The 140,146-nt window shown below is 52.5% G+C and overlaps 5 protein-coding genes across 5 annotated transcripts; all 5 read right to left on the bottom strand.

The window, feature by feature from the left end:
- Nucleotides 1-722: 722 nt before the first annotated feature.
- BCAM (basal cell adhesion molecule (Lutheran blood group)) lies at nt 723-10,763 on the bottom strand. The gene is made up of 15 exons (XM_079723209.1): nt 10,667-10,763; nt 8,836-8,957; nt 8,033-8,261; nt 7,867-7,937; nt 7,549-7,645; nt 7,274-7,456; nt 6,643-6,779; nt 6,220-6,376; nt 4,133-4,248; nt 3,889-4,030; nt 3,582-3,718; nt 3,256-3,400; nt 3,023-3,167; nt 1,979-2,096; nt 723-1,885 (listed from the first exon to the last, which is right to left on the bottom strand). The coding sequence occupies exons 1-15, from the start codon at nt 10,746-10,748 to the stop codon at nt 1,880-1,882; spliced, it is 1,887 nt and encodes a 628-aa protein (XP_079579335.1). The 5' UTR covers nt 10,749-10,763; the 3' UTR covers nt 723-1,879.
- A 5,653-nt stretch (nt 10,764-16,416) lies between these two features.
- Nucleotides 16,417-30,326, bottom strand: CBLC (Cbl proto-oncogene C). The gene is made up of 12 exons (XM_079723012.1): nt 29,962-30,326; nt 26,999-27,145; nt 26,582-26,738; nt 26,183-26,304; nt 24,928-25,065; nt 22,159-22,246; nt 21,341-21,472; nt 19,795-19,932; nt 19,422-19,502; nt 16,786-16,901; nt 16,599-16,664; nt 16,417-16,493 (listed from the first exon to the last, which is right to left on the bottom strand). Exons 1-11 carry the CDS (start codon nt 30,309-30,311, stop codon nt 16,655-16,657), a joined length of 1,479 nt encoding a protein of 492 aa, XP_079579138.1. The 5' UTR covers nt 30,312-30,326; the 3' UTR covers nt 16,417-16,493; nt 16,599-16,654.
- A 9,307-nt stretch (nt 30,327-39,633) lies between these two features.
- BCL3 (BCL3 transcription coactivator) lies at nt 39,634-49,577 on the bottom strand. Its single transcript, XM_079723924.1, has 9 exons — nt 49,275-49,577; nt 47,439-47,592; nt 42,592-42,700; nt 42,149-42,353; nt 41,953-42,041; nt 41,664-41,741; nt 40,882-41,049; nt 40,397-40,514; nt 39,634-40,259 (listed from the first exon to the last, which is right to left on the bottom strand). Exons 1-9 carry the CDS (start codon nt 49,528-49,530, stop codon nt 40,072-40,074), a joined length of 1,365 nt encoding a protein of 454 aa, XP_079580050.1. The 5' UTR covers nt 49,531-49,577; the 3' UTR covers nt 39,634-40,071.
- A 723-nt stretch (nt 49,578-50,300) lies between these two features.
- CEACAM16 (CEA cell adhesion molecule 16, tectorial membrane component) lies at nt 50,301-82,865 on the bottom strand (the record flags this gene model as incomplete). Its single annotated transcript, XM_079724110.1, has 10 exons — nt 50,301-50,543; nt 50,603-50,751; nt 50,925-50,952; nt 59,214-59,333; nt 60,129-60,184; nt 77,015-77,341; nt 79,413-79,691; nt 80,638-80,913; nt 81,238-81,582; nt 82,829-82,865. 10 exons carry the CDS (start codon nt 82,863-82,865, stop codon nt 50,301-50,303), a joined length of 1,860 nt encoding a protein of 619 aa, XP_079580236.1.
- A 25,509-nt stretch (nt 82,866-108,374) lies between these two features.
- On the bottom strand, nt 108,375-122,500 carry PVR (PVR cell adhesion molecule; the record flags this gene model as incomplete). Its single annotated transcript, XM_079723846.1, has 8 exons — nt 108,375-109,000; nt 109,568-109,599; nt 111,350-111,478; nt 112,354-112,502; nt 115,746-115,863; nt 117,276-117,581; nt 119,272-119,631; nt 122,422-122,500. The coding sequence occupies 8 exons, from the start codon at nt 122,498-122,500 to the stop codon at nt 108,929-108,931; spliced, it is 1,245 nt and encodes a 414-aa protein (XP_079579972.1). The 3' UTR covers nt 108,375-108,928.
- Nucleotides 122,501-140,146: the final 17,646 nt, after the last annotated feature.

Genomic DNA, 140,146 nt, shown 5'->3' with positions numbered 1-140,146 from the left:
TATGGCACTTTGCTTTATTGCGCTTCCCAGATCCTGCATTTTTTACAAACTGCAGGTTCGTGGCGACCCTGTGTCGAGGGAGTCTATTGGCACCATTTTTCCAACAGCCTTTGTTCGCTTCGTGTCTCTGTTGATAATTCTTGCAATATTTCAGACTTTCTCATTGTTATTCTAATTGCTATGGTGATCTGTGATCAGTGATCTTTGATGTGACCGCTATGACTCACTGAAGGCTCAGATGAGGATTAGCGTTTTTAACAAGAATGTGTTTTTTAGTTAAGGTATGTACATTGTTTTTTTGGTCTTTTTAATAAATTAATTATTTTGGCTGCGTTGGGTCTTCGTTGCTGCACGCGGGCTTTCTCTAGTTGCGGCGAGCGGGGCTACTCTTCCTTGTGGTGCGTGGGCTTCTCATTGCGGTCGCTTCTCTAATCGCGGAGCACGGGCTCTAGGTGCATGGGCTTCAGTAGTTGTGGCTCACGGGCTCTAGAGCTCACGCTCAGTAGCTGTGGCTCATGGGTTTAGTTGCTCTGCGGCATGTGGAATCGTCCCTGACCAGGGCTCGAACCCGTGTCCCCTGCATTGGCAGGTGGATTCTTAACAACTGCGCCACCAGGGAAGTCCCACATTGTTTTTTTTGGCATAACGCTATTGCACACTTACTACAGTATAATGCAAACATAACTTACATGCACTGGAAAACCAAAAAATTCATGTGACTCGCTTTATTGTGATATTCGCTTTATTGCCGTGGTCTGGAGCTGCACTGGAAATAGGTCCAAGGTATGCCTGTATTTGTCTGTCTTTGCCTCTCTCCCCAACGCTCTGACTCAGTGGCTCTCTGTCTTCTCTGAGCTGCGCCAGTCCATCCCCCTACCTCCCCTTTAGCCTCTCCATCCTCCTTTCAAATCCCTCTTCCTCTGCCTCAGTAAGTCTCTCTAGCTGGCCTTGCCGTTTCTACCCTCTCTTCTCTCTGCCCCAGGCCCCTTCACTGGGGTTCCTCCAAGTCACCCCTCCTCCCCCAGGGAGTCCTCAGCTGCAGGCACCTGGCCACCCTCAGAGTAGACAGCTAAATCCCTAATTCCATCCACTCTATGGCTCAGAGAGAGCTTTTCCTCTGGAAGCTTCAATTCCCCTGGGTCTCTGGCAAGAGAGACTGGGAACTTTTACTTAAGGAGGCAGCACCCCACTCCACAAATAGGCACTGGCCCTCAGGGGCCAGGCTCAGCTCTCTCTGGACCCCCAGCACCTCTCTCCTCCACCCTCATCCAGCTGAATCACCTCTTTCTCTCTCTCTCTCTCTCATTTCTTTCTCCATGACATCAGATTCTCCCGAGGTCCAGCAAGGGGGCAGGAGGGCCAGCGGGGAGGGGAGCATCCCCTGTGCCTCTTTCCCCTTTCATCCCCCAGAGGAGGCTCTGGCCACAGGGTGGTGTCCACGTGACAGACAGCATTTATTCCAGACTCCAGTGTCCACAGATGAGGGGGCGAGGGCAGGGGCGGGGTGGGGAGGTGGGGATCCAGTGTCAGACTCTGCAGCAGGACGTCAGGTGGGGGGACCAGCAGTGGAGGCAGGAGGTAAAAATAGCCCCGGCCAGCCGACCCTCGAGTCTCGTCCCAGGCCAGGCCTTGGGCTTCGGTCCAGGAGCTATTCTGGGGCCTGGGAGAGTCATACTCCCTGGAGGAAGGTCTCCTCCCTCCCAGCAGCGGTAGGGCTGCTGTGGTCCCTGCCCAGCCTACAGAGGAAGGAAGGGAGGGCCCGAGAGGGATGAGGGAGGGTCGGGAAGGCGGGGGCAGGCGGAGGCGTGAGCAGGGCTGGTTTTCTGGTGCCCGCAACTCCAGGTCGGGTTCAGTGACTGACTCTGGGAGGTCCTCGGGCTCAGCACTGGGGAGAAGATGGAGGGGTCAGCCTGGGCTCTTAGAGGCTGTTCCACCCCCGGCAGTCCCCTCTCACCAGGGTGCCCAGGCCCTCACCCACCTCATCTCCAAAGCCCCTGCTCCCATGCCTGGCTCCTCCAGAGGCACCTCCCACGAGAAGGCCCGTCTGCTCCGGCCGCTCTGACCCTGAGTGGCTCAGCTCAGGTTCCCCAGGTGGCCTAGTGGGAGGAAGCAGCAGGTTGGAGGTGGTCACAGCCAGGGAATGAGCTGGGCACGGCATGTGTTGGATGGGGATGGACTTGGGGATGGGTGGGAACGGGTTGGGACGGGGTAGGAGGTGGTAGTGGCACTGGGGTTGCGGATAGGCTGAGGCCACGGTCGAAGATGTTGTTGGAGTTGGAGCTGGTGATGTTGCTGGGGTCGGTTTGGAGGATGGGTGTGGGGATGGCTGTGGACTGGAGCCGAGGGTGGCCGTGTGGCTGCGCTTAGAGATGAGGTCAGATAGGGATGGGTTTGGAGTTAGGAATGGGAACGGGATGGGGTTTGCAGGGGGGCCTTGGGGATGGGGATGTGGCTGAAGCTGCGTTTGGTGCTGGGTACGGGCTGGAGTTGAGGATGCGGCTGGGGGAGGGGCTGGGGATGGAGAGGAAGCTGGAGTGTGGGGTGAGGTTAGGGGCATGGTTGGGATTGGGGTTGGAGATGGGGATGTTTATGTGTCAGGGCTGAGGATGGGGACATGGAGGTTAGACGGGGACGGGTTTGGTGATGGTTATGGGCTGGGCTTGGGGTTGGAGTCGGGGCAGAGGAGGCTGGGGTACAGATGGGGTTAAACTGGGGTTGGGGTGGGTTTGGGCATAGTTATGGGTTGGGGTTGGGATCAGAGGTGGGGATGAGACGGGGGATGGGACTGGGGTTAAGGTGGGCTTGGTGGGGGCTCGGGAGGTGCTTATGGGTTGGGTGGGGCTGTAGCTGGGAATGAGGATGGGGGAGGTGATGGCCATGGATCAGGTCTGAGGTCGGAGATGGGACGGCACCTTACTGGCGATGGAGCTGGAGTTGGGGATGTGGTTGGTTTGGGGTAGAGGTTGGGGGTGAGGTCAGAGCCGGGTTCGAGAGGTCAATTTCAAGGTGGCACGCCACTCACGGAGATCCCTTCTCCCCGCGCCGGCAGCAGCCGGGTTGCCCCTTGCGTCTCAGGCAGTAGAAGGCGGCCACGATGAAGAGCAGGAGGCCCACGCTGACAGCCACGGCCATGACCGCAACTCCAGCCTGGGAGGTCTGGGGGGCCACTGCAGGGCAGGACGGAGGGGGAGGTGGTCAGCCAGCAGCGCTCTGTCTGCCCCGCACCCGGCTCCTGTCCCCACTGTGGTCACTCACCAGTGCCGAAGTGGAAGACGTGCCGGTCGTTCCCGTAGGGGTTGGAGGCCTCACAGGAGACGCCATCTCGGCTCAAGGCACTGGTCACCTTCAGGGTCAGGGAGCTGCTCACCCAGCCCTGGCCTCCGGGGGCTGGCTCTGCTAGCTGTGGAGGCTCGCGTCAGGCCTGGGCTCACGGGGTCAAGGGCTCGGGTGAGGGTAGAGGTGAAGAGGAAGTGGTCGGCGGAGGGGCGTGGGGTGGGTGACACATAGTGCCTGGACCGTTGAGGGGGCAGGGACTTGGGGAGGGTCCCAGAGGGTTCAGGATGCAGAGGAGGGTCCCTTACGCTGCCGCCCAACTGGCTCCAGCTGAGTTTGGGCTCTGGGTAGCCGCGTGCGTAGCAGATCAGCCTGACTTCATCTCCTTCCCTCCAGCTGCCCTCGGCCTTGGGCTGAGTCTCCTCTGCCCTTAACTCTGGCGGGCCTGCGGGTGGTGGGGCGGGAAGGAGGTGAGCGGGAGGCCCCCCGGGGAAGGGGACAGAGGGAGAGAGTACGAGGAGGGAGAGAAGGACCAGCCGCGGACCCCTGTCTTGCTTGGTCCTGGCCCCCACTCTCCCACACTACCCCTGTTCAGGCCTGCTCCCGCCCCCAAACCTTGGACCAGCAACTTGAAGCTCCGGGTGCGACTAAGGACGGGGACCGTGGGCATGGAGGCCTCACACGTGTAGGTGCCGGCGGAATCGAAGGTGATGGAGCGGAGGGAGAGTGTGGGGTTGTCCCCCAGGGGTACCGAGTCCTGGGTGGGGAGAGAAAGAGCAGGTCAGGCCGGCCGTGAGAGAAGGGAGGGGTCGATGGAAGCGGGGGGTCTTGTGCTGGGGGGGACGTCTTTCCCTCTCACCTTGGTCCAGCGTAGGGCTGGGGTGGGCAGGCCTCGCACGGAGCAGTTCACGGCTGTGCTGTTGCCCAGGGGTAAGGAAAGCTCCTCCCCAGTGCTGAGCTCCAGGGGGTCCAGGTCTGGAGGGGGGTACAGACTGTCACCTTCCCCGGACCCTCACCCACTCGGTTAGGGACTCTCCAGGGCTGTTGGGGGTGCAGACGTGAATGGACAATCGTCAGCAGAGAATGCCAAGTTCTCCCCAGCGCCATGAACTCGCCCCTCTCCCAGCCGGGCCCTCGAGCCCAGATCTAGGAGTCTAACTCCAAAAATACATGCCCACCTCGACCACGTGCCTCCAGAGCTGATGTCTGGGCCCAAGGTTAATGGATAACCTTGGAGGTGTGAGGTGCTCCTTCTCTGACTTCCCACCCAAACCCTGGCCTTCTCCTCTGCACTACGCATCCTTCTATCAAATATTTCTCTGCTCTGCCCCCCTAGATGGATCTTCTCCCTTCTTTCCGTCTCTGACCCCAGGGTCCAACTGCCTTGATGGCTGCAGTCACCTCCTCACTGGTCTCCCTACTGGGCAAGACTCTTATGCTCTCTGGTCCATCCTCTGCTGAGCAACCAGGGAGATCTTTTCAAAACACACACTGGTCAGCCCTTGCCTCTGCTTAAAATCCTGCGGTGGTTCCCCAGTACCATGGGCATCAAGGCCACATTCCTTGGTGAAGCCAAAAGACTCTGCCTGGTCGACCCTGCCCACTGCTTCAACCTCATCTCCCACCCTCCCCCCTTATCCCAGGAGCTCCAGCTACCCTATTCTCTCCCTGTTGTTCTACACTATGCCAAGTTGGGTCCTGCCTCAGGGCCTTTGCATGTGCTGTTTCCTTGGCTTGGAATGCTCTTTTTCTGGCTCTTTGTATTTCTGATTCCATTCTTTGGTTTCCTACTCAAATTCCCCCTTCTCAGAGAGGCCTCTCTGACCCTCTACTGTGGACACTCAGGCTTCCCCTTCGGCACTGAAGGATTTGTTCCCCCAGCTGTTGAGAAGGACATCAGCTGTCAGCCAGCCCTCAGCTGTCAGCCGTCTCTGGAAACTGCCTGAGCCTCAGAGAGCCCCTCGTTCAAGGTCATGTCCCCTCCTCCCCCAGGCAGCCCACATCCAATAATGAGTTGACGTGGGGCGGTATAAAGGCCCGGCCCCCACGCCCCAACTGGGGATATCCCAGCCTCCAAGTGCGCTGTGGGGCCAACCGAGGTCTTCCTTAGGCTGAAGCCCAACTTCCCCCCCTGCCCAATCCTGCTTCCTTCCCCTCCCCACCCCCCAATAGGTGTGGATCCCAAGACACTCTGCATAAGTTTCCTGCCTGCACTCAGAATCTGCTTCCTAGGCATGCAGCCTCCAACACCCCCAATCTAAAATAATCCCCGCTCGCCGGGCAATTCCTTATCCCATCCCGCTGTGTTAGTCCCCGTAGACACAGGGTTGCTACTCAAAGTGTCTTGTTCAGTGTTTACCGTCTGTCTCCCCTACCGGACCTGGATTTCTGTGGTGGCAGGGACGGGGCTGTCCTGTTCACAGAGGTGTCCCCAACATCTGGCACAGGGTCTAGCCCCAGGAAGGGAGGTGGAAGGAGCGTCGACGAGGGACAGAGCCTTCACACAGGGCTTGGGTGCAGGTGGACAGAGAAGGCTTCTTAGAAGACTGGGACCCATGAGATTGATCAGGAATGGATGGTAGAGAGGATGGGGAGTTATCACAGAAAAGAGGAGAGGGGCTTGTGGTGTGATGGGGAGAATGCCTTGGCCGGGAGAAGGGTCCGCCGAAGGTGAGGCCAGCCAGGTGGGCCTCGAAGGCCATGGTGAGGCACGTAGATTTTCTCCCGAGAGCACTGGGGAGCCATGGCAGGTTCCAAGCAGGGGAAGGTCAGGTTTTTGTGCTTTGGAAAGGGCTCTCTGGCTGCCTTGCGTGGGAGACTGGAGGGGCCTGGGGCATCTGGACCAGGGCAGGGACCACAGAAAGGGTTGGAGGCAGGCTGCGGCGGGGTGAGGGTGAGGAGGCAGCTGGTGCCAGGCACCCCCTCCCGCTCCCCCGGGGCTCTCACAGGCCACGTGCAGCTCCAGGGTTTTGGAGAGCTCCGCGTCCTCGGCAGCGTCGTAGTCCTCCACCCTGCAGCCGTAGGTCCCGCTCTGGCTCCGCTGCACCCCTTCCAGGGTCAAGTTCCCCTCGAGATTTGTTTTTAGCACATCCTCCTGCTTGTCCTGGGGGACCAGGAATGAGGACCCTGGTTCAGGAGACGCCTTAGGCTGGCAGGGTCATGCTAGGTCAGGGGTCATCCAAGTCAGGCATCGCGGTGAGTCAGGACTCTCTCAGATCAGAGGTCAGAGGTCCTGATAGCTCCTGGGTCACCGGTCAGGTGCCCTGCTAAGCCAGGCACCACCCAGGTGAAAGGTCGGAAGTTGGTGCAGGTGAGAATGTTGCAGAGGTCAGAGGTTGGCGGTTCCAAGGGGATGATGGGGTGAGTTACCTGAAGGCGGAAAAACGTGTACTCCGGGTTGGGGCTGCCATCCCCCCGGCAGAAGAGCTGGACGGATTCACCCTCGCGAACCCAGCCTGCGGTAGTGGACGGGCTGCCCAACCAGAACTGCACGTGCTCCGTGGGATCTAAGGGAAAGGGCAGACTCATGATCAGGGTCAACTGTAAAAGGCAGGGCTGGATTAAGGGAGAGAGGTCAGTGAAAGGTTAGAGGTTCTATCTTTCAAGGCTCAGGTTCGCACTTATTCTGAGATCAGGGACCCGAGGTCAGAGGTTGAGATAGGCTGAGAGAACAGGTCAAGGGTCAGAGGTCGGTGTGAGTGACAGGTCAATGTGAGATTCAGGGGACCCAGTGTGGTGTGAAAGGATGGGGCACAACGTTTAGTCATGAAACTCCGTGGGGTTCAGGATGCTATGGGGCGGGGTCAGAAGTCACGGTGAGGCTCGTGCTACCATTCGAGCTCAGAGGTCAAAGGCCAGAAGCCAGTAGAAACTGCAGCATGAGCTAAGGGCGTGGAAGGTCAGAGGGGAGTGGCAGTTCACGGGTCTGCCTGGAGGGTCAGGGCCACAGTGATGTGTAGAGTCCAAGGTCAGGGCAGTCAGAGGCCAGCAGTGGACTCACAGTGCAGGGTGAGGCGGAAGGAAGGGCTGTCCAGGCGGCCGTGCCGGCCCGTGGGCAGGCGGTAGTGCACGGAGCAGTGGAAGCTGGCGTCCCGGTCGGCCTTGTAGAGCCGCAGGTAGAGGGTGCTGGTGAGAGACAGCAGGCCCGAGGCCTCCCGGACCGTGCGGCTGGTCATATAGCCCTCTGGGAGAGAGGGAAGGACGGGGGGGTCAGCCAGCCTGGCCCCAGCCCCACCGCAGCCCCCAGGGAGTCTAGCTGGGCTCCCGTGCGCTCACCGGAGTTCACCTCCATGGGCACCTCCAGGCGCTGCCCGTTCCGGTACCACGTGATCTGGGGGGCCGGGTTCCCATTGCGACTGTTGCAGGTGGCTATCTGGGGCAGACACAGGCCCGCACTGGGCTTGGAGCCAGGACCCTGAAGTCTGGGTCCCCCTCCCTTAGGGTTTCTCCCCAGCCAGACGCAGGAGTCCAGCTCCCAGCACCCTACTCCTCAGACTAGGAAGCCCAAGCCTCCAGCCCCTCCTGACCTTAGGATGCAGGAGACCAGGTCCCCAGCCCCCTCCGCCCCTAGAATCGAGGTGTGGCCCGAGGTACCTCCTGGGCGAAATCCTCCATCACAGACAGTGTCCCTCTGTTGGGGGACACCTCGGTGGGCTCTGGTTTCGCTGCGGGAGAGATGTTATGTCAGGAGCCCCTTCCCGGGGTTCTCACCGGCCTGCCCCTTCCCAGGGCGGCTAGTGGGGGGGCCCCAGACACTCACCAAACACATTGAGCCTCGCGGTGGCCTCGGCAGTGCCCGCTGCCCCCGCCCTCACCAAGCACACGTAGTCCCGCTCGTCGCCCACCTGGGCCTCGGCCAGCACCAGACGCCCCCGGGAGTCCAGCTGGTATGGGGGGCTGCGGCCCCGGGAGTCGTGCACCTTGTCCCGGAGCTCAGTGCCGTGCAGCTCGGCCGAGGCCAGGCGGTGGCGGACCCCAGAGCGGTCGGCCTGTGGGCGGGGGAGCGCCTCAGCTGGGGGCTGCCTGGCCAGCCCAGCCCTCCCTCCTCGATGTCCCTTGCTTTCTGCTGCTCCGTGGGTCTCTTTGCCTCACGTTCTCTCTCTCTCTCTGGCCCCTCTGTCCCTCCCTCCACCCCTCCCACCCCTGCTCCCTGTCTGTGGTCACATCTTCCTCTCTCTGGTTCCCTCTTTCTCCATCTCACTCTGTTCCCACCTGTCTCCCTCTCCCTCCCTGTCTCTCCCCTCTCTTTTCTTTTTCTCTTTAGTCCCGCCCCCCAGGCTCTTGCTTTCTGGGTGTCTGCCTCTAAATGTCCTCTCTCAAGAGCCAGCGCTCTGAAGGGGGACTTCATTCTAGCCTCGGCTGTGCCCGGACACCAGGGGACCCTGGAGAGGGCCTCCCCCTTGCTGGGCCTCCATTTCCCCACCTGTAAAATGGAAAGGCAGCTTGGTGGAGCTTCTAGGGGCCTTTGGGCTCTGATGAGGGAATGAACGTCTGCAGCCCCACTGCACCCTGACTCTCAGGCCCCCCTCTGGCATCCTCTGGCCCCCAGCCAGCAGCACTCACCAGGAACCATTCCAGCACGAAATGGTCATGGGCCCCCAAAGGGGTGCAGTCCAGAGTGACAGGTTCCCCCCTCATCACCTCCACCAGAGGGGGCACAGACAGGCGCACCTCAGCCTTGGCACCTGCAGGAGGGTGACTGAGCTCTCTCCCACCACCACCAGTAGGTAGTCTTCCAGACACAGCCCCTCCCCCCTGAGACCCAGGAATCCAGGCCCCCGGCCCCTCCTCCCCCAGGACCCAGCTCTTCTCTCCCTTCATCTCTCATCTCTGGCCTCTGAGCTTCAGATCCCATCAGCATTTCTCTCCATCTCGCCCTTCACCTGTAGAACTAAGCGCTCCTCCCCTGGGCCACCCAGGGTCCCGGTGGCCTCCATTCAATCCTCTTGGGCTCAAATCATGTCTGTCCTTGTTTTTCTCACTAGACCAAACGCCCCTCAAGGGCAGGGCTGGGTGGGCTCATTCCTTTGCCTCCAGCACTTTGCATAGGGCCTGGCACAGTGCTGTGGGATAACCGTGTCTCTCTCTCATCTTAGTCCGCTGCCTCCGCATGTGTGTCCCTCCCCCTGGGTCTCCATCTCTTAGTTTCCCGGCCTCTGCGTCTCTCTCAGTCTCCATGTCGCCTGGCCCTGCCTCTGGCCCTCTCCCTCAGGAGTGGGAGGCTGGGGCTGGGCCGGAGCTGAGGCAGGGTGGGAGTGTGGGCGCGGTGAGGGGGACAGGGCCGGGCAGGTTTCAGGAATGTGGGAGGGACAGGCTGGCTCAGACCTGCCCGAGCCCCCTGCCCGCTCCTTGGCCCCTCTGACTCTGATAGAGCAGTGTGTCACCTCAGAACAGTATAGGGTTGAGGCCCCGGATCCTGGGTCCCGAGGGAGAAGGGAGCTGGGGGCCGGCACTCCTGTCCCAGGATCCTGGCAGATAGAGCTGCTCGCATCGGGAAAGCGAGCTCTTTCACTCTCTGGGCTGGCATCCTGGCCTGAGCTCTCAATTCTTAGAACCTCCGTTCCCTTCCCCGCCCAGCCTGGCCCAACTCTGCCCCAGGGGACCCACTATTTGCCATGCTTGTGCCAGGGGCCTGGATTCCCAGGCACCCACCTGTGGGAGGGAGGTGGGACCAAGCTGGTGCCCTGGGCTGGGTCTCAGCGGCAGACAGCAAGGGCAGACGAAGAGACCTCTCTCTCCCCCAGTTCTCTCATCTCTCTGTCCCTCTGCTTCCAGTCCCTCAGGGCCTCCTCCCCTCCTCCCACCACCATGCAGGTGTGTGGATTTATTATCTGGGGCCTCCGGGGAGGGGGCACTGTCACTTGGAAACACTTGGTTCCGCTGTCAGGGCTGGTGCCCCAGCCCTTTCCCATGGAGGTGGAGGCAGGGTAGGCGGGTCCTTTTGAGTCTGGGCTCTGAATCTACATGGGGGAGAACCCTCAAATGCATGTAGCTTGTTGGTTTCTAGCCACAGCGTCCCTGACCCTCTCAAAACTTGACAACTTTTGAGTGGGGAGATCTGTTTTGGTCTCTTCTGTGCCGGGGAAAGCTCCAGCCACTGAAAGCCTGGACCTCTGGGGGCAGATCCCAGGGTCTGAGTAGGGGAGGGAGAGGAGAGCCCGCGCTCCTGGGTCCCGCGACTTCTCAGGTCGCCTCTAATCCACTGCAGTGGATCCCCAGCCCCTCTGCCTGGCTGTCCCCAGGTCTCTCACTGGGAGGGGCACCCCATGCTCCCATATCCCTCCTCCCTGGGGTCCCCAGGTTAGGCTTACTGGGTCGGTGAAAGCCCCTCCCCTCTTCCCTTCCCAGGGGTCCCCAGGGGCCGCCCCCGAGTCGCGCCCAGCCCGAGCCATACCTGGGTGCGCCCCCAGCAGGAGCGCGAGCACCAGCAGCCGCGGGGCCCTGCGCGCTCCGGCCCGGGCGTCCGGGGGCTCCATGTTCAAGGTGGCGGGCGGCGGCGGCGGGCGCGGCAGCAGCTGAGGAAACAACTGAGCCCGGGCTGGGGCTCCGTGGCCGCAGGGCTGGAGCGAGGAGGCCCCGCCCCAGGTAGCCCCGCCCCGCCCCGCCCGGCCCCCCTCGTCCCCCCCAAACCCGGGCGCCGGGCCAGGACCTCCCACTGCCCGGAGCCGACCTCCCAGCGCTCAGCCAGGAGCGGGGCTCCCTCCGCCCCTAGCCCGCGGGGTGTCAGGCTCAGGCTGACCAGCGCCCGCGGCGGGTGGCCTGACCGACCAGTCCAGCCAGTGTCCCGAGCGGGGACCTCACTGGACAACGGCGGACCCTTTCTCTCCCCCTCAATCTGACCGGGGGACTCGTTCCCATCATGGCCGGTGGCCTGGGCTCGCCTCATCGTTTTAAAACAGCTGGCCCCGGTCCAACGAGTGGCCGGCACTGGCCTCCCCAGTCCAACCAGCAATCCCCCAGCCTGACCAGAGGCCTAGAACAGCTTCTCCCAGTAGGCCCTGTGAAGCCTCCCCAGTGGCCAGTGCGCCAGGCTGCTTTCCTGTCTGACCACTGGCCTGGAACCCAGCAGTTCAATCTCTTGTATCTAATGGTCTTCAAATCCCAGGTCTGCCCAGGCCTCTGTGATAGATACTGCGGCCGTGGGGTGTTCTCTCCTCCGTAGGGCCCTCCCTCTCTTCCCCCCATCCAGGGAATCCCAGGAATGCCACCCCCCCTTCCTCTCTTTCTCTTCCCTTCCCTCCCTCCCAACTTTGGGGGGAGGGGAAGAGAATCAGGCTGGCAAAGCAGGTGAGTGGGGGAGGGGAGGAGGCCAGGGCACCTGAGGGAAGGGAGGAGGAGCCCCTGCCCTGGGTCAGAAGGAAGGGTCACAGGTCAGACTTGGGATCACAGATCAGACTGTGCACAGCTCCTCACAAGCCAGGCCTGACTGGGACAAAATCCCTAGACGCTGGCTGGGGGATGGGGGTGAGATTTCACTGGTTACCTGGGAGAAGCTAGCCCTCAACACTGGTCAGAATAGGGGGCAGCTGGTCATGCTGGGAGAGGTTCCCCCGGGCCTCTGATCAGCTGGGGCTGGGGTGGTCACTGGTCAGACACCGGGGAAGTCTTAGATTACAGGTCAGCCTCGGAGTTATTGGTTAGACTGGTCAAGGCTACCTTGTCCCTACAGGAGAGCAATTGTTATATTGGGAGAGGTGACCTTTTAGTATTAGCCACACCATCCCCTCCTCCAGGAAGCCCTCTCTGCTCCCCTAGGCTGAGTCAGGCGCCTCCTCTGGGCTCCCCCACCCCAGCCCTGCACATTCTGGGTCATCTCTGTCTGGGGACAAGTCTGTCTCCCCCACTGGACCGGGAGCCAGTTAGGGGAGGGCCAGGGCTGTTTCGGTCACTGTTGTGTCCCCAGCACTGCCCTGCAAAGGCCAGACTCGGAGCAGGCACTTGGGGAAGGTTTGCAAGGCTCAAACGCAGAAGCACACAGGCTCACGTGCAAACCCCACCCGCACTAGATCATCGCAGGATGCACATGTAAACTCGCGCGTGGACAAAAGTGCTCCCTGGGACAAGCTTACACACAGTGACCCCAGGCACCCACTCCCCTGTTGCTCTGGCCCTGGCTCATGTATCTACTGCTTGGGATGCTAGGCACCCTCTCATCAGCACCCTGCCTTCCACCTTCAAGAGTCCAACCAGCTGAGATTCTAGGTGAGGATTCTATGGAGTGTGGATGAAGGAGGGAAGTCATAAATACCAGCACGGTTCCTCAAAGACTTGCAGAAACTAGTACTGAAATATCATCTGCCTTTGTCCCCTACAATTTATTTCCACAAAACAGCCGGAGGGATCCCATTAAAATGCGTGTGAGCTGCTGTCACTCTTCTGCTCAGCACCCTTGCACGGCTCCTGTCACTCCGAGTAAAAGCTGACGTCCTCTCCATGGCGCACAAGGTCCTAGATCTGGTCCTATACTTCCGTGACCCCATCTGCCCCTCTTTTCTCCCACGCTAGCTCTGTTCCTGCCACAGTGGTCTCTTTGCTTCCATGCGGTCCCTCCAATGCCAGGCGTGTTCCAGCCTCAGGGCCTTTGCACTTGCTATTCCCTCTCCTGGGACATTCTTTCCTGCCATAGCTCCCTCCCTGACTTGCTTCAAATCTCTACTCTATCACCTTATCACAAAGCTTCCCTTGACCATCCTATCTCATTTAGCAACTCCTGCTATCCCAGCCCTTTATCTCACTACATTTTTCCTTTGTAGCACTTTTCACCACCACATATTTATTTTTTGTTGTCTTGCACAGAAGCTCCAAGAGAACAGGAACTTTTTTTGGTTCACCATATATCTCCAGTGCCTAGAACAGTGCTTGGCGTGAGGAGAAGCTGAGAGAGTACTTGTGGAATCAATGAATTTGCCAATTCCATCCATGCTGTCCCATGTGTAGATACTTATACATTTTAATTAACAAGTCCTATCTTTTCTCTCTGTTTATCCCATTATCTTACACTGAAGCGTGGGATGGTTAACTCTAAAACTGGTTCACAGCTTGTGGAATATGGGGATCATGACACATTTGGAGGGGCAATGTCTATTCCCCAGTGATTCCAGACTTGCATTGGAAAATGTAACTACTGAAAGTTTGTGTTGATAAAAATATACATATCTTGTTCCCAGGAAGGTTCTGGGTCCCAGAAAGTTTCTGGGTTTGTTAGAGCATCAAAAATATGAAATGAGGGAATTCTCTGGTGGTCCAGTGGTTAGGACTCCCAGGTTTCACTGCTGAGGGCCCAGGTTCAATCCTTGGTTGGGGAACTAAGATCCCACAAGCCACGCAGCATTGTCCAAAAAAAAAAAAAAAAGAAAGAAAGAAATGATAGTGATGATTAAATATATATAGGTAAATATCTGTACATTGGAAATAACAAAATATTGATGAGAAAAACTAAGAATAAATTCCCCTCATCAGGTTGAAAAGGAAAAGAAAAAAAAGAAAGTTTTTGTTGTCTAGGGCGGCAGTGTGATGCATTTTTGGTTGTACAAGAGTTAGTTCTGCAGGGAGAGCTTAGATAAGAACGTTGGGCAGGGGCTTCCCTCGTGGCTCAGTGGTTGAGAATCCTCCTGCCAATGCAGGGGACGCGGGTTCGAGCCCTGGTCCTGGAAGATCCCACATGCCGCAGAACAACTAAGCCCGTGAGCCACAAATACTGAGCCTGCGCTCTAGAGCCCAGGAGCCACAACCACTGAAGCCCGCGAGTCTAGAGCCCGTGCTCCACAACAAGAGAAGCCACCACAGTGAGAAGCCCGCACACCGCAACGAAGAGTAGCCCCCGCTCGCCACAACTAGAGAAAGCCTGCGTGCAGCAACGAAGAGCCAACGCAGCCAAAAATTAAAAAAAAAATTTTTTAAAAGAACTTTTGGGGGAAGAGAATGTAAGTGTAGAGCAAAAGATACGTACTGATGTTGAGTGTTCAAAGGGGTGGATGGTCATGGGCTTTTTGGAGGGAGGGCTGACTAGCATGTGCATCCCCTTCCCACATTAAAAAGAATCCCTGCCTTCCGAAAGCTGTTACCCTCTGTTGAAACCAGTTAAGACAAATGTTTCTTTCCTGCCTCTGTTGTAGCTCAGGTGACCTAAGCTTGGCGAATCCCGCTATACTTTGGAATCATGTGCTAGCAATGCCAAATAAACAGAGCCTGGCTAATCTATTACTGCTGTGGCAGCTGGGACAGATTCTACTTTCCAAAGATGGCTGTGACAATAGCTCTCATCCCACACACTTTTTTTTTTAATTAATTAATGAATTAATTTTAGTTTTGGCTACATTGGGTCTTTGTTGCTGCGTGCGGGCTTTTCTCTAGCTGCGGGGAGCGGGCTTCTCACTGCTGTGGCTTCTCTGTCACGGAGCACGGGCTCTAGGCGCACGGGCTTCAGTAGTTGTGGCACGCAGGCTCAGTAGCTGTGGCTCGCGGGCTCTAGAGCTCAGGCTCAGTAGTTGTGGTGCACGGGCTTAGTTGCTCCGCGGCATGTGGGATCTTCCCAGACCAGGGCTTGAACCCGTGTCCCCTGCACTGGCAGGCAGATTCCCAACCGCTGCGCCACCAGGGACGCCCCCCCCACACTTGTGTACAACCTGATCTTGACACTCTTTCCACTGAGAGATGGGGGTCTATGTCCCTTCCTCTTAAATCTGTGCAGTTTTGTGACTCGCATGTAACCATTAGAATGCAGCACGAAGTGACGCTCCATGACTCCCAAGGTTAGGTAGAAAAAGCCATGTAGCTTCTGCCTGCGTCACTGGAATACTTTCTGTGAAGGCTTCAGCCACCATATAAGCAGTCTGACTACCCTGAGGCAGCCATGCTGTGGGGAAGCACAAACTAGCAAGCGTGGAGACCACGTGGAGAGAGGTCTGAGACTGCAGAGGGATGCCTGTCCAGCCCCCAGCTGCCCTGCTGCAAGCGCCACTTGATCGCACCCTGAGCCAGAACCGCCCCCAAATCCTGAGCCCTTCCCCCAATCCTGGCCCATTGCAACCATGATTACTGTTGTTCACCAATAAGTTTCAGCGTGATTTGTTCCACGTAACAGCTAGCAGACACAGCCTGTTTCTGGGGCAGCAGAGGCAGAGAGATGACCAAGGTCCAGTGGTCACTGGGGCACCAGTGTATCCTCATCAGACGGGTTCTGTGGTGTGATCGTGGCTGGGCTCTGGTTGGAGGCCAGCTGTTCGTCGTGTTCTTGATCACTTTCCAATCCTGGCTCTCTAATCACTCCTGGGAATCTGACCGATCCCGAGTCCTCTCAATCAATTCCCTTCCTGTCTCAGAGGAGGTTTCTGTTGCTTGGAACTAAATCCATGACTCATGCGTCCATGCTCTGTTTACACTGAAATACCTTTTTCTCATCTTTTCAGACTCAGCTTAAGACATTCCCTCCTCCTGGAAGCCCTCCCTGACCTCCCAGGCTGGGTCGGCTGTCTGCTCCAGGCTCCTGCAGCCCCCTGGGCTGCCCTCGTCCCAGCTTTGCCCACTCTGTATCACCACGGTCTGGGGACAGTTCTGTCTCCCCCACCGGACTGGGAGCCCCAGGAGGGCAGTGATTACTGCCACATGCCCAGCATTGCCTGGCCTGGGATTGGGCACAGGGCAGGGGCTCAGGGGATGCCAGTTGGTTTAAACTTAGGCAGAGGGAGGCTTGGGTCCCTTCGGGAGACACTTCCACTGCTCCTCTGGAAGAAGTTTCCCAAGAGGCATGGAGGAAAGAGAGAGGGATGAGAATGGATTGTGGGAAGACTGGGTGTATAGGTAACTCTCAAGGAAATGTGGGGTCTTTTTGCCTTGGATATCTGGGTTTGGGTCCAGGAATTTTTTTTTCCGTGCTGGGGAATGGGAGTTGAATGCCTGATTCTCTGAGAACTTGGGACTCTGGACTCCTAAGTCCTGAGGGCGGGACTCCCGGGTCTGAGAGGGGAGGGGTCTGGGAGTCTAGACTCCTGGATCCAGAGGAGCCGGGTCTCCCACTCTCAGCTCTGGGAACCCCAGACACTAGGGTTAGGCAGGTGGGGCTCAGGCCCCGGGGACTGCCGTTCCCGACACCAAGCTGCCCCCTGGTGGCCACTACGCTCCTTCTCCACAAACCAGAGGACAGACCCGGCTTGGCAGTTTATTTCCGCTTCCCAAACCCCTTCCAGCCCCTGGGGCTCCCTTTCGCAGCGCATCTTGGTGCCCTGTGAGGTGGAAAGAGCGGTGGGTTAGATAGTGTCACACCCAGGTGGGGTGGGGCAGGCAGGGCCAGGCTGAGGGAGGGAACCTGGACGGTGCGGGGCCCTCACCTGGCATCCAGGCCTTCGTGGGTCCCTCAGGGGCAGATGGAGGGGAGACTTTCTCTTTAGGAGTTTCTGCAATAGGGAGACTTTAAGGGGGGATGTCCATTTCCTAGGACCAGTGTTTCCCTTCCTCCCCCACCTCCTCCTCCCTCAGACCCAGGAGTCCTGGACCCCAGCTGCCCTCTCCACTTACCCTCTGGCGCCCTCCCTGGCCTGGGGACTGGAGGTGATTTCCAATGAGGCTGAGGCCTCAGTCCAAAATCTTGGCAAAGTTAGAGGGCCTCGAAGTCTGGGGAGCGCCAGAGGCGCCTGGAGGGGAGGAGATTAAGAAATTTTGCAGATGAGCTGCAGCTGCCAGGCCGACAGGGCTAACCCAGTGATGGCGGGGAGGCGGGGTGGGAGGGGGGGGCGGGCAGTATGGCAGGGTCTTGCCCCCTGGTCCATGCTGTGTTTTCCCCCTAACGCCTCTGAAAAAACGTGTTTGTCCATCCATCCATCCATCTACCCATCCATCCACCCATTCATTCCCCCTTCTATCCCCCCATCCATCCATCTGTCCGTCTGTCCATCCATCCATCCATCCATCCATCCACCCATTCATTCATTCATTCCTCCCACAAATTTCCTGAGCAGCTACAGTGTGTCCGGCACCGTTCTGGGCTCTGAAGAGTCAGCCAGGAACCAAATAGACAAAAATCTCTGTCCTCATGGAGCCAACAGTCTACTAAGCAGGAGGCTTAACATGAGTCATCAGTGCCTGAACGAGGAAATATCCCAGTGTTAGGTGTCCTTCAGAGAACTGAAATAGTGGAGGGGGAGAGTGGGGGTGATCAGACATGAGGGTGGCTGGGGAAGGCCTCTTGGGGGAGGGGAAGGTTGAACAGAAGCCTCCGTGCAAGAAGGATGTGGGCTTTGCTGGCTTGTTAGAAGAACAGCAGGGGGGCCGTTGTTGCTGGAAAGGAGTTGAAGGGGTGGTAGGAGGTCAGAGGCGGGGAGGGGGTCAGATCCCCAGGCCTTATGGGCTGACGGAGAGGATGTTGGCTTGAATTCTCGGAGGCCTGGGGTCTTGGGGGCTTCTAAGAGGTGAGGGAGGGGATCTGATTCAGGTTACAAATGCCCAACCTTGCTGACTTCACCACAACTCCTGGGACCCATGCCACGCTTGTCCCTATTCTCCACATGGAGACACTGAGGATGGGAGAGGTCCCCCGTGGCCACAGCGAGGTGCCTGGGTCCCTCTGAATGATGGTGTCAACCCCTAGAGGGGGATTTCTCTGCTGGAGAAAAGCATCATGAGGGAGCATGTCTAGCCGGGGGATTCATCCAGTGATGAATGGATGAATCCCCTCATGGCAGGGACTGGCATCATGCCCATTTCACAGACAAGGAAATCAAGGATGAACTCTGGAGTCTGGATCCAGGGGCCTGGGTTCCAGTCCTGACTCTCTCGCCTTTGAGCTGGGTGACCTTCGGATCTTGGAGCCTCAGTGTACCCCTCTGTATAATAGGGATCATAATAGCATCTACCTTATCAGGTTGTCATGGCAACTAAATAACGGCGTTAAAAAGCAGCACCGAGTTACACACGCATGTTAGCTCTTCTCATTATGACAGTCACCTTGCTGGGAAGTAGCACACCCAAGGCTCTCTTCTGCAGCATGTTTTGAACAAGGAAGGAATAGGAGTTGACTGGAATTTGAATCAGGCAGGGTTTGGGAAAAAGAGGAAAAGGCCTGCCAGGCGGGGGGCACAGCCTCGGCATAGGTGTGACCATCTGGCCAGAGATGCCTGTCATCCTCTGTCCCCTTTCATTGTCCTCAGAGCTGAGTGCCTCTGAATGTTTCCATTTGTTTTTGGCTGCAGGTCGGGATCTGTTTTTAGCTTCCCTGGCTGGTGTCACCGCCCCGGCCCCCCCTCCCAGCTGGCTCTCTTGTTTGCTGTGGTCGAATAATGTTCCCAGACTTCCTGAGCTGTTTGTTTGAAGACTGCCCAGTATTGATTGGATCTGGTGCGTACTCAGCCTGAGATGTTAACAGAGACCTCCCCCGACCTCCCCACCCCCTGCACCCCAGGAAGCCAGGGGCTCGGAAGCCAGGGGCGTGGGGGGAAGAAAAAAAGCAAGGCCAGGGCTCACTTAGAAAATAAGCAGATGATTTTGGGGGGTTTTTAAGGTTTCTCCTCTTTCAGGCTGTGTGTTTGGGCAGGTGCAGTCACCTCTCTGAGCTTTTTTCTTCTGGAAAATGAGGAGAGGAACATTTTTGACTTCATAGGGTTGTTGGGAAGACTCATTTCATGGATTCATTCAACACCTATTTATTGAGCACCTACTATGTGTCAGGCACGATTCATATAACAGAGAATAAGGCAGAGTCCCAACCTTCAGGAAGGTGACAACCTGCTAACGGTGACAGAAAACAATAGACTATACACTCTGCCAGCCAGTGCAAAGGACTGAGAGATGCAGCTGGGCAGGGGCTTGGAGGGACAGGGGCGCTGTTTTCAATAGGGTGGTCAGTGAAGGCCTCCCTGAGAGGATGAGATGAGAAAGTGAGCCTGCGGAAAAGAGATATAGGCAGAGAGAACAGCTCGTGCAAAGACCCTGGGGTAGGGCACACCTGGGATGCTGGAAGGAGAGCCAGAAAGCCAACGAGGGGGGATGAGTAAGGGAGAGAAGAGAAGAAGCCGTAGAGGTGTGGATGCCAGATGGCACCTCGTAAATGGGTGCAAAGAACAAGTGCCTGGCCTGTACCCCTGAGCACCTGGTCAGACTGGGGACCCCAGGGATGAATGGGACCCAAGTTGCCCACCTCAGACCAGTGCCTGACTCACCACCTTCAGCTGGCATTTGCTTCTCAGACTCTCGGGGGGCAGATCCAGCCGAGGGGGCAGGGGAGGAGTTGAGGGGGTCACCTAAGGGAGACAGAGGGTGGGGAGGGGGTTACGAGCTACCATTTTCTTCTCACCTACATGTCCCCCTGCCTGGAGGCCCAGCATTCAGGCACTTTCTAGGCTTTGGAGGTAGAATGGAGAATGAGACAAAGTTCTACCCTCAAGAGGGTTGGTTATACTAGAGAAAGCCAAAGCCCCAGCCCCTAAGGGATGCAAAAGTCTGTGCCCCTGGGACCCCCGAATCCTGTCACCAGCCCCCTCCTCCCTCAGACCCTAGGGATTCCAGCTCCAGCTCCTGCCTGACCCTACTTACCTGCTGCAGCTCCTCTTCCTTGTCACCGCTGTCCTCTGAGTCCTCAGCAGCGGCGCTGACTTGGAACGCATGGATACTCACAGCCTCTTGGCCCTGGATCTTGCAGCGGCAGAAGGGGCAGGTCTGGCTGTCTGAGCGCTGGGGGAGTGAGGAGGGAAAGGATCAGGGTCTCCCTGTTCCCCACCAGGTCCCCCGGGACTACACAGAGTGATGTGAGGAGGACAGACAGAGGGAGGGAAATGGAGAGAGAGAGGAGGAACTGTGAAGGGAGAAAGATGGAGAGAGACATGCAGGGCAGAAAGGAGGGGCTGGATCAGAGCCGAGAGAGCCAGGGTGCTGTGTAGGTCTCAGCCTCACAGTAGTGATGCTACGGGCTAGGAATGCCTGAGACACTCAGCTGGGCCATATGTATTCACTGTGGGGAGCCCCACAGACACCCCCCTGCCATCACCACTGGGGCCAATGTTATGGCTGGGCCAGCCCTTTGGTTCTTTTTTTTTTTTTTTTTTTGCGGTACGCGGGCCTCTCCCGGCTCGGCGGCCATGGCTCACGGGCCCAGCCGCTCCGCAGCACGTGGGATCTTCCCGGACCGGGGCACGAAGCCGCGTCCCCTGCATCGGCAGGCGGACTCCCAACCACTGCGCCACCAGGGAAGCCCGCCCTTTGGTTCTTATTATGACTGCAGGGTGCATCTCAGCATCAACCATCAGCGGACTTTGAAGAACAAGATTTATTACTCACAGGTCCTGGAGGGTACGGGAGGTTGCAGGTAGAGGGAAGGGAGAGAGGCAGGGAGGGAGGCGGACCTGGAGCTCTGCTTTGATTAGGGGCCAAATGGGGTGCCTAGGGTTTCTGGGGTTCATTATTTGTTGGCAAATTTAAAGCAGAAGAGCAAGAATCAGGGTACAGGAAGGGAAGAGAGAAGCAGGACCGCTCCAACGCTCAGTTACTTAGGGCTTTCTAAAGGGAAATTTCAAGGGTCGGGGTGGCTAGTTCCTTACCTAGTTGTTTTGTTAGTCGCTGTGTCCGGGAGATGGACGTCTTTGTTATGATAAGCTCCGCAATCAAAAGCTTAAGGTCTAACACTTCCATCACAATGGAAAACTTAGTATCAGGCACCCATACTCCACAGGGGTTCCCCTTACCCAGAGGCCTGGATCCTCCCTTGGAAGGTCACTACCAACAGCCCCATTCCCCTGAGAAGGCAGCTAAGCTCAGAGAGGTAAAGCCACTGGCCCCAGATCACCCAGAGAGGGAATGCTATGGGCGAGGAATGCCTGGCCGTATTTATTGTGGCCAGTCCCACAGACACGCCCCTCCCACACCAGGGCCAATGTAGCATCTTCCACTAATAATGTAACTGGAGAAGGAGAAGCAGAGGTGACAGATGCAGAGTGAGATAGAGGCATAAATGGAGCAAGCTTCTCCTCTCCCTGGGCCTCAGTTTCCCCATGTGATCGACGAGGCATGTGGGCGATCCTCTAGGGGCTTTTACTATAGGGAGGTGGGGGGACCGGGCGGGAAGGCAGGGCAGGGTCGGACCCACCTGCCAGGTAGCCAGGCAGCGGCTACAGAGCAGGTGCCCGCACGGCTTCACCTTCACATCCTTGTTGCTCTCGGCACAGATCTTGCAGAGCTCAAATGTGGAGTCCATGGCCCAGTACAGCTGCAGCTGCTCCTGGCAGGCGAGATGGGGATGACGAGAAGGAGTGGTGACATCAGACATGGAGATGCAAGTCGGGCCACAGGAAATAAGTGCCAAACCTCTGCACCAGCCCTGAAGCCTCCCCTGAGTTCAAGGCCGTGTGTCCCAATGCCTCCTACGTGTGCTTTTGTTATGGGACTTGTTCTCTGGGGGTGGTTTACACTCAGGGTTGCCAGATTCAGCCAATAAACATACAGGATGCCCTGTTAAACTTGATTTTCAGATAAACAATGAATACATCTTGAGGTCTAAGTGTGTCCCGAATATTGCACGGGATATACGTATACTCAAAATTTTGCTTGTCAGGTCTCTCACCCATGGGATGGCTGGAAGGCTAAAAGCTGACACAGGGGCTGCCTCCAGTGAGTGCGCAAAGTGCATTAGCTGCTCTGATGATCTCAGCGGTATCATTTCCTGGTTTTATTCCCATGAAAAGCCCTGGGTAAGAGGCAGGGGGAGCTGTGTTTTCCAGGGGAGGAACAGACAGGCTCAGAGAGGCTGTGATTTACCCCAGTTCACGCGGCCTCCAAGCCAGCACAAAACCCCAAGCCCTCTGCGAGTCCAGGGCCTGACTCACGGGAGGGGATCCCTGAGCCATGGTGCAGTGGATGGGGGCGGTGGGCGGTGAGCCGGGGAGGGAGGCCGGGCTTGGGCCTCACCTCCGACACGTGGATGCGCTGATGGGGTTCCATCTGGCAGAGTTCGGTCAGGTCCGGGTTGTGGTTCTTCCCATCTGGGTAGAGGTAGCTGGGGGAAGGGAAGAGGGGGTACCGAGGGGCCCTCCAGCACCCCTCACCCCGCCCTGGAGCATCTGCCCCAAATACATAGCTGGCCTGGGGATATTTTCCTTCCCTTCTCCTGAAATTGGGATTTTCTAGGGCAAGCTGTGTCCTCTCAGGCCCCCAGGGTAGGGCTGTGTCCCCTCAGACTCCTCAGGAAGGGCTGTGTCCCCTCAGGAAGGGCTGTGTCCCCTCAGACCCCCATAGAAGGACAGACTAAGTGACTCCAGCTCCAGAAACTCCAGATGCATGAGAACCAGGAAACATGAAATCTCAGGCCCAGACCTCCCAGAACTTTACCCGTCCTAGAGTCTTCAGGTCCCAGTGTACTAGCATCTTAGTCACAGATTGCAGGAGTGACAAGATCCTAGAGTCTTCGGCCCACAGGGCTGGAAGGACCCCCCTAGTCCGTCTACACTATTCTCACTTCACAGAGGGTGACCGGGGCTCAGCGTGGGACAGGCTATGCCCGAGGCCACAGGGTGAGGCCTGGAGGGATGCAGAACCAGGGTTGTGGGCCAGGTCTGAGAGCCTGGCTCCAGGTCAGCCCACAAGAAGGCTCTGCACACCCTGGGTCTCCCATCCAGGTCATAACTGCACCCCCAGATCAACTCCGGGCCACAGGTTCCCCAAGGCCAGTGGCTCTGCCTGGCCAGCCAGGTAGAGCAGTGCAGGCACCCCGGCCTGGGCCCTGGTGCGGCTTCCCACAAACACACTGTGTGACCTGAGCTGGGCAACTCTACCTCTCTGGCCTCAGTTTTCTCTTCTGTGAAATGGACTTAATTGTGCCTAAGGCAAGGATGGGTGGTGAGGATTAAGTAAGACAGTGCTCAGAAAACAAGCAGGACTTGCCCCCACACATAAGTACCCAGTGAGAGGGGAACTGCTAGGATCAATGTTAGACCCGGAAAACTGTCTTGCTGTGTGGTAGAAAGAGCTTGGGATCCCCTGCCCCCTCTCTCTTGATTTTCCCGTCTTTAAAATTGTGTGTGTGTGTGTGTGTGTGTGTGTGTGTGTGTGTGTATACACATAGGGTAGGGGGGTTAAACCAGATGGATGGTATTCACACTTATTTTAACTCTGGGAATCCTCCACTGAAATCTGACCTGGAACCTAGTACTTGATTCGTCAGGCCCGAATTCTGAGCCTGGCTGCCTGGCTTCAAACCCCAGTTCATTAGCTCAGGAGCTAATGTGTGACCTGGACAGGTGTCTCTGTCTCTCTGTGCCACAGTGTCCTCAGTTATCAGATAGAGATATGATAGTATATGTCTGGGTATGTGTATACATATATATACGTATACGTGTACACACACACACACACACACACACACACACATAATACATTTTCATTACTCGCAGACTGTAATTTGCAGGCTTGCCTACTTGCTAAAATGTATTTGGAACCTCAAAATCAATACTCCCTGTGGCACTTTCACAATCATTCATGCCCAGGCCCGCTCCCAGCTGAGGATGAACAAGGCAGCGTTTGGCCTTTTCCTTTCAGTTCTCATACTGTAAATGTGTCCTTTTTATGGTCTATTTGATGCCCCATTTTCCGCATTTTAATGCTTTTTCTCGGTGACTTGGCTGGCTTAATGCCCCCCAAATAGAGCGCTGAAGTGCTGTCTCATGTCCTAAGCACAGGAAGGCCGTGATGTATTATGAAGAAAATACGTGTGGGAGATGAGCTTTGTTCAGGTGTGAGTTACTGTGCTGCGGGCCGTGAGTTCAATGTGAATGTATCGATGATATATCAATGTATTAAGTTAGGTGTCTTTAAACAGAAATACACATAAAGGTTATTCTGTAGTGACTGGTTGACAAACATGTGACCAGAATCTTGCAGGAACCTACAGCTGTATTTCCCCTAGGAGCAACGGCTCAGGATTCACTAATTCAGTGTTGGCTGCGATTTTGTAGAACAGGACTACCACAAATAATGAGAAATAACGAGAATCAACCGCGTTATCTGTCTGTCTGTCTGTCCGTCCGTCCATCCATCCATCTACCTAACTACCTACCTATCTAATCTATGTATCCATCCATTCTCTCTATCTACCTACCTATTTATCTATCTATCATCATCCATGTATCTATCCATCATCTATCTCATAGTGTATCATATAGATATGACCGCTAGCTAAGGAGGCTCTGGTTAAATGTCCAGGGTGAGACTTGGGAACCTCACCTACCAATTTTTCCCCTCCCGTCCTACCCAAGGCAGATTCCAAAAGAGGGGCCCTGGGGCAGCCAAGATTACAGATTGAAAACCCCAGTCTAGCTTTTTGCCCAGTTCTCCTTCTGCTCTAACAGTCTAAATTCTAGAATAGGATATGGATATCTAGAAGCAAAAGCCCTTGAGTGCAAGTCCAAGGAAGGGGACCACTGGGGCTGTGCCCAAGTCCCACACACTCCTCCAAGAGCTGCTACTAGCCCAACAGGGCAGCTTTGTGGGAACTAGAAAAGGTGCCCTTTCCTCTGGACCCTTGTCTGCCACCTGCTGGCACACTGTAGTACTGCAAATTTATGTTGTCTACTCTGTGAACCCCGTGCCCTCAGCCGTGGTGATCTTGGGCAGTGCTCTCTATGCATGACCTTTCGAAGCGCATTCTGTTGACACCCTCCGCCTGCTAGCATGGTGACTCACAAGCCTTCCTTTTGTCCTTCCAGGAGTGCCTGGAACAGGGGTTTGTTGAGAGGGATGGTCTGCAGGATGTTGCCATCTGAGCTCACGAATCCGATGGCCCACTGCCCCGGGCGAGTGCAGCTGGGCCGGAAGATGTAGCTGGAGAAAGAGGTAGGAAGGGATGGGGTGAGGGAGTGGTCACTGCTGTCCTTTCTGGAACTTGCCAGCCCCCTTCACCCTGTTGGGGATCCAGGTCTCTAAGTCCTTGCTCCCTTATAAACTTCTAGGCAATGAGGCACTAGATCCCTGTCTGCCACTATAGGGAATGTCTGCTGTGTTCACCTGCTTGGCTCCTCCTCCACCTTCACTGGGGTTTAGACAAAGCTGATTATGGCTTGGCCAACCAGTCCATTTCAGGACCCCGACCAGAGTGATGGGAGTCAGCCTTGGGACTTTTGCTGGAAGTATTAGGAGTAAGGCACTCCATTTCTATAGGGGTTGATAAGCTGGTAGGGTGTAAAGCTGGGGCTTCTAGAAACCATTTGCCACCATGAGGAAAGACTGTGGTTGAGAATGAGGCTAACAAAGAGGAAAGCGGGGGAAGAACAGGAACTGATTTCTGACAATAGCACTTGAGCACCTGGATCCAGCTATGCCTGAAACCCAAACCTGGTCTTTTCAATTATGGGCCTTAATTCATTTCTTTTTCTTTCCCTTTATACCAGTTTGAAGTACAGCTGGAAGAGTGCTAATACATACCATCTTGAGGGTCCTGCACCTCAGCCCTGCAAAGACTTAGGAATCTGACATCCTATTCCCTTAACTTCCAGGGAGCTCAGTCCCTCAATTTTTAGCCCTCTAGAGGGATCCAACAGCTCAGAACTCCTGGCCTGAAATACTTTAAGGACTCAGGTGTCTGGTTTCCCAGAAGGTGGGAGGTCATATTTAAAATATTTAACAGATGGTACTGCATGGGCTCTAACCTATCAGAAACAAATCTTATCCTGGGGCAGGGTCTTCAGGCCCCCTTGCCAGACCAGGTATTGTCCCTTTAGCTGCTGGATCAGGGGCAGGTCTAGGTGGTCCCGGGAGAACCTAGGTTTTAGGGGGCACTCAGCATCCTACCTCTGAGTTCTCGACTCTCTCGGGTCCCATGTACTGCGCCCCTTTGGTTCTTACTTTCTGCAGGATGTCTAGGCCATCCAGACACCCCAGCCTAGGACCCAGACCCCTGCACCCTCGGCAGCCTTCTCCTCTTGAGTCCTGGCCCTTTTACCTGCCTGGCTTGTCTCTGTAGGTCTGCAGACGTGCTCGGACCTCATCGTAGGTGAGGAAGGCCATGTAGCCTGGGTGGTTGACGGCCAGGAGCTGCCAGTTCTTGAGGAGTGTTGGCCATGGCTAAGGTGGGGCAGTGCTTGGGTCAGGGAGGGGCTGCTGAGGAATCAGCACACACCCCTAGTGCCTCCCAGAGTCCAAGAACCCAGACACCTCCCTCACTCCCAAAGATATTCCCTCAGGAATATCTTTGACACAGAAGATTCCAGACCCTTCCTTCTCCAGAACCCAGGAATCCGGCCCCCATCCCCCTCCTCCCTCAGACCCACAAGCCCAGGCCCCCAGCCCCTTCTCCCCCAGGACCCAAGAGTCTGGGCTTCAGGCATTGGCCTTGCCTGACCTGGAAGAGCCTGGTGAAGATGTCAAACTCGAACATGGACACATGGCCGCTGCAGGTGAGGTCGATAGTGGAGCGCAAGGCCAGGGTCGTGGAGCCAGGCTCCACGGGGTGGCAGATGCACAAAAGCAGCTCAAACTCAGCCCAGGGCAGCACACACCTAGGTGCAAGGGTGTGGCGGGGAGGGGATTGTAGGTGAAGCCTCTGGGAGGCTAGAATGGGAGCACTTCTGGGAAGGAGGCAACAAGGGGCCTGGATCCTGGGTCTGAGTGGGGAGGAGCCGGGGGCCTGGATCCTGGGTCTAAGCGGGGAGGGGCCAGGGGCCTGGATCCTGGGTCTGAGGGGGAGGGGCCAGGGGCCTGGACTCCTGGGTCCATGGGCAGGGGCAGGATAGGGTCCCAGGGGTGGGTGCTCACTCACCGGGCTCCGCAGTGGTCTCTCCAGAAAGTGTGGGCCAGGACCTTGGTTATCTGGTACGTGTGTCCACAGTATTTGCCCCCAGGGAAGAGTGCGCCCAGCTCCGCGCACATGTAGCTGAAGATGATGGTCAGTTTGGCCAGCTGTCGCCTGTGAGGTTGGGCTCTGAGGACCTGGACTTGACCTTGGGGCCCCCACTGACACCTCCACCCTCTGGCCAGAACACCCACAGGGGTGAGGCCCCCAGAATCTGTCTAAGGTGTCAGGATAAAAGTAGATTCCAAGACTGCCTGTTGCAGTGCTGATGCCTCCCCACCGAGAACCTCAGTGTCCCCGTCTGTGAAGGAAAGGGAGGTACTGCCTAATATCCAAGGCATCCTCCAGCCAATAAATCCCAGCCTCTGCCTGAAGCCTTGCCTAGCTCCACGTGGGGACCACTAGGGCTGGGGCCATTTAGGGCGGTCTGAGTTCGGAGACTCCCTGTTGTTTTTAGCAGCACTGGGTGGTGGACCCCTGTGCTTCCTCCTGCTGGCTGCCTCCCTGAGGGGCCGTTCAGGACGTAGCGAGCAGTAGAGGGTAGGTCTGACACTTAGTTGTGTGATTTTTGGCAAGTTCCTTCCCCACCCTACCCCTGCTAAGCCTCAGTTTCCTCAACTGTGAAATGGGCATAAATACAGGGTAAGTACAGTCTCTGCTTCACAGGGGGAGTGATGAGGATTCTTACCCATCTCACGAGCACCTAAAATGCCAAGCGCCACCTGGTATAGAGTCGGCACTCTGGGCATGTTAATTGCTATTACTGTTCTTATTATTTTATATTAATAGCCTCCAGGTCTGTAGGATTCCTGATGCCTTTTTTTTTTTGGCTGCCTCGGGTCTTAGTTGCGGCACGCGGGATCTTCATTGCAGCGCGCAGGCTTCTCTCTAGCTGTGGCGCGCGAGCTCCAGAGCACGCGGGCTTAGTTGCAACACGGCATGTGGGATCCTAGTTCCCTGACCAGGGATCGAACCCGTGTCCCCTGCATTGAAAGGTGTTTTCTTAGCCACTGTACCACCAGGGAAGTCCCCCTGATGCCTTTTATAGGGCCACCCTTGACAGTTTCTAAGCACCCTCCCTTCCCAGAGTCTGTAATATAGTCACTATTCACATGTTACTGGTCCAAGTTGAGATGTACTCTAAATGTGAAATACACACTACATTTCAGAAACTTAGCGCAAAAGATTAAAAAAAAAGAATGTGAACGATCTCATTAATCAACACCTTATATTGATCATAAGTTGAGATATATTGGATATAGTGAGTTAAAGAAAATGTTACTAAAATTTATTTCACCTGTCTAAAAAAACTTTTTGTAATATGTCTACTAGAAAATGAAAAACTACATATGTGGCTTGTATTAGATTTTAGTGGGAAGTCCTGGTCTAGAATCTCCGTCAAAGAGCTGCTAGGACCCCCAACTCTAGAAAATCCACTGAGATGCTCACTGAGCCCCTAAGCTTCCTAGTTTCTAGAACCTACTGCATCTAGAACAGTGGTTCTTGGGGCTTCCCTGGTGGCGCAGTGGTTGAGAGTCCGCCTGCCAATGCAGGGGACACGGGTTCGTGCCCCGGTCCGGGAGGATCCCGCGTGCCGCGGAGCGGCTGGGCCCGTGAGCCATGGCCGCTGAGCCTGCGCGTCCGGAGCCTGTGCTCCGCAGCGGGAGAGGCCACAGCAGTGGGAGGCCCGCGTACAGCAAAAAAAAAAAAAAGAAAAAAAAAAAAAATATATATATATAGAACAGTGGTTCTCAGTGGAGTTATACCACCATTCTAAGGAGCTTCTAGAAATTTACTTGAGGCTGGATTGTGGGGACAATCCCCTCCAGTTAGATTTACCCACACCCCAATCAATTTTCCAATGTCCCATCAGACATTCGTGAAGGTGGAAAATCCGTTTATAATGATCTGAGCTTAGAACCCAGTTCAGTTTCACATAAGCATTTTTTATGGCCACGCCCGGCAGCTTGTGGGATCTTAGTTCTTGGACCAGGGATTGAACCTGGCCTCTTGGCAGTGAAAGCATGGAGTCCTAACCACTGGACCGCCAGGGTATTCCCTACATAAGCATTTTTTGCACTTTGAAAATTGATTCTGAATTTTACAGAAATTCACTATCCTATGTATCCAGGGAAGTCTGTTTGATTCAGCAACAGAGTGATTCTTCCCTCCAAGTGCAAGTGTCTGACTAGTCAATTCTACCTTCCAGAATAATTGTAACTATGCCTTGGCATTTTCATTTGAAATATAGATAATTTTATTATGAAGAACATTCCTTTTATCTCTTCCTTATAATACATTTTGGGCATTATAGTGGGTTTTTTTTAAAGAATTCTGAATAGGTAGGTTATTTACCCTATGTATTTCATTTCAGGATGGATTTAAAGAAACACTACAAAATATTTGCTCTAAAGAAGGGGCGTGGGGGCCTGTTGGGATTGAGAGCCGCTGTTCCAAACCTTGTTCTGGGCTCTAGGCCTCAAACCTCTGACCCTGTCACTCAGCAGCCCTTTCCCCAGATTTCAGAACCGGAGCCGGCAACCTGCAGACAAGCGCCAGGTCCTGAGCTAGGTCTTCCTCAGGAACTAAACAGGCTTTGGGAGTCCCCCAGGCGAGGGCAGTGATGGGGGCTTAAAGCGCACTTTGTCTAGCGATCCTCATGCAGGAAGCTCCCTGGGGTCTCCACATTCCAGGATGTGTGTCTAAATCCTCTGGGAGAGCAGCCCGCTTCTTAGCCAAGAAAGAGGGGGAAATGGGGAGCTCAGTGCCCAGGTGCCCAAGGAAGGAAAAACCTGGGTGGCCCAGTTTTCCATGTTCCTTCAGGGAGAAGGGCTTGGGACCGGGACCCCTGGGTCCGAGGGAGGAGGGAGCTGGGAGCACGACCTGGGACCCACTCGCGAGCTCACCTTTGTCCTGGCGCAAGGGCTCACCTGAGTCTGGAGCCCTCCCGGAAGAGCTCGTCGTTGGCAGTCTTCCGGCCCCGGGGTGGCAGCAGTGCCGCCACCTGCCTGCTCTTGGCCTCCAGGTTAGCGAGATAGACCACGAGAAAGTCCTCCGCACCATCGGGACCCTCGGGGCCGCCTCCGCCGCCCGCCCGCCGGGCGTGCGCCACCTCGCGCAGCAGCTGCGCAGTGCGGGGCAGCAGGTCCCGTAGCGAGGGGGGACTCGAGGCGAGCCGGGGGTCCCCGCATTGCTCTTCCAGGCTCTGCAGCAGCCTCAGCGCCCGACCGAACGCGCTGGATTCTCTCCACTGCCGTCCCCGCAGGGCCGCCGCAGCCATGAGTCCCTCCGACGCCGGAGGAGGTGAGCGAGCGGCCGGGAGAGGCGCGGCCCCGCCCAGCCCGAGGTGGGGGCGGGACGGGGCGGGCCAGGTGAGGGCGGGCCCTGGAGAAGCCGGGAGGGGACTGCCGGTACCTGTGTCCAAAGGGGGCGGGGGCTGGGGACGCTGGCAACTGGGTTCCTTAGAGATGGGGTTCAAACGTCTGATGACCAAAGAAAAGCCGGATGGGGTGGCTTTGGTGGGTGGCGATAGGACCTCCTGAATGGGTGGGAATCGCGGGTAAGATGCCTGGGCCCCTTCTGGGAAGGGCTGAGGACTGGGTCCCAAGATAGCAGTGGAGGGGTTGGGGGAAACCTAGGACTTTTGTTGGGGGCGAGAGTGGGGCTGGGAGTTTAGCTACCCAGACCCTGAAGGGGATGGGGTTGGAACGTGGCTTTCCTGGGTCCGTGGCTCAAAGTTTGGGTCATGGGTCGTGGCATGGGATTAAAGGTCAGAGAGCTGAACTTTCTAGGAGGAAATGTTAGGGAAATAGTGTGATTCCTCTGTCCCTGAGAGTTGGGAGAAGGGTGTCTGAGGGAGCAGGAATTTGGTGACATAATTCCTGGGTCCCCACAGCAGGGGCCTGCGAGAAATCGGGCTGGAGTTGAGACACCCAGATTTCCAAAGGAGGCGGGGGCTTCTGGGTCCTCAGGGGACGAGGCGGGAAGATGGAGTTCATGAGTGTTGAGGCCCAGGCGCGGCTGCTCAGCGCAGGGCTGGAGAGACGTAGTTCTCTCCCCAACGTGCGCCACCTGTAGCATCTCCCCAGCCAGGGATGTGCGCTGGGCGGCCACGGCGCGGGGGCGTTGTGGGCCGGACCGTCCCTCCGCCCCCAAGGCATCCAGGCCACGCCCCTGGGCGTCCTGGCCACGCCCCGGCCAGGAGACTGGCCAAGTTCGGATTACAAATATGCACATACCTAGAGAATTTCCAATCAGAGAATAATAGTAATAGCTAATATTGATTAAACATTTACTCTCTGTCGGTCCTTGTGTGTCAGGCTTTACATTTTCTCACTGAATTCTCAAAAACTCCTTGAGGTAGGAGGAGGAGAGGGATGAGGATGAGAGATGAGGCTCCCATTGCACCCCACTCTCCTCCTCAGCCCCCATCCCCATCTCTCAGAACCCGAGAATCCTTAACTTGTGGAATCTTCGAATTTACGTCTCAGACTAAGCGAAGACCGGGGCTTTGCCGTCAGGATGGAGGGGTCTGCCTCCCAGCTCCCTGCGTTCTTGCGTCCTCTGAGCCTCAGTTTCCACCTCCGCGAAACAGGATGAAAACCCACTGGCCTGGCAAAAATTCAAAGTTTTGATTATACCAAGTGTTGACCAGGAGCTGATGGAAGTGTAAACGGATAAATTGGGTTGGAGAATAACTTGACAGGATCCATCAAAGCCTTGGCAGGGCAAGGCCATTGCCAGCTACCTCCTTCAGAGCCGTGGCTTGTAAACACTTTTGCTCACATTGGGACGTTATACACCCGAAACAAACAGTTTCACAGGGCAATCCTTACCCCGACTATGTGCATGCGCTTTCGTATCTTCTCTTCAATTTAATTTAATTTCATCAAAGGGAAAATTGTGTTTGCAACCCACGAAATTGATTTCACAACCCACTAATGGATCTTGTTGGGCAGGTTGTAAAATACTACCCTAAGAAACTCCAAGAGACGTGTTCAGGGATGTTAATTGCAGCCTTGTCGGAAATGGAGAAAACTGGAAACAGGGCAAGTGTCCATCATCAGAAGCAATGAATACATTGTGGTATCCGTTCACAAAGGACTCCCACAGAGCAGTTCAAGTGAATGAACTGGACACACATTCCAAGGACCTGAGTCGTAAAAACGTAATGATGAGTGTACTGTGTTGAATAGTACCCCTCCCCCATTTGTGTCCACTGGAACCTATGAATGTGACCTTATTTAGAAAGTTTTTTTTTTAATTTAAAAAAAATTAATTTATTTTATTTATTTATTTTTGGCTGTGTTGGGTCTTCGTTGCTGTGAGCAGGCTTTCTCTAGGTGCGGCAAGCGGAGCTACTCTTCCTTGAGGTGTGCAGGCTTTTCACTGCTGTGGCTTCTCTTGTTGCGAAGCACTGGCTCTAGGCGCGTGGGCTTCAGTAGTTGTGGCATGCGGGCTCAGCAGCTGTGGCTCGGGGGCTCTAGAGCGCAGGCTCAGTAGTTGTGGCGCACGGGATTTGTTGCTCCGCAGCATGTGGGATCTTCCCCGACCAGGGCTCGAACCCGTGTCCCCTACATTGGCAGGAGGATTCTTAACCACTGCGCCACCAGGGAAGCCCAGAAATAGCGTTTTTGTAGGTGTAACCCAGTTAAGATGAGGTCATACTGAATTAGGGTGGTCCCTAAATCCAATATGACTGGAAATTTGGACACAGACACAGGTATACCCACAGGGAGAAAGCCATGTGACGACGGAGGCAGAGATTGGAGTGATGCATTTATAAGCCAAGGATTGCTGGGAAACACCAGAAGCTAGGAAGAGGCAAGGAAGGACCCTCCCCTAGAGCCTTCAGAGAGAGCATAGTCCTGCCAGCACATTGGTTTGGGGCTCCTAGTCCCCAGAATTTTGAGAGAATAAATTTGTTGTTTTATGCCACTGAGTTTGTGGTCCTTTGTTACAGCAGCAACAGGAAATTAATACAATGAGTTAAAAAAAAAAAAAAAGCAAGTGCAGAAGGATTAGTACAACACAATGTTGTTTATAACAGGTAAGAAAACCTGCAAAGGGAATTCCCTAGCGGTCCAGTGGTTAGGACTCTGTGCTCTCACTGCCGAGGACCCGGGTTCAATCCCTGGTCAGGGAACTAAGCCCCCACAAGCTGCACGGCGTGGCCAAAAAATAAAGAAAAGAAAAGAAAACCTGCAAAACCAATGCTCTATATTATTGGGGGATGCATTGTATGTGATAATAGTATGAAACCATGAGTGGTAATGTTGAGCATTAAATGCAGGACATGTCGAAGGAAAAAGATGGACTCTGAGGATACAATGGGACTGTGATATCGTTAACGCTTTAATTAAAAAAAAAACTGGGTCAAATATGGCAAATTGGTTAAGAGTTCATATAGTTGCAAAGTGGATACAAAAGCAGTGGATGAGGGCTTCCCTGGAGGCGCAGTGGTTAAGAATCCACCTGCCAATGCAGGGGACATGGGTTCGAGCCCTGGTCCGGGAAGATCCCACATGCCGCGGAGCAACTAAGCCCGTGCTCCACAACTACTGAGCCTGCGCTCCAGAGCCCATGCTCTGCAAGAAGAGAAGCCACCGCAATGAGAAGCCTGCACACCGCAAAGAAGAGTAGCCCGCGCTCACTGCAACTAGAGAAAGCCCGCCCGCAGCAACGAAGACCCAACACAGCCAAAAATAAGTAAATAAAATAAATAAATTTATTTTAAAAAATCAGTGGATGATAAGAAAAGATACTGAAAAATCATTATCATTTAGGGAAATGAAAATCCAAACCACAAGGACATCCCACTTCACACCTGCCAGGAAGGCTATAATCAAAAAGACAGACAATAATAAGTATTGGAGAGGCTGTGGAGAAACTGGAACCCTCAGACAGTGCTGGTGGGGATGTAAAATGGTGCAGCTGCTTTGGAAAACGGTTTGGCAGTTCCTCAAAATGTTAAACATAGAGTCATTGTATGATCCTGGAATTCCATGCCTATGTATATATATCAGAGAGAACTAAAAACATATATCCACACAAAGATTTGCGGAAACAACTTAAATGACAATGGATAAATGGGTAAATTAAATGCAGTATTCCCATATAATGGAATACTATTTGGCCATTAAAAGGAGTGAAATATTGATACAGGCTACAACGTGGATGAACCTCAAAAGCATTATGCTAAAGTAAAAGAAGCCAGTCACAAAAGACCACATATTGTACGACTCAATTTATATAAAATGTCCAGCATAGGGAAATCTATAGAGACAGAAAGAATATTAGGGGTTGCCTAGGGCTGAAGGAAGGGGGTCAGGGGGAAATAGGGAGTGACTACTAATGGGCAGGGGGGTTCTTTTGGGGATGAAGAAATGTTTTAAAATTGATTGTGGTGATGATTTCACAACTCTCTGAATTCACTAAAACCACTGAATTGTACACTTTAAATAGTTGAATTGTAGGCTATATACATTATATTTAATAAAACTGTTTTTAAAAAGTGGAGGCCGGACCCCAGGATAGCCACAAGAGGGCGCACTAAGCACAGATTTACCTCCTCCCTTGGGAACTGAGTTTCTCAGGCCCTGCCCGCAGACCCTGGCCACACCTCCGAGAATCTGGCCACGCCCCAAGGTTCTGACCACACCCCAGGATATGGCCTGCCCTTCATCCAGGCCACGCCTCTGAAACTTTGCCCACACCCCCAAGACCCTGGCCACACCCCGAGACCTTAACACACCCTAAAGCCCATGTCACACTCCAGAGTCTGAAGCAGCAAATTCACACTCGCAACTCCCCAAGCTCTGAGCACAGATGCGTGCACAGACTTAAATCCTCTTAGAAACACAGAGCCTTAAAACCACGACTTTTAATTTGCAAGCGTTCTTTTCTTTTTTGAAATCATTTTAAACTTATAGAAAAGTTGCAAGAATAGGACAAAGCTTTCTTGTATACTTACCCTTTAGCCAGACTCATCAATTGTTAGCAATTTGTCAATTTGCTTTATTATTTGCTCTCCCCCTCCCTCGAACCATTTGACAGTAAGTTTCAGACATTTTACCTCTTTGCTCCTAAACACTCCGATGTGTATCTCCACATCTAAGAACATTCTCTTACACAGTCACAGTATGGTTATCAAAAGCAGGACAGTTAACAGTGATACAATACTAGCATGTAACACTGCAGCCTATATTCAAATCGCCAGTTGTCCCCAAATTATCCTTCATAGCAAACCATTTTTTCCAGTCCAGGATCCAATCTGAGATCATGTGTTGCATTTAGGTTTTTTTTTTTTTTTTAATTTAGTTTATTTATTTTTGGCTACGTTGGGTCTTTGTTGCTGACCGCGGGCTTCTCTTTGTGGTAGCTTCTCTTGTTGCAGAGCATGGGCTCTAGGCGCGTGGGCTTCAGCAGTTGTGGCTCTTGGGCTCTAGAACGTGGGCTCAGTAGTTGTGGCACACGGGCTTAGTTGCTCCGTGGCATGTGGTATCTTCCCGGACTAGGGCTTGAACCCGTGTTCCCTGCACTGGCAGGCAGATTCTTAGCCATTGCGCCACCAGGGAAGTCCTGCATTTAGTTTTGATGTCTTTATATTGTCCTTCAGTCTGGTACAACCGCTCAGCCTATCTTTGTGTTTCATGAAGTTGACGTTTTCGATAAATCACAGGCCACTTCTTAGCTCTTTGGTAAGATGTCTAGATTTGGGTTTGTCTGACATTTCCTTCTGGTGGCAGGAATATTATAAAAGAGATGCTGTGTCCTTCTCAGTGCATGGTATCAGAAGGTACACGATGTTGGTAGTCCCATTCTTGGTGATGAATTCCTTCGCTTGGTGAAGGTGAATTGTGGAATCCCGGACTCACCGACTCACCAGGTCAGTGTCTCCCCTTTCTGGGCCTCAGTTTCCCTTTCTGTAAAAAGGAGGTGTGGCTGACTTGAGGGTCTGCTCACACACCAAACCAGCAGATGTGTTCTGTTTAGTTCTTATGCTTTTAAAAGCATTTTGGGGGGACAGCATCCACATTTAAGATTTGGCAGATTTCATGCAAGCGCTTGGAAAAGATATTCTCTGACTGAGCATCTGGGTTTACTCAGGGTGGTGATAACAAGTGAAACTTTGCAACAGGGGCTGGGCCCCCGGAGAAATGCATTGTAAGTATGACTTCTGGCTCTAGAATGCAAGGACTTTCACAGATGAGAACAGTTCTTGGTGGTGGTGGTTAAGGGGGGTGTTTAATTCTGGGAAGGCTGGGGGGGGCACTGGAGACCCTCTATATAGCCCTTCTCCCCTCTCCTTGGAGTCCTTCTTCAGGGGAAGGGGGCTGGGTGTGGAAGGACACGTCCCCAGTCCCAAGGTCAGGAAGCTGAGAGGGGGTTTCCATGTGTGGAGAAGCCAGATCCTTTGTTTTAGAGAAGTAAGTTACCAAGGTCAGGGCCGGGTTCATCTTTTGAACCCGGGGATAATTTCTCACACACAAAGAGGCACATCACTTACAGTCTGGACCCACAGATACAAGGAGATCTTGACACACACTGCAGGCTGGTGATGGGGCTGGCACCTACACGCTCATCAAATCCTCATCAACCCATCAGCCCTCAGACGTGGGCATTATTCCCATTTTACAGATGCGGAAACGGAGGCTCAGGGCCTGAAGTCACCTGATCAAGGTCACATGGCTAGGGAATGGAAGGGCTGGACTCGAACTCAGTTCTAACTCCGGGGCCTGTGCTCTCAACGATACACCACCTGTTATCTTGCACCCTTTCCACACACACATGCATGTGCACACACAGAATAATAGGCACAACCACAAACAAACTTCCTGTGAGTCAAGAGGGCCCAGCGACTATGAGCGTGGGTTTAGGAGGCAGGAGACCTGGCCTTGGACGGGCAACTTGCTCTCTCTGAGTCTCAGTTTTCTCATCTGGAATATGGGTGCCATCATGGTCAATACATGGCTGCTAATATTTGCTCCCAAATTGGTCACACAGTGTGACAGGGGACCAGACACAGCCACAAAGAATCGCGGACACCATAATGCAATGGGTAATGGGTGAGGCTCACTCATTCTACCATCACTTCTCAGGGGTCTGCTCCGTGCCAGGCAGTGTGCTGGCTGCTGTGGGTAGGGCAGCAGGAGGAAACTGTCCTCCCAGGGCTCACGGTCTGCTGGAGAGACAGTCATTGCACATGACCTTGCTCATGTGGTGGGATTATCACGTGGGAAGTTCTCACACACAGCTGCTTGCAGGGCCCAACAGTCACCCTCTGTAGTGGGTTGAGTGGTGGCCTCCCACAAAGATATATCCCCATCCTAACCCCCCAGAACCTTTAAATGTGACCTTATTTGGAAAAAGGGTCTTTGCAGATGCACTTAAGGTTAGGATCTCAAGATGAGATCATCCTGGATTACCTGGGTGGGTTTAGGGCTAAACCTAATGACAACTGTCCTTATAAGAGCCGGAAGAGAAGGCACAGACACACAGCAGAGGAAGCCATGTGAAGATGGAGGCAGAGATTGGAGAGATGCAGCCACAAGCCAAGGAATGCCAGCAGCCACCAGAAGCTGGAAGAGGCAGGGAAGGATCCTCCCCTAGAGCCTTTGGAGGGAGTGTGGCCCTGCTGACACCTTGATTTTGAACTTCTGGCTTCCAGAACTGTGAGAGAATAAGTTCATTTAAAGCCATCTAGGGTTTTTTTTTCATTTTTTTTGTGGTACGCGGGCCCCTCACTTTTGTGGCCTCTCCCGTTGCGGAGCACAGGCTCCGGACGCGCAGGCTCAGCGGCCATGGCTCATGGGCCCAGCCGCTCCGCGGCATGTGGGATCTTCCCGGACTGGGGCACGAACCCGTGTCCCCTGCATCGGCAGGCGGACTCTCAGCCACTGCACCACCAGGGAAGCCCCTAAGCCATCCAGTTTATGGCCATTTGTTACAGCAGCCCTAGGAAACCAATACGTCTTCCAAATCAGGCAGCTCTAGGGACACCATAGCCCAGAGGCAGCATCAGAAGCACTGGCACATGGTCACAAACACACACAAAAAGACGAATGGCCACCTAAGTCAGGAGGGCCATGTGAACATGGGCTACCCAGTCAGAGCTGCCCCAGAAGTGCGTGTGCATGGATGTGTGTGCATGTGTGTACACACACACACACCCCTAGCCTAGACCCAACAGTGTCTCCTAGGAAGACGTTAAGGCAGTGGGCCCCACAGATACAGCATGTTGTGGAGTCATCGCAGCAGAAATGTTCACAATCACCAAGACATACAAAGACCCAGAGGCCCAAGGAGGGCCCGCCAGACTGAAAAACCCACACTCAGCATCACTCAGAAACACAAACACGTGGTCACTCAAGAAGACCAATAGAATGGGACCAAGGTTGCCAGCTTCTCCCAAAGGACACCCCTTTCTCCAAGGCTGGAGGCACTGGGGGCTGACATGGGGTCCAGCCCTTTCTTAGGAGTTCCAGCTTGTCCTTGCCCCCCCCACCCCACTGTACATCCATCTTCCCTTCCCAACGGGCGAATCCCTGTAACAAATCACTTATCCATATACCCACTGCCTAGTGATGTTGCTTCTCTGATCGAATAAAGACTCTGATGATATTTACATCCTAACCCCTGGAACTCTGTGAATGTTACTTCATATGGCAAAAGGGATTTGGCAGGTGTGAGGAAGTTAAGGGTCTTGAGATGGGGAGATTATCCTGGATTATCTGGGGGGACCTGGGGGAATCACAGGGTCCTCCTAAGAGGGAAACAGGAGATCAGAGTAGATGTACAGATAGAAGCAAGAAGGTGCTGTGATACAAGGAAGGGGCCATGAGCCAAGGAATGCAGGCGGCCTCTGGGAACTGGATAGTGCAAGGGACCAGATTCTCCTCTAGAGCTTCCAGAAGGAACCAGCTCTGCTGACACTTTGACTTTGGTCCAGTCAAGTTGATTTTGGACTTCTGACCTCCAGAACTATAAGAGGATGAATCTGTGTTGTTTTAAGCTGCTGAATTTGTGGTGCTTTGTTACCGTGGTAACAGGAAATGCATGCAAACCCTGACTGATACGTAAGAGACTCGTCCAGACAGTCAAAAATATATATGTATGTCAGGGGGGCCCTGGAGCCACTGAATAAAATGTGACACACCAAGCAAGGCAGTCACATAGAAACAATCACACGATGACCGCAGGTCGCAATGTTAGGAACACTCACAAATGCTACACGCACGGAGACCCAGAGGCAACTGGCATCAACAGTTTACCACAGGTACACAACAGTCAGCTGTGGTTCCACAGGGACCCACAAACCGCAGAATCCTTCAGAAGCATATATACACACACACACATGCACTATGGAATCCAACAGGGTCCTCTGGAAAGATGTCACACTTCACGTCATCCCCAGAAACAAAGGCACAGTGACACAATGACAGAACATTTACAACACACCGTTAAGTCCTAGAGTCACCCACACATGTCACTGTCAGTCTGAGACTCACATGGAGTCAGCTGGATACAGCACCCAGGTGGGCACACACACAAACACACTTCCTCCAGACCTCCTCATGAAAGAGGCCTAGCAAAGCCACGGATATGGTACAAAAATAGTTTATTACAAAAGAAATCCAACCAAAAAGCCTAATAATTTACATTGATATCAGTGCCTGGCTACAGCCCATCTCTCCCTCCTTACTGAACTGGGTCAAGGCCAGAGAGGAGGGCTGTTCCTTGGTTCCACCAGCTCTGGGAGAGGAGAAGGAAATGAACGATTGGGTGAAGTTCCAGACGGGAGACTGGTGCCTGAGAATAATAGGGTAAGAGTCCCGGGCTGGGGGTGGGGACGAGATGGGGGAATATCCATGCTGAGAAGAGGGGGGCGGTTACAGGTAAATATATGTGCCTCTGTGCAAATCCTGGTCCAGAAGATTGGGGGGGGCAGAGAGAGATCTTCACAGTTTCCGGGAGGGCTGAGACCCCATAGGGCAGCGAGGTCCCTCCTCATGAGTCCAAGATCTGCCCCCCCATCCCTCTCAGCTACCTCCTGGAGCTGGGGAGGGGGGCACCGGCCGGCCAGGGGCTCGGAGGACCCCGGCATAGGGCAGGAAGGTCGGTGGAGATGAGGCAGGAAGGAAAAAACTGGGGGGAACCATGGGGAATCCAGGGGGGTCCTTGGGGGGAGACTGGGAGGGCGAGGAGGGTGGTGATGCTGACAGAAGACCTGTGGGAAGAGAAGAGAGAGGAGGGGTGAGGGCAGCGAGAGGCTGGATCCAGGGAGAAGGGGGCTGGGGACCCCCACTCCTGGGCTCTGAGGGAGGGCGGAGCTGGGCTGCTGGAAGTTGGAAGCCGGTTTCTCACCATTGGAGCTGAGGCGGCTGCTGCTCTCAGGGGAGGTGGTGGCACTCCGGTCAGGGGAGGGTTCTGGCTGGCATGCAGGAGCAGCCCGTGTGGCCTTCCCTCTCAGGATGTCGATGACCTGTCGGGGGATTGGGGGGGGTGTCATCACCAGGCCACCCCTGCCCACACAGCCCTGCCTCTCTCCATCTCTCCTAGCTCACGGGGTCTCCTAGCTCAGGGAGCACCGCCTCTTTCTTAGTACGTGCAGGGGGACAAGTCACTTCCTTTCTTTGTGCCTCAGTCACTCCTTTGTCTAGAACTCACACCCACGCCCTCAGGCTCACCGGCTCGCCTCCGCGCCCTGGCACAGACGCGCACACCCCCACCGCCGCATCCCCTGCACGCACGTGCCCACTCACCTGTCACATCCGCGAGGACCGGCGCTCGGGCAGACACCCCTGCAACCCCTGTAACCCCCGCCGCCACCAGCGCGCACACTCACTCACCCGGCGGCTGCGGGCCACCATGAGCGGCGTGTCGTTGTGGCAGTTCTTGAGGCCGCTGTCTGCGCCGCTGCGGACCAGCGTGCGCACGAGCGGGAGGAGCCCGCGGCCTGACGCCGAGTGCAGCGCCGAGCTGCCCGAGTACATTTGCGCGTTCACGTTGGCGCCGTGCTGCGGGCGGGGAGGCGCGGGTCAGGACCACCGCCAGGTCCCGGTGGAGGGGGGCGGAACCCAGGCGGGGGGGCGCCATAGCGAGGGGCGGGGCCGGGCGTGAGGGTGGGAATCGCAACCTGGGGCGGGGCCAGATCGGGGTTGGGTGATAGAAGGGTAGAAGTTGGAAACAAAGGCGGGACAGAGCGGGATTGGAGGGGCGGCGCCGAATCAACCGGAGCTGGACTCGGCAGCCCCAGCCAAAGCAGGGGCGGAGCCAGAGAAGGGAAGGGTCCAGAGTCTGGGCCTGATCCTGGACGGAGTCGGGGCGGAAGGACAGCGCGGGGACAGGGCCAAAGCCGGAAGGCAGGGTCAGCAAGACTCTAGGTGGTTGGGGCCTGGGACCTTTTGGGGCCGGAGGAGGGATGGGAGAAGACCCGGGACTAGTTCGTAGCCTGGAGGGGTAAAGTCCTAGGGTTGACAGAACGAGGCCTAGAAGGAAAGGTCGGGGCTGGAAGCGCAGCAAGAGCAAGAGCCAGAACTGGAAGGCGGCGTCGGTAGCGGGGATGGGGCGACAGCCGGTTGGTGTCTGAGGAAAGGGTGGGCGAGAGGCCACGAGCAGGGGCCTTACCCACCTGTAGCAGCAGCTGCACCATGCTGAGGCTGTTGTTTTCCACGGCGTGGATGAGTGGGGAGCGGCCACTCTTAATGTCCTGCGGCAGGGAGGGAAGGTTTTAAGCGTCTCCTAGCACTGCCCAAACAGCCGGCGGCCCGCATCCTAACCGCTTGGTCCAGCATCTCAATCCCCTTAGATTCTTCAAGCCCCGCCCCACCCATTCGGGATCTCTCCCACCCAAGCCTCGCCCCGTTGGCCCCGCCCCTCTCTGCTCCTCTTGGCCCCTCCCCCGGCCCAATCGCGCTCACCACCGCGTCGATGTCCGCGCCGTGCTCCAGCAAGAGCAGCACCGCTTCTTGGCACTCGGTGTTCACGGCCACGTGCAGGGCGGTGAGCCCTGAAGGAGAGGGAGACTCAGTTAAACCTGGGCCTGGGGCTTTGCAGCCTCAGAAGGACTCCAGGTCCTGCCGGACAGCCCCACCCCGCGCCCGGGTAGATGCTCACCGTCGTAATTGCGGGCCTCCAGGTCCATGGTGCCCCCGGCCGCGCTGTCCAGCAGGGCCCGCAGGCAGGCCGGGCTGCGGTGCTCGCAAGCTAGGTGGGCTGCCGTCTGGCCGTGGCGGTCCAGTGCCATGGGGCTGGCACCGGCCATCACCAGGAGCCGGACCACAGACGGCAAAGTGGTGATCACAGCCAGGTGTAGCGGTGTCTGGGGAACAGAGACTGTGAGGGACCCGTTCCCTGCCCTGCGTCCCAGTCCTGCCTTCCTCAGAATTCCCGAGTCCTGACCCCCAGCTGTAGTCTTAGGCAGGAACCAGAAATCTGGAGCACCTCCTCCCTCAGATTCAAGAGTCAGGGCCCCCAGCTCTTCTTCCCGTAGGAAACAGGAGTCCGGGTTCCCAGACCCCTGTTCCATTAGATCCAGGCCCCCAGGCCCCCAGCCTCACCTGCCGGAGGTTGTTGTAGATATCCAGCTCCCGGCCGCCATGCTGGAAGAGGTTGACTAGCCGATGCACAGCTGGCAGATTGCCCTGCACCACCGCAATGTGGAGTGGCCTGGGGGTGGAGGATCACAGGCATTAGAGGCTGGTCACCTGTAACCCCCATACTCTTAGCAGTGCTAACTCCAAAATGTGCAGGATACTTTAGAAGTGTCTCTAGAATCCAACCACTGCTCCCCACCCCCACTCCATCCTGTCAGGCACCACCATCTCCCCTCCTGGACTGTCCCCTCCTCGCTGGCCTCCCTGCTTCCATCCTGCTCTACTGTCTGTCCCTCACATAGCAGCTAGAGGGACCCTTTTAGAACCTAAGTCAGGTCATGCCCCTTTTCTGCACAGAATCCTCAGAGTAAAGTCCTCACCGTGGCCCACAGGCCCTGTGTGATCTTGCCTCCTGCTCTTCAATTCCTTTTTTTTTTTTTTTTTTTTTTGCAGTACACATGCCTCTCACTGTTGTGGCCTCTCCCGTTGCGGAGCACAGGCTCCGGACACGCAGGCTCAGCGGCCATGGCTCACGGGCCCAGCCGCTCCGCGGCATGTGGGATCTTCCCGGACCGGGGCACGAACCCGTGTCCCCTGCATCGGCAGGCGGACTCTCAACCACTGCGCCATCAGGGAAGCCCCTCAATTCCTTTTGATATCATCTCTGTCCACTCTTCTCAGCCCACTCTGGCCACTAGTCTCCTTGGTGTTCCTCAAACATACCAAGCATGCTTGCCTCCTAGGCCTTTGCACTGGCTGTTCTCTCTGCTGGGAAGAGTCTTCCCCCCATACCTGCAGAGCTAGCTCCCCTCATTTGGGCCTCTGCTAAAATGGTACAGCAGCGGCTCCCTCCCCCACCCTCGGCTTTATTTTCCTCCAGTTCATCACCTGATGTGGTACACTTTACTTGTTTCCTGTCTGAATCTCCCCAGAGAGAATGTCAACTCCACCAGGGTAGAGCGTTTGGTGCGCTTCCATCACTGCCCAGCGCCTAGGACAGTGGCTGGTGCTGAGCAGGTGCTCCACAAACACGCTCTGAATAGAGGAGTCCCTCTCAACGATCCCTGGCCGTCCTTGAAGCTGGTAAGCATATTCCCACCCCACTCAAGGCCACAGTTTTCTCATCTGTGGAATGGGTGGGGATGAACTCGATACCATCAAGGTCTCCATCAGTGGTGACTGGAGATCACGGTCAGCCTCCATCCCAAGAGTATGTATGTGGAGGAAGTTTTGCCCAGAAGGGAGGTGGGACAAACTAGTCACCGTTTGGGAAGCTGGACTGCGCAATCCAGGTCCCCCCCCTTCTGGACTGAAGGACTCATTCCCTCAGCTTCTGGGAAGGTTGTCAGCTCTCGGCTCTCTCTGGGAATTACCCTCCGCTGAAAAGAGCTGCTTGCCCAGGTCATGGGGGTGAGGTGGGTAGATGCCACCCAATGGCATCCAGTGACTGGTCCGTGTGGGCGTCGAAGGCCTGGGCTTCTGGCCCCAACTCTGAAGGCCACTCCAGCTGCAATATTCCCTGTGGGATAACTGAGGCCCTGATGAAACTACGTAGCAGCTCAAATTCTCCCTGTGCCCAGTCCTGCTTCCTCCATCTCCGTAGGCATTGATCTGGATAACACTTTTCAATAAACTTCCTGCCGCTTCCCAGGGCCCCCAACCTGGAAAAGCCATTTAGAGCGGAGAGCAATCTGGGACGACTGTATGGGGTGGGGGACATTAGCGCTGAGGGCACAAGGCTGACTGGAGGTACACAGTCCCTACAACCTTTCTTTAAAGGCCATTTTCTAGAGCAACTTCTTTCTCACCCGCCACTGCTTGCTGACAAACCAGAGCGTGGCTAAGAGGGGTGAACAGCGGTTCTCCCCACTGTGGAATCTGCATGCAGAATCTAGCTCCCTAGGTACTGGAGGCAGAGAAATCCTGCAGCCCTGGGGGCTTTGCCGGGGCTGAGTGGGCCAGGGTTGCAAATTGCGTTACAAGTCTCTCTAGCTGTGCGGCTAGGTGGCCCTTTACGGCCTCGGGTTTCTCCTCCATAAAGTATAGCCTACAAGAACGCCCATCTCCCAGTAGGAGATTATGCAGGTGTAACGCTGAACCTGGATCCTGAGCCGAGAAAGCCAAATTTAAACAGAAATCTTGGGGGAGGGGTCGGACCTGGGCCAGGGCCCCCTTGGGAAGGGATCCCTCCCCTCCCTGCATCTCCCAGGACGCCCGGCCTGGGCCCCCTTCGGGGCGGGAGGGGTTAAGCGAGGGCAGAGGGAGAAAATTATTTCAGAGAAACCATCCAGGCCTGAGTTCCCATAAACGCGCGGGCCGCAGGGGGTGGGGCGGGGCTGGAGGAAGTGGGGACGGGAGGGGCGGCCCAGCCCTCGGACTTCCAGTAACAGGTCTGCTGGGCGGGGCTCGGCTTCCTGCTCCCGGGGGAGGGAAGCCTGTCCCGTCGGGGATCTACCCCGGCCACCCGGCCACCCCAACTTCCATCCTCGAATAGGGCGGAGAGGGGAGCCTAATCCAAAACGATCTAGTTACCGTGGGGGTAAGGGCCCCAACTTCTCCAGCCAGGGGACCCCTCTGGAACTCCACCCTCCAGGGCTCCGACTCCAGCTGGCTCCCTAACCCCCACATCTTGGCATCCATCCCCACGATCTCTTGGGACCCGGGAATACGGTGCCCTAACGCTTTGCGGATACGGACTTTCCCCTTCCCTCCGAGTTCTAGATCCCCAAGATACCCTGCCCGCTGCTCCTTCCCCGCTCCGGGGTCACGGAATGCAGTCCCCCAACCTCTGCTCCCTGGGACTCAGAACGCGTTCCCCCCTCTCATGGAGACCCAGACTTCCATCTCCCCAGTGCCTCCTGACTTCTTGGTGGCGGGGGGTGGGGGTGGGGAGGTTGTCCGAATGCCCTGAGATCTTACTCCCCTGAATCCCTAGAAGTCCAGCCTCCCAACCATAGCTTCGCTGCTCTGGGGACCCAGACCTAGCGTGTCCCCCCTCCCCCGCCCCTGCCTGGCCTGCGCCTGCTGCCCATTCCGGTAAAGTCTCGGCCCCAGCGGAAGGGGTTAAGGTTAGAGGGAGCGCCAGGAGGGGGAGGCTGCGAGTGACGGGTGCTGACGTGGGGGAGGCAGAGCAGCTGGGCTGCGGTCAGGTTCTGCGGGAAGGGATTTCCCCCAACAGGCAGCTGAGGCAGAAGTGTTTGCTTTGGGGGAGAGCGGGGAGGGCGGGGAGGGCGGCTGGGGCGTGGGGCTGGAGACTGGTGTGCCAGGTCACCTCTGGTGCACCCTGCTTTCACAGGCTGCAAACGAATCACCCCTGGGGACAGATACAAATTAAATCTATTTCACTGATTACCCCAGACATCGTACCCAGACTGGGCAGGAACTAGCTTTAGCGAGCCCTGTATATGTATATCTCAGGCACTTTCTCCTGCTTGGGTTCACAAGGATAAGTCCACGACAACCCCGAGAGCTCTGTTCAACCAACCAAAAGCCACTCCCATGTACTGAGCACCTACTGTGTGCCCCCCCGCCCCGTTCTATGCACTGTATATATGTACATCACTGCACTGAATCCTAATTGTGATTATGAGCCCGGATTTCCAGAGAGGGAAACTGAAGCTCGAGGATGTGAAGTCACCCAGGAGCCAGTGGTGGAGGCCCTCCCTTTCCTTGTAGAAATAGGCTTGTCCATCCCATCTCCACCTGTGGTGTCCAGTCCCCAAACCCATCCCCAGATAATCGCTTTATAGAAATCATTTCATTTCTGCCTCACAGAGACCCTCATCTTATGCTTCCTGTTTTGGAAACTGAGGTAGAGAGGGGTGAGAAAGTGGCCAGCTGAGATTCAAACCGAGGTCGATAGAATAACAATAACCATGGTGGTCAAGTATATCGAGTGCTTACTATGTGCTAGGCCGTCCCATGCAGGATTTCTCAGCAGCTTCATGCTGCTCAGAAGCATGTCCCTCAAACGGCAGATGATAAAACCATGAGATTTGGGAAGTCAACTTAAGGGCTCGTCAAATTAATTTAGTGGGCTATGACCAGGAAACAATGACACAAGACTGGAACAGAAAATCCCAAAGTAGATCCCAAGTCGTAAGGGTGAGTGTTGCTTTGTTCTGTGAAAGTTTTTTTTTTTTTTTTTTTGCGGTACGCGGGCCTCTCACTGTTGTGGCCTCTCCCGTTGCGGAGCACAGGCTCCGGACGCGCAGGCTCAGCGGCCATGGCTCACAGGCCCAGCCGCTCCGCAGCATGTGGGATCTTCCCGGACCGGGGTACGAACCTGTGTCCCCTGCACTGGCAGGCGGACTCTCAACCACTGTGCCACCAGGGAAGCCCTGTTCTGTGCAATTTTTATTTCAAGTTTATATGTGCGTGTATGTGCTGGGCTTAGTAAAAAGCAATAACGATAATAATACCAGTAATTAATACATATTGAACAGGCAATCTGCGAGGCTCAGTGCTAGGAGATTAACATGTATAGTTCATATAATAAATCGGTCAGTGAGATGTCTTCCTCATTTGGGGATTTTGATAAAACATTTGAAGCCCACTGCTCCAAAAACAATCCTGGGAGGTAACTGCTCTCAGGGTGCCCAATTTTTCAGAAGAAGAAACTGAGGCCCAGAGAGGGAAAGGGGCTTGCTCAGAGTCACACAGACAGCGGTGGAGACAGGGTTCTAACTCAGGTGCAGGTAACTTGAAAGCCCACGCTGAGTGCCCCTGTGCTGTGGTGGGTGGGTGAGGTGGGTGGAAGGGTGGTCTCCCCACTCCCTACTGCCCTCCATGAATGGGGGACTGTCACTCACGTGTCTCCGTCCTCGTCCGCATGGGTGGCCATGGCGATGTCAGCCGACAGGGGGTGTTCCATGGAGCACATCATGGGGTACAGGGGTGTAGGCAGGTTCAGCAGAGGAAAGGGGGAGCCCATTGTCGAGGTGGGGTACAGGGACAGTAAAGGTCCTGGGCAGAGAAAGCACATGCGTGAGACCAAGCCCACAGGTCTTCAACCCACCCCCCACCTCCCGGCCTTCGCTACTGCGTGTCACCTGCCCTTTTTCCCAGGTCCCTTTTGCATCTCCTACTGAGTCCTCAAGGCGCAAGACAAGCTCCTCTACGGCATCCCTCCTCTGGGCTCCCGCAGCTTCCCACCCCCCACCCCCCGCCCCAGCCCTGGACACTCTCACTGTCACATCTTTACTTGTGTCTGATGCCCCATCTCCCACTAGGCAGAGAGTCCCTTAAGGACTGAACCCCCATCATCACTCAGCAGGGGGACCTCAGGGTCTGCTTGCTGAGTGAATCTGTGGCTGAGGGAAGTAAGGATGGATGAAGCATTGGATGTAGGGTGTGGGGTGAATGTGTACAGAGTTTGGGGAGAGGGAGTGCTGCCAGAAACATGTTCAGATCAAACTGTTGGAAGGGACCATGGTAGCAGGCAAATCCATATCCACCCATCACACAGATGGGGAAAACTGAGGCCCAGGTTCTCATCGGGGGAATGGGAAAAAGGAGAAGGCTGTGACAGGCCTCCTGATGCACAGCTTGAAGCTGTACTCTGAGGGGGTGGAAGGTGCAGAAACTAGGCAAAGGTCTGGAGGCACTAGGCATGGGGTCTCTGCAGCTCTGAGGGTCACTCCGAGATCGTGAGGTGGGCACAGCTGTGGGAGGGGCCACCCCCTCCTGGAGGTCAGGGACGGAGGCAGGATCGGGAAAATGGATTCTGGCCTTCTCTGTCATCTCCTGGTCCTTGGGGGCTCCCATTCCTGAACCCCCAAGTTTCCTGGTCCTTGCATGTCCAATACCAGGCCTTGACACCCTGAGGCCTTCTGCCCGGTGACCCCTGAATCCTTCTTCCTGGCTCTAAACCCTTGAGTCCCAGAACTCCCCAGTCCTGCCCCCAATTCTTAGACTGAGCCCAAGCCCCCTAAGGCCACCTGACCTTGTGACCCCAGCGAAGACACTGCTCACTTGCAAGCACACAGAACTGGGTGCTCAGAACCCCAGATCTCTGTCCTGCTGGCTCCTTAAGGACCCCTGGTATCTGGATCGGTTTCCTTGGGTCCTTGTGATCCCAGATATTGGGGTGCTCAGAACTCCAACGCTGTTCTCCTAATTCCCGTCGTCTCCCGATATCTTGGTTCCCGAGATTTTGACATCTGGGGATCCTTAATATCTGTTTCCTTAGAACCCCAGTCTCTGTCCCCCTGACTTCCTTTGACCCCACATATAGTTCGGGATGCCAAGAACCCCAGTTTCTTGGGTCCAAGTGCTGATTCCTTATAACCCTAGATATCTGGGTTCTGAAGAGTTTATAATTTTGTGTTCCTGGGGCTTGATTCCCTAAGAACCCATTTCTGTAGTGCTGGGCACTGTCTCCTAGCTCCCTATATGTGGCACTCGGACCCTGGGCTCTATCCCTCAGGGCCCCCTGACACCCAGCCTTCCTACAACCCCGATATCTGTGTCCCAAGGCACTGCTCCCTGAAGCTCCCATATCTGCACCCCTGGGACCTCAGGCTGTGCGCCCAGCTCCCCAGGAACCCCATATCTGTGTCCTTGGGACCTTGGCTTCTGTCCCTCAGCTGCCCGAGGCCCCCTTTTGCCTGGCCCCCACCCGGCCATGACCTGCGGAAGCCACTCACCCTGGTAGTAAATTGCTTCTGGCCGGGCCAGGCCGTGGTGGGGCGCAGGCACCGCTGGCGTGTCTGAGCCACCGCGGAGGGGATCCGGGGGGACGACGGGGCCCGCAGCGCCGCGGGGGGCGGCGGGCTCCGGGGAGGGCGCGCGCAGAGGGCGCTTGCGGAGCGGCAGCGCGGCGCCTGGGGGTCCGGCGGCCTTGGGCCGGGTACGCAGGTCCACGGGCCCCTCGTCCATGGTCCCCGCGGGGCATCGGGGCATGGGGCCGCCGGGGACGGCGGCCGAGCGGGCGGCCGGAGTGCGGCTGGGTTGGCGGCACGGGAGGGTGGCTGCGCCGAGCGCCGGGACTTCCCCTGCTGCCGGCTGAACTGAAGGGACTTTTGTCGGCCCGGGCGGTGCCGACAGCCCGCCTCCCCGCCCCCGGCCCCCCCGGGGCCACCCGTCCGCCCCAGGGGTTTCCTGGACCCGCCGCCGCTACCGCCGTCCCGCGGTGCAGCCTGCTGAGCGCCCCGCCCGCGCCGCGCCCCGCGCCCGCCCCCTCCCAGCCCCGCGGCTCCCGGAGCGGCCGGGTCTTGGCGGGGGGCGGGGGGTGGGTGGGAAGAAGGCGGGGTCGCGGGTTGCGGGGTCCCCACCCCTGCGGCTGCGGGCGTCAGGCTCCGTCTCCGCGTTTTTGTCTTTCTGGCTATAGGCCTCTGTATCTCTCAGTCTGTAACTCTCTCTCTCTGGCTTTCGGGTCTGGATAGATGTCTCTCTATCTCTGTGTCTCTGTTCTCAGTGTCTCTGTCTCTATCGTCTCTTTGCTTCCCTCACCATCTCTCTGTCACTCGAGTGCTGTCTGCTTCTCAGCCTCTCCCCCAGGGAGGCAATTCCCTGAGGCCCTGGGGTCGCTAACTCGGGGGTTCGATTCCCGACTCCTACTTCCTCGCTGGGTGACCTTGACCAGGCACTTCCCTTCTGTGAGCCGTTTCCTCCTTTGTGGGAGCGAAAAGACGCACCCGGGGCAGGGACTACGCTCCGCAGGCGCCCAGGCACTATCCCTCTGCCTGCCCTGCCCCCATCTCTGCGTCCTCCCTGTCCCTCCTCAGCTTTGGGTCTGAACTTCGCTGGGGGTGGTGTTCGGTGGGGAGTGCGCAGGGAAGCAGTGAACGCGTCTCTTCCCGGCGGGGTCCCTGCACCCAGTCGGAGCCGCTGGGCACAGGGTGGGTGCTCCGGGAATCCTCGATGCACAGAGAAAGAAAGAGACGTGGCGAAAGGGGCATGGAGGTCGTGAGAGACTAAGGAGGAGGGAGACGGGGACATAGCAAGAGCCGCAGGGCCGCAAGACCAGGGTCACAGCGACCAAAGCCCGGGCCCAGGAGGCGGGGGCCGCCTGGCTCTCCTTCTGCCCCACGTCCCGCTCCCATCCCGGGCGGGGTTGGTGGGTGGGGAACAGGCCAGGCTGGTTGGGGGCATGACTCAGAGGCAGGCAGGAGCTGCGGGCGGCTGGGCGGGGTGGGGTAAGGGGGGGAGGGAAGAGCAGAGGCGGGCTTCTCCCGTGTCCCCTCCCCGGCCGTCCTTCTCCCCGCCCCGGGGAGGGGCCCCAGTCGCGCGGGGCTTTCCCGGATTTCCCTGGAGGCGGGGCCGTCGCTGGGGTTGAGTGCCGGTCACTGAGTTACCGGAGGCGGAGCGGAAGGCTTTGGGGACCTAAGGGGGCGAGGGAATGGGTGCTGCACCCCGGGTCTGTCCAGGCGGCTCGCAGGGTCTCCTGGTTCTGTGTGTCTCCCCATGTCTCTGCATCTCCCTCCCTGGCCTCCCTCTGTCTGTCTCCAGCCCCGTCCCGTATTTTTGTCTCCCGATCTGTGGCTGCGCCTCGTCTCGCCTTCCTGGGACCCTGAAAATGGGTGTGGGCCCCCGGTTCTCAGAAAGGGACTTTGCCCAAGACTGGGGCCCCACCCCAGTGGATCGTTAACCGGGATGTGAGGACCATCTGTGGGCTGACACAAGCCTCACCCTGTTCCCCCTTCTCTCCTTTCTGCCTCTCTGGATCTCCCCCCTCGGCCGCCTGTAATGGGAGAGCATCTGGGGCCAAGACCTGGGTTCAAGTCCCACTTCCACCCCTTGTTGACAGTGGACCTTAGACAGGTCATTTCTCTTGAGACTCAGTTTGTTCTTCTGGAAAATGGGGCTGATGTCACCCCCTGCCCGCAGAGTTGTGGCTACAAGGGAAAAGGCGAGGGAATTAGGGTGGAAAGTCTGGGGTCCCCGCCTACCCAGCCCTCACCTCCCGGGACTCTCAAACACAGGGGAGGACTGCGACGTAGAGCACAACCCTGCTGTACAGAGGGCAGCTGGGCCTCGGAGCAGCGGGGCTTGTCCAGGTGATGACCCTAGGAAGCAGCGTTGGACGGATGCTCAAGGCCCTCCCACTCCCCGGCTCCCTTGCGGCCGGTGGAGAAATGGCTGTGGGCCCAGATAAGGTCAAGGGGGTGTCTGCGCTCGGCCCACAGGGGCTTGGAGGGGCTGAGAGAGAGGGCGCTGGGGGTTCTGAGTCTGAGGATGGAGGAGGGATAAAAGAGTCTGAGGGAGGAGGATCTGAAGGAGAACGACAGGTCTGAGAGAGACGTCGGTTGTCTAAGGGAGGGGAGAGAGTCTGAGGGAGGAGGTGAGGGTCCGAGGGAGAGGGGGAAGGTCTGCGAAGGACCAAGTGAGGACAGTGGCTCCGAGGGAAGAGGAGAGAGTGGGGGTGGGGGGCGGTTGGAGGATGAAAGATCCGAGGCAAGAGGAGGTTTGCAGAGGGTCTGAGGGTGGCGGAGGGGAGAGCGGCGTGCTCGGGGAACCGGCAGGGACTGAGGGGAGGGAGGAGAAGGGAGGCCTGGAGTCAGCCCCGCCCCGCAGCTGTCTCTGACTTCCCAGAATCTTCTGCTGCTCAGGAAAGCCCCAGCTCCCACGGCTGCCTCCCTCCAGTGTCGGGAACGGAGGATGAGGAACCAGGATGGCTCCCCCCTCCTTTCTCCCCTTGCCCCCTGCGCCCTCGGTGGGAAGGGCCAGGGTCTCCCCTCTCTGGGCCTTGAGCTCTGGAGGTCCCCCACCGGGAGGGGCGGCCCCTGGATGAGTCCCAGAAACTTCCCAGAGAAGGCCCGGAAGTCCTGCCTGGTGTCTCACCACTTTCCCTCACACAGGCCACCCTTTGTACTTGTTCAGATCTCCTGCCTCCTACTGTTTCTTCTCCCCTTGTCCTTCCCCAAACGTCCCCGGGGGAGGAAGGGCCACGATTGTACCTGTTCAAGGTCCCAAGAGGGAAATGAAGTCCTAGCTAGAAGGCTGTGATCCTGGAACAGCTTTCTTGCTCTTGGTGGGGTCGGTGCGGGGGAGAGCTCAGTTTCTCCTAAGAGGAGAAGATTGGGCTGGTCAGACCCTAAGTTCCTATTGGCTTCATTCCTGGGCCTTCTCCTCTTTGCTTCTGACTGAGGCCTGGGTATAAGTCCTGTCTCGGGCTTTCATTAGCTTTGTCACTTGCAGCAGTTATTTAACCTTACGGAGTCTCAGCTTCCTCATTTAGAAAACAGACTAAATCAAGAAAATACACTTCCATTCTGTAGGTCCTGAGTTATAAAGTGCTCAATACAACGTAGCGGCCATTGTTATTCTTCCTGTTATAACCATTCTTCCTGTTATAACTTGGCAAAGGAATAATAACAATTATTATTATTATTATCAATTAACCCAAATTGTCAACGGCAGGACCCATTCCATTGAGGAAATTAGGATTCAACATGCTGGGCTTAGAGACATGGGTTTGAGCCCTGGCTCTGCCATGTGCTGGCTGTGTGACCTTGGATAGGTAGCTTTCCCTCTCTGTGCCTTTGTCATGACGTTATGGTTGGGGATGATAACAGCTTCTGCCTCCCAGGACTGCTGAGCAGATTGAGACCAGGTGTGCAGAATGAATGGCTGAATGAATGAATGATATCTGTTCTCGTCTCCACGTTGCCTGCCTTCACCCACCAGGCCAGGTCTTTCTTGTCACCGTTTTCCACCCAGAGATGGGACAAGATGGACATATTCAGTCTAGCTGAGCTCCCACTAGGAATTGACCCACTTCATTCTCTTGACACCTTGTGAGGAAAAGTCAGTGAAAATCCCTATTTTACAGAGAAAGAAACAGGCACAAAGGAGTGAAGTCACTGCCTAGGGAAATGTGAGAGACAGGGGGAGTCATGTTTTTAAGCCAGGTCTCTGTGACCCCAGCATCCTGGTTGCTGCACCACTTACCTGGGAGGGGTGGTCATTGGTCCCAGAGACCGCAGGCCTTCCCTCTCGGCTCTAATTCTAGACACTTCCTGGGAAGAAATGGCTTAGATGGGGAAACTCAGGCACAGGAGAGGCAAGGTCACGTGCCCTAGGGTCTACACTCTTCCTACAGTGCTCTTCTGCAGGCCAGGGAGGGTTGAGCCAACGGAGAGAAGGTCACATTGCAGCAGGAGGGAATCAAGTTAGCTTTAAGAGAGGCTTGGGGAGAGCAAGTGAATTTTGCAGACAGAGGAAAACAGAGACGGTGAGCAGGATGGGAAGGGACTTGCCCAAGGTCACACAGCCTCCCGTCTGGGCTCTGGGCTGCAAGTCCACCCTGGGTTGGCAGGCGGCTCTGTTCTCCGAGGCTCCACCCCACCCCCAGGGGTGAGTGCAGGCCAGCTTCCTGGAGCATGCCCTGCACCTCCTGGTTCCTCCCCACCCTGGGGCCTTGGCGGCTACTGGAATCCCTGGCACTAGGCAGGATCAGCCCATCTGGGACTTGGGCCAAGACTTAATCTTCCCCTTTCTCCCTCTTGCTGGGTCTGCACGCACTCTGCTGAGTCAGAGGATTGCAACATCCTCTCCAGGCGGGCTTTGAGACTGGACACCCTCCCCGGCATTCACTGCCTTGATCAGACAGGGGCGATGTGGTGGGAGAGGTTTGTGGATATCAGCATCTGCCTTGGGCGGGGGTAGAGGGGGTGGTGTTCTGGGAAGGTCAGGTGTAGGGCAGAGGGGTCCCAGTGAGCTTATGGTGGACAGTCAGGAGGTATAATGCTGAGCCTCAGTGTCCTCATCTGTAAATGGGGCTCACTCTAATTGTGTGGGTTCAAACCCCAGCTCTGCCACTTAGCAGCTGTGTGACCCTCGGCAAGGGACTTACCCTCCCTGAGCCTCAGTTTCCTCATTTATAAAATGGGGTAAAACCAATGCACGTCTTACAGGATTGTTGTGAGGGTCAAATGAATTAGCACACGTTGGCACAGGCTGGCGTGGAGTAAGCTGTCAGTAAATGGAAGCTGTTATTTTCAAATGATTGCTGTTATTAATATAGGGTATTGGAGGGCTGCCACAGAGCCATGCTGCTTGGATCCTCTTTTAAGAAAGGACTTGTGGGGCTTCCCTGGTGGCGCAGTGGTTGAGAGTCCACCTGCCGATGCAGGGGACGTGGGTTCGTGCCCTGGTCCGGGAGGATCCCACATGCCGCGGAGCGGCTGGACCCGTGAGGCTGGGCCCGTGAGCCATGGTCGCTGAGCCTGCGCGTCCGGAGCCTGTGCTCCGCAACGGGAGAGGCCGCAGCAGTGAGAGGCCCGCGTATCGCAAAAAAAAAAAAAAGAAAGGACTTGTGGCCCAGCTGCCAGGTGTGCAGATGGCTAACAGTTGTCTCCTTCAACTTGGTCTGCCTCAGCTTGCCAACTGGGGACATGGTCTCCTGGGCAGCCTCTGGCCATTGACACAGCCAGACAGGGTTGGAAGCTCTGGCCATTTCCACCTACTGTGGGATTCCTCTCATGGGCAGTCTTTGCTTCAGGGGCTCCCCCTGGGGCTGGCATCATGGCCTGATGGTCCCCCTCCCCAGTTCTGCTTCCCCCACCCTCTTTTCTCATAAACATTTTGCCTTCCTAATTGTAAGTGTCTGCTTTCTGGGGGACCCCATCCACGACAATGGGCTTTGGAGTCGGACAACCTGAGTGTGAGTATCAGCTCTGCCTGAGTGGCTTTGGAGTGGCGTCTGATCTCTCTGGGCCTCAGTTTTCCCCTCTGAGTCATGGGGATGATAACGTGATGACTGAGAGGATCCAGTGAGTTAGCAATAGCGCCTTCAGCACTGTTGTCTCCATCATCCTCATTTGTAAGGAGTGAGACGAATCGAATCTGGGTCTACCTTCCACTCTGCCAGTTTCCAGCCCTGTGGCCCTTGCCAAGTGCTTTGCCCTCTGAGCCTGGTCTGGCCCTCTGGGTCCTGCCTCTTCCATCAGACTAGCTCACTGAGTGGTGTAGCTTGAACCTTACTAGGAGCACTTAGTGAGATTAAGTCTTGTCCCCAGTATTAAAGGGCAAGCTATGAATTACCCAGGAGGAAGCCGGTGCCTGTGTCACCCATCAGCCTAACCACTCCCTGAGATGGATGACCCTCCCCGGATGAACCCCCTCCTTCCCAAGCCCACCTTCCCAGGGCAGAGCACAGAGCCCATCTCTGAGGAAGGGACAGCACCTTCCCTGAAAAGCTGGCCTTTTCCCTGGAAGTCGGTGCCTCCCCAGCCCGAGGCCACAACCTCCCCTGCAGCCACCACAGCTTAAAAACACAAATACGAAAGTTCCCCAGGCTCCTGGAAAAGTAGGTCACGCCAGGCCCTTCCTCATTTGAGCAGGGGCCCCGGTGGACTCACCTTCCCTGGCCCCAACCGCTGTCCCAGTCGGGGCCACCCCTGCCCTGCAACACTTTCCCACAAGAGTGAGGACCAGGCGGGCGTGTCTCCACTACCCCTCCTGCCCCGTGGAATCAGGTCGCAGGCTGGGAGCGAGCAAATCACTGCACTGAAGCCTCCCAGCTGCTCAACCCTGGGCAGGCTCGGTTTCTACATCTGAAAGCCTGGGGCTGGTCACCTGGAGCCCTGGCTCTGGGCTGGCTGGTGACAGCTGGGGTACACGGGACCTCTTACTGTCAGGCTCCGTGGGAGATGGGAGTGAGGGTTGGCTTGTGGCATCTCCTTTGGACATTACCCACCTCTGAACTTGTCACTTTGGTCTCCTGTGGTCACACGGTCACAGGACATTCGCTCACTTCTGGGAAAATCAAATTGTATCGTGTGTTTCACATCCCAAATTCTCTTCTGTGGCTTCTCACCGCACCCTCCTGCCCCAGCCTCAGGAATTTTGCACCCTGGAGAACCAAGTCATCTGAGGAACAGAGAGGTGTGGAATCGTGGGATGAAAAAGAGTATGTATTTTAAAATTATGGACCATGATGTGGAGAATTGCATGACATAGAATGTTCCATTTTGTGAACAGTTAGGCTCAGAAATCGTTCTGCCAGTTCCTTAGAAGCCTCTTCAGGCCTCTTCCAAATCGGAACTCTCTCGCTTCTCCCTCCTCTCAAGGTAGCTCATTCTTTTTTTTTTTAGATTTTTAATATTTTACTTATTTATTTTTGGCTGCGTTGGGTCTTTGTTGAGGCTCTCAGGTTTTCTCTAGTTGTGGTGAGCAGGGGCTACTCTTCATTGCGGTGCGCAGGTTTCTCACTGTGGTGGCTTCTCTTGTTGCGGAGCAGGGGTTCTAGGTGCACGGACTTCAGTAGTTGTGGCTCGCGGGCTCAGTAGTTGTGGCTCGCAAGCTCAGTAGTTGTGGCACACGTGCTTTGTTGCTCTGCGGCATGTGATATCTTCCCGGACCAGGGCTCAAACCGGTGTCCCCTGCATTGGCAGGCGGATTCTTAGCCACTGCGCCACCGGGGAGGCCCAAGGTGGCTCATTCTTTTATGCTTTTACTGCTTTATTTTTACTACCTGCGAATACACACTTGACCACTACAGTTTTTTTTTGTTTTTGTTTTTGTTTTTGCGGTACGCGGGCCTCTCACTGTTGTGGCCTCTCCCATTGTGGAGCACAGGCTCCGGACGCACAGGCTCAGCAGCCATGGCTCACGGGCCCAGCCGCTCTGCGGCATGTGAGATCTTCCCGGACCGGGGCCCGAACCTGCGTCCCCTGCATCGGCAGGCGGACTCTCAACCACTGCGCCACCAGGGAAGCCTGACCACTACAGTTTTGAATTCATTTATTTATTTATTTTGCAGGACTGAAATTGTCTTTATTCACATAAGACATGGTTGTGTACATAGAAAATCCCATATCTATGAAAAGCCACCATAATAATTCAGCAAGTCTTAGAATATTAGGTTAATTTACAAACATCAGCTGTATTTTTTCTTTAATTTATTTTTTTATTATTTAAAATTTTTTAATTAAAAAATTTTTTTATTTTATATTGGAGTATAGTTGATTTACAATGTTGTGTTAGTTTCAGGTGTGCAGCAAAGGGATTCAGATATATATATATATATATATATATATATATATATATATATATTCTTTTTCAAATTCTTTTCCCTTATTGGTTATTACAAAATATTGAGTATAGTTCCCTGTGCTATACAGTAGGTCCTTGTTGGTTATCTATTTTATATATAGGGGTGTGTCTATGTTAATCCCAAACTCCTGATTTATCCCACCCCTACCCCCATCCCCACAGTTTTGAACCTTAGATCTGGCTTCTTGTACTCAATCTTATTATGTCTGTGATGTTCACTCATATTCTTACGTCTGTTGGATTGCCTTCATTTCCATGACAGTGTATCACTCTCTTGCATGGAAAACCACAGTTTGTGAATCCATTCTCCTGTTGATGGGTATATGAGTGGTCTCCAGATTCTGCCTCTTTTGACAATGCTGTGTGCACCTCCTGGCACCCATGAGTACACGCATTTTCCCCCAGAATCCAAGAGTGGAATTGTTGGGGCATAGGGTGTGCAGATGTCCAGCTGTGGAAGATACAGTCAGACAGTTTTGCACCAAGTTTCGCTCCCATCTCCAATGTCTGCTGTGAGTTCTCCTTGCCCCACATCCTTGTCAGCACTGGATCTGGCCAGACTTTGAAAATACGAGACATCCCGATATTTGTGCCTGTGTGTGAATCTCATAGTGGTTATAATTTGCAATTCCTCGCTCCTTAATGAGGTTGAGTGCACTGTCCACTTGAATCCAAGCACACAGAATCTTTAGGACAAAAAAGCTCTAGCTCCTTAGATAAACCATAATGGAAAAGAATCTGGAAAAGAATATATATATATATGTATAACTGAATCACTTTGCTGTACAGCAGAAATTAACACAACATTGGAAATCAACTATTCTTCAATTTAAAAAAAACAACAGCTCTGGGAACTTAGAATCTTAGGGACAAAGAATTCTAGAGTCCCAGACTTTTAGGAACAAGGCATTCCAGAATCCTGTGCCTCAGTTTCCTCCTTTGAGTAATGGGGATTGCTCATGTCTTTTTTTTTTTTTGCGGTATGTGGGCCTCTCACTGTTGTGGCCTCTCCCGTTGCGGAGCACAGGCTCCAGATGCGCAGGCTCAGCGGCCATGGCTCACGGGCCCAGCCGCTCTGCGGCATGTGGGATCTTCCTGGACCGGGGCACGAACCCGTGTCCCCTGCGTCGGCAGGCGGACTCTCAACCCCTGCGCCACCAGGGAAGCCCTGCTCATGTCTTTAACTCATAAGGTTGGGGACAGGATTAAAGTGCATAGTGAACGCTCAGGAAGTGTGGTTTCCCCTAAGGCAGGAATTTCATCCATTTTGTTCTTTTCTGTGTTTGTCACCTCACACAGGCTAGAGGCTCAATAAATAGTTACTGCATGAATGAATCTGAGACTCCAAGGATCCAAGATACTTGCCATTGTGGAACTTCAGGAGCGAAGACGAACAGAAGTTAAGTAATGAAGAAAGATCAGGTCAGGGAGTCTTAGGAACTAAAGAAAGATCGAAAAGCGTCTTTGGCAAACCTGAGACTCACTGCTTTAATGCTTTAGAAAATTGGCAGAGGCCTCCTAGCTCTTGGAAGGGTCTCAGGTGGGACCTAAAAGACAAGGCGTTTGCCTTCTCATCCTACTTGTACCTGCTTCTCCGTGCGGCTCTGGCAGCCACCTGATTCCCATCGCTTCCACTCACCCTTCCGGCCTCTTCCCGCCTCGTCCTCCCCGCACACACGGATGGATCTTGAGAAAGCTATTCCTGCCTGGGGCGTGAGTGGGAGAAAGTCCAGGCTCCTGCCCCGGAGGCCCTGAACCAGGCACCACCTCCCTCCTGCCTTATCTCCCGCTGCTCTGCCCTCACGCACACCCTAGCTTTCAGCAGCGGCCTTTCCCCTCACCCTCCTGCCCACACACTCCCCTTTCACTTCAGCCTCAAAAATCCATCTCTTGCCCTGAGATCCGAACCAGGGCACACAGCAGGTGTTCAATCAACATATCAGGGCTCCGCTCTGGCAGCCTGTCCTTCAGGAAGCCCTCCCTGATTTCTCTCCATAGGCTGGGTCGTGCCCCCCTCTGGATTCCACAGCCCAAGTCCCAGCCATTCCGAGATGTCACTGTCTCGGCGCAGATCAATCTCCCCTACGTGTGAGCCTGTGAGGGCAGGCCAGGGGCTGTACATACCCAAACTCTTTCCCGAACAGCTGAGACTGAAGGGAACTGATCTGTCAGCTCCGTCTGACTATTGGAAAAGACTTTCTTACAATGCTCTGAATTGTGCACCCCTGATGCCATCCCTCTGGGACCTAGGGATGGCTCTCCTCGCTTTTCTAGGTCAACAAGGAGTGCCCAGTGGTTCAAAGGGACTCAGGTAAGGCCTGACAGTGCTCAGCCCAGGACCTGCCCTCCTGAGACAAAGGAGCCATTGTCAGCGGCTCAGCTGTCTGCCCCCAGTTTCACCCTCAAGCCTTGTAAAGCCCTTCTGTTTTGTTTGTAAACATTTCTTGTGTGTACTTGTGTACCTGTGTACCCACGGTGAGACCAGAGACCTCAGCACCCACCTCCTCCCCGAATCCTTCCTCCTTCACCGGAGGCACAGAGAGGTTAGGGGCTTTGCCTAAGGTCCCACAGCCAGAGAAGGGCAGTGGGAGATAGGATTTTTAAAACCTTATTGAGGGGACTTCCCTGGTGACGCAGTGGTTAAGAATCCGCCTGCCAGTGCAGGGGACACGGGTTCGAGCCCTGGTCCGGGAAGATCCCACATGCCACGGAACATCTAATCCCATGTGCCACAACTACTGAGCCTGCGCTCTAGAGCCTGCGAGCCACAACTCCTGAGCCCATGTGCCACAACTACTGAAGCCCGCATGCCTAGAGCCTGTGCTCCACAACAAGAGAAGCCACTGCAGTGAGAAGCCAGCGCACCGCAACAAAGAGTAACCCCCGCTCAATGCAACTAGAGAAAGCCCACGCACAGCAACGAAGACACAATGCAGCCAAAAATTAAACAAATAAATAAATAAATAAACAAAAAACCAAAAAAACCCCAAACCTTATTGAAGTGTAATTTACAATACAATAGATACAATAGAATGCACTCATTTTAAGTGTGTACCAAGGACGAGTTCTGATGAAAGTTTATAGTCGTATTATCGCATCACAAGCAAGATATAGGACAGTTCCATCGCCCCAAAACTACCCCTATTCTCCTTTGCAGTCAAACCCTCCCTTCATCCCCAAACCCTGGCAGCCGCTGGTCTGTTTTTTATTCCTATAGTTTTGCTTTTCCAGAATGTCATATAAATGGGATCATACATTATGTACCCTTTTAGAAAAACTCATGAAAGAATTTGCATACAGCAAAATTCACTCTTTTCTCTCTACTGTTCTATAAGCTTTGTGACACGCATGCCGTAGTCACCGCCAGAATCAAAATGCAGATGGTTTCCATTACCCCCCAAATCCCCTCCTGCTGGCCCTCTGTGGTCACACCCTTCCCCCACCCCACCCTCACAACCATAGATCTGCTTTCTGTCACTATCGAGTGGCCTTTTTCAGAATGTCTTGTAAATGAAATAATAGAGACTTCTGAGTCTCCCTTCTTTGGCTCAGCTTAATGCATCTGCGATTCATTCAGGTTAGCGTATCAGAAGCGTGTTGCCTTTTATTGCCACGTGTGGATAGATCACAGTTTGCTTCTCCATCTACCAGCTGAAGAACCTCTGGGCTGTTTCCAGCTGTTGGCTGATTCTGAAGAGAGCTGCTAGAAACATGCGTGTATAGGTTTTTTTTGTGTCCAGAGGTTTTTATTTCTCTTGGGTAAGTACCCAGGAATGAAATTGCTGGGTCATATGAGAAGTGTATACTTAAACTCTGGGGAGATTGGCAAACTGTCTTCCAAAGTGGCTACTCTGGTTTGCATGCCCAATAGCAGGGCGTGAGAGATCTGATTGCAGAACCACGATGTGAGTCCGGCTCTGAGACGGATCTGAGGGCTTGGCCACCAAGCCACACCGCTCCTGGAAAACAATGATTGCGACAAAAGCTCTTTCCCCCTTGGTCACCATGCATGCAGTTGCTTAAAAAGAAAAAAAGAATGAGGAAGCGATTCTGGACTGATGTGGTGTGATCCCCTTGATGTATTGCTGGGAGGAAAGTGCAGAACAGGATAAGAGTGTGTGCCATTTGTGGAAAGAGGGGAGGGGGAGGACATATGTCTACATATTTTCTTGTCCGTGCGTAGACTATCTCTGGGATAAAACACAAGAAACTGGGAGGTGAGAACAGCACTGGGGAGGGGTGGGGCAGGGGTCATGGTGGATAGGCCACTTCTCACTACCATTTTGTGCTTTTTGGATTTTGAAACTTGTGAATGTCTTACAGGTTCAAAATAGATGCATGTAATCCATTTACTCCACCAACAGGTATTTCAGGCCTTGCTCTAGTGGTGAACAAATAAGGTCTGGTAATTGGGGAGTCAGAGTCTAGCTCTCAAGACAGATTGTCAGTAAGACAAGGAAAATATAAACAATGTCAAGTATTTACTGTGGAGAAAAAAAGCTGTCGAGGGACTGGGTTGGTGGGGGAGAGATGGGCAGTGGTTTGAAGTGTTTTTTAAATCCAGAGGCCCATATAAGGAGTGACATTTGGGAGGGGAGAGAAGGAGCCATATGGGCATCTGGGGGAAGAATGTGCCAGGTTGAGGGAACAGAAAGTGCAAAGGCCCTGAGGTGGATTGTGCTGGCTGTTTGAGGCCAGTGTGGCTGGAGTCCAGTGAGCAGGGGGGAGAGTGGAAGTGAGACTGGGGAGATGAGGGCAGGAGGGAGGGTTGAACAGATCATTTGGGTCTTGTGGTTCACTACAGGGACTTTGGCTTTTACTCAGAGGGACCTGGGAGCCATGGGAGGATCCTGAGCAGGGGATGGACGTGATCTGACTGAGGATTTAACAGGGTCCCTCTGGCTGCATGGGGGCGGGGGGCAAGGACAGAGGCAGGGAGCCCAGTGAGGAGAAGACTGCAATGGTCCAGGCCATAGGCGATGTGATGGTGGCTGGACCAGGAGGCAGGCAGTGGTGATGGGGAGAAGTGAATGAATTCAGAGGCTACTTTGAAGGTGGACACCCCAATACATCTTATTTCTAAGATGTAATAGGGGCTGTGTGGAGAGGTACCGGGAACCAGGAGAGGGAGGAATGAGAGGACCAGGGCTGGTTTGTGGAGATCGGGGAACACATCCTTGGGGCCTTGATGTTTCAGCTGAGACCTAAAGCAGCTGGGGAAGTTCTTGAAAGAGGAGAACACCAGGATCTTTTAGAAAAATAGAAAGGAGGGTGGAGACAAGCAGTGGTCAGGCCACACAGTGCCCAGGAGGTCTGGAGCTGAGGTGCAGCCCTTGGGCTTCCTCCCGAGAGTACTGGGGAGCCATAGCAGGTTCTAAGCAGGGGTCAGGGTTGAATTTTGTTTTGTTGTATGGTTTCTTTTGGCCAAACTTCGAGTGCCTTGTGGGATCTCAGTTCCCCGACCCGGGATTGAATCTGTGCCCCCTGCAGTGGAAGCGTGGAGCACTAACCACTGGACCACAAGAGAATTCCCAAGGATTGAGTTTTGGAAAGACCCCTCTGGCTGTGCAGGGGGACTGGCTGTGCCTCAAGACAGAAGGTGGCTTGGGTTGGGAGGGTATGTGAAGGAGGAGTGAAGAGGATCAATTCCAGAGATTTAGGAGGCAACCTCCTGGGGAAGGCAGATGGTGGGGTCCATGCTGACTTCCGGGGTCACCATGCCACTGTCCCAAGGGTTTCTCATGTACGAACTCAGCGAGTCTTCACAACACCCACAGAAGCATCCCCTTTTCACAGCTGGGGAAACAGGCTTAGAGAGGCTGCAAAGTTCCCAGTCCAAGGCCACACAGTCGGGAAAGGGTGGGGAGAATTGAACCCACACTCTTTCCCTCCGCGAGGCCAAGATGAGGCCCTGCCCATCCCCCACCCACCCTGCTGCCCTCCAGGGGCGTCCTCTGGGGGGTTAAGCCACCACCTCTCCCTCCCTCCGCAGCCTGAGCCCCAAGCCCAGCTCTGGACTTTATCCCCAGCCGCCTGCCTGCACCAATAAAAGGCGGGCAAACGGTGCAAGGGCCTGCGGGCAAAATTCCCCTACTCCCAGTGCCAGGGGAGTTACCCAGGGTGCGGAGGGCAAAGGGTAGGTGCGGAGAAGGGGGTAAAGGGGGAAGGCGAGCGTCTGCAGCTCGACCGGGCTGTGCTGCCTTGCTGCTCTGTGCCTCAGTTTACCTCTCGGTAAAATGGGCATGGCTCCTTCGATGGACGGAAGAAGGACCTGCAACAACAGAGGAATCTTCCCCTCTGGTCTAACTGGGAGCCAGAGTTTCCCAAGTCTGATGGGGATGACAAGGAGCTCCAGCCTGCTGGGGACGATAAAGCACTCCCATCAAGTCTGATGAGAGAGACAGGATTTCCCAAATAAGATAGAGAAGATAAGCCCCATTTCCCTGGATGGAGAACAGGTGTCTAGTCTGGTTTTCCAGTCTGTTGGGGGAAGGTAAGGAGAGCCCATTCTGATGTGTGAGATGATGAGTTTCTAATCTGAGGGAGGAGACAGGTAGCCCCGGTCTGATGGAGGGTAAGAATCCCCCCACCCCTCCATGACCCCGAAGTGGGAAACAAGAGGCTCAGGCTCCAGTCTGAGCTTCCAACGTGAGGAGAGATAAAGGATGTCTGCTGCAGCTCAGCCAGCTCTTTCCTGAGTCCCTGGGTTCCAAGCAGCACCTGAATGCTTGAAATGCCACCATTAGCAAGCCCCAGCTCTGGAGGGGGCCAGGACCAAGGGACACAGAGGCAAAGGGCTGTGGGATTTGCTTCTCGGACCCAGAGGCAGTTCTGCTGGGCTCTGGGCCTGACCCCCCTATGTGAGCTCAGACCTGGCTGGTGGGATCCTGGCGCCACCTAGTGGTTGCTTCAGACCAGGCCTCCCATTCAGAGCTGGAGGAGAGCCCCCAGAAGGTCAGGACCCCCTCCTTCAGACCTCCTCCACACCCCCGGAAAAAAGAAACCCTTCTGTGATTCTGAGGCTTCATCGTGTTCATCCTCCAGGTGGCTGGGGGGCAGTGTCTTTCTGACATAAGCTTATTCCTGTCTCTCCTCTGCTCACAACTTTTCCGTGGCTCCCCAGTGCCTTGGAGGGAAGCCCACACAAGGGCTGCGAGGCTGGCCTCTCTAGCCTCTCCCAAAGCACCCTGTGCTTCAGCTGAACATGAGTAGTTTTGGGAGCATGTCCTACTCAGAGCTCACCTTCAGGCCTTCGCACAGGCTGTTCCCTCTGCCTGGAACACCCTTCCCTGCCTCTTTCCCAGCATCTCTAATTCTCCTCCTTCAGGTCTTGGAGGAGAGGCCTCCTCCTCCAGGAGCCCCTCCCTGATCCCCCGAGTCAGGGTCACAGTCCCATGGGGAGAGCTATGTCCCCACAGGGCTTGACACTAGCTACAAACTCCAGGAAATGTTTGTTTGAATGAGTGAGTGAGTGGATGAATGAATGAATGCCAGGCTAAAGAGTTTGCCAGAGCAGCCATAGGAGAATTTAATCAGAGGAGGGACAAGGTCAGGCTTAGAAGTCCCTGGGTTCCCCCTGCTTTTTTAAAATTTTATTTTATTTTTATATTTATTTATTTTTGGCTGTGTTGGGTCTTCGTTGCTGTGCGCAGGCTGTCTCTAGTTGCAGCGAGCGGGGGCTACTCTTCATTGCGGTGCACGGGCTTCTCATTGCAGTGGCTTCTCTTGTTACGGAGCACGGGCTCTAGGTGCGCGGGCTTCAGTAGTTGTGGCACATGGGCTCAGTAGTTGTGGCTCACGGGCTCTAGAGCACAGGCTCAGTAGCTGTGGTGCACGGGCTTAGTTGCTCCATGGCATGTGGGATCTTCCTGGACCAGGGCTTGAACCCACGTCCCCTGCATTGGCAGGCGGATTCTTAACTGCTGTGGCACCAGGGAAGCCCCTCAGGTTCCCTCTTAATCCTGGGCCTTTGCATATGCTGTTCCATCTGCCTGGAACATTTGCATTTATTACCGCCCTTTCATCCTCTAGGTCTCAGTGAGCCATCCCCTCCTCCAGGAGGTCCTCCCTGACCCCCCGGCTGGGTCAGGCATCCCCCAACCCAGACTCCTGGGCTCCCTCATCTCAGCCCTGACCAATGCTGGGTTGTCACTGTCTGTGACAGGTCTGTCTCCCCTACTGGGTCCTGGGAGGACAGGACTGGGTTCTGTTCACCCATTGCCTTCTCCTCGGAGCTTACAACAGAGGCATCCTTCGGTCAGGACCTGGGTTTCAGTCCCGACTTCCCCATTCGTGGAGAGTCTCGGGTGAGCGTGGGCCTCTCCTGGAGCCCCAGTTTTCTCGTGAGAAATGTGAAAAGAATGGTTGGTTCCTCCCCCAGCCTCCCAGGGCTGTGTTGGGACATTGAGAAGACGAGACCCTGGGTCCTGAGCTGACCGCGTGCCGGGTGACCGTGGGTGACCCGCTTCCCCTTTTGGGGCCCATCTGGCTGGATGAATGGGTGGCAGGGGCCCCATCCTGCCGGGACATTTTAGGAGGCCGGCGCGGGGCTTCCCAAGGCAGGAGGGTGAGGGACAGGCAGAGGGAAGAGGTGTCTGCTGGGTTAGGGGAAAACCAGCCTTCCCCATCATAGAACGGATGATGGGAGGGAAACAAACAAGGCTGGCTCCACCCGGGTGTGAGGGGAAGTTGGGGGAGAGGATAAGGGGCCCCGGGAGGTGGGTGAAAACCACAGTCCACAACTTGTGCCAACTTCCCTCCCGGAGCCTGTATGCCTTGGGGGCCAGGCCGTCTGCCTGATCACTGGCCTCTGAAATGTCACACGTCTTCATTCCAACCTCAGATCCCACTCTGCTTGCAGCCTTCCAGCCTCACGCAAGGCAGCCCCATCCTGTGTCTGCTCAGGGAAAAGCTTAGAGATCCCTTCGACTCCTCTTTTCCCTCCCACCAAGTGCAGCCCATCGGCGAATGCAGCTGGCTCCACCTGCAAAATCTATCCCCACCCCCACGGCCACCATCATGGTCCAGCTGTCATCACCTCCTGTCACCACTGCTGTTGCCTCCTCACTGGGTTCCCTGCCTTTGTCTGCTTCCAACAGTCTCTTCCAAGAGGCGGCCAGAGGGATCCTATTCGGACCTGAGTCAGAGCCCATCCAGCCTCTGCTCGGAGTCCTCCTGGGGCTCCCACCTCACCCGAGGTGACGGCCAAGGTCCTCACCGCAGCCTGCAAGGCCCTGCACAATCCCTGCTCCCCTCTGCCCTCACCTCCTCCACTTTCCCCACATTTACTCCACTCCTGACACACTGGCTTGACTCTGCTTTCCTGCCTCCTGGCCTTTGCCCATCCTGTGCCCTTGGTTTGAAATGCTTTCCCTGCCAACTTTCCACCCGGCTCCTCTGACCTTTCAGGTCTCACCTTGTGATAGGCCAAATAATGCTCCCCAAAGAGATCCAGGTTTGAATCCCTGGAACCTGCAAATGTTACCTGCAAATAGATGACAAAAGGGACTGGGTAGATGCGATGAAGTTCAGGACTGTGAGGTGGAGAGATTATCCTGTGTTATCTGGGTGGGCCCTCAATGTAATCACAAGTGTCTTTTAAGAAGGAGGCAGAGAGAGACTTGACTACAGAAGAGATGGTGATATGACAAGAAGAGCAGAGATGGGAGTGATGCAGCCACAGCTGAGGAATGCTGGCAGCCACTAGAAGCTGGAAGAGGCAAGGAACGGATTTTTTCCTGGAGGCTCCAGAAGGATCCAGCCCTGTGGACACCTTGATGTGAGCCTTGTAAGACTCCTTTCGGACTTCTGACCTCGAGAATTGTGAGAGGATACATTTCTGCTGTTTTAAGCCACTAAGTCTGTGACAATTTGTTACAGCAGCCGCAGGAAACTGATACACACTTTAAATATCATCCCAGGGAGGCTGCTTTGGAGCCTCCACCTAAATTACATGCTCTGGTGTTTCTCTCTCAGAATCCACCCTTTTCCATCAGAGTGTCCTGACCCTTTGTAATGACCTTTTAACACCTGTCCCCCACTCTGGGCTATGAGCTCTGTGTGAGGCCAGGATCCCACCTGTCTTGGTCAGTATGTGCTCCCGTGACCTTGCACGGGACCTGCTGAGGGTACACACTCAACAGATATTGGTCAGATTCATCCATTCATCCATCTATTATACTTATCAAGTATTTACTGAGTACCAAGTGTTTGCCTGGCACTGTTCTTGGAAGTGGGGGGTGCAGACAGTGATTCTGCCCTTGTGTCACTCCTTATTATGAACTGAATGTTTGTGTCCCCTCCCAAATTCATATGTGGAAGCCCTAACCCCCAATGTGCCTGTATTTGGGAGTGGAGCCTATAAGGAAGTAATTAAGGATGGGGTCCTGAGCTGATAGGATTAGTGTCCTTATAAGAGGAGACCCCAGAGAACTTGCCTTCTCTCTGTCCCCATGAGCCCACGAAGAGGACATGAGAGCACATGGTGAGATGGACCCACCTGCAAGACACTAAGAAGAGGACTCACATGAAAACCTACCTTGCTGGCACCTTGATCTTGGACTCCCCAGCCTCTTGAACTGTGAGAAATAAATGTTTTTTGTTTAAGCCACCCTGTCTGTGGTAGTTTGTTACTGCAGCCTGAGCTGGCTCAGATACCCTTCAGCATTTATTGTCTCTCCATTGTTTTTTTTCCTTATTCCACACTGCTTTACTTTTTACGACTACTGTGGTTTAAAAATATTCCATCGAAAGGTGGAGTAAACCCCCCCTCCTCTTGAATGTGGCTGGATGTAGTGACTTGCTTCTAGTCGGTAGAATATGGCGGAGGTGATGGCGTGTGGCTTCTGAGACCAAGTCATGAAGGCACTGTGGCTTCATCCTTGTTTGCCCATGGGGCAACTCACTCTGGGAGAATCCAGCTGCCTTGTCATGAGACTTCTATGGAGAGGTCCATGTGGCAAGGAACTGAGGCCTCCTGCCAACAGCCATGTGAACGAGCCAGGAAGCGGATCCTCGAGTCCCAGCCAAGCCTTCAGATGACTGTAACCCTGCCAACCTCTTAATTGTACCCTCACCAGAGACCTTGCGTAAGAACTATCCAGCCAAGGGACTTCCCTGGCAGTCCAGTGGTTAAGGTTCTGTGCTTACACTGCAGGGGGCATGAGTTTGATCCCTCGTTGGGGAACTAAGATCCCACATGCCACAAGGTACGGCCAAAAACAAAAACAAACTATCCAGCCAAGCCACTCTCGGATTCTTGACTCACAGAAACTTTGAGATAATAAAGGTGCTGAGTGTTGGGGTAATTTGTTATGCAGTAGTAGATAGCTGATACAATAATAGCTCTACAGTGTGTTTTGTTATCTGGTAGGGCAAGTCTCCTTATCATTATTACTGCTATTTATTGAGCACATATTGTGTGTCAAGCACTGATTTAAGGTGATAGACAAAAGAAGGAAAATTCCTGCCTCATGGAGCTCATAGTCTGGTGGAAAAGACAGATAATGAACAAGTGAAGAAAGAAATATACAATATGCAGTTCCCTGATGGTCTAGTGGTTAGGATTTGGCACTTTCACTGTAGAGGCCTGGGTTCAATCCCTGGTCAGGGAACTGAGATCCCACAAGCCATGCACATGGCCAAAAAAAAAAAAAGAAAAGAAAAGAAATATATAATATGAAGTGGAACATGTGTGTGTCATAAATGATCTGAAGAACAAAGCTAGACAACGTTGGGTGTTGGGGGGTTTGAGCATAGACCTTAATGGAGTGATTCAGGCATCCACAGTGAGAACATTCCTGGCAGAGGGAAAGGCCAGTGCAAAGGCCCTGAGGCAGGAGTTGCGTGGTTTCTTCAAACAATAGTCAGGAGGCCAGTGTGGCCAGAGTGGAGTGAGAGGAAAGGAGAGGAGGAGGAGAAGGACTGTGATCCATAGGGGAGATGATTCCAGAAAGGTGACCTTACCTCTGGGGGCACCTGACACCTGCTTCTGAAGGCCGCTGTGGGAACTCAGGGAGCTTCTGCCTGTGGTTAGTGGAACAGGTGAGGCTCTTTGGCTGCCCTGATCCTGTGCAACCTCGAGGGGCTGGGATGACCTCTCTGGACTCTGCAGTGTGTGTCAGGATGGGCTGGAGTTGACCAGACTCCCTGCTTGGTTCCCAAAGTCCAGCCTTGGCACCCTGGTGCCAGGCACCCCCTCTTCCCTCCTCCTCTTCCTTCTTCTCACCATCGTCCTCCTCCCTCACCTCCTCCTTCCTCTTCTATCCTCATCCCTCCTTCCTCTTTCTCACCCTCCCTCTCTCTCTCCATCCTGAATCAACATTCCAGCCCAGGGGAGAAAAACAGGGCAGGCTTCCTTCCTCTTCCTGGCGGGGCTCCAGAGACTGACTGGGCCATTGTGTGCTTTGGCCTCAAGGTCAACCCTAAACCCCACCCCTGCCCTCCCCATTGCAGAAAGGTTACTTGAGAAAAGGCACCTTGGGTGAGGGGGAGGGATGGGGGAGAGAGAGGCAGAGACTGCTCTGGAGGTCTGGCCTGGCTCCCACCCGTGGCCAGTGGAATCTGAGGGCCCAAGAGGACCCCAAGCACCCTCCGGGCTTTGTGGGGGAGGGAGATGGGGAGCCGCTATGAGCCCCCTGGGGCAGAAGGGAGTCCCAGTCTCAGCCTTCAGTCTGAAAACCTGCTGAGTGATCCTGGGCCAAACCCTGGCCCTGCCCCTTCCTGGATCAGTGACTTTGGGTAAGTTGCCTCCCTCTCTTTGTGCTTTACTTTCCTTTTTTTGTCCAACAGTCCCCACATCTGGGTCCCCCAACTTGCCAGCTGACAAAAATCACCCAGGCTATTTATTAAAAAAATCCAGTTTCCATGTCCCTTCCCTGGAGACACAGATTTCCTGGGCCCAGGCAGAGACCTGGGAGGTGTATTTTTAATAAACAGCTAGGAGACTGGGGAAATGGGGCCCCATTTCAAAGGGAGGCTGTGAGAAGCAAGTCAGGGAATCTGTGTTGAGGGCACGTTTCCTCCGGCACCTGTGAGGATCAGCGTCGGGATTCTTTTTTTAATTTTTGTTTGTTTGTTCTTTCTTTCTTTACTTTTCTTTTTCTTTCTTTCTTTCTTTCTTTTTTGTTTTTGGCTGCACCATGTGGCTTTCAGGATCTTAATTCCCTGATCAGGGGTGGAACCCCACCCCGGGCAGTGAAAGCGCCGAGTCCTAACCACTGGACCACCAGGAAATTCCTCATTATTTTTTATTTTTAAATTAAAAAACTTTTCAGCATCAGGATTCTAAAAGCTTATACATGGGTATATTTTTCTTGTAAGCCATTTTCAGGTGATTACAATTTCCCATAAATTGTATTTCCATCCTGTATTCCATAAAATGAGGGAAACCTGTGCCGTAGGGTTAATTAAGTCCCCCAGGAAGAAGGCATTATAGAAAAAGGGATATATTTGGCTTTTCCATCAGCCTGTTGCCCAAACCTAACACCTGAGTGAGTTAAAAAGCATTTATCAAGCATTTATGTAACTAGATTCTTTCCTCGTATTGACTCATTTAATTTTTTCAACAGTCCTAGGAGGTGGGTACTATTACTATCTCTGTTTTACAAGTGAGGAAAAGCCACATTGCCTGGAGTCCCTCAGCTCAGGTGGCCACCTCAGCTCCATCTGGGCTCTGAGCCTGCACCCCTGCCTGGCCGGCCCTGCTGAGGAGTGATGGGGACTCCTCAGCTAGCCTCCTCCCAGCAGCTGCGGGAATTATGGAACATGGAGTGAGGTTTTGGCTCTCTGGGCCTCAGTTTCCTCACCTGCAAAATGGAGGAACTGCCAGTAATACTCATGAGGGTTCTTGTAGGAATTCACTGAGACAGAGGTACAAAGGAACCAAATCAATGCTGGAGATACAGGAGCTATTATTATTGTGTGTTTGTTGCTGTTATTCTTCCCTGGACTGTTAAGGAGGGGGATTGGACTGCCTGGAGGATTCAGTTCAGAAGCCCAGAGAGGCCTAGCGGGACAGGAGACTTGGTCCTGGGGACATCTGAGCCTCCACACCCTGAGGATATGGGATCTGGCTTGACCTAGAAAACTGAGCTGCTACCCCCTCGCCTTCTTTGGCCCCTCCCGCTGGCCTCATTCTGCCTTGCACAAAACAAGCCCCGCTGGAACACAACCCCAGGCTTTCCCAAATCCTGGCTACTGTGCCTGGGGCTCTTTCGCTTTGGGCTTAGGTGAGAAAGGCCATTTTGTTCAGCTTGGAAGGTAGGAGTTGCAAGGTGTGTCATGGCAGAGCCTACCAGCTGCCCACCTGGAATCCATCCTTCCTGTCTTCGTTGAGAGCGGGACCCTGAAGTTCTTTGGAGCAGCAATATACCCAGGGAAAAGACTACATGTCCCAGCCTCCCTTGCAGCTAGGGTGGCCACATGACTAAGAGCTGGTCAATCAGATGTAAGTGGAAGTTGTAGGGTGGGGAAAGTTCCTTAAAAGGGGCACAGTCCATAATCGGGCATGGGGCTTCTTTTACCCTTTGTCCCCCTCTTTCTGCTTCCTGCGTGGAACATGGATGAGGCAGCTGTGACTCCAGCAGCCATCTTGGACCATGAGGTGATCAAGAGAATGGAAGCTCCAAGCTAAGAATGATAGAGCAGAAAGACAGAACGAGCTGTGTCCCTAATGACACTGTGGACAATCTGCTTATGATTACCTTCTATGTGAGAGAGAAATAATCTTCTATCCATGTAAGCTACTCTTACATGTACCAGTTCCTCTTTTATCTTATATATTAATGTCCTCTCTCTTTGTTGTTTGTGTTATTTCCAGTCTCTCTTACTAGCCACTGAAGAAAAATTCTAACTGATATATATATTACTGACTCTTATGTGAATATGGAGGGGTGGGGAGAATATGGACGCTATTTCCCATTTTGGGGCTGTTCCTGTTGTTGGGGTTGAGTATGGGCTTAAATCTATCCTCACTTCCTAGCTGTGCCATTGCCTGGAAACCTCATATTGGAGAACACTGATTTAGCTAATAACTTTCAAACTCCATGGAGCTCCCTTAGTGCCCACTCAGGTGGGGCAGAGTCAGTGGACAGAACTTTTAGCTCTCTCCTTCCTTCGTTGGCCAGAATTGGTCACATGGCGACCAATAGCTGCAAAGCAGTTGGGGAAACTGAGTACCTGACATTTTCAGCTTCTTTTATGGGAGGCAGTGCCTGCCATCATGAAAGAGGAGGGGGAAGTGGCTGTTGGGGAACTATTCTCTTCCCTCAATACATATATTTATTGAGCATCTAACCTGCTCTACTTCGATCAGAACGGTTTCTCTTTTATTTTATATATTAGTCTCCTCTGTCTCTTGTCATACTTGCAAAAATTTGTCTATTTCATTGGTATTTTCAAAGAACCAGCTTTAGGCTTTATTGACTAACTCTATGTTTTATTTTATACTTCATCCATTTCTGCTTTTACTTTTTAAATTCCTTACCTTTTTACTTTGGTTTATTTCATGGGCTTTCTCTAGTTTCTTGAGTGGCAACCTTATTTTGCTCAATTTCAAAATCTTTTCTTTTTAGTACTCTCAATGCCTTTAAGCATTTAAGGCTATCATTCCCCCTCCAAGTGCAGCTTTGGCCATATCCCACAGTTTCTGTCTCTCTCTCTCTCTCTCTCTCTCTCTCTCTCTCTCTCTCTCTCTCTCTCTATATATATATATATATATATATATATATATATATATGTAATGTTTTCACTGGCAATTGATTCTGGTTGGTATTTTGCATTTTAATTGCCTCTGTAATCCAAGTATTATTTAAATTTAAGGATATTTTTCAAAAATGTGTAGAAATTTGGTGAGGGGGAGAACTATAGCTTTTGAATTGATATCTACTTTTATTGCATTGCTATTTTAAATAATATATTGAACTACCATGTAAGTTCGCATTTGAAGAAAGGGCTCTGAGGCTAATAAAATGGTTTGGAAAACTCTAGTCTATCCTAAGTCCACACATTTTTGCTGATGGACAAATTGAGAGTCTAGTGAACCCATAGCAAATGCAGGATTCTAACCCAGATTTTATAACCCTCATTCTGGGTGAATTTCACCACTGACTATTTCAGCTCAACATGGCCATCCCCAGAAAGGATCTGTCTTGAAAGTTTCTGGGAAATCTCTCTACTAGGCCTTTCCATCCTTGCCCAAATCTCTCTTTCTACCCCAAGCCTGGAGTCTGCTATTACCACTTCTGACTAACACCAAGAGTCTCCCCATAGTAGGTCATCTTGACTGGGTTAGGCTCGCAGCTCATACCCTACTAGTGAGAGGAGTTAGAAGACACACTCCTTCTGGTTCCCACTCCCCTGCTCTCCACCCCTCAACCCCACCCCTTCCCCATTTGCATTCATTTATTCATAGGGGCTTTTTTGTGTGTTTAGAGGAGGAGGGAGATATTTTTAGGACTGTGCAAGTGATGTTTGAGATACATGGGGTGGGGGTGGGGGAATCCCAGGACAATGGAGGACTCAAAAGGGCATCTTTGGTTAAATGGATGAGGGCCAGAAGATGCTGGAAATCTTCTTGAGAAATTTGGTCATTCTTTGTCCTGTGCACAAATCAGTCCCTGGGTTATGGAGTGAGGTGCAGTGTAGGGGAGGGCCGTGTTCAAACAGGGCAGCTGTTTGGTGCCACAGGAGGGGCACTCTTTGGGCCACTGGGAAGCAGGACCCTCAGGGGGCTTGGATCCCTGTGCTTTGGGCACCCCTGTGCATGCATGCAGCCAGACTGAGAATAATCTTGGGTGGGAAAAGAAGCAAGTGTGGTGACCAGGAATGGCAGGGTTGGGAGTGGTGGAAGGAGAGGCTGACACAGGCGTGTGTTAACCAGGATGTTTATAGCCTCTGTGGCTCTCCGACAGCTCAGTGAAGGAGCAGGGCCCTGTTGGCTCTAACTCTAGGGTGGAAGCAGGAGAACCGTGAACCATGGTCCTGCATCCTTGCTGGAAGCAAGTGGTCCTCCACTCAGGGGGAGGAAACAAGGAGGGTGGCACGAAGAGCTGGTCTCTCTGGAGGTCTCCAGGGCCATGGTGCTACTCCAGGGCTGTGGGGGAGGATGGGGCACAGGGGTGGAGGAGGCCGTCAGGGAGGTAGGGGACCAGGTCCCCAGTGCCCCCATTCCTTCTGCTCCCCTGCCCAACCCTGGCCTCCCAGCGGCCCCACCCGCCCCATGCTCAGCCTGTGCCAGGTTCAGGTTCAGGAAGGTGGCGTTGGTCCTTGTGCGAGGAAGGGAGGTTGACTGTGAGAAGAGAGACAGAGTGAAAAGGAATTCCGAGGCTTCATCGGGGGTGGCCTGCTGTCATTGACCAGCCTTCTTCCCCCAACGTTGACCCAGGAAACTAGGGTTTGACGAGTGAATGGGTGAAGGAGGGTGCTAGGGTGTCTGTCAGTGATTGGGTCCCTTATCCTGGAAGCTTCAAGTCTGAGGAAGGGGGGGTCACTGTCCTTAACTCAGGGACATGGCTTCTGGGACTGCCTGGTCTGATGGGGGAGGCAAGGCTCCAGGGACATGACATCTCAGACCTCTGGGAGCTCCCAGTCTGATGGGGAGACATGGTCCCCAACACCTGGGAGCTCCCAGTCTGATGGGGGAGACATTGTTCCTGACTTCTGGGAGCTCCCAGTCTGATGGGGAGACATGGTCCCCAACATCTGGGAGCTCACAGTCTGATGGAGGAGACCTTGTTCCTGACTTCTGGGAGCTCCCAGTCTGATGGGGAGACACGGTCCCCAACATCTGGGAGCTCCCATTCTGATGGGGAGACACGGTCCCCAACATCTGGGAGCTCCCAGTCTGATGGAGGAGACATTGTTCCTGACTTCTGGGAGCTCCCAGTCTGATGGGGAGACACGGTCCCCAACATCTGGGAGCTCCCAGTCTGATGGAGGAGACCTTCTTCCTGACTTCTGGGAGCTCCCAGTCTGATGGGGAGACACGGTCCCCAACATCTGGGAGCTCCCAGTCTGATGGAGAAGACATTGTTCCTGACTTCTGGGAGCTCCCAGTCTGATGGGGAGACACGGTCCCCAACATCTGGGAGCTCCCAGTCTGGTGGAGGAGACATTGTTCCTGACTTCTGGGGGCTCCCAGTCTGATGGGGAGACACGGTCCCCAACATCTGGGAGCTCCCAGTCTGATGGAGGAGACATTGTTCCTGACTTCTGGGAGCTCCCAGTCTGATGGGGAGACACGGTCCCCAACATCTGGGAGCTCCCAGTCTGATGGAGGAGACATTGTTCCTGACTTCTGGGAGCTCCCATTCTGATGGGGAGACACGGTCCCCAACATCTGGGGGCTCCCAGTCTGATGGAGGAGACATTGTTCCTGACTTCTGGGAGCTCCCAGTCTGATGGGGAGACACGGTCCCCAACATCTGGGGGCTCCCAGTCTGATGGAGGAGACCTTGTTCCTGACTTCTGGGAGCTCCCAGTCTGATGGGGAGACACGATCCCCAACATCTGGGAGCTCCCAGTCTGATGGAGGAGACCTTCTTCCTGACTTCTGGGAGCCCCCAGTCTGATGGGGAGACACGGTCCCCAACATCTGGGAACTCCCAGTCTGATGGAGGAGACCTTGTTCCTGACTTCTGGGAGCTCCCAGTCTGATGGGGAGACACGGTTCCCAACATCTGGGAGCTCCCAGTCTGATGGAGGAGACATTGTTCCTGACTTCTGGGAGCTCCCAGTCTGACTGGGAGTCATGGTCCCCAACATCTGGGAGCTCCCAGTCTGATGGAGGAGACCTTGTTCCTGAACACAGGGAATTTCCAGTCTGAAGAGGAAACACAATTCCCACCACCTAGAAATCTCCATCCTGATGGAGGAGATCGTCCCTATTTCAGTTTGAGAGATTAATTTACCTTCTGAGGGTAGGAATTCTGTTCTCACTCTTATTGTAACGCAAAGCATGAAACATGCTCCCCATTGTCTAGGATGCCAGTCTGAAGAGGGAGGCATGATCCGCCCTCTACACCTCTAGTCTGATGGGAGAGGTAAACGACCATCAGTAGCCTATTCCCCCAGTATGGTGGTAGAGGCAATATCTCCTGTGTTTTATGGTCCAGGAAAAAGGATGCCTTACCCTCAGACTACACACTGTATTTTAAAACCTTTGGTCTGGTGTGCCTCTTACAGAAGAGAGAAGGCGTGGAAGCCCCGTTTAGTGTCCCCAGTCTGATGGAGGAAGCCTATCTACCCCTGGTCTAGGTCATCAGTTTGACAGAAGAGGCTGGAGCTCCATTTGGGGAGTCCCAAGTCAGATGGAGAAAGCAGAGCCCCTCTTCTGGGAGCCCTTGTCTGAAAAGAGGTCCCCTCTCCCCGTCCCCTCCCACACACTCACGGGCCACCTGCAGCTCCACTTCCAGCGTCTCAGTCTTGCCCTGCAGCGTGACGGTCTTGAGTGTGTAGCGGCCGGCGTCGGTGAGGTTCAGCTTTTGCACCAGCAGCGAGCAGTTGGCGAAGCCCACCTCCCGGCCTGTGTGCGCGGGGCCTGCGATCCAGTTCCCCGACGGCAGTTGGCTGAGCAGCCGATTGGGCTCGGAGGCAGGCCCGCGGTACCAGGCATAGACCAGCAGATCCTTGGGGTAGCCCTGTACGGTCAGTGTCACGTCCTGGCCCTCCATCGGCCTGGTCGGCACCGGCACGATTGTCATGGCGACCACGGCCGCTGGGGAGAGAGCGAGGGTGGCTGGGTCAGCTGGGCCTTGGCGGCACAGAGTGTCCCCCGCCCACCCCCGGCCAGCTCACATATGCCTCCCCCAGCTGGCACTCCCCATGCGGGTTGGCGGGAGGGAGACAGAGGAAGGAGGTGACTTGTGTGGTATGGAGGTGGATTTTGTGTCTCAGCAATGCCTGCCTGCCAGGGAGCTGTCTTCACCCGTTAGATTGAGAAACCCCAATGGGGGCTGTTTCTTCCCCCATTAGACTAGGAATTTCCAGCCTTTGGGGGAATATCTCTCCCATTAAACTGGAAGACCCTAGAGGGTTGAGTCATGTCTCCTCCATCAGATTGGAAATTCTCAGAATATGGGGGCCGTGTCTCCCCCATTGGATAGCTGGGAGCTGTGTACTCCAGGTGTTGTCTCTTCTGTCAGCTCAGGAGACCTCAGAATATGGGGGCTATAGTTCCCCATCAGATTGAAAGATTCCAGAGAGTGGGAGGCCATGTCTCCTCCATCAGATTGGAAATTCCAGATTATTATCAGGCTGGGTCTTTCCAGTCAGGCTGGGGACCCCAGAACTTGAATGGGGGCATATCTGTCCCATCAGACTGGAAATTCCTAGAAAGTGGGGGGCTTGTACTCCCCCATCAGATTGGGAGTACCCCAAAGGTGGGAACTGTGTCTCCCCCATCAGACTAGGAATTCTCAAAAAAAAAAAAAAAGCCATGTCTCCTCAAGACCATGTCTCCCCCATCAGAATACAAAATCTCCTCAAGTGTCTCCTGTGTCTCCTCCATTTGATTGGAAGCTCACTGAGGGTGGCTGTCATGTCTCCTTCATCACTGCTAGAATGGAGTATGAGGCATTGCCTCGTCTCTCTGACTGGCAGCTCTTGAATAGGGAGGCTATGCTTCCCTGTTTCAAGGCCATCTCTGCAAGGGCAGAGACCATGTCTCCTCCATCAGATCAGTCTCCCTCAGGTGGAAGAAGGGTGGCATCTCCCTTTCCTCTGTCTCTCCCCTGGCACCTGCCACAGGGGTGCTGACAGTTTAGGAGGCCGTTGGGGCTGCTCTACCCAGTCCTTGCACATACCTGCACACCTTGGACACCCCCCCCATCTTGACCTGCACAGACAGGGCTCTGGACAGCGCCTGAGGTCATCCGGTCCACCCCCCTGTCTCCTGCCAAGACCAGCTGCTAAGGCCCCAGTAGGGTGGGGCAGGAGGTACACTTACCTCTGGGAATGCCATTTCTGCTTTGGGTGAAAGAGTATCCACCCTTTGGACGAGGCCCAGCCTGTTAGTAAGAGGGAGGGAGGAGGGAGGGAAGGACCGTTCCCACTGTCCCTGGGAGATGGTGGCCACTTGGGAAGGAACCAAGGCGGAATGAATGAGGCCCTAATGTTCAAAGCCACCATCCCCAGGGGATGAGAAAATGTCCCCTGAGGATCCTGATGCCTCTGAGAACACCAGCTGTGTCTTCACTACCCCCACCACCAGGTTGTTTAAGGACAGAGGCAAGACAGTGCCTCTCTCGCTGTGTTTTTCCATTTGCCAACGACTGGCTGTGATTTTCCAGGAGTGTATGTGTGTACGTGTGTGTGCGCATGCGCACACCGGCATCTGGGCCAGATAACTGGGTTATCTAGTTGGATGCGCTGAGGTTCAGCTGTCTGTTTGGCAGGGAGTGGGTCCAGCCTGGAGCAGCTGTGACAGACTGAATTTAGAACATGGGCACCCATAGGAAGGGACATCCGAATGTTTTCCCACTCTGCAGCTGCACGGTTTGGGACATGTGGCCCATTTCTCACTTTGCCAACCCTCAAGGAAGAGAGCCTGATTTGTCCGTTGTTTTCTGGGTGACAAGGCACAGACTGCCTCTTTTCGTCACCTGGATGAAGAGGGTCCACCTGATATGCCACTTTGTCACTTGGCCAATGAATGGGTTGAGAATCTCTCACTCTCCAATCATCTCTTGGGCAAATGGTGGCCTAATGGCGGGTGGAGCAGCCAAAGCTTGAGTCCAACTGGGCCTCCATGGAGAGGGGTGGGGTTGGTCAGGCTGGGGACGACTCACCAGAGAGTTTGACCACCACTGAGGCAGATCCAGAAAGCAGGGTCTTGGGGTTCTTAGCAATACACGTGTACGTGCCCTCCTGGGCTGCCGTCATGCTACTGATGTTGAGGTGGTCTTGGCCATTCTTTAAGGCCCGCCCGTTGAAGGCCCACATGTACTCAGGCTCCGGGCAGGACCGGGACACGCACCACAGCGTGAAAGATGTGTTGAAGTCGACTTTGATGGTGCAGCCCGTGCGGGTGGTGGAATCCTGGAGGATGGCCACGCGTTCTGGGCCAACTGTGAGGGGGGGGAGGGAGAGAAATGGGGCAGTGGAGGGAGAGGGTGGTCGAGGTGGGCACCCCCCTGGCTTTCTTTCCACCAGGATGGGCCCCTGGGAATATCTGGAGGGAAAAAGAGCTCTGGCCTTCTCGAATCCCACATGGATCTCTAACTTGCTCTGAGATCTTGACAATCACCTTCCCTCTCAGGGGAATCTCAGTTTTCTCTTCTGTAAAAAGAGGGTGTTGGGCCAGACAACATTTCAAGATATTTTTGAAATCTATGGTTCCATTAAAAAAAAAAAAAAAAAGGCTAAATGGTTTCTGATAAGCCATTCTAAGAGTCTAGAATTCTAGGGTTCCAAGAGCAGATGTTTCTATGTTCTAGGATTCTAAGATTCTAGAAATCTATGTTTCTAAGATTCTAGGGTTAGGTGGCTCTAAGGTTTTAGAATTAGATTCTAAGATTCTAAGAATCTCTGCTTCTAGAATTTCTAGGATTCTGAGAGTCTAGAATCCAGTGCTTCTTAAATCCAGAATGCCCTGGTTGTAGGATTCTAGGTTCTAAGTTTTTCTACATTGCCGGCCCTCGTGTACCTGAGTGATTTCCTTTCTCTGGATGCCACACTGCATACCTGCTGCCCCTGGGAATGACTCCGTGCTTTGGTTACGTTTTTAATTTTATTTCCCCTCCCATTTCACCACTCACGCCGTCCCCCCTCCCTTTCAAAACCAACCAGTCCTGGAGGTATTGATTCAAAGGGAAGGATTATTCAAATTCAAAGGTGGTCTTTCGTCCTTAGGAGATGGGTCAAGTGCATTTTATGGGGAATCTTTGGTTTCTAACCCCAGCTGGCCTACTGACTCGCTGCATGCCCTTGGGCACTCTCTCCTGGCCTCAGTTTCCCCATCTATGGGGTTGGGGCACTGGGTATCTCTGCAGGGGCTGGGCCAGGAGGACTCACAGTACACGGTCAGGTTGATGGGCTCGCTGCGGCTGACACTGACCGGGTTCCAGACCTCACACTGGTAGGCTCCGGCCTCCTCCCTGCGGATGCCGTGCCGGGTCAGCACCCGGCCGTCAGCGGACAGGCTGAGGCGGAGGGCGATGGGCAGGGTGTCGCCGTTGAAAAACCAGCGGACCTCGGCGGGGCTGGGGCTGCTGCATGTCAGGTGCAGGGTGTCCCGGCGCTCCACCAACGCCGTGCCGTTGGTCATGACCACAGGCTGGGCCAGGATCTCTGTGGGGCAACAGACAGAGGGGGAGGGGGCCGGGCACTGCCTGCTTCCAGGGCCTCCCCTTCCCCAGGCAGGGGGCATGGCTCGATCCCGGTGGTGCCCCTGAACCCCCAGCCAGAGGGGCAAAGAACAGGATGAGAGGCAGGTTTAATCCCAGAAGCCATCTGGGAGGAGGTGAGCATTTTAATGTTATTTTAAGTCAGTTTTTTTTTGATGGTTTTAATATTTTTTAGAGGTTTTGTTGTTGTTGTTGTTTTTAAAAGAAGGATTGGGAAGGAGATGGGAAAGCCCAGCTGGGGAAAAGGGGGCTCTGGGGGGTGTCTCACCATAGACCTGCAATTGTCCGTAGCCCACCTCCGTCTGAAATTGCCTGTTGAGAGTCTGCAGGATGTAGGTGCCCGAGTGCCCGGGCAGGGCGCCCTGGATGTCCAGGCTGCCGTCGGGGCGCACAGCCTCCCGCCCCGTGTGGGCCGGGCCAGGGGTCTCATCGCCTGTGCTTACGATGTAGCTGGCCACCAGGTAAGACACACTGAGCGTGGGCCCCGCATACCAGTTGTAGGCAAGCAGCTCCCCTGAAAGCCCTTGGACAGCCAGTGTGACGTTGTCGCCCTCGGCTGGCTGAGCAGGCTCGGGGGCGATAGTGATCTCGGCCCCCGTGCTCAGGAAAGCGGCTGAGGAAAAGGAGCCAGAGGGGTGGGATGAGGTGGACTTGATCGCTCCCCACGTTTGATGGAGGAGGAGACGTGGCTCCTGGCACATGTATTCCTCCCACAAGTAAGTGCTCAGTAACTGTCAGCCAGGTGTGGAGTCTCAGTCCTGGGGAGGGGGCTGTGATCTGAGGATTGGATTTGATGGGCTGTGCTAAGGATCTAGCCTAAGGCTTTGCGCATAGCAAGCTCATAGCACCCGCTCAGCCTGCAGGACCTTGGATACCACCCAGAGGGATCCCCCCACCCTCCACCGCTGTGAGAGTCACTAGGCCTCCACTTTCGAGATCAGGCTGCCTCGTGCAGCCCCTGGGCCCTGACTCCCGGTCCTCCCGGTCCAGCGCCCTTCCTCTGCCTCTCCAGAGGCAGAAAGTAGGGCCGTGATTAATACACTCCACCCCTTCTGTTCTCAACCCAACAGATAAGCCCCAAACCTGACTAGCTGGTTGGGGCTGCCTGGGTTTGAATTGTGTGCGGTTGCCTGGATTGGGAAGCCGCGGCGGTTCTCACGTAAGCAGCGCTTACATGCTTGGCTTGGTTTCTGGTACTTTCCGTGCTGATAAAGGCTGACTATGAGCGAGGCCTCTGGGTCTAGCACTCAGCCCTGCCGCTTTCTGGCTGTGTGACCCTGACTGGTGCCTTGACCTCTCTGAGCCTCAGGCTTCTGGTCTATGGAGTGGGGGGTCATGGGTGGGCCTTTTCCATAGGGTGGTTATGAATACGTGGAAAGCATTTAGAACAGCACCCAGCAAGCACTAGTAAATGCTGCTTGGAATGACCTTCAAACGACCCCAGGAGTTAGGCCCATTTCATAGATGAGGAAACTGAGGCTGAGAAGAGGAAGGCAACTGCCCAAACCATAGCCTGAGGGAGGGGCAGAGTGGCTGGTTACAACTTGCTCTAGTTAAGGCTTCCAGAGCTCAGTAAGAGTTTGCCACGTGAATGAAGGCATAGCAGTGGCTCCCTTGCCCTAGCTTACACCCCGCTCTTAGAAATCTCCAAAGTCCACCCTGAAAACCTCTCTGGGTGACGGTCCCCGGCCTGCCTCACACTGGTGACTCTTAGTGGAGCAAATTGTGCCTGTGTGAAGCAGAGCTGTCCTCCCGACGTGCTGGATTTCCGGCTGACACCGTCCCTCCCCAGGCTGGGGGTGCCCTCCCTTCCCCGAGACCATGGGGGCTGAGGTTCTGGGGGCGCCATTCTCGCTCACCACTGAGGAGGAGCCAGCTGCATCTGGTCAGCACCATCTTTCACCCCAAACCCAGCTCTTGGAGACAGCGGCGTTGGCGGCCCGATGCTCCGAGACCCTTCCTGGTTGGGGTTTGGCTCCGTCTGGCGCCAGGCGTGGGAGGGTTCGGTGATTTGGAGCCGGGGGAGATCACCTGAATTTGGAGGGATCGAGTCACCGAGGATCTGGGGCCCCGTTTGGGTACCAGGGCAGGTGTGGCAGGCACGGGCCAGGGGCCACGACCTGGCCAGGCCTCCTGGGGCGCTGCCTAAACTTCTTTGTGCCGAGGGCCCAGGTTTGGTACCAGGAGAAGAACCAGGTCATCAGGGAGGAGGAAGGAGGGGCAGGGGGAGACCCTAGGGCAGTTCCTACCCACGGCCCAGTCCCCGGTCTCCCTGGTGAACTTGGCGGTCACCAAGGGATAAAACCCACCTGTTGTGACTGCCGTTTTCCCAGCCCCAAAGCTGTGGGTGACCTTTAGGTGTCATCTCAGTGGCTGCCCTGTGATGTGAGCACTGTCAGAACCCCCACTGGCAGATGGGGAAACTGAGGCACCAGGTAAGGGCTCTGACTTGCCCAAGCTCTTGCAGGCGGGGGAGGCCTGTGTGACTCTATTTCCAAAGTCACACAGAAGGGAAGGCTGGTGGCTGCACGTTTCCTTTGGGGCTCTGCTTCTTGGCCTCCTGCGTGGGGCTGAGAAATCCACATTCTCTCTCTTCTCCCCCTGAGGGCTTGTTCTTTCTATATGTCAAATGGGTGTTATGTGGAGACTTTGAGGCTAGAGGGAGTCCAGTTTTGACCTTGGCTCTGCACTTACTGGAAGTGGGGCTGGGAGCAGCCCCTTCCTGAGTCTCCATTGACTGCTCTGAAAAAGAGGGATGGTGTGGCCCCTACTCAGGGTTGTTGAGAGCAGATGCTACATGTCAGGAAGTTAGCCAGCACCTGGCAGAGTCGGGTCCCAAACATGAGGTGTGGTTGACGTTACTGGACCTAGTTTCACTGTTCCCAGCTTCCATGACCCCGGGCAAGTTATGGAGCCCACTGGGCCTCGGTTTCCTCATCTGTAAAATGGGAGTCACGATAGTACACTCCTCATGGACTGTTGTAAAAAATGAAGTGTGAAATACTTACCACGATGCCTGGCACGGAGCAAGCCTCAAGAAATCACTCATTCCTTTATCCTACAAATATTTAGTGAGCATAGATTGTCTACCAGGCACTGTCCTAGAGGCTGGTAGGTAAAATCCCTGCCCTCATGGGGCTGACATTTGCAGGGTAAACAAATAAACAAAGTCTATTTCACATTGGATGGAGATAAGTGCTTGGGGGCGGGGGCGGGAAATAAAGCCAGGAAGGGACTTTCCTGGTGGTCCAGTGATTAAGACTCTGTGCTCCCAATGCAAGGGCCCGGGTTCAATCCCTGGTGGGGGAACTAAGATCCTGCATGCCTCTCAGTATGGCCAAAAAAGAAAAAGAAAAAGAAAGAAAAAAAAAAAAGCCAGAAAGTGGGCTGGTGATTTTGGAGTCGGGGGCAGAGTGGGGGGGTCAGGGAGGATGTCTCTGGGAAGATGATGCTGGACAGAGGCCATGGAGGGATCTGGGGGAAGAGCATCCTTGACAAACGTGCTATTATTGGTATCTTAATGGCTTCTGGGTCCTGGTTTCTCCAAGGCCCGAGCATCCTGCTTCTGGGCAGGGGGCCATACCTGTGGCTCACCTGTCCTGGTTTGCTCCTCCAGCACCTCGTCCTGAGCTGCCCTGGCAGGGAGGGGCTCTGACGCGGGGGGTAGTGTGAGGTGAGAGGGGCGGGTGCGGCCAGGTGACTTGTGGGTGACCTGGCATCTCCTGCTGCCTCCACCCCTCCTGTGACCTCACCTCACCCTTCTCTGTCCTGGCCCAGCCCTCTCCCCTGAGCCCGGGACCTCGTTCTAAGTGTCATTCAGGATGCCTCCCCCCCCACCCCCAACACGATGTCCCTGGGCACCTCTCCCTCACCCTGTCCCAAACTGACCTCGACAACATCTTCCCCCAGACCGGCTCCTCCTCCCGTCCTCTTATCAGGGATTGGCGCCACCATCCACTGTCACTGGGACAGAGAGACTGGGCCTTGTCCCTGAAGTCCAATCCCCCCCTCCCCACCACATACCACGCCCTATCACGCCTGCCTCTTAAATGCCCTGTGTGCCTTTGTCTCCTTCCCCATGGCCCCTGCCCTGGTCCAGGTCTCCCCGACCGCCCACCTTGTCTGGCTTCCCCTCCCCAACTCCTCCCTGGTCTCTGGCCCTGGTTTGGCCCCCTTGTGGTGCCCAGAACCTGCTATGGCTCCCCAGTGCCCTCAGGAGAAAGCCCAGCTCCTCACCGAGGCCCTGCATGGCCTGGCACCTACCTGCTTGACCAACCTCACGGAACACCCCTTCCTTCTGGGAACTCTCTGCTCCAGTTAGTCTGCCTCACTTGCGCTCTCACTACCCAGCACATCCCTGCTTCCCTCTGCTCTATTTCATTGCCTATTCAACAACTCCTCCTCCTCCTCCTCCAGGAAGCCCTCCTTGACTCTCAGACTGGGTTAGGTGCACCCCTCATCCCCAGTCCCAGCCTTGACCACCCTGGGTCCTTACTGTCAGGGGGTTGGTCTGTTTCTTCAAATGGACTGTGAGTCGTGGGAAGGCAAGACCAGGGCTGTTGTGGTCACCACCGTGTCCCCAGCACTGCCCAGCACAGGATCGGATACAGAGCAGAGGCTGAGAGAGTGTTTGTGGAACTGGACACCAGGGGTAGGTGACACAGAGAGAGGAGGAGTCTCCAGGGAGATCCAGATTTCTGGTGATTTGCCGTCTGGCTGAGGAGTGAGAAGAGTTGCGGCTATTAGAGACTCGGGGGCAGATCCCGGCTTTTGTCCAGACTCCGCCATGGCTCCATACCACCCACAGCATCACACCGACCCTGCTCTGCTGTCCTTGCCCTTCCCGATCCGCTCCCAGCCTTCACCTCCCCAGCCCTTCCTCAGGTGCTCCCGGACACGAGTCCAGATTTTTGGTCCAATTGAGCCCTGCAGTTTCTTGAACACCTACTATGTGCCAGGCTCAGAGGGCAGAAAGTAAACCTGGCTGCCCTGGGCAGGGGCCTTTGCCTGTCTGGGAGGTGGGTGGTGGGTGATCATGACACTGACCTCCCTGGGATTCCTCTGAGCATGAGGGACAGCAGGCACGTGGAAGGCTCAACGCTGTGCCTGCACCAAAGTGGGCACTGGGTACGTGGGGGCCATTGTTCATGCACTTTTTAACAAACGTTTACTGACTGAGCATCTACCAGGTGCCGGGCACTGAGCTAGGCGCTGGGTTATAGCCACAAATAGGACAGACAAAAATCCCTGCCCCGTAGCGCTGACCTTTTGTTTGGGGAGATACTCAACTGACAAATAAACACAAACAGGTATAATATATCAGGTGGAGATAATGCTATGGAGAAGAAGAAAGCAGGGGAGGGGATGGAGGTGTCTAGGACACTGTTTCATGTAGGGCCAAGAGAAGATGTTTTGGGAGGAGACACTGGAGTAGAGACTCAATGAGGGAGCTGTGCTGAATCTGGGGGAAAAGAATTCCAGGCGGAGGGAACAGCAAGTGCAAAGGCCCTGAGGCAGGAGTGTTTTGGTGAGTGTGAGGCTGGTGTGGCTGGAGCAGAGTGAGTGAGGGCAGAGAGGGAACAGGGGCGGATCCTGCAGAGCTCTGTGGGCCGCAGGAGGACTTTGGCTTTTACTCTGAGATGGGAGCCCTGGGAGGGATGTGAGCAGAAGAAGGATAGGAGCTGACTTAGGTGTCAATAGGATCTTCTGGCTGCGTGTGGGGAACAGACTGTGGGAGGTGAAGGCAGATGCTGGGAGGCAGTGAGGTGACTGCAATAGTTTAGCCGTGCTGTCCAGTATGGTAGCCACTACCATTAGCTTATCCGAGTTTAGATGAGCTGTGAGTGAAAAGTACATACCAAAGTGGTGAATATTTTGTAATGTATAGGAGTATTGAATCACTGTGTTATGCACCTGGAACTAACGTAGTGTTGTAGGTCAATTTCACTTCAACTAAAAGAAGAAAAAGGACACGTAATCACAGTATCCTAATAGGTTCTGCAGTGAACAATATTTACATTGTTATAATGGTGCAAATGCTAATTATTGATATAATTAAAAGTATGATAAAATTTTGGGGAGAGGATGAGAGGAGAGGTGGAGGTATGAAAACTTCATCTCATAACATCTACAGATTAAAAAATGTTTTCTCTACTTCTTATTGTATCTCTAGGAGATGATAGATTTAACTAAGCCTATTGTGATAATCATTTCATAATATATGTAAATCAAATCATCATGCTGTACACTTATACAGTGATATATGTCAATTTTTTCTTTCTTTTTTCCTTTTGGCCATGCTGTGTGGCTTCTGGGATCTTAGTTCCCTGACCAGGCCCTCCGCTGTGAGAGCGTGGAGTCCTAACCACTGGACTGCCAGGGAACTACCTATGTCAACTTTTTCTTAATAAAACTGGGAAAAAAAATGATTCTGAAGGTGAAAAAAAAACCCCACCAAATATTGAAGATTTATTGCAGACACACACACACAAAGAATGCAAAATAGATTGTTCACTTTTTATATTGAGTCCATGTTGAAATGATAACATTTTGCCTAGATTGGGTAAAATAAATTCGTTTCACCTGTTTCTTTTTGCTTTTCTCCATGTGATACTAGGATATCTTAAAGTGTATATGTGGCTCACATCGTATCTGCTGCATGGCCCGGGACCAAGCAGGAGGTGGTGGACCAGAGAGAAGAGAAGTGGCCAGATTGTTGATATATCTTACTAATGATACATTATCCATGTTGACATTGTTGGCTTTCCCTGTTAGCCAGCATCACCCTCCCTCCCTGAGAACCCATTGTGCAGACAAGAAAACTGAGGCTCAGGCCTTAGCTTCAGGAGGTTAGAGTGGGTAAGTCGTTATCTTCTCCGCAGCTGGGGACAAGTTTCTCTGACCTTGTTTTGTCCGCTCTCTCCCTCCACCTCTGCTCTCTTTTCTCACCAGCCACATCGATAATGCCCTAGGGAACGGGAGGTGACCTGGGACCTCCTCATTCTGTCTCCCCGCTGAGACCCCGCCCACTACTGACTTAATATTTGTAAGGTGGCCTGGGCTCCCGTGGCAGGACCTTTGTCCTGTCCTCCTGGGCGAAGCTGAAGCGGGTTTCTGGACCCCCCTTTTCTGCTCCCCTTATCTCTTCAGAGCGGGGCTGAGGGAGATGTAATATTTACTCATGGATCTGACTTCAGGGTGTGGCTTCCTGTGCCGGCCTGGCAAGGTCTGGCCTTGGTCCTGGGGAGGCTGTTATGTCCCCTTAATTCCTCACCCTCGAAAGAACACCCAGGCTACCGTGCCAGAGGGAACAGTGGATTGGAGGGGCAAGCCTCAGACCTGTGCACGGGCTGTTCCTTTTGGCTGGATACCCGTCCCTTCCCCCCACTCCTTGTCCCCATCTCACCTCATTCACCTGGGTTTTTCCAAGTCATTCGATCGTTTAACAAATATTTATTGAACACTGACTATCTGCCACGCTGTGTTGGGCAGACATCCCTTTCCTTGTGGGGCTAAATCCTATTGGAGGGAGATGGGCCATAATCAAGAAACTGATAGACCGTATCATGTTAGGTGGAGATAAGTGCTATAAAACTATGAAATAGGGGAAGAGGATCGGGAGTGGCAGGGATTGCTCTTTTGGTAGGGAGGGGTCAGGGAGGGCCTTTCTGAGGAGGTGATGTTTGAGCTGAGACCTGAAGGAGGTGACCGAGGGGGACTGTGACGATCTGGGGGAAGAGTGTTTGTGGCAGAAGTCTCGGCAAATGCAAAGGCCCTGAGGCAGGAAGGTCTTGGATGAGTGTGAGGATGGCAAGAGGTGGGTGTGGCTGGAGCTGAGTGAGGGAGGGCGACAGTGGGAGGAGCTGGTTATAGAAGGAGCAGGGAACCCAGAACAGGGCACTTTGGACGCCACGAGGTGTCCCATTATAGATGCGTCAGGTGATGGTAAGGTCCAGCCTGTGGTATGAGAGCCAGTGAGGGACAGAAGGGAAGGGTCTAAGTGTGGGGTGAGGGGCTGCAGGGGGACAGGTTGGTACATGTGAGGGGCTGGGCTTTTCAGGAAGGTGGTCGAGAGCAGGAAGTGAAGGCAGAATTAGGGAGGTGGAGGGGGGCAGAGAGAGTGCCAGGGTTCTCCGGGGACCCCAAAAGGGCCAGAAGGACCTGGGAGGGGTGACTTGGCTAGGTATCCTTCCTCTCTGGGCCTCAGTTTTCCCATCAAGAATATGGGATGTGTTGGACTTGGGTTTAGAGTTATGGTTAAAAGCAATTTAAAAGCCATATTTTATTCTGGAAAAATTCCAAAGTTTACACACCCATCAAAAGCAGAGGGCAGAGCAACGTCCTTCCCCCCACATCCATCACCCAGCTTGAGCCGATCTTATTTCCCCTCCCCTCCCCATGCTCCTTTCTCATTTATTTGAAAGCAAATTACAGCCATGGTATCCTTTTTTTTTTTTTTTTTTTTTTCCGGTACACGGGCCTCTCACTGCTGTGGCCTCTCCCGTTGCAGAGCACAGTCTCCGGACGCGCAGGCTCAGTGGCCATGGCTCGTGGGCCCAGCCGCTCCGTGGCATGTGGGATCTTCCCGGACCGGGGCATGAACCCGTGTCTCCTGCATCGACAGGCGGACTCTCAACCACTGCGCCACCAGGGAAGCCCCATGGTATCCTTTTATTCAGAGATACTTCAGCCTGTATCTCTAAAAGATAAGGACTCACAAAAAACAAAACAAAACGAAAACCAACCCTCACAATGTCATTATTTTGCCTAAAATGTGAAAACAAAATCAACAATGAACAATTCCTTAGTATCTTCAATTCCCAGTCAGTGACCAAATTTCCAATCATCTCCTAAATGTCATAATCTCTTTACCAGCTTCACTGAGGCATACTTTTCATCCCATAATATTCACCTTGTGCAACCATTCCTCAATTCTAGTTTTAGAACCCTTTCATCACCCCCAAGGGTTTCCTGGTGCCGAAATCCAAAAATGGTTCAATATTTTGAAATGCTTGCTTCATCCATGGAACGCTTTCCTCAAGCAAAATCCTCCATGGAGCCCCAGTGTGTCCAGCAGGTAAAAATACCTCGGTCTCAACACAGCCCACTCCCCCAGATACAGAGACAAGCCTGCACTCTCATCAAAGGTGTGGAGGGTGGTGAGGGGGCATTTACACCTCTGAAGCCAAGCTACCCACACCATGTGACCCCGGCCGACTCTTTCAGAGTGCAATGTCCTTTTGCACACAAAGGGGTTGAATCTGGGAGAGAAGGGTTTTCCCCATGAATCATAATCACTCTTGGTCATGGCCCAGTCCACTTCCTTCCCCATGCAGCCACTTCCTCGTTTGTAAAACAAGGAGCCACAGCCCTGAGAATCTAGACATGCCGGTGGACTCACGGGAAGTAGGTAGTGGTGGGCAGTGACCCCTGGTGGGTAGAGATGGGGTGGAGAGAGCCAGTGAGCCTGGGAGCTCCCAGTCCCAGCCAAGGACATTGGTCTCTTCCTAATTGGGCCAAACACTGACCCCACCATCAGCGATACCTCCTTTGGGTTAAGCATTGCCCTCTCCTTGGTGCCCTTTGCTTGGCCACACAGATCCCAACATTTTAGTGGGTGTGGGTTACATCTTGGTCCCTCTTCCTTTCAGACTGGAAACGTGCACAGGATAAAGCTTGGATGTTAGCAAGACTTTGGTTCCATTCCCAGTTTGTCCCTTGACAGCCTGTGTGACCTGACCTCTTTTTTTTTTTTTTCTCCCCAGCTGCGTGTGGCATGTGGGACCTTAATTCCCGGACCAGGGATAGAACCCGTGCCCCCTGCGGTGGAAGCGCAGAGTCCTTAGCACTGGACCGCCAGGGAAGTCCCTTACCTGACCTTTCTTAGCCTCAGTTTCTGTGTCTGTAAAATAGGGATAATCATGGTACTTGCCTCATGAAACTGTTTTGCAAATAAAATAAATAAGTAAAGCACTTAACGTAGTGCATGGCGTTTGGTAAACGCTCAAGAAACGTTTATTATTAATTATTATTACATTGGCTTCCATATTGCCTCCCCCACTAGACTCTGAGCTCCCTGAGAGTGGGGGCTGGTCTGGTGCCCAGTTGAGTTCATTTGACAGAGCTTGGTGTATAGTAGTTGCTCAGTAAACATTTGCCAATGAATGAATGGAGATGCTGGGCACAGGAAGGGAAGGATATAGGTAATGAGAATCCACACATGTTCACTTATTCCACACGCATTCCTGGAGCCCCTGCCCTGTGCTGGGTGGTGCTGGGACCCATTAGGTGACTGAGGCAGCCCCCTCTGGGGGCTCACAGTCCAGCGGGGAGATAAGCCCATCTCCAGACTGTGGCGACCCAGAGTGGGCAGGGCTGGGGTGGATATAAACTCAGAGGTGGGGATCTGACCCAGCTTGGGAGTCAGGGAGGACTTCCTGGAGGAAGAGGCATCTGAGCTGAGACTGGAGGATGAATACAGACCTGGGGCAGGTAGAGTGAAGTGATGTGGCTCCGGGCATGGAAGAGAGTATGCAAGATTCTCGAAGAAGTTCAGTCCCTCAGATCACAGTCCACAGGGTGGAGGTGAGGGACAGGGGTCTGAGAGGTAAGGCTGAGAGGCCCCCCAGGAGCCAGACCTGGCAGTCAGTTGAAGGCTGTGGTGAGGAGCCTGGACTTTAAGGGCACTGGGGAGCCATGGATGGTTCTGAGCAGAGAGGGGCAGCGTCGGGTTTGGGCTTTAGAAAGATCCCTTGGGCTGTCTTGCGTTGGGAGGATTGGAGAGGGCAGGAGACCAGGTAGGAGGCTGGGGAGGCAAAGGGAGAAAAAACGGCAGCCTGGCCCAGGGCTGGGCTGTAGAGAGGAGGGGGGCAAGGTCCAGCTCAGGCGACTAGGGGGCAGGGTACAGTGCCTGCCCCAGTGAGACCGAGGGAGGGATGCGCCCATGTTTCGGGGCCTGGGCAGCTGTGTGGACTCTCTGGGAGCCCCAAAGGGTAAAGAAAGGGGCACAGGCTGGAGGCAGGTAGATACGGGACACCAAGCGGCCAGGCCCTGGTCCGTGGGTCTGCGTGGCTCTCTGCTACCCCCTGCTGGCTCCGCCTTGAATCGTGTCTTGCCTGCAAGTCTGGCAACCAGGACGGATCCAGTAAAGCCCCAAACCAACCAGTGACAAAAGAAGACATTTCCTGGGCGACCATGCTGCAGGGTGCACTCACGTTCACTGTCCCCAGTCCTACACCCCAGGTCTCCAGCTGCCTTCCCCTGCTGACACACTGAACTGAATTCAAGACTGTCCTCCCAAACCCTTCCTTTTCTTTTTCTTTCTTTCTCTTTCTTTCTTTCTTTTCTTTCTTTCTTTTCTTTTTTTTAAACAGTGTTATTGAGATGTAATTCACATACCATACAATTCACCCATTTCAGGTGCACAACTCAATGTTTTTAGTATGTTCCTAGGGTTGTGCAACCATCACCACAATCTTAGAACGTTTCCATCACCCCCAAAAGAAACCTTGTCCCCGTTAGCAGTCACTCCCCATGCCCCCTCCCTCCCAGGCCCTGGCAAACATTAATTGGCTTTCTGTTTCAATGGATTTGCCTATTTTGGACATTTCATATGAGTGGAATCATACACTACGTGATTTTTTGTGTCTGGCTTCTTTCACTTAGCATAATATTCTCGAGGTTCATCCATGTTGTGGCACGGATCAGAGTTTCATTCCTTTTTATGGCTGAGTAATATTTCACAGTATGGATAGACCACTTTTGCTTATCCATTCATCTGCTGATGGACAGTTGGGTTGTTTTCAATTTTCAGCTATTATGAATAATGCTTCTATGAACATCTGTGGACAAGTTTTTGTGTGGACGTACGTCTTCATTTCTTGCAAACCTGGTCCTCTTGCAGTTTGAACGCCACCACTGTCTCCTACCCCTCATTGGCAAACCAGGCACCTGGGGGTCCCTCTGCTCTAGTACCCGGGCTTCCTCAGCACCTGTTGCATTCTTCCTCATAGCATCATTCCCCACTGGACGTTACATTCGATGCTGTTTGTTGTCAAATCTCTGGGGGTAGGGATCTCTGTGTGTGTTGTTCATGGCTATCTTCTCAGAGCCTAAAACAGCTGCACACAGCAGGTGGTCAATAAATATTGAATTGATGAAGGAACACATTATTGACAACACCCTTCTCCCTCATCCCGCACATCTAATCCAGGACAAAATTCTATCAATGTTTCATTCTAAATATCTTTCAGCTCTGTGCACTTCTTCCCCAGCCAACCTCACCACTCTGGTCCAGCACTTGCTGAATGAATGAATGAGTCATTGAAAGAATAGATGGGGGAGGGCAGGCCTGCCTGGAAATTTCTCTCAGGAAAGCACAGTGGTTGAGTGTGGGCTCTGGTGTGAATCCTGATGGTGTATTGACTGGGCTGTTCATACAAATTTTGGTTCTCCCTATTCTGGGAACGTGGTTGAATTGCACCTGTCCAGCCCTCTTGACATTAGATTGTGTCATGTGACTTTCTTTGGCCAATGGAATGCGAGTAGGAGTGTCACTTCTGGGTGGAAGCCTTTAAAAACCAGTGCATGCTTTGCCAGGTTCCTTCCCGTTCCCTGCATAGTAGGGACAGTCCTTCTGTCAGCCTGGTTCCTGAATGAGGAGATGTGACACAGAGCTCTCCTGACCCTTGTCACGCCTGCCTACCTGACATGAACACGTAGCATGAGCAGGGAAGGAGCCTTTTGATGTTCTAAGCCATGGAGAGTGTGGGGCTGCTTGTTACTGCAGCATAACCCAGCTCATCCTGACTGCAACACTGGCATTTCCTATACTTGGTGTGTGATCTTGAGGCAGTCACTTCACCTCTCTGAATCTCGATTTCTCCATCTGCAAAATGGGAATATAATAGTCCCGCCTCCCAAGGCTATTCTGAGAACTTAAAAAATTCAGACATGGAGAGGTATAAAGGCCAGGCCCTCTTCACTGTAGCTATTATCATTATATTTAAATCTGGTTTTGTCGTGGTGAAGGAGGAAGGAATGGTAGCCATTTCCTAGGCTGTAGTAAGATCCTATATTAGTCTGCTAGAGTGGCCATGACAAAATACCACAGACTTGATGGCTTAAACAACAGTTATTTTCTCACAGTTCTGGAGGCTGAAAGTCCAAAATCAAGGTGTTAGCAGGCTTGGTTTCTCCTGAGGTCTCTCTCCTCGGCTTGCAAAGGACTGCCTCCTTGTTATGACTTCACCTGTTTTTTTCTCCACGCATATGCATCCCTAGTGTCTCCTCGTCCTCTTCTTTTTTCTTTTAATGGTATATTTATTTATTTATTTATTTATCTTTTTGGCTGCACCATGTGGCTTGTGGGATTATAGTTCCCCGACCAGAGATCGAACCCGGGCCCCCTGTAGTGATAGCACTGAGTCCTAACCACTGGACCACCAGGGAATTCCCTCCTCCTCTTCTTGTAAGGCCACTAGTCATACTGGATTAGGTTTCCACCCTATGACCTCATTTAAATTTAATTACCTCTTTAAAGGCCCTATCTCCAAATAGAGTCACATTGGGGGTTAGGGCTTCAACATGAATTTGGGGGGACACAATTTATTGTATAACAAAGCTGGTACCAAGTGAGCTAGAAGGCATGCAGTCAGGCTCAGAGAGCTTATTCTTGAAAGTATTGCCATCTTGGAAGTGAGGGTTGACTGATTTTAACAGGATCTCTCTGGCTGCTGAATGGGAAACAGACCATGGGGGCAGGAGTGGAAGCAGAGAGACCAGGCAGAAGCTGTTACATTGTGAATGAAAAGAAAACTGTACAGCCCAAGGTAAGTTGAAAGTGGGAAAATAAAGTGAAACAGTGGTTTAGACTTGTAGCTCTATATGGTCGCTGATTTTCTCTTTGCAAAAGTTAGCAAGTTTTAGAAAGGCATTAAAGACTGACTAAAACCTGATCGAGACTTTCATTTGCCACTATCAGAATCATGCAAAAAGAGTAGAAAAAGGAATTCTTTTCACCATGTGATTCAAAGCTTTTAAAAATATCATAACTTTAGGGACATCCCTGGTGATCCAGTGGTTAGGACTTCACCTTCCAATGCAGGGAATGAGGGTTTGATCCCTGGTCAGGGAGCTAAGATCCCACATGCCTTGTGCCCCAAAAGACCAAAGAACATAAAACAGAAGCACTATTGTAACAAATTGAATAAAAAACTTTAAAAATGGTCCACATCAATTAAAAAAATCTTTAGGGCTTCCCTGGTGGCGCAGTGATTAAGAACCCACCTGCCAATTCAGGGTACATGGGTTCGAGCCCTGGTCCAGGAAGATCCCACATGCCACGGAGCACCTAAGCCCATGCACCACAACTACTGAGCCTGTGCTCTAGAGCCTGCGTGAGCCACAACTACTGAGCTCACATGCTACAACTACTGAAGCCCTCGTGCCTAGAGCCCGTGCTCCACAGCAAGAGAAGACACCACAATGAGAAGCCCACGCACCGCAATGAAGAGTAGCCCCCACTCAACGCAACTAAAGAAAGCCCGCACGCAGCAACGAAGACCCAGCACAGCCAAAAATAAATAAATAAAAAAGAAAAAATCTCTAAAAATATTATAACTTAAAAAAACCATCAAAATTAAAATTTTTTTTATTTGGAAATATTTCAGACTTATAGAGAATCATTGGCTCTGTTGGAAAGAAAGCTGGTCAGAGGGTCAGGATACGTGGTGTCTAGTTTTGGTTCTGGAGATTGCAAGATATTAAGGTAGGCTTTCTATTGTGGGACCTTTTTGCCATTCACAGCCCAGTTCTATGCCATTTTGCAGTCTCTAAGGCTTAGTTTGCTCTAGAGACTATGGCAAACTGTGGCCTGTGGGCCAAATCTGTCCCATCACCTCCTTTTGAATCACCTGAGCTAAGACGGATGTCTAGCAGGGATGGCTTATGTGCCTCCACTACCTTTGATATGACTGTGGCAGACATTGTTAATCAATCACAGCATCCTTTCCCACTGAACTTAGATGTGACCCCCACCTCCTCTCCCACCAAGCTCTCTAGCGCCTAGAGCAGTGCCTGGCCCATAGCGGGCCCTCAACACATATGTGTCGATTTACTGATAGGAATTGGGCTGGGAGGTGAAAGCTGTCTGTCTCCCCCCCACCCCCCAAATTAGAATGTATTCGGAGAAAGACAAATAGAATCATGAAGGTCAAGAAACTAACACATAAGGAAGAGCTGAGGGAGGAGACAAGATTGCTGCTTTCATTTTCTGGGGATTACTGAGTGGCAGTGAAATCAGACATCTTACCTGCAACCAGCTCAGAATCAAGGTCAGGAGACAAAGTTCTGAAGAGACTGATCTCATGAGGAAGGAATTTTTCATGAATAGACTGTCCCCTGGGGAAACAGGCCCCCTCCCCCTTTCCTTTCCACCTACCCCCTCCCCCAAAGGTAGGTACCATCTGATGCCTTTGCCTGCCCACCATCCACTCCCATTCTTTAGCAATTACGTCTGGTTTTCCCTTGGGGAACCCCTCCTCACTCTCAATCCATTTGATCATGTGGAGCTGGGTCTGTCTCTGGCTCCAAGCCTACACATATAGCCCAAGTTTGGCCCATCAGAGCATTCTAACACTTGGGCATGGTGATTGGTTCATGTAAGAACACGTGATTTAAGTTAAGACAATGAGAGGCAGCCCTGGGGCTTTTGTTGGCGCTATCAGGAACAAGGTACTATTTTCCTCTGGGGTGGCTGAGCTGGTGGAATATAAGCCTGGAGCCACTGGGAGCTACCTTGTCACACCATAGGGGGAGAGCCTAATGACCGCTGCACGTGGATTTTGAAAGAGGTGCCTGTGTCCTGAGAGCTTGAATGGTGGGAATGAGCTATTTCAGGCTCTGTGTGAGTAGTGAAGACTGTTATTTCTAAATGGACTACAGCCTCTCTCTCTCTCTCTCTCTCTCTCTCTCTCTCTCTCTCTCTATATATATATATATATATATATATATATATATATATATAAAATAGTGTAATCACATTAATAAATATTTTAAGTCGACCTTTGCCTATTTCACCCATCTCCCTAAAAGTTTTCCTGTTCAAAGTGTCCAAAGCCCATTTTGAAATTTAATCTTGTCATTAGGAGGAAGGGGATAGCCTATATCCAGACTTGTCTGATATTTGGGCATATTTGATAGTTGTCTCCACAGCCCAGGGAGGTGGCTAAATTAGGCCCATTTTGCGGAGGTGCAAACCAAGGCCAAAAGAGGCTGCATTTGGGCAGAGGATAGAAGGCTGTCCCTCTTCCAGACACTATGCTAGCAACTTCTGCACCTTCTGCTTTATTGAATGCCCACAAGAGCAAGTGGAAATTCAGTGGCTTCTGTGAGTGACTCAGGAGGAGGGCAACGTGGAGGCTGTGTCTGTGGATTCAGGGAGCCTCCCGATCCCTGTCCGCCCCCTCCCCCCATTGCCCAGGCTTCTTGCAACATCCGGAGCCCCTTCTCCCTGAATCTGCTTGCTCTGTCCCCTGCTGCCCCATATAACCACCCAGCCTCATCATCCACGGCTCCCTGCCTGGCATGCTCTTGTCCCCATGCTATTGCTCTGGCTCATTTTTCTGTTCCCAGCTCCTTCTGGAAGCCTTCTCTGACAACCCCAGGCCAAGGAGACTCCTGATACACTTCTTCTTCATAGCTTACTAACTTAATTATGTGATTAGTTGATTAATGTTGGTAGAGTGGACACGTGGATGTCTCCCCAGCTCCGGCCACTGCTCCGCCAGGGGGAGGCCTCCAGGGGTTCAGGCGGGATTGAGCCCACTCCCAGCTCTGGGTGGGCTTCTCATTAGCTATTCCCATTGTATAGTCCCACCCCTTGTCACCGTGATTGGATCAGGGATGGGCAGCCATCCAGACCTAAACCAATCAGAGTGTCGCATTCCTTTGGCCTTAGGGATTGGTTCAGATTGGTCCAATCAGAGTGACGTGAAGGACGGTGGTTCAGAGTTATGGAACAAGAGATCCCTTGTTCTGGAAGCAACCAAGGAGGCTCCCTGAGTCAGCAGACACAGCCTGGCCTTGCTCTTTCTCTCGAGGAGTTGTGAACATGAAGACTGGAGTAATTTGGTACCATGAAGGCACTATCCATGTCTCCTTCTTCCTTGGAAAGAATCCTGAACTTTAGCTGGGCAGAAGCCTGCCCAAGATAAAGACATTTTCCAGCTTCCTTTGCAGCCTCCTTTTGCACAGCTCATTGGAACATGCCTTAAAGCACTGTATTGACCAAACAAGATGCGATATTGCTGTGATGTTCAAACCCGGGGCAATTTCACATACAAAATTCTGTCTCCAAATTTCCCCATTTGATAGGGACACCAGTCATATTGTATCAGGGCCCACCCTAGTGACCTCATTTTAACTTAACTACCTTGGTAAAGATGCTATTTCCAAATAAGGTCCCATTCTGAAGTACTGGGGGTTAGGACTCAGCATCTCTTTTTGAGGGGACATAATTCAACCTACAACACCTCCCAAGCCTGGTTCCCTGCCATCCTGGAGACTCTTTGAACAGTTCAGGATCCTTTAATTAGTTCCTTTTCTGCTTAAATCAGCCAGAAGCAGTTGCTGCAGCAGAAACCTTGCCTGATTCACGTGATTTTTGCAGCTTGTTATATTTTCTGCTTTTTATCATAGACCGTGAACTTGTAAAGAGGGAGCCTGTGAGTCACTGTATTTTCCAAAGTTGATTACAACTGAATGCTCTTCTGTGATAGGATTTTGCCATTTTCCTATCCAGCAGAAGGTCTAATCCCCCTCCCTTGAATCTGGACCAACCTTAGTGGTTCAGAAGAATGCAGTGTAGGTGACAGTGTGTGACTTCCAAGGCTAGGTCAGAATAAGCCATAGAGTTTCTGCCTTGGTCTTTTGGAGCACTTGCTCTCCACATGCTTTCCCTCCATGAACCCAGAACCTGGCCACCATGCTGTGAGGAAGCCCAAGCAGTCACATTGGCAAGGACATGTGATGATGATCTGGTTGATAGCCCCAGCTGAGCTCCCAGCTTACAGTGAGTGAGTAAAGACACCGCTGGATGATTCTAGCCTCCAGCATTTGAGCCAAGCTCAGCCTTTTGAATCTTTTCATCTGAGGCTTGATAACACGAAGCTGTCTGTATTCCTGATCCCAGAAATCGTGAACATAATAAAATGGTTGTTGTTTTATACCACTGAGTTTGTCCCACAGCAAGAAGTTACTGGAACAGAGCCCTGCATTCTGTTTCTTCTTCCAGGGCTGAAAATTTTCTTTTGGCTTTTCCCTTTACTGGTCTCTGGGACCACCTATTTTCAGTTCTACTAGCAAAGAATCATACAGGTCTTCCGTGGAGCAGATTGATCCATGCTGATCTCTCTCTTTTTTTTTTTTTTTTTGCAGTACGCGTGCCTCTCACTGTTGTGGCCTCTCCCATTGTGGGGACAGGCTCCGGACGCGCAGGCTCAGAGGCCATGGCTCACGGGCCCAGCCGCTCCGCGGCATGTGGGATCTTCCCGGACTGGGGCACAAACCCATGTCCCCTGCATCGGCAGGCGAACTCTCAACCACTGCGCCACCAGGGAAGCCCTCTTTTTTAAAAAAATATTTATTTATTTATTGGCTGCGTTGGGTCTCAGTTGCTGCACGTGGGATCTTCGTTGTGGTGCGTGGGCTTCTCTCTAGTTGTGGCATGCGGGCTCCAGAGTGTGCGGGCTCAGTAGTTGTGGCACGCAGGCTTAGTCGCCCTGTGGCATGTGGGATCTTAGTTGCCCAACCAGGGATCAAACCAGAGTCCCCTGCATTGCAAGATGGATTCTCAACCACTGGACCACCAGGGACGTCCCCCATGTTGATCTTTGATTAGATACAATCACATCTAAAAAGTGCCTTGAGAGACCAGTATACAAACTGAAAATTGTCAGACCATCTATAAAAATAGAATTCTGACTCACAAGGTGCAGCAAGCTGCCTAGGAAACCAACCCTCTTAAAAACAGCCCAGGAAGCCAGCTTGCTTTAATTCGGATTTACAGGAAGCCAGATTACTATCTCTAGTGACAATGCAGGAAGCTAAACAATAACTTCTGTAACAATCCGCTCCGAATGGCCAGGACTTGATTAACAAGGAACAGCCTCCCTAATTTTTGTCCCTTCTTCTAACTTAGGACCAGCCAGAGAAAGCCAAATATGCACCCTTATCAATCACCTAGGACGTCCTGCTTCTAATAAGCCCGCCTTCTGCTTTTCTGTTTTTCTGTGCCAACGGCCTCCAGCAAGGGCATACTTGTAGCCTTTCCTGTTTTCCATTATAAAGCTTTCACACCTATCTGCCTGACTTTGAGTCTCTGCCAAAATGCAAGTGATAGGGGCAGACTTCCTTGCTATAGCAAGGTCTGAATTAATAGACTTTGCTTTTCTCCTTTGGTTGTTCTTTGTTTATGACCACAGCTTCAAAGGCAGCAGCTTTACATGGATTTGCCAAACCAGTCCTCCAAAGGATCCTATTGTGGGTGGTGCTGTCATTGCCCCTATTTTACAGATATAAAAATAGAGGCTCTGAGAGGTTTGGCCATTTGACTAAAGGTCGTATTGTCACCCATGCTATGCAGCCCAGGTCCCAGCTGCAGAAACTGTTTTTTGTTTTTGTTTTTTAACCATACAGGCTAGTTGTGTTTTACCAATAGGATGCCACAAATGCCCAAGACAAAACCAGACTGAACCGGCTAGATCCAAGATGGCCGGCTTTCCTTGCCTTGATTTATCTCTGTGTTTCCATACTAGCCCCTGAGAGCTGAAGGACACTTGCCCTGATTTATCTCTGTGTTTGTTTCAAGAGCACTTGGTATTTGACGGAGATGCTGTGCAGCTGTGCTTTAAGAGATGCACAATGGTCACCCGCCCCGAACGGGCTCTGACTTGAGCACAGGAATGTGCCTCCACAGATGAGACCTGGAGGTGTCCCAGAGTTACATCTGCTTCATCACCACGCTAAGATCTCTGCGCAAAGAGGGCATTTGTACTTCGCTAGGCACAATTCGAGCTGCGCGGAAAGGAGCGTGCGTAACTGTGCGGAAAGGAGCGTGGATGACTGCGCATGCTCACGGCTGCCCTAAAATCTCCGCCCCTTTCCTAGAGCCCGGATGATCTGTCGGCTTCCTAACCCTTAAAATCCTCTTACTTTCCTCCCCTCGGGGAGAAGGTGCTTTTAGAGCAGAAGCTCCCCTTCTCCATGCTCTAGCCACTCTCAAGCCTGTCTTGCTTGCACCAAATTTATTATTGGCAGCTAGAACCTGAGCCTGAGCGGGAAAGAGCTCTCTGACGAAGCCACGGGGGGGCGTTGCTTCAGCTAGGGCCCCAAGGGCGGGCCTTGCGTCTAATTCAGTAACAGCATTGCTGGTAAGTATTGCTACTAAACCCTTGGCATCATATAGTTAGTTTTTTTTTTTTTTTTTTTGCGGTACGCGGGCCTCTCACTGTTGCGGCCTCTCCCGTTGCGGAGCACAGGCTCCGGACGCGCAGGCTCAGCGGCCATGGCTCACGGGCCCAGCCGCTCCACGGCATGTGGGCTCTTCCCGGGCCGGGGCACGAACCCGTGTCCCCTGCACTGGCAGGCGGACTCTCAACCACTGCGCCACCAGGGAAGCCCCATATAGTTAGTTTTTGATGGTGGCTGTTAACGCTGAGGCAGAACCAAGTCCTAGGTAAGAGTGTGGACTCTGGAGCCAACCAGCCTGGGTTCCAGCCCTGCATCTGCTGCTCCCTGCATGGGTGACCTGGACAAGTTACTTAAACTGTCTCACTTTTCCCATCTGTATAATGGTGATCATCACACCATGGCTGGGAGGGCACAGAGGATAAATGTCTGAGAAACGCTCTGCACATGGTCAGTTGGGGGAGTCAGTCTCTGCAGTTAACAGCCACGGGTGTCAGAGGGCCCAGAGGCTTTGAGGAGTCTGTGCAGGAGTTGCTCGAAGGCCCCAAATCCTCATGACTAGATTTATGGAACAACAGACACCAGATGTAAATGACTGTGATTCCCCTCTGTGCTTTTGAGCCCAGTTTCTGCTGCTTACGGGCTGTGTGAGCTTGGGCAACTGACATCCCCTCTCTGAGCCTTGGTGTTGTCATCTGTAAACTGGGGGCTGCTGTAGTACCTACACGTCCTGTGTCTTTTGTTATGTTTCTGCGAATCATCCACCTCAGGAGTCCTGCCAGAGACTTGCTTTCTTAGGCTCCTTTTCTGTTGGCACTGTCATGTGACCCAGGCTCCCTGATCAGATGCAACCATGTGAGGCTTGGATGCAGAAGCCAGAGATGCAGGCACCACATAGAGCCTGTGATGGTGAGGACAGAGCCGGCACGTCCACCAACATATAAACTCCACGAGGGCAGCGATCTTTGTACTTCCCGTCTGTAAACTCTGTGCCTGGCACACAGTAGGTGCTCAGTAGATGTTTGTTGAATGGATGCATGAATGAATGCAGCCTTCCAGGGCCCCTCAGGCAGGGGTTCTGGGGCCAAGGCTGATGTTGTGGACAATGGTTACTTTGGCAGGAGCAGTTCCACCAAGTCATTTATACCTTGTTCCTGGTCCCCAGCCTCGTGGAGGTCCCGTGAGCCGCCTTACGTTTTCTTTTTTTTTTAATTTTATTTATTTATTTTTTTGCGGTATGTGGGCCTCTCACTGTTGTGGCCTCTCCCGTTGCGGAGCACAGGCTCCGGACGCGCAGGCTCAGCGGCCATGGCTCACGGGCCTAGCCGCTCTGCAGCATGCGGGATCTTCCCGGACCGGGGCACGAACCCGTGTCCCCTGCATCGGCAAGCGGACTCTCAACCACTGCGCCACCAGGGAAGCCCTAATTTATTTTTTATAGTTAAAAAAAAAATTTAACTATAATTGATTTACAATATTGGGTTAGTTTCAGGTGTATGGCTTCAGATTCTTTTATAAGTTAGTACAAGATATTGAATATAGTTCCTTGTGCTATGCAGTAAATCCTTGATGTTTATCTGTTTTACATATAGTGGTGTGTATCCTATACTCCTAATTTATCCCTCCCCCTGCCTTTCCCCTTTGGTAACCATAGTTTGTTTTCTGTGTCTGTGAGTCTGTTTCTGTTTTGTAAACAAGTTGATTTGTATTGTTTTTTAAGACGTGCTACCGTTTATAAGCAATTAAAAATTTTTTTTTTCTTATTTTAAACATTTATTTATTTTTTGGCTGCGTTGGGCCTTTGTTGCTGTGAGCGGGCTTTCTCTAGTTGTGGCGAACGGGGGCTACTCTTCATTGAGGTGCGCGGGCTTCTCATTGCGGTGGCTTTTCTTGTTAAGGAACACGGGCGCTAGGGTCGTGGGCTTCAGTAGTTGTGGAACGTGGGCTCTAGAGCGCAGGCTCAGTAGTTGTGGCGCACGGGCTTAGTTGCTCCACGGCATGTGGGATATTCCCGGACCAGGGCTCGAACCCGTGTCTCCTGCACTGGCAGGTGGATTCTTAACCACTGCGCCACCAGGGAAGTCCCTGGAAGGTTTTGAGGTGGTGTTCCTGGGGTCAGAATCCTTCCAGGATCTACCCTCAGTCCTTTTTGCTGCAGGTTGGAGATTTCCCATCTGTCTGCCTCAGACGGGTCGTTGCAAACCCTGCTGTTATTTCCAAGTGTAGCCACTGCAGTCTTGTGCCGCAACCAGATTGCCCAAACCGGCCTTATTCTGGTAGGAGTTTGGTGTGCAGCAGAAGTGGAGTTTAGGGGCCAAAGGCATTCTGATGAATTTTCACTGTTAAACCTCAGGAGCAAAGGTTCTGTGAGCATCGAGAGGCAGGGCATAAAGCAAAGCCAGTTATTCTAGATTTTCCAGTTCCTGAAGCTTATCTCTCTCTCTCTCTCCTCCCTCCCTCCCTCCTTCCTTCCCACCTCCCTCTCACATAATGATTTTGATTCCTCTTAAAATAACTAAAAGAAAAGTCAAAGTTTATTATAGAAAATTTAGACAGAATGAACTCGAAAGGAAGAGAGTAAAATTCAGCCATCTTTCAACTGCTCAGAGAGAGCCACTGTTAAAACCAGATGTTAATTCCATCCTGTGTCCTGCAGCCTTCATCCTGGTTTCTCCCCAGCCCCAGCAAGCAGGTCCTGGTTGGTCCAAGCCTCCCCCATTCTTCTGGCCAGGGATTGGTTGAGCGGTGGGTAGTGCTGGCCAATCAGAGCTGAGGGGAGGCTCCTGGGGAAGCTCCCCCAGAATGGGGTGGGCTTCTTCTCCAGCTAGGTGTTTGGCTGCGATGCCCGGAATGCAGCAGCCATCTTGGCACCAGCTTGAGCACGACAGCCAATATGTGGAGGAAAACAGAGTAAACAGCAGAGAAGCAGAGCTGATCCCTACATGTAGTACCTGGAGTCCAACTAGGCAATCCAGTTGTTTGCTTTTAATCCCAGCCTGGGGAGTCTGGGGCGGGGGGAGGAAGGGGGCTCTCTGCTATTGGCACCTGAAGCATCCACACTGTTGCATTTTCAAATACTGACAAAGATTCTCTCATTGACTGAACTCTGCTCAGGCTCTCCTGAACTTTTTTCCAACTAGGGTTGACCTTTGACTATGTTCATCTCTGCCTTGTGCAGTTTTAGCAAGAATCCTTCTAAGTTAGTTTAACTGGAACTGCCCACCCTTGATATCTGATCACCTTTGATATCTGTTTGGGTCCCCCCCTCCCCAACCCCTCAGGTGACATCTCATCCAGCAAGAATCCCGTTAGGTCAGTTGTAGCCAGAATCCTTCTTACCCTTAAGGCTACTGAAGCTGAATCCAGCCTCTGTACCCTGACACCGAATTAAATCTTGGAGACAGAGTTTTGGGTGAAGTAGAAAAGAATAGCTTTATTGCTTTGCCAGGCAGAGGGGGCCATGGTGAGCTAATGCCCTCAAAACTGTGTGTCCCAACCTGGAGGGGGCTGTGAGGAGTTTTATAGTAGTGGTTCAAAGAGGGCGTGGTCAGTTCATGGCCATTCTTCTGATTGTTTGGTGGTGAGGTAATTGGGAGTCAGCATCATCAACCTTCTGGTTCCAGCCGGTCTGGAGTCTCCGTGCTTGTGGGCAGCATACCTTTAACTTCTCCCACCTGGTGGGGGCTTCAGTATCTGCAAAACAGCTCAAAGATCTTGTTATGTGTATCCCTTGAGGGGGAACCAGGACCCTGCCCCAAGGCTGCGCTATTGTTTCTTTTGACTGTTCCTCCCTCGTCTCTGCATCCCCTCCCTTGCCTAATCAGCAACTGTTTGAACCTGCTGTTGGAACTCAGGGAAGGTCATGGAGGCTGAATGAAGCCGATTTCCTGTAATCAAGAAACAGGGGGGCACAGAAAGGCCCCTGTGTGTAGGAGCCCCGCAGGGCCCTGCTCTGTAGCACTACCTCTTAGTTGTTTTCCATGCACTGACTCCCAGGCTGCTCCTTGGCTATAAATCCCCACGTGCACATGCTGTATTTGGAGTTGGGTCCAATCTCTTTTCCCTATGGCAGGTGTTCCCTACACCTCTGGCGATGACCCCTTCCCCTTGAATAAAGTCTGCCTTATGCTTTAACTGGTGTCATTAAGTAGTTTTTTTCTTTAACAGTTAGAATATTATTTTTTTCTTTAACGATTCACCTATTCTTCATGAATTTAATTGGTTCCTAAAAATTCTGCCAGCAAGCACTGGGAAATGAAAAAAATGTTTCTATCAAAATTAAAAAATTTTTTTTATTGTGATAAAACCCACATACAATTTACCGTTTTTTTTTTTTTTTTTTTTGGTTTTTATTTTTGCGGGTACGCGGGCCTCTCACTGCTGTGGCCTCTCCCGTTGCGGAGCACAGGCTCCAGACGCGCAGGCTCAGCGGCCATGGCTCATGGGCCCAGCCGCTCCGCGGCATGTGGGATCTTCCCGGACCAGGGCTCGAACCCGTGTCCCCTGCACTGGCAGGCAGATTCTTAACCACTGCGCCACCAGGGAAGTCCTCATCATTTTTTAATAAGTTAGATTTCAGTAGCGCAGGCATTCTCACCCTGAGAAATCTGCAGTCCAGAGGTTTCTGGGGTTCTCGCAGTAACTCAGAGCAGGATGGCATTGGTTTGGTTTGAGCCCCCGCTCCACTTACTCTGTGCAGAAGCAGCCGGGGATGGGGAGGGTTTGGAGCTCTTTAAGCCTCTCCACGATATTCATCAGACCCTCTCCTCCCCATTCTCCAATGGGGATAAGTGTGGTTTTCTCAGTCTAATGTGAAGTTTACACAACATCTGTATCAAAATTCTGGGTCCACTCTTGACTCTTGGCTCTGTGAAATCCACACATCTTCCCCCCCAGACAGGCTGTCCATCACTGGTAGGAACAGAGACCCATGACTTCTATGGGGGACCATTTGTCAGTGTCTGTCACAACGACAGGGGCTCTGCTCTTTGATCCAGCAATTCCACCTCCAGGGTGTGTCCCAATACACATGCAAGGTCATGCACTGCAACATGGTACTAATAGTAAAAGGGTGGAAACAACACAAATATCCATCCCTAGGGGCCTGGTTGAAAAAGTCCTGGACATTCCCCTGTGGAGGAGGGCTGTGTGGCTTTAGAAAGGCTAAAGATGCCCTCTCTGAATTTCCAGAAAACCTCAGTAATAAAAGCAAGGTCAGAGCAGTGTGTATGAGATGTTACCTATCGTGGGGAAGAGAATATATATGTATATGTTTGTGCATCAATAAACTTACCAGGAAGTAGTTCCACGGTTATCTGAGGTGGAGCAGGGGCCCAGGGTAGAAGTGGCAGATAGAATAATGAGTCCCCAGAGATATCCACGTCCTAATCCCTGGAACCTGTGATTATGTCCCCTCACATGGCAAAAGGTACTTTGCAGATGTGATTAAGTTAGGGACCTTGAGGTGGGGAGTTAATCTTGGATTGTCCAGGTGGGCCCTAAATGTCATCACAAGTGTCCTCATAGGGGAAAGAGGGAGGCAGGAAGGTCAAAGAAGGAAGAGGGCCATGTGATGATGTAGCAGCAAGAGAAATAGTGACGTGATGCAGGGCCGTAAGCCAGGGAAGGCCGGCCGCCTCTAGAAGCCGGAAAGGCAAGTAAAGGGCCTCTCCCCTGGAGCCTCCAGAAGGAACCAGCCCTGCCGACACCTTGATCTCAGCCCCCTGAGACTCACTTCAGAATTCTGGCCTCCAGAACTGTAAACAAATAATTTTGTGTTTTTTCAAGCCACCAAGTTTGTGGTAATACAATTCCCCTGCCTAAAGGGTACAGTTCAGTGGTTTTTGGATATATTACGTTATTAATTTTTAAAAGTTGGGGTAACACAGAGATGACGAAAATTTGCCATTTTAACCATTTTGAAGTGTACAGTTGAGTGGCATTCATTACATTCAGATGCGCAAAACTGAAGATCCACGTGCAAAAGAATGAAGCTGGACCCTTACTTTATACCTTGTGTGCAAATTAACTCAAAGTGGACCCCTGATATCTTTTTATAACTTGTGATTTGGGGATTTTATGTACAGGCCCACTTCATTTTATTGCTCTTTGCCTTACTGCACTTTGCAGATACTGTATTTTTTACAGATTGAAGGTTTGTGGCAACCCCGTGTCGAGCAAGTCTCTCTGTGCCATTTTTCCAATAGCATTTGCTTACTTTGTGTCTGTGTCATATTTTGGTAATTCTCACAATATTTCAAACTTTTTCATTATTACCTCTGTATGGTGATCAGTGATCTTTGGTGTTACTGTTGCAAAAAGATGACGACTTATTGAAGGCTCAGATGATGGTTAGCATTTTTTAGCCATAAAGCATTTTAAAACTAAGGTGTGTACATTGTTTTTAGACATGATGCTATTGCACACTTAATAGACTACAGTATACTGTAAACATAACTTTTTTTTTTTTTTCTGTTTAGCTGTGCCGCATGGCTTGTGGGATCTCAGTTCCCTGACCAGGGATTGAACCCGGGCCATGGCAGTGAAAGCGCTGAATCCTAACCGCTAGACCATCAGGGAATTCCCATCATAACTTTTATATGCACTGGGAAACCAAAAAATCCGCGTGACTTGCTTTACTGTGATAGTCTGGAACTGAGCCCGCGATATCTCCGAGGTCTGCCTGTATTTTGTAGTTAAAAGAATTGAAAAGAGAGAGAAGTAAGACATGCTCTCCCCCTGGTGTCTGAGAACCCTGGGGCTTCGTGTCCTCGTGGCCCTCTTGATTCAGGGTCTTCCCTCCACGCCTTCGGTTCTGTCTCGCATGGTGACGGTCCATGCAAAACTCTGTCCCTCCTCAATCCCCACGAAAGAGCCCCTCACACACAGCCACTCGAGGTGTAATAAATAAACTTTAATGAGGTGTTTGGGGGCTGGGGATGGACAAGGGGTTTATGTGGCAGCAAGGCAACCAATCTCCCTTTGTGTCCCTGACGCTGTGGAGCCCCACTGGCCTTGTCACCCCCTTACCACTCCCATGCCGCTGGGTCGCATCTCTTTCCCATCCTTCTCTGTTCTGCCTTCTCCCATCTGCCTAGAGAGAAGCCCCAAACCTTCTCACTTTCTCTTGCAGAGTGGCTCATGCCCTGCATTCTGGCCCAAGGTCTCTATCTCCCGAAGGTATTTTTTCCAGCAGACAGTTCCCTCTCACACGTGCAGTGTAGTAAACCGTAACCGTGTGTAAACAGCTTTCCTGAGTTCTGTGACCCCTTATACTGAGTGATTCAACCTGAGGGTTGGTCTTGAGGACCCCTGAACTTGCACCCGCCCACTGTGTTGTGAGGCAGAGGGGACATTCTTGAGGTCTGGCAGGGGAAGGGTGGCCAGTCTCTTTGGAGGGAGACGTCATCCATTGAGGTGGGTGGGTGTCCAGCTGCGAGGCCCACTGCCTCACCAGCTCCAGTGAGGAATCTCTCTGTTCAGTCCCGATGCTGTCACCTCGTGCCCTCTGTCTCTGGATCCTGGGGAGAGCTGGCATTACAGCCAACAGCTGAATAGATGACATTCTGGAAGGGGGAATACACAAACTTTAGCCTCAGGCCCTTCCAAAACAGTTCTTCCTGCTGAAGCCCAGCATGCAAAGAGCTGCAGGCCTGCTCCTCTCCTGGCCCCTGGAAGCCAGGGCAGCACTTCTCCAGGTGTGGTCACGAGTAGGGAGGGGAGGGACGGGGTGCCTATGAAAATTCAGGTCCCCAGGTGCCAGCACAGACCCACCAGACGACTCTCAGGGGGTGGAGCCCAGGAACCTGCAGTATGTATGTATTTATTTATGCATGCATGCATGCATGCATGCCAGCCAGCCAGCCACACCGTGTGACCGCCAAGGAGTTCCTGGAACCTGCGTTTCAGCAAACCTTACAGGGGATTCTGCCCAGCAGGAAGGGTTTGGGAACTGATGCTTGAGGCCTTTGAAGAAAAGATCCAGGACCTGACTCCTGAGGCCGTGCTGGCTTTTGGTTAAGTGCTGCAGGTGCCAGAGAGGCCTGGCCCCTCCTTGGGAAAGCCCACAGTGATTAATCTGTGGTTCATGCAGAATTCCCCCATACCCTCCTCAGCTCCAACACCACACCTACCCCATTAGCAGACGAGCTGTGCTGGTTCCAACCTGAGGAGACAGGAGGAGAAGTGGTCAGAAGTGAATGACAATGCTGGAAGGTATGGGAAGAAGGCACGTGTGGGTGACCAGGCCCCCTGAATTCTAAGTCCTGGCTCTGCTATTGATGTGGGGGAATTGCTTCCCAAAATGGTTTCTACATGTATAAAACACAACTGGGGTATAGGCTTCATCTAGTTATTCATTCAGTTATTAAGTATCCATAAATATTGACTGAGCGCAGGCTCTGGAACCAGAGGGAAGGGTTCAAATCCCAGCTCTGTCCTTTAGCAGCTGTGTGACCATGGGTAATTGACTTAACCTCTCTGTGCCTCAGTTTCCTCAACCATCAAACAGGGATTTATTCAGCAAATAGAAAATGTCTACTTTGTGCCAGGTGCATTCTAGGTGCCGGGGATATGGGTGTGGTGAGCAAAACAGACAAAAATCCCTCTTCTCATGGTGCCTATGGTAATAACAATAGGCATATTAGTAATAGTGATAATAATCATAGCTTATATATACACCCAGTGTGTGGCTTACAGGGTGCCAAATGCTGCACTAAGTACTGTACCTATATTATAAGGTACAGTCACTCCCATTTCACAGAGGAGGAAACTGAGTCATAGAGAGTAAGGCATTTGCCCATGGTGATGCAATGAAGCGGTAGAGTGTGGGCTCAGATACAGGCAGTCTGGCTCTGGACGTCATGCATTCAGCAAACACTTACTCGGATGCCTCTTTTGTGCCCGACCCTGTGGTAGGTGGTGCTGAGGACACAGCCATGACCATGACACTCCTAGCTCTGCCCTCTTGGGGCTCCCAGTCCACTGGAGAGACAGACAAGTCCCCACACAGTGATGTCCCTGAGTGGGCAAGGCTGGGGTGGGGGAGCCCAGAGCAGGTGCTTGGCTCATTTCGGGAAAGATCAGGGAGGGCTTCCTGGAGGAGGGGGCCTCCCGCTGGGATGTGAGGAGGCCATTTTGTTTAGTGGTTGAAGGAACAAAGCTTTGTAGCCAACAGAACTGCCTTCTACTCTTGACTTTCCAGCTGTGTGCCAGCTGACATCACCTCTCTGAGCAAACATTTCCTCATCTGTAAAATGGGCTCATCACGGGACTCTCTTTGCAGGGTGGTTGTGAGCATTCAAGGGGGTTGTGCGCAGAAAGTCCCTGGCATGGAGAAAGTGCTCAGCAAAATGTAGCTCTTTTGATTACAGAATTAGCCGCAGGGCTTTGCCAGAGGGAGCTGTGGGGATGCTGCTCCAGGCAGGAGAACAGGCTTGCAAAGCCCTTGAGGTGAGAGAACATCAGATCCTTTTAGAGCTCGGGATCGGGGCACCAGTTCCTGCCACCCCTCTCCTTTCCATGAGAGCAGGGAGGGAGCCAGTCGTGAGCAAGACAGAGGGAAGAAAGCTGGGGTGGGGGTTAAATGTTATTCCACCCTCCATCCATCTGGCAGGAGCTCCTGCGTCACCTGGATTAAAAGCCTAATCCTTACTGTGGCCTTCGAGGACCTACAGGAGCTGCTCCCACTTTGTAAAATGAATCACTGATCGAGTGAATCAGACTCCCTGGTCTCAGTGTCCTCGTCTGTCAAATGAGGGAACCTCATGGTATTGGGGTGAGGATTCAGTGAGAGGCTGCCACGTGGAAGGCTTAGTGCAGAGCCTGGCACATAGTAGGTGCTCAATTATGTTGGCTGTGGTGATGTTCATTTATGGCAGACAGGTGGGGGATGTTGCAAAAAAGAGGAGACTCACGGGAGTTTCTGTATTTCCAGAAATAAATCAGGAGCCCCAGCAGGAGTAGACCAACCAGGATGCTAGTGAAAGTCAGGATGATAATGCTCTCAGAGGACAAGCCCGAATGTGACGGCTCCCTGGGAAGTTCTGCAGGAAGAGAAGGAAGCACAGATTTAAGATGAGAGACTTCCGGCTTTTTACCTGCCCCCAAAATATTACCCTTCGTTTTTTAAGGAAGCTGCCACTCTGCTTCCCTCAGTCTATATGGTTTAGGTGGACTTGACCCCACCCTCTGGTTCCTAGGATGGGACCTGGGCCTGGCCAATCAGAGCATTCCATTCTCCCTGGCTACTGTGATTGGTTCATGGGGGTGGGGGGTGGTCTGTGACTTAAGTTGAGCCAATGAGAGCCAGCCCTGGGATTTTGGCTAGATTATTGAAAGTGGTGTATTCTTTCCCTTGGGATTTCTAAACTGGTGGGCTGTGAGCCTATGGCTGCTGAGGACCATCTTACCTTCCTGCCAGGGAATAAAGCCAGCATAGAGAAAAGCAGAGACAAGAGAGGTCAAGAAAAGTTCCTGGGTTACATAGTTGGAGCACCTGGATCTAACCATACCTGAAGGTACCTTTCCAATAAAGTCCCATTTTTGCTTGGACTGTTTTGAGTTGTGCTTCTATCAACTGCAAATGATAGAGTTCTGTCTAATACACTTGGAAAGGCCTTCCTGAGTCCATTGGGAAAAGGCATCACACAACTACCCCAGCCTGGGTTTGCAGAGGGGCTGTGTCCAGGTGGCTGTACAATGGTTCCAATGGTACAGATGCTGAGTTAACAGAGAGTAAAGCTGATGCTGTTGAAATTTCCATGAGGGGGCTTAGGGGAAGGATGGGAGCTAGAAAGCATTCTTGTGGCTGAGGGACTCATTTAACCAGGGATCACCTCTAAACTCCTCCTTCAGAGGGAATCCTACTGCGATTTCTTCTTTTGATCTTTCTGTTCTCCCCACCCAGGGGGCTTCTTACCTGTGACCAGGACGGTCACTTCTGCCTGGCCAGCCCCTAGGGCGTTGGTGACAAGGCAGATGAAAGTCGTGTTGATGGACTCGTCCACAGTATGGATCAGGAGCTGGGCGCCCTGGGCCATAGCAGAGGGTGGCAGGGGCCCCATGGTCCTAGGAGAGACAGATGGGTGCGGAAGTGGCCTCGGTTGGAGGCCTAGACTAACAGGTGATGGGGCACTCACTGTACGCCAGGGATACAGAAACCCTCACGCCATCGACAGTACAGGTTGAAAGCAAGCCTGGAGTTCCCCCGGCTCTGCCTCTCACACTCCCATCCAGCCAATCGGCACATCCTGTCTGCCCCACCTTCAAAATCTAGCCTGAGTCTGACGACTCCTCAGGGCCTGAGCAGAGGCCCGAAGGAGGTGAGGGTGAGCCGTGTGGGTACCGATGGGAAGAGCATTCCAGGCATAGGGAACAGCATATGTGAAGACCCTGAGGTGACAGCATAACTGTAGTGTTTGAGGATCTACAAGGAGGCCACTGTGGATATAGAGGTGAGAGCAAAGGACCACGGCCACCACCCCGGTCTGTTCCCCCCACGCCTGGGGGAACCTTCTCACTGGGCTCCCTATTTCCACCCCCACTCCCACCCCGCTCTGTCCCCCACTCAGCATCTGAGAGACCTTGTTAGAACTAAGTCAGCTCGGGGACTTCCCTGGTGGCGCAGTGGTTAAGAATCCGCCTGCCAGTGCAAGGGACCCGGGTTCAAAGAAGCCCGAGCACCGCAACTAAGAGGAGCCCCCGCTCACTGCAAGTAGAGAAAGCCCGTGCACACCAACGAAGACCCAGTGCAGCCAAACATAAATAAAATTAAAAAAAATTATATATATAAAAAAAGAACTGGGCTTCCCTGGTGGCGCAGTGGTTGAGAGTCCGCCTGCCGATGCAGGGGACGTGGGTTCGTGCCCCGGTCCGGGAAGATCCCACATGCCGCGGAGCGGCTGGGCCCATGAGCCATGGCCGCTGAGCCTGCACATCTGGAGCCTGTGCTCCTCAACGGGAGAGTCCACAGCAGTGAGAGGCCCGCGTACCGCAAAAAAAAAAAACCAACAAAAAAGAACTAAGCCAGCCCAAGTCCCTCCTCTGTCCAGAGCCCTCCAGTAAAGGAAAAGTCCTTAGCACGGGCACAGGTCCCACATAGGCTGGCTCCCTGATGCCACTGACCCCTTTGCTCTCGCCTCTATATCCATGGTGGCCTATCTCTTGATCCTCAAACACTCCAGTTATGTTCCCACCTCAGGGTCTTCGCATATGCTGTTCCCTATGCCTGAATGCCCTTCCCATCGGTACCCACACCGCCCACCCTCACCTCCTTCAGGCCTCTGTTCAGACGTCACCTTTGTGACGCCTTCCTTGGCCACCCTCTTTCAACTGCAGTGACCCCCTTCTCACCCTCCTCCTCTGCTTTATCTTTTCCATGGCATTTATCACCACCTGACACACTCTGTTCTTGACAACATTATCTTGTTTACTTTTTAAAATTAAAAAAAATATTTTATCTTGGCCACGCCCTGCAGCTTGTGGGATCTTAGTTCCCCGACCAGGGATTGAACCCCGGGCCCCTGCAGTGAAAGTGCAGAATCCAAACCACTAGACCACCAGGGAATTCCCATGTTATCTTATTTAATTGTTTCTCTCCCCCATCAGAATGGGAGCTCTGAGAGGGGAGGGAATTTGGTCTATTTTATTTACCAGGGTTTGTGGGTCAGCAGCATCTGGCACACAGAGTAAACAGTCAAGAAACACTGGTTTAATGGATGGAGGAGATTCAGGCATGGATTTGGGCTGCAGAGCTGGCATGGAAACCCGGCTGTGTGGCTTGTGAGCCTGAATCATGGCGCTTTGGGGCAGGAAGGTAACGGCCAGCCATCAATACCAATTGAAAACCTTTGATCGGCAGTTCCTCTGGCCAACCGTTGAGACACGACTGTGGCTGTCCACAGAGATGGACAGAGGGGGATGCTCACCACCATGGCATTTGCATAGTTGAAAACAGGAGAGCACCTCCGTATCCCCATTTGGGATTGGTTAAATCACTGAAGGGCTCATCTATGACGGAATCCCAGCACCATGAAGAAGGGGGCTGTGGGTATTTTGAAATGCATAAAAGATAAGGACTGTTGGCTAGATGGAGACAGGAATGGACTGATGGGCAGGAATGTGATAAAGAAGTACATGAAAATATCAGAGGGAGAATCCATGTGGTGGGGTTTTTGAGTGTTCACTGGAAAATTCTTACAACTTTTCTGTATGTGTGAAAATTTTCCTCATAAAGTGTTGGGGGAAAATAGATCTATGTGCCTTGACATGGAGAGGTGTTCATGAGATACAGGAAAAAAATTTAAATTGTACATACAGCACAGTTTTTGTTTAGAAATATTGGAAAAAAAGACGGGAAGGATATATAACAAAGGGTAACAGTGGAGGTGTTCTGCAGGTGATTGGGTACATGACTACAGGTGCTGTTTTCTTCTTTTTACTCATAACTATATTGTCTAAAGTTTCTATAATGCTAAGTTATTTTTGAAATAAGAAAAAAAGGCCCAATAAAAATTACATAAAACATGGGACTTCCTTGATGGTGCATTGGATAAGACTCTGCACTCCCAGTGCAGGGGGCCTGGTTTCGATCCCTGGTTGGGGAACTAGATCCCACATGCCGCAACTAAGAGTTCACATGCTGCAACTAAGGAGCCCGTGTGCCGCAACTAAGACCCGGAGCGAGCAAATAAATAAGTTAAAAAAATTACATAAAACAGTTGACCCCTTTGCCTTCATCTCCCCCCACTTGGAACCCCGGCCTCGGGATGAATTGGAGATTTTCTCAGTACTCTGCCCCTCAGTCAGGAGAACGGGAACGGGACAGGATCTGCTCTGTGAGAGGTGACTGGGCAGGTAACACGTGATGGCTGGGGAGGTAGCACAGCCCAGAGGTTAAGGGGATCAGGTTGGGAGCGAGACGCCGATGGGAGGCTCACCTCTGTGCCCCATGGCTGTGTGCCCGGGCAGATGATGGCAGCTCCTGCGGCCCACTTAATCTTTAATCCAGGCCTGGCCATAGTGCAGACTGTGCCTGGAGTGTGGGGATCATGTGGGTTCAAGCTAAGTACAGCAGGCACGCCATGAAGAGCAGGTGTGTCAGCACACTTGGACTAAAGCACCTCATAAACTCCGCGCATGCAAGACAGACATTTTCCTGGGAGCCTACAGTTGACTGCTTGCTCTCTTTTTACTTTCCTGCCTACACCCTTCCTCCCTCAGACCCAGGAGTCGAGGTCCCCAACCCCCTCATCTCTCAGGACCCAGGTGGCTGGGTTCCCAGCCCCTCCTCCCTCTGACCCAGGAACTCACGTGTTCCAGTTATAACCTGTGGGCTCTGGTTTGCTGCGGACGTCACAGTGCAGGGAGGCCTCACTACGGCCGATGTACCAGTTGCCATCATAGCCGGATATGGAGACCTCGGGGGGGTCTGGGGGCAATAGATACACAGGCTCAGAGACAGAGAACCTTCAGAGGGGCCTAAAGATAATTGGGATTCATGTCACAACGGGAAAAGGGCCTTGGTGGGTTTTGGGGAACAGCTCAAAGTGCAGAGGCCTCCGAGGGGTCTGGGGCGATGGGTTCTACCCCCCGGCTCTGAGAACAGAAGTCTGGGAGTCCTCAGCAGGGTGCCAGGAGGTGGGGCACAGAGAGTGCTTCTCAGGACCTGCTTCTCTCTATTGGTTTTCCTGGGTAAAGCCAGATCCTGGTGTGCCTGGGCTGTCCTGTGAGAAGAGGCTTCCTGGCTGCTCATAATACACAGGAATGTATTCAAGGCTCTGATAAGTCCCGCAGGAAAGAATCCCGGATGACCCTGTTTCAGCCTGCTGCTTATCCAACTCAAATGTGATCAACAGGGGAGATTTTCAAAGTCCCCAGAGGGAAGGCCAATGAGACAGGGTGTTTGTGTGTGAGGTGGGGGGGGGTGCTGAGGGAATCAGTACGGCACCTACTGGGGAGGGAGTATTTGGTATAGACAGTGATGGGAGGACACAGCCCGTAGACGAGCCAGTGTAGACAACAGTGGGCTATAGAGAAGTATAGCCTACACTGGAGCCAGTGTAGACCTCTCTCCAGGGGATCCATTGTAGACAATGTTGTGGGTCGGTGTGAGAGAGTGCCTGGGAGAACCCGTGTAGAAAATGCAGGGTTTCAGTGCAGCAGTGGTCACGGGCGCCTCTCTAGACAACACAGGGAACAGTGCCAACTCCTCACTGGTGTAGACAGTGAGGGCAGCGCTGTCTGGGTCCCAGAGGAGCCAGTGTAGATGGTTGATAAGGCAGGGTAGAAAACGGACAAGGGAGTTGGTGTAGATGGTGGGGAAGTGGTGTAGCAGTGTGCACAAGGTCAGTGTGGACAGTTGCCCAGGGAAGCAGGTGTAGGCACTGTGTGTAGATTGGGCTCAAAGGAGCCCATACGGGGCGTCAGTGTAGGCAGTGGCCAGGGTAGACAGTCGGGGAGCAGTGTGGACTGTGGCCTAAGAAGCTGGTATAGGCCTTTCCTGGCGGTCCAGTGGTTAAGACTCTGTGCTTCCACTGTAGGGGGCACAGGTTCAATCCCTGGTTGGAGAACTAAGATCCCGCATGCCACGTGGTGCAGCCAAAAGAAAAAAAAAATAAGCGGGTATAGACAATGAAGGACAGTGCCGTTCGTGGCCCAGGGGAGCCAGTGTAGACGATGTGCGGACGGGGGTAGGCAGTAATCAGGGAAGCCAGTGAGGATGATGGGGGTGATGTTGGAAGTGGCCTGGGTGTGTGGGGGGGTCAATGTAGACAATGGTGGGGGAGGGTGGAGACAGTCTGGCAGCCCCTCCTGTCCTTGCTCACACTTGGGTCCACTCACAGGGCACGGTGAGGGTCACGGGCAGCACCACCTGCTCCTCGAAGCTCTCGTGCTGCACTCTGCAAGTGACGTTCTTGCCATCCACATGGCTGGAAGGCATTAAGGTTAAGAGACTGATGACGGTGACAGTGCCGGGCAGGGGCCCTGGCACCTGGCTTGTATTGGCCATCTTGTCCAGGGGCGGGGACCAGGAGATGCGGGCGGGCGGGCGACCCCCCGTGGAGATGCAGTGGGCCACGGGCACAGGCTCCAGGCTGAGCTGGCTGAGCGGGATCTCCTGGGTCTCAGCCTTGTTCTGGGGCTGGGCTGGCGGAAAGAAGCAAAAGGGACGGGTCACTCCTCACCTGCAGTCATTCAACCAACATCTGAGCAGCAGAGGAGGGCGGCTCATTGAGGGGACAGGATGCGGCCAGGTTCAAATCCCAGCTCTGCCCCTGAGCAGTAGGGCGGCCTTGGGCAAGTCCGTGCCTCAGTTTCCTTGTCTGTCAACTGGGTATAATGAGAGGATCACCGGTGATGAGAATTTGCAGGTAAAGCTCTTAAAATGGTACTTGGCGTGTAATAAGTGCTCAGTATATGTTATTATTATTGGTAATTGAACACATTGCCTGGCTCTGTGATGGGCAGTGTTGAGGACCCAGCAACGACGGAGACAACCCCACCCCTGCCTTCATGGGGTGGACTGTCCGAGGGGAAGACAGACTTCCTGAGGCAGTGATGACTCAGAGTGGGCAAGGCTGGGATGGGGGAGCCCAGAAGGGGTGCCTGAATCTGGGGGGCGGGGTTACGGAGGGCTTCATGGAGGAGAGGGAGGGATGAGCCGTGCCCTGGAGGTTCAGAGGGAAAGTGACTGGCTCAAGGTTACACGGGTGTCAGCGACAGAGCTGGACCTCCCCCACAAGGTCTGTCTGACTCCAAAACTACCTTGACCATTTCTTAATCATTCTGGTGATTCCAGGACCTGGGGTTTCACTTGGTTCCTTTCGCCTCAGTACCTGTGTTCTTGTTACTGAAGATTTCTCTTTAATTTGACTCATTGGTTCTGTTTTACCCTCATCCTAAATCGTAAGACCTGAAGTCCCAAGTTTTCTGAAATGACGACAGTTGCCTTTGGTTGGGTACTGTGTGCCAGGCACTGTTCCAAGCACTTAATCTTTCCTGAGTCATTCGTGCAAGGCCCGGGACAGTTCCTGGCACATAAGCAGAAAAGAAACGTCAGCTCTTATTCATCCTCCTCTTATTCATCCTCGTAGCGGATCTCCATTTCACAGACGAGGAAACGAGCGAGGCACAGAGATTTTGTACTCAGCTGCCAAGAGGAGGGCCTGTCATATTTCCCCTGGCGCTCATAAAAACGAACACGTGGTTCCGTGACAATGCCAAGGGTTTCCCCCCCGTCCCCCCGCCCCCCCCACTGGGTATCAGAATCCCCTCCTCCCAGTCTGTCTATTTCAACTCTCCCTTCCTCACCAAAGGGAGTAACAACAACTGACCCCCTATCACCAGCTCACAGAGGCCTCTGCTCTAAGCAGTTCACCTGGATACACTCCCGGGACCCTCAGGACAGCTTTCTGAAGGCAGCACTGTTGTTACTAAGCCTATTTTACAGATGAGGAAAGGAGGTTCCCAAGCTGGTAGCGGCTTTTCCGCTTTCCAGGGCCCTTCCAGTCCCCACCCCTTTCTTGCACCTGCCACTCCCCCCCTCCCCACTCCCCAGCACCCCCAGCCCCTCCATCCCCTCCATCCCCTCGGCCCTCAGTCTCCAAGATCTTACTTCCCAGCATCTCTAGTACTCTCTTTTGGTCCTCCAGCCCCTCCCCCCTCTAATCTCCCCTTCTGCATCCCCGCCCCATCATTGCCCGACCTCCTTCTTTTGTCCCCGCGGAATCCCTGCTCGGGAGGGAATCTCCCTCCCTCCCGGGCCCTTCCTTCTCTTCGCTTACCTCCCTACCCCGCCCCACACCCCTCCCTTTCGGCCCCCCTCCTCCCGGCTCACCGAGCACCCGGAGCCAGGTTCGGGCGCTCCTGTCGCCGTTGGGGAACGTGGCGAACTGGCAGGTGTAATTGCCTTCATCTTCGGCGCGCAACCCCCGCACGGCCAGCGATGCGTCTCGCAGCTCCACGCCTGGCCTGGCGGCCACGAACTCCAACCGGCCGGGCTCCGGGAAGCTGGGGCCCTGGGTGGGGTGGAAGACCGCCACGCTGCGGGCGGCCTCCGCCAGCTTCTGCCGAGTCCAGGTCACCTGCGTCACCGTCACGTTGTGCCCCAGCGGCTGCAGTTTGCACGGCAGCTCCGTGGTGTCGCCCAGGAAGCCGCGCACCTGGGCTGGGGCCAGCACTCCGACTGTCTTGGTCCCTGCGGGGAAACGCGGGGCGAGTCACACCCGGGTGTCCCTGATCTGGATGGGGAGAGGCGCCTGGGAGGTCGCTCACCTGGGCCTTGAAGCCCCTTAGTTGGGAGTGTGTGTGGGGAGGGGGGACGGAGGTGGGGAGGGTCAGTCCGGATCCAGGGGTGAGGGTGAGGGCGGCTTGACCTGGTCTGCAACCGGGTCGCTCCCGTTCAGTCGGGCTGTTTTTACCGTATTTCTTCTATCTCAGCATTATCAGTTTTTAAAATTGTGGTCAATATTGTGGTTAAAAAATTAAAATTGCCACTTAAACCATTTTAAAACATACAGTTCAGTGGCAGGAAGTACATTCACGATGTGTGCAACCACCACAAACTGTTTCATCACCCCGAGTCATCAATTTTAAGATGCCATTTACAGCACGACCCATCCTCAGTGGTTAGAGCATCCTGGATTTAGAGGTGTGGAAAGGGGAAGAAACTCTAGGTCTTAGAATATATGAAATAAAGTATTACTGCTATTACTCTGTGCGGACTCAGGTTGGGAAAATGTTTGTAGGGGATCCTAGCACAAGAAGGGAGGTGATCATAGCCCCAGTGTTTTGGATCCCCTCAGATCTCTGCTGTGAGGCTTCCGGCAGTTTCCTTAACCTCTCTGATTCTTTTTCCTAGTTTGTAAAATGGGACTAAGAACAGTTAACATTCACGGGTTGCTTACAAACATCAGGGGCTGTTCTGAGCACTTTACACATCTCCCAGCATTCAGGCCTTAAACAGCTCCTTGAGGTAGGCACTACCGTCAGCCCCACTTTATAGAGAGGGAAAGCAAGGCACAGAGTCTTGTGCTCCAGGTCACACAGAGCACAAGTGGCAGAGGTGGATTTGAACCTGGGCCATCTACAATTAAGACTCCTGATCTCTCATCTACCAGGCTCCAGATGAAAATCTTTCTGCCCAGGGCCCCCTGCACATAGTAGGTCCTCAATATGTGTTGGCTTTTATCGATATCAAGAAACACAATGCTGTGCGTCCTTACTAATAATAATAAGGATAAGGGACAAGGTGAGAAGGAGTTAAGTGCTTTGACTCTCAGTCCCGCTACTCACTAGCTGTGGCCTTTGTGCTGCTGGTTTCACTCCTCTGAGCCTCAGTCTCCTCATCTGTAAAATGGGGGTGGTTATAACCTAAGAGGGTGTTGGGAGGACTAAATGAGGAAATTTATGTAAAGGGATTAGATATGCCAAGCACCCTATACAGGGGAATACTATAATTATTGTTATGAGGAAGAGGAGGCTGGGAGGTAGTGGACTGGGGTGCTTGGAGCGTGCTGTGTTGAGGGAGGGCACAGTCTGGACATGAGGGGATTGTGGAGTGGTGAGCATGCTAGTCTGGCTTCGAATGCCAGCTCCACCATGGACATGCTGTGCAGCTCTGGGCAAGTGAGTCTCCTTCTCTGATGAGTCTCTGGGAACTCCGTTTATGAGCTGCCGACTTAGGCTTCATGGGTGAAAAGAAAACACCCAGGCTTTCAGCAAATTGTCTCTCTGAGAATGACATGTCACCCTTCCAGAAAGTCTTCTACTCTGCCTTCTATCTGCATCCTCCATGCCCTGGGTCCAAAATCCTGGCTCTAGCAATGACATCCTGATGTGGCTCACCTCTTTTCTTTGGTTTTTCTCCCTCCACGAGGCAAGACCGCCCTGGGCAAATGAGTCTCCTTCTCCTTCTCTTGATGGCAAGACCGCTATGAGGATGAAACTGGATGAAGTGGCCTTTCTCTGGCTTCGTACTCTGAGTAATAGCCAGGCCCAAGCTCCACTGTGTGACAGGCACTGGGCTGCTCCCTTAGGTGAGGCCTCCTCCAACCCTCTCCAAGGGCCCATGAGATCCACACTGGGAGCACCTGTATTTTCATCCCCATTGGTCAGAGGGGGCACTGAGCCTTGCAGGCTCAAGCTACTTGCCTAAGCTAACCAGCAAGTGAGGGGCAGAGGCTGGCTTGAGACCTTTTGGGACATGGCCAGACTCTGGTTTCCCCGAGCCTGCATTCAGTGTTGTTATTGTTCACGTGAATTATCGTTATCATTATTGTTCTTCTCCAGTGCATCTGACCTAGCTCAGCATCTTCCCAAGACACGGTCTTAAACTAGGTAGGTAGAATTCCACCCCCTGCCCCGTCCCCAACACACATTTTATGGAAACAGAGAGCTTAGGTTACTTTCCTGAGCTCACACATGTATTAAATGCCCAAAGCTATTTTGAGCCCACCGCCGTCTGACATCAGTGCTGTATCCCCAGTAACTTGGAAGGCTGCCCATAGTAGGAACTCTATAATAAACGTGTGTGGGATGAATGCATGCATGAATGAACGGCCATGTCCTTAGAGTCAGACGTGTGGGGTCGAACGGCAACGGGGTTATGTGCCGCTGCTCCCTCCCCCCGCATCAAGCATCCCCTGTCGTTGTCAGCGGGTTATTGGGGGCTGGGGAGAAGGGTCCGCTTGTAGCGAGCGGGGTCGAGAGGTTTGGTGCCGGGGCGTGAGTCGCCTTCCACCTTATTTTTTCCCGGAGGCTGGCCCGCCCTGCCCTTCAGAAATCTCCCGAGGTCCGGTGGCTTTCCAGGAAGCTGTCAGGAGAGACCGCCCTGGCCCGGCGTTTCTCCATCCCTGGGGCGGAGGGGAGCACAAAGCGAAGGGCGAAGGGCGGTGCGCTCTACCTTGGGGAACCCAGGGGGCCGGGCCCAGGCGGGTGGGGAGGGAGAGGGGGAGCAGGGGCCGCTCGACCGCGTGGGGTCACTCACCGGCTTCCGAGGGCGCCCAGAACAGCGACAGCAGGGACAGCAGCAGCGGCGGCCAAGCTAAGGGAGTGGCTCGGGCCATGCTGGGCTCTCCGCCGCCGCCTCCGCTCGCCCTGCCAGTCGCGCGGCCGCCGCAGGTCCCGGTCAGAAATCCGGGCGTCCCTCAGCCGCCGAAGCCTAGGGGAGGGAAGGGGGAAGTTCTCCTCCTTCCCTCCTCAGACTTGCAGCGGGGAAGAAGTAGAGAAGAAGTAGAACTGGGCTCCCGGGTCCCCGCCCGCTCCCGGGGCTCCCGCCGAGGCTCCGGTACTGCCCCTCCCTCCGCGCCTGCGCTGACACTCGTCACTACGGCAGCATCACGAGGAGGTGGGTTCTGATGCGAGGAAGCTTCGATATAAGGATCCCCATGTGACAGGCGAGGAAACTGAGGCACGCAGAGAGGTTCAGCGACTTTCTAAAGTTCAAGATTGGCGAGGGGCAGAGCAGAGATTCGAGTCTATAATCGGGACAGATCCTGAGTTCCTAAGCTCAAAAGCTTAAACCCCCTGGGTTCATATTGGGCAAATTGCTTCTCCTCCTGAGGCCTCAGTTTTCTCATCTGAAAAATGGACAGGATAACAGCACTCACCTCACGGGAGTGTTTGTAAGACTTAAGCAACTGCTTAGCCCAATTCCTGGTATATCGTTTGTACTCAATAAACAGCTCTTACTATGACAACGACTGTTGCTTTACAGTTATCATCAAATAATAATGCTGGTGAGAATGATGGCGCATTCATTTTTCATTCCGTAGATATTTTATTGAACCAGGCAGCATTCCAGGCACAGGGGCTGCAACAGAAAATAAAACAGACAAAAATCCCTGCTTTCGTGAAGCCCACCTTCTGTCGGAGGGAAACAGACCATTAACAGATCAATACACAGAACAGCATCATGTCTAGATGGTGATGATGGTTAGGGAACAACATATCGAAGGGAGAGAGATGAGAGAGACCAAGACAGAGACAGAGGAATGGGAGAGGAGTGGAGGTAAACACACTCAGAGATGGCCCCTGGGAGATGGGGAGAGAGGAAGAGAAAAGACACAAAGATAGAGACACAAGACAGATAGTGAGATGGGAGAGAATCGAGAGGCAACAGAGAGACCCAGAGAGCCCTATGCTGATACGGAGCTTGGGAGACTTCCTGGTCCCCGGCCCTGTCCATCCTAGTCATGATCCCCACCTGGCCCACTAGCAGCTCTGACCCTTGTTCTGTGACATCCCCTTATCTTTCTAGAAAATTCCCCCTTTGGGCTTTGGCCAGTTTGGAGGGTTCTGTTCCCTGCTGCCCTCTCTGACTTGGCCCCAGAGCCCACTCCTGGCATACAGCTGTGGGTGGGTGGCTCTGATGCATGGTGTCTCTCACTCTGCATGTATGTAGGTGAATTTCTGAATGGAAATGTGGGAGCTGGTCTCTGGGAAATCTCTGAATTTTCTGGCACTCTTGTTCTGGGCCTCTGAGTTATTTCCAAATCGGGAAATTGTGGCCGCTGCTATGCTTCTCCTCTGGACCATGATGTCACCTCTGGGGTTCCCCCTCCTCCCAGGGCTCCCAGCTACGCTTACTGTGGTTGCAGCAGCCTCCTCTCTGACTCTGGATGGTCAGAGGCTTCCCTCTTTCCCCCCTGCCAATGTTTGGACTTCAGATTTGGGGCCCACCTCACCCCGTATTCTGCCTCTTCCCCACTGGACATCTGACTTCTCGGTGACAGGAGTGGGGCCTCTGTCTGAAATCAAATCATTAGAGCCTTGGTCCTGAACAATTCCACGCAATGCAGATGATACAGCCTCCGTTACTGAAGCTCGAAATTGGGGTCAAGGCAGGGCTGAGGGTCAGGGATGGGGTGAAGGTTAGGGATGAACTCAAAGATGGGGTCAAGAAAAGGGAGGTTCTCAGGGATAGGGTTAAGATGTGGTGAGTGTCAGTAGGAGGGGGAGGGCCTTTGGTGACTGGTATTCCCGGGGGAAAAACCCTTTGAGTCCATAAATACTTGGGAAGGCCAAAAGGTCCAGGCTGTCAAAATTGCTGAATTAAATAAAAAGTCTTGTTGCAGGTCTGGATGAGGCTGGGTGAGGACGTGATGGAAGGAGATGGGTGCCAGCTGGAATGGGTGGGTTGAGTTAAGGAGTTGTCTGGTTCCACTGACGGCCCCTCTGCTTGCTCCTTTCCACATCTGAGCCCTGAGGGGTGGTCTGGGGTCTCATTGAAACCACCCTCCTCTGGTTCCCACAGCTCCCTGGGCTCTGCCACCATGGCCCTTTGCTCTTTGTATTCATTCAATGAATACATATTTATTGAGCACCTACTATGTGCTCGGCCCTGTCCTGAGTGCTGAAGATACAGTAGTGAGCAAGAGACAAAGTTCCTGTCTTCCTGGAGGTAGCATGCTGGATGGGAGTTGGGAAGAGAAAGATAATAAAAAAGTAGACAGGTACTCTATATACTAGGGGATGTTAAAAGCAATGAAGAAAAATAAGAGACGGTAAGGAGACAAGGAAGAATTTCTTCAATATTCCTCCTTTGTGGCTGCCCAACACTTTTGACTCTCCTCTCTCCAGCTTCCCCTGCATGTCCCTCCTTCCCAAGGCAGAAACAAACAAACAAACCAAAAAACCCTCACAGCTTTAGTGTTTCTTTCAACAGGTACAAGCCTGTGAACTAGGTGTCACCAATTGACTTGCATTTGGAGGGGACAACACAAGCCAGTTCTGAGCAGATGTTTTAAAGTTATGGCCTGGCTCATCCACTGTTCTTCTTTGGTTCCCATAACTACCTGTCCCAGATGGGGCTGCTGCTCCTGCCATGGTCCCAGGACAAAGAAGATGTGTGAAGAAGAGCCACAGCTGACCTGCTGTCAGTGTGTAACATGAGTGAGAAATTGATGAGCAAATCATCAGGATTTGGGGGTTGTTTGTTATTAAAGCAAAATCCAGTGAAAGCTGACTGATAGGAAAATCATCTCTGAGATGGGGTGTTGAAACCTAAATGAAGTCAGCTCCATGATTGCCTGGGGATAAAGTATTTCAGGCACAGGAAGAAGCAAGTGCAAAGGCCCTGAGGCACAAACCTGCTTGCTGACTTGACAGAGGGGCCAGTGTGGCTGGAGTAGGAAGAGTAATGGGAAGTATGAGGAACAGTTCAGAGAGGTAGGAAGAGGTCAGATGTTCTTAGACTTAGTGGGCCATGGTAAGATGTTGATATTTTAACGGAGGTGGGAAGACCTTGGAGGGTTTTGAGCTGATGTGATCACACTTGTGTTTTATCTTCCCGGACTGGGCTGGAACCTGCATCCCCTGCATTGGCAGGCAGATTCTTAACCACTGCGCCACCAGGGAAGTCCCCAGACTTGTGTTTGTTTTTTTTTTCAGACTTGTGTTTTAACAGGATCCCTCTGGCTGCCCTGTGGGGAACAGGCTGTAGTGGGTGGCAGGTTGAAGCCAGTGGGGAAGTGACTGCAATGGTCCAGGTGGGAGGTGATGGAGGATCATTGCTGGGTGGTGGAAGGGGAGGTGAGACGAAGTGGTTGGATTTGAATGTAATTTGAAGGTAGAGACCCAGGGATTTGCTGAAAGATTGGATGTGGGGCATGAAAGAAACCTCTCTTTCCCACCGAGGACCCCATGCTCCTGGCCTGAGGGAAGGAGGAAGTGCTTTTGACTGAAACGGGGACAATGGGTAGAGCAGCAGGTTTGGAAGGAAAAGCAAATTTGGTTTCAGACTTGCTTCTTTGTGTCTTCCTGTCAAGACTCTAAATTCCTTGAGGGTTGGGACCAGTTCTAGACATTTTTCTGTCCTCAAGTGCCAAAATATCTATTGAAAGAATAAACAAGTGAATGGAGAGGGTAGACAGCAGAAGCAAGAAGAACTACAATCCTGCAGCCTGTGGAACAAAAACCACATTCACAGAAAGATAGACGATGAAAAGGCAGAGGGCTATGTACCAGATGAAGGAACAAGGTAAAACCCCAGAAAAACAACTAAATGAAGTGGAGATAGGCAACCTTCCAGAAAAATAATTCAGAATAATGATAGTGAAGATGATCCAGGACCTCGGAAAAAGAATGGAGGCAAAGATCAAGAAGATGCAAGAAATGTTTAACAAAGACCTAGAAGAATTAAAGAAAAAACAAACAGAGATGAACAATACAATAACTGAAATGAAAAATACACTAGAAGGAATCAATAGCAGAATAACTGAGGCAGAAGTACGGATAAGTGACCTGAAAGACAGAATGGTGGAATTCACTGCTGTGGAACAGAATAAAGAAAGAAGAATGAAAAGAAATGAAGACAGCCTAAGAGACCTCTGGGACAACATTAAACACAACAACATTTGCATTATAGGGGTCCCAGAAGGAGAAGAGAGAGAGAAAGGACCCGAGAAAATATTTGAAGAGATTATAGTCGAAAACTTCCCTAACATGGGAAACGAAATAGCCACCCAAGTCCAGGAAGTGCAGAGAGTCCCATACAGGATAAACCCAAGGAGAAACACGCCGAAACACATAGTAATCAAATTGGTAAAAATTAAAGACAAAGAAAAATTATTGAAAGCAGCAAGGGAAAAATGACAAATAACATACAAGGGAATTCCCATAAGGTTAACAGCTGATTTCTCAGCAGAAACTCTACAAGCCAGAAGGGAGTGGCATGACATATTTAAAGTGATGAAAGGGAGGAACCTACAACCAAGATTACTCTACCTGGCAAGGATCTCATTCAGATTCGATGGAGAAATCAAAAGCTTTACAGACAAGTAAAAGCTAAAAGAATTCAGCACCACCAAACCAGCTCTACAACAAATGCTAAAGGAGCTTCTCTAAGTGGGAAACACAAGAGAAGAAAAAGACCTATAAAAACAAACCCAAAACAATTAAGAAAAATGGTAATAGGAACATACATATCTATAATTACCTTAAACATGAATGGATTAAATGCTCCAACAAAAAGACACAAGCTCGCTGAATGGATACAAAAACAAGACCCATATATATGCTGTCTACAAGAGTCCCACTTCAGACCTAGGGACACATACAGACTGAAAGTGTGGGGGTGGAAAAAGATATTCCATGCAAATGAAAATCAAAAGAAAGCTGGAGTAGCAATACTCATATCAGATAAAAGAGACTTTAGAGTAAAGAATGTTACAAGAGACAAGGAAGGACACTACATAATGATCAAGGGATCAATCCAAGAAGAAGACATAACAATTATAAATACATATGCACCCAACATAGGAGCACCTCAATACATAAGGCAACTGCTAACAGCTATAAAAGAGGAAATCGACAGTAACACAATAATAGTGGGGGACTTTAACGCCTCACTTACACCAATGGACAGATCATCCAAACAGAAAATTAATAAGGAAACACAAGCTTTAAATGACACAATAGACAGATAGATTTAATTTATATTTATAGGACATTCCATCCAAAAACAGCAAATTACACTTCTCAAGTGCACATGGAGCATTCTCCAAGATTGATCACATCTTGTGTCACAAATCAAGCCTCAGTAAATTTAAGAAAATTGAAATCATATCAAGCACCTTTTCTGACCACAACACTATGAGATTAGAAATCAATTACAGGGAAAAAACTGTAAAAAAACGCAAACACATGGAGGCTAAACAATATGTTACTAAATAACCAAGAGATCACTGAAGGAATCAAAGAGGAAATCAAACAATACCTAGAAACAAATGACAATGAAAACACGATGATCCAAAACTTATGGGATGCAGCAAAAGCAGTTCTAAGAGGGAAGTTTATAGCAATACAATCCTACCTCAAGAAACAACAAACATCTCAAATAAACAATCTAACCTTACACCTAAAAGAACTAGAGAAAGAAGAGCAAACAAAACCCAAAGTTAGCAGAAGGAAAGAAATCATAAAGATCAGAGCAGAAATAAATGAAATAGAAACAAAGAAAACAATACCAAAGATCAATAAAACTAAAAGCTGGTTCTTTGAGAAGATAAATAAAATTGATAAACCATTAGCCAGACTCATCAAGAAAAAGAGGGAGAGGACTCAAATCATTAAAATTAGAAATGAAAAAGGAGAAGTTAAAACAGACACCGCAGAAACACAAAGCATCCTAAGAGACTATACTACAAGCAACTCTATGCCAATAAAATGGACAACCTGGAAGAAATGGACAAATTCTTAGAAAGGTATAACCTTCCAAGACTGAACCAGGAAGAAACAGAAAATATGAACAGACCAATCACAAGTAATGAAATTGAAACTGTGATTTAAAATCTTCCAACAAAACAAAAGTCCAGGACCAGATGGCTTCACAGGTGAATTCTATCAAACATTTAGAGAAGAGCTAACACCCATCCTTCTCAAACTCTTCCAAAAAATTGCAGAGGAAGGAACACTCCCAAACTCATTCTATGAGGCCACCATCACCCTGATACCAAAACCAGAGAAAGATACTGCAAAAAAAGAAAATTACAGACCAATATCACTGATGAATATAGATGCAAAAATCCTTAACAAAATACTAGCAAACAGAACCCAACAACACATTAAATGGATCATACACCATGATCAAGTGGGATTTATCCCAGGGATGCAAGGATTCTTCAATATACGCAAATCCATCAATGTGATACACCATATTAACAAATTGAAGAAGAAAAACCATATGATCATCTCAATAGATGCAGAAAAAGGTTTTGACAAAATTCAACACCCATATATGATAAAAACTCTCCAGGAAGTGGGCATAGAGGGAACCTACCTCAACATAATAAAGGCCATATCCGACAAACCCACAGCAAACATCATTCTGAATGGAGAGAAACTGAAAGCATTTCCTCTAAGATCAGGAATAAGACAAGGATGTCCACTCTCACCAGTATTATTCAACATAGTTTTGGAAGTCCTAGCCACGTCATCAGAGAAAAAAAAGAAATACAAATTGGAAAAGAAGAAGTAAAACTGTCACTGTTTGCAGATGACATGATACTATACATAGAGAATCCTAAAGATGCCACCAGAAAACTACTAGAGCTAATCAATGAATTTGGTAAAGTTGCAGGGTACAAAATTAATGCACAGAAATCTCTTGCATTCCTATACACTAATGATGAAAAATCTGAAAGAGAAATTAAGGAAACACTCCCATTTACCATTGCAACAAAAAGAATCAAATACCTAGGAATAAACCTACCTAAGGAGACAAAAGACCTTTATGCAGAAAACTATAAGACACTGATGAAAGAAATTAAAGATGATACAAACAGATGGAGAAATAGACCATGTTCTTGGATTGGAAGAATCAATATTGTGGAAATGACTGTACTACCCAAAGCAATCTACAGATTCAATGCAATCCCTATCAAATTACCAATGGCATTTTTTACAGAACTAGAACCAAAAAAAATTAAAATTTGTATGGAGACACAAAAGACCCCGAATAGCCAAAGCAGTCTTGAGGGTAAAAAACGGAGCTGGAGGAATCAGGCTCCTGGGCTTCAGACTATACTACAAAGCTACAGTAATCAAGACAATATGGTACTGGCACAAAAACAGAAATATAGATCAATGGGACAGGATAGAAAGCCCAGAGATAAACCCATGCACCTATGGTCAACTAATCTATGACAAAGGAGGCAAGGGTATACAATGGAGAAAAGACAGCCTCTTCAATAAGTGTGCTGGGAGAACTGGACAGCTACATGTAAAAGAATGAAACTAGAACATTCCCTAACACCATACACAAAAATAAACTCAAAATGGATTAGAGACCTAAATGTAAGAACGGACACTATAAAACTCTTAGAGGAAAACATAGGAAGAATACTCTTTGCATATATGTGGAACCTAGAAAAATGGTACAGATGAACCAGTGTGTAGGGCAGAAATTGAGACACAGATGCAGAGAACAAACGAATGGACACCAAGGGAGTCAAGCTTGGGGGTGGTGGTGGGATGAATTGGGAGACTGGGATTGACATATATACACTCATATGTATAAAATAGATAACTAATAAGAACCTGTATAAAAAAATTTAAAAAAATAAGTGAATGGATATCTTCAATGGGTCTGTGATAGTTCCTCAGAGTTCATCCCACAGATGCCATGGTTTTCCAACTTCCGCACCCAAAAGAATCACCTGGAAGCTTGGATAATCAAGCAAATATGAATATATTTCCTTATTCTTCCCTCCCACACAGAAAAAAATAGTAGCATTGTTCTGCCTCCTCCTGCCTTTTACCTACTTTTATGTCTTTCTACACAAGGACATAGCAAGCTGCCTCATTCATTTATTCATTCATTGGTTTATTTGTTCATTCATTCACAGCTGTACAGCGTTCCATTGCGTGAACACGCCATAAGCTTTGAACCTGTCCTCAGTGGATGGGCCTTTCGGGTGTTTCCAACTCTTTGCATTTGCAAACTATCCTGCCCGGAGTAACCGTGTCCACGCCGTTTCCCATGCGTGTGACTGTATCAGTTCCATAGGTTCCTAGAAGCTGATTTGCTGGGTCAGAGGGCATGTGCACTTGTGGTTTTGGAGGATATTGACAAATTGTCATCCCCTACTCTTGCCAGCCAGTGTTTCCTACCCATGGATGCACACGGTAGTGAACTGAAGCTTTTAAGATTTCAGATATGGGGACTTCCCTGGTGGCGCAGTGGTTAAGAATCCGCCTGCCAATGCAGGGGACGTGGGTTCGATCCCCGGGCTGGGAGGATCCCACATGCCGTGGAGCAGCTAAGCCAGGGCGACACAGCTACTGAGCCTGCACTCTAGGGCCTGCGTGCCGCAACTACGGAAGCCCATGCTCCGCAAGAGAAGCCACCGCGATGAGAAGCCCGTGCACCACAACGAAGAGTAGCCCCCGCTCGCCGCAACTAGAGAAAGCCCGCGCGCAGCAACGAAGACCCAATGCAGCCAAAAATAAAAAATAATATTTCAGATGTGAAGTTTTGCCCCAAAGGATTTTATGTAGGAACCTGGAGGCTGGCTGGGAGGGTGGGAAGAGAAAGAGAGGGAGGGAGGGAGGGAAGGAGGGAGGGAGGGTGGGCAGGAGGAAGAAGGGGGAGGGGAGAAAGGCGGGAGTGGCGGGGAGGGGGAGGGGGAGGGGGGGAGAGAGATGGAGGCTGGGAACAGTGGGGCTCCTGAGTTCCATCTTCACCAACTAATAACTGGTGATGCTAAGCAACCTATAGTGATTCTCTTGCCTCCTTTTTCTCATCTGGAAAATAGGGGATCATAAAAACCTGTGGCGATGGTTAAATAGGTTATTTAGAACTAAGTCATATGGCTAGAAAGGTTATTTATTTTGCTGCTCGACAAATGGCAGCTGTTATTACTGGCGTCCTGGGGCTTGGGAGACCACCCTGTATTACCTCGCCGTGCACCCTGGTTAGGAACGACTGCCATGGGCTGCAGAGAGTCATTGAGTTTTATGCAGGGCGAGGACCTCGCGGCAGAAAAATCTCATGTTCCTCACGTGGAAAACAGCGATGACAAGCCCTGTTGTCCTGCCCTCTTTGCGGTGTGGGACAGAGGATGGGGTGGTGGGGTTGGAGAGGGCAGAGCTTTCATCTTCTATACTCTGAGGCTAGGCAGGAAAAAGCCGGCAAAGAAACCCCCAAATAACAACCACCTTCCTGTCCTCCCCCCAGAGCAGGCACGTCCTTCTTCTCCCCTCCCACCAGCCCCACGAGCCTCACATCCATTTGGGATGTACTGGTGCCTTACAGTGGTTGTTCCCCTCCATTCTCCCCTTCCAGTTCCAGCTCACTACCCACGGAAGGAAATGAGACCTGCCTGCCCCCTCCCAGCCTACTTCTACCCACTGATGACTCATCAGAGCCACACCCTTTGAGGCAGGGTCCAGGTTCTAGAGCCTAGTTTACTAGTCCCTGCATGACCTGGCACCTGACGGAAGTCTTTTACTCTCCCCCTTTAAACGTCAGCCTTGGAATCCTTCTAAACAAACCATGTTTGCTCACCTTCAGCCCAGAACACTTTCCCTCTGTTCTTCACTAGCTAATGGCTCCCACTTCAGGTCACAGGTGAGCCATCCCCTCTTCCAGGAAGCCTTCCCACACTCCCCAGGCTGGGCAATCCCTCCTCAAGCCTCCCTGAGCCCACTGAGCTCTGCTGTCCCAGGCCTGCCCACCCTGAGTTGTCACTTTAGGGATACATCTGTCACCCACCGGGCTGTACGTTCCACGGAAGCAGAACCCAGGGCTGTGCAACTCACAGCTAGGCGGTGACAATTCGACTTCCTCATCTGTAAAATGGAGCTAATAATAGCATCTACTTTCCAGAGTTTGGGGAAATAAATGGAAATTATGCATTAAAGCCCTTTAGTACAATGTCTGATAAATATCACCTTCATATATGGCTGCTCTTGTTGTTAATTATCGTAATGTCTTCTCCAGTACAGCTGACCCCTCCCACAGAATGACCTCTTGGACCCCCAGGCTGGATCAGGAGCCCTCTCAGGGCTCCCATGTCCCAGCCCTGACTACTCCGGTTGTCACTCTCTGGGGATGGTTCTGTCTCTCCTACTGGACTGTGAGCCCTGGGAGGGCAGGGGTGTGGCTGTGATGGTCCCCTCTGGGTCCCCAGTACTGCCCAGCACAGGACTCCACACAGACCAGTTGCTAGAGGGAGGCGTGTTGAATGAATGCATGAATGACTTTAGTGATTATTTGATCTCTGATTGTTACATGTCCTTTATTCGTCTTTCCTGCTCTAGTATATACCATTATGTTTTCCGTAAATACTGGAATTTAGAGAAAACTTACTCATTAGCTTGTGTGTGTGTGTGTGTGGGTGGGTGGGTGGGTGGGTGTGGGTGTGGGTGTGTTTATAGGAGCGATATGGAGATAGAGATAGAGAGATAGAGTGAGCCTGAGAGAGCTTGAGGAAGAGCCTTTGAGTATGTTTGAAAGAGGAAACTGCCTCTGACTATGTTGTGGGTGGGGGGGAAGGGGTGAAGGGCTGAGGACATGGGCGAGGAATGGGCTGGATTTTGGAGATCAAATCTGTAAACTGTGAAGGCAGAGACCAAGTCTGTCTTGTTCTCGGCAGTGTTGCCGGCATCTAGCATGAGCCTGCCACATAGAAGTTGCTCAATACATATTTTTTGAATGAATGAACGAGGCATTCATTCATTGTTAAAATAGCTTAGGAATCTTGCTGTACCTCTATAATTGTGAAGCACAGTATACTTTAAGCAGGCCTAAAATTCTTTAGATCCCTAGCAGGGAGTAGAGAGTTCGTGACACCTGGCTGATGAGCAGGGGAAGCAAATATGGGGCTGCTGACACCACCCTCTTGTCCAAGTTCTCAGCACACATCAACAATTGATGCAGGCACTCCTTCCTGGGGAGCATGCCAGCAATCAGTAATCTATACAGGCACTTCTTCCTGGGGAGAATGGGTAGGTTCCCAGAATTCTTAATACCGATCTTTGAGGACCCACTGCCAGTCTATCAAAAATGGTAGTTGAGAAGAAATGTTTTTGTCACCGCTGGCAAAATGGATGTGAAAAATAAGAGTTGGGGAGAGAAATTACGGCCAGAGGTTACAGCTAGAAATCCCTTGTGCATTTGGCTTTGTTTATTCACCTTGCCTTAGATCCTGGAGGCCTTGGCTCACCCCATGAGGACAGAAAAGAGCTAGGTTAGTGCTTTACTCGATGCCGCAGAACTTTTGGGGCTCAAAAAATATTTAACTTTCTTTCTTCTATTCATTCATTTATTCATTAGGCAAGTGTTTAGTGAGTGCCCATCATGGACTGGCATTATTGTAGGTTCAGAGGATAAGATGTTGAGCAAAGGGAGATACAGTTCCTGCCCTTTGGGACTCAATCTTGATTGGGGAGACATACTGTCAAAATATCACCCAAATACTTATAAATTGGCAATTTTTTTTTTTTTTTTTGGCCGCACCACATGGCATGTGGGATCTTAGTTCCCTGACCAGGGATCAAACTTGCACCCCCTGCAGTGGAAGGGCAGAGTCTTAACCACTGGGCCACCAGGGAAGTCCCTACATTGGCAACTTTCGATGACTGTTGAGGAGAGGTTTCCTGGGTGTGTGCAGCTAGGGTGGGGGGTGGAATCCAGGCGGGTGGTGACTGAGTTGGGATTTTTAAATGACTAGGAATTAACTGGGTAATGAGAGGAGAGTAAAGTATTCCAGGCAGAGGAAACAGCATGTGCAAATAACCTGGGACAGGAGAGAACTGCATTAAGTACAAAAGAGTGAGGGAGACTGGCTAGCTGTTCCCTAAACTCATTTTCTCTTATTTCTAGGAACTCAGTGAGAGTACATTTCTCAGAAGCTCTCATATTACTGTGGTCACATGATCCAGAGCAGGGCCAAGACACAGGCTAGAAGGAGTGTGGGTCCTTGAATGACTGCATGGGGAGGAGTCTCCCCAGTGACCTGCACTGGACTACGACATGAGTGAGTAGTACACTTTTACTGGGTCAAACCACTGACATTTTGGAGATACTTTTTACAGCAGTTAGCCAACCCTGACTAAAGTCAGTGCAGCTGGAGAGGGGGAGCATGGAGCAAGGTGAGACTAGAGATGTGAGCAGGTAATAAACCATGCAGGGCCTCGTGGGGTCACATGACCAAGTTCTGACTGCTGGAATGTGAGCAGAAGTGACGTGAGAAACTTCTGGGTCATGCCTTCAAAGGAAGGCAGTGAGATTGTCTCCATTCATTGCCACTCCCTGCTGGCTGGAATGGGGACTTGGTGGTGCACCATCTTGATCGTGTAACGCTCTAAGGATGTCAAGACCACAGGGTAAAGAAGACTGGCTCCCTAGATGACCTCACCAAGCACAACCTCTGTACCATTCCTGGACTGCTTCCACTGGGACTGTTACATAAGAGAGAAACCAACTTCTATCTTGTTTAAGCCTCTGTGATTTTGGGTCCCTACCAAGCTTATATTCCATTAAATGGGGGGAATACCTGGGAGAGGACCAGGTTGAGAGGATGCGCTTTGAGTTTGGGACACATCTTGGAGATCATCTTGTCTCATCAGCATCCTCTCCTCCCTGAGTCTCCCCTAATCTGAAGACAGTTCAGCTTTCTCTCTGCCCTCTCCTTCCACCCCACGTCAGGACGATTCTTCCTTCTTTGCTTCTGCCTGTGGTCAGTGAGCACATTATGGCAGATATGGCTGCCTGGGAGGGAGAGAATGCCTGCGCAGAGAAGGAAAGTTCCAGTTTTTCTTTTATCTGGATACAAAACATGTGATGTCTACATAGTCGCAGAATAACCAGAACAGCCGTGGGATTCTCAGTTCTTTCATGTTTCTGATAGCCGCATCCCTACCCCCCTGCCCCCACTGGGGGATGTTGGCATATTCTTTTCCTTGTTACTCACGCTTTCACTGTGGCCCAATTCATTCAAGACTGTATGTGGTCACAGGCTCCCTCCTGGCCATTCAACCTCTGTTTTGCCAAGTGGCATTTAAATCTTTGACTTTACAGCTTCAATTTCAGGGTTAGATATATCCATTAGGAGTCAGCTGGGTTGTAAGGAACAATAGAACTAAAACAAGAGTGGCTTCAGCAAATAGACGTTTGTTTCTTCTTTCATGTAATAGGAATTCCAGAGGTATTTAAGACAGGGCTAGCTGGATGGCTTCACAGAATCTCCAGGCATCCATTTTTCAGTGGTGTGTTGGTAAATCAGCTCTCTGAAAAAAAAAATCCAATTGGTAGTATTTTCCAATTTCCTCGGTGTAAATACCACTACCACAATTGATTTCAGGCTACCAATGTGTCATCATTGAATGTGGAGTTAGGAAGAGATGTACACAGTGAGCTCTCGTGAGCTGGCACAAGCTGGGTTCAGCACACCCCTCACTTGCCACCTGTCCTCCTCCACATGAGACGGTTGCCTCATGATCCAATATGGCTGCTTGGTTCCAGCCATCACATCCCCATTCCTGCCGATAGGAAAGGATGCTCCCTCACCTTAAGGACATGTTCTGCAAGTCACACATAACACTTCTCACATTTTGCTGCCAATGTAGTTTTTCTTTCCCCTTGGACATCGTGTGCCCAGTTAAAATTGAGGATTCCGTTATTATGGAGGGAGGAGAGTGTGGCTCTCTCAGGGTAATCTTTACCGTAGTTGCCGACGAGATTGGGCTATTCTGCTGCAGCCAGATGATCATTTACCCTCCATGTCGGGTTAGGGAAGGGGCCTCAGGATGCCCGACTCTGTTTTTCTGACACACAGAGAGAATGAGAGGTGTGTGAGTCAGGTTCACACTTGACCCTGTTCCTCCCCTGCTCAGAACCTTGCCGTGGCTCCCCAGGACTTCGCCTTGGCCTTCGAGGCCCTGCCACCTGGCCAGTCTCATCTCTCTCCACCCCCTACCTTTATAACCAAGCCCTGTTGGAGTCTACTCAATTTTCTAAGCTCACTCCCCTCTCTCTCCTACTTCCAGGCCTTTGTCTATGCCCCTGGAATGCCATTTATGCCATTTTCTCTCCCTTGACCTGGACAATTCCTATGTATCCTAGTGTCAGCTCAGATGTCCCCTCTTCCAGGGAGCCCTCCCTGATCCCCTTGCTGGGTCAGGCACCTCCTTGGGTCTCACAGCCCTCTGAGCTCCCCCACCCCAGCCCTGCCGACTCTGGTCATTACTGTTTGTGGACAGGTCTGTCCCTTACTGGACTGGGAGTCCTGTGAGGGCAGGGCCAGGACTGTCTCTGTCACCAGATGCCCTCAGCACTGCCCAGCATGGGCCAGTCACATAATAGGTGCTCAATATACATTTCCTGAACAGTTGATGAGTGAGGAAACGGGGTCTTGGAAGTATTGTCATTCTCAATGAATGTGTCAGGGTCAACAGGTGCTCCAAGATTTACATTTTTTTACCTTTTTTTTCTCCCAGGAAATCACCTCAAAACCAAACCCTGAAGCTCCCACTGAACCCTGGCTGGGGAGAGAGGCAGCTCTCAGGAACGTAGCCAAGCCAGGCTTTCCATTATCCCTGCCCTTTCCATGCTCTGGACCTTTGCTCATGTGATCCCCGCTGCCTACATGCCTCCCTGCTTCTCCACTGGCAGCTTCTCTGTATCTTTCCAGCTCACTCCATGAACAGAAATACTAAAAATAATATGCACGATAACTGCTGCTATTTTTAAAGCACCTGCTAACTGGTGTTCTGCTGGCCTCACACATATACCATTTCAGTTTCTTATAGCAATCTTGCAGAGGTCTACACGATCACTCTGATTATACACAGGAGGAAACTGAGGCTCAAAGAAGGGATGTCACTTGTCCTAAGTCACCCAGCCAAGAAGGCACAGGGACAGGAATTGAACCCCATTTTGACAGACTCCCAAACCACTTTTCTTATCCCAGTTAACTAGCTGTTCTTGTTACTGCCGCCTGAGCCTCCATACACGCTATTGCGTACAGTAACAGGCACAAAATTAATAATATGGATAATGCTAATCATAACAATGATACTAGTTCATGTTTATTGAGCACTCACTGGTGTTCCATAGCGCTAGGCACTCTTTTTTTAAATTTATTTTTTATTTTTTTATTATTATTATCATTTTTTACATCTTTATAGGCACTCTTATTTTAAGCTGTTCACCTGCTTATCTCATCGAATGCTCACAGCTACACTTTGGGGTGGGCACTATTATTTTCCCAATTTTATAGATGAGGAAACTGAGGGACAGAGAAGTCAAGGCACTGGTCCAAAGTCACACAGCCAGGAAGTGGTGGAGCCAAAATTCAAATTCCAAAGCCCATGCTTGGAACCACTCATTATATTATCACCTTAATTTTTTCTCCGGCATGTGCTGAGACTCAGAGGCGAAGAGGCTTCCTGAATTCACACAGCCAGCAAATGGTTGGAGCCGGGACCCAGGCAGCTGGCTCCAGATCCTGCCCTGAGCTTTCATTAGAGTTTATGTCTTTGGCCTGCAGCCTCTCATCTGTAAAATGGGCTAATAATCCCCACTCTGCCAGGAGGATGAAAGAATGAGATACCATCTTGGCTATAAAGGGTATCAGAGGGGACTGAGCATAGAATGTGTCTCAGTGGAATCAGGAAAGCTGGCCACTGACCAGCAAGGGTACAGGGTCCGGGGTGAGGGTGGGGTACTCACGTGGCAGCATGATAGTCACAGGCTGGGAGAAATACATTCCCTGGCTATTCTCGGCCAAGCATACATAGGTGCCCAGATCCTCCAAGGACAATCTCTGGATAATCAGCCTCTCCCCGATCCCGCAAGGATGCCCATTGAAGGTCCATCGTAGCACAGGTTCAGGTTCGATGGAAGCCACCCACTGCAGGATCACTGAGTAGGAGTTCACTCCGGAGGATACCTTGTGTATTCCCTGGGAATGTCAGCAGCAGCACCCCATCAGAGTTGGCTGTGCCAACAGGGAGCAAGGTCACATGGGTGAAGACCACTCAGAGAAGCTGAGCACTTCTTCTGTTCACCACAGAGGCATTCATTCATTAATTCATCCACTCATTCATTCACCAGTGGATGTGTTTGGAGTGCCTGGTCTGTGCCCAGACACTGGATGTAGCAGAGCTGTTGATGCCCTCACCCTCAGCCCTTCCAACTGCCAACACTGTATCTGTTGCTTCAGGGCTTTTGCTGGCTGCCAGAGCCTGCTCTGACCATGGAGGCAACAGGCCAGAGCGCTGGAGCGTGGGCACACTGGAGGGCAGCCTTCCACAGTGACTGACGCGGGCTGGTATATAAATACCCCCAGCTCCCCTACCCTCAGCTGGGTCAGGATAAAAGCCAAGGAGCTAGGAGGAGCAGTTGGATTCCGGATCATTTTGCAGGCAGAGCCCATAAGACTTGCCGATGGATTGGATGTGGGTGGGAGAGAGAGAGGGGTCAAGGGGACCTGCAAGGCTTGGGGCCTCAGCCACTGGCTGCTGGGAGGGCTCCTTACAGAGAACATATATAATCCTCATCATAGTTCTCTTTTCGTGTTTTTTTTTTTTTTCCTCAGGTGAAAGACTCTGAGGTCTGGGGGTGCTTAGGGCCAGGCATCATGGTCAGAGAGAGAGGCACAGCTGGGATTTGAATCTGATGTCATGATGAGTGCTGGGGACCACCACACGGAGCTGATTTCCAATTTCCGTGCAACATGAAAAGTGAAAAAAACTTCAGTCCAACCAGAGAGCTCACAGAAGGCTTCCTGGAGGAGGTGGTGCCTGAGCTAAGCCTTGTAGGAGGAGAAAGAGCCCACCAGGTGTGGAAACAAGAATCAATATGTAACAGCCACCTAGACTGGGCCCTTACTCTGAGCCAAGCACAATTCTAAACACGTGTTGACTACAGCTTGTTATCTTACTGGCTTGTTATATTGCCAATGAGACCCATGCTTGGGTGAAATCATTTAGTAGGGTGTAACCAGCATTTAAAACATGAAATGAAATATAATAGAAAATATCAGAATGCATCACTCATAGCAATAATTGTTATTTTATGACACTTGTCTTTCAGTGACTGGTGGTGTGTGGATATACGAACATACTGGGTCATGATATGAAACGCAATTCTTACTGTGGGTCATGATTTTAAAAGCTCAGAAGCCACTGGATTTACTCATTTCATCCTCACAACAACCCTATGAGGTAGGTCTTATTGTTATCCCCCTTTTAATGGGAAAACGAAA

This window comes from Hyperoodon ampullatus, assembly GCF_949752795.1.
Source record: "Hyperoodon ampullatus genome assembly, chromosome: 18".
NCBI classification, from domain to species: Eukaryota; Metazoa; Chordata; class Mammalia; order Artiodactyla; family Ziphiidae; genus Hyperoodon; species Hyperoodon ampullatus.
The sequence above is the reverse complement of the archived record's forward strand: the minus strand, read 5'-3'. Positions and strand labels throughout refer to the sequence as shown.

Excerpts from the sequence above, each read along its gene's own strand:
- BCL3 (XM_079723924.1), bottom strand. The coding sequence starts at position 49,530 with ATGCCCCGATGCCCCGCGGGGACCATGGACGAGGGGCCCGTGGACCTG. Across the intron at positions 41,742-41,952 it reads GCGCGGACATCGACGCGGTG|GACATTAAGAGTGGCCGCTC; the intron begins GTGAGCGCGATT and ends TCCCTGCCGCAG. Across the intron at positions 41,050-41,663 it reads TGGTGCAGCTGCTGCTACAG|CACGGCGCCAACGTGAACGC; the intron begins GTGGGTAAGGCC and ends CCCCGCCCGCAG.
- CBLC (XM_079723012.1), bottom strand. The coding sequence starts at position 30,311 with ATGGCTGCGGCGGCCCTGCGGGGACGGCAGTGGAGAGAATCCAGCGCG. Across the intron at positions 26,305-26,581 it reads TCTTCACCAGGCTCTTCCAG|CCATGGCCAACACTCCTCAA; the intron begins GTCAGGCAAGGC and ends GCCCCACCTTAG. Across the intron at positions 25,066-26,182 it reads TACAGAGACAAGCCAGGCAG|CTACATCTTCCGGCCCAGCT; the intron begins GTAAAAGGGCCA and ends CTCTTTCTCCAG.
- BCAM (XM_079723209.1), bottom strand. The coding sequence starts at position 10,748 with ATGGAGCCCCCGGACGCCCGGGCCGGAGCGCGCAGGGCCCCGCGGCTG. Across the intron at positions 7,646-7,866 it reads TGGAGGATTTCGCCCAGGAG|ATAGCCACCTGCAACAGTCG; the intron begins GTACCTCGGGCC and ends TGTCTGCCCCAG. Across the intron at positions 4,249-6,219 it reads CCTGGAGCTGCACGTGGCCT|ACCTGGACCCCCTGGAGCTC; the intron begins GTGAGAGCCCCG and ends ACCCCCCTCCAG.